This window comes from Xenopus laevis, chromosome 8L (genome assembly GCF_017654675.1).
Source record: "Xenopus laevis strain J_2021 chromosome 8L, Xenopus_laevis_v10.1, whole genome shotgun sequence".
Classification (NCBI taxonomy): domain Eukaryota; kingdom Metazoa; phylum Chordata; class Amphibia; order Anura; family Pipidae; genus Xenopus; species Xenopus laevis.
In genome coordinates, this window is record NC_054385.1 from 70,771,377 (window position 1) to 70,905,335 (window position 133,959).

The 133,959-nt window shown below is 38.7% G+C and overlaps 5 protein-coding genes and 1 pseudogene across 10 annotated transcripts; 2 read left to right on the forward strand and 4 right to left on the reverse strand.

The window, feature by feature from the left end:
- Positions 1 to 37,333: 37,333 nt before the first annotated feature.
- Positions 37,334 to 58,424, forward strand: LOC108698629 (transmembrane protein 91). 3 transcript variants are annotated; one of them, XM_041572941.1, is made up of 5 exons: positions 37,334 to 37,551; positions 38,673 to 38,760; positions 47,239 to 48,103; positions 56,017 to 56,157; positions 56,389 to 58,424. In XM_041572941.1, exons 3-5 carry the CDS (start codon positions 47,708 to 47,710, stop codon positions 56,545 to 56,547), a joined length of 696 nt encoding a protein of 231 aa, XP_041428875.1. In that variant the 5' UTR covers positions 37,334 to 37,551; positions 38,673 to 38,760; positions 47,239 to 47,707; the 3' UTR covers positions 56,548 to 58,424. The 3 variants fall into 3 exon arrangements, with proteins under 3 accessions (XP_041428875.1, XP_041428876.1, XP_018085739.1); XM_041572942.1 differs by lacking the exon at positions 38,673 to 38,760; XM_018230250.2 differs by lacking the exon at positions 37,334 to 37,551 and having other exon boundaries at positions 38,556 to 38,760.
- A 7,926-nt stretch (positions 58,425 to 66,350) lies between these two features.
- exosc5.L (exosome component 5 L homeolog) lies at positions 66,351 to 79,325 on the reverse strand. 2 transcript variants are annotated; one of them, XM_018230253.2, is made up of 6 exons: positions 79,184 to 79,325; positions 76,662 to 76,775; positions 76,339 to 76,460; positions 68,943 to 69,083; positions 68,743 to 68,832; positions 66,351 to 67,607 (listed from the first exon to the last, which is right to left on the reverse strand). In XM_018230253.2, the coding sequence occupies exons 1-6, from the start codon at positions 79,323 to 79,325 to the stop codon at positions 67,515 to 67,517; spliced, it is 702 nt and encodes a 233-aa protein (XP_018085742.1). In that variant the 3' UTR covers positions 66,351 to 67,514. The 2 variants fall into 2 exon arrangements, with proteins under 2 accessions (XP_018085742.1, XP_041428877.1); XM_041572943.1 differs by lacking the exon at positions 66,351 to 67,607 and adding an exon at positions 67,616 to 68,075.
- A 95-nt stretch (positions 79,326 to 79,420) lies between these two features.
- On the forward strand, positions 79,421 to 86,444 carry bckdha.L (branched chain keto acid dehydrogenase E1, alpha polypeptide L homeolog). The gene is made up of 9 exons (XM_018230251.2): positions 79,421 to 79,560; positions 81,911 to 82,090; positions 82,443 to 82,529; positions 83,055 to 83,163; positions 83,287 to 83,448; positions 83,766 to 83,972; positions 84,849 to 84,990; positions 85,095 to 85,266; positions 85,855 to 86,444. Exons 1-9 carry the CDS (start codon positions 79,489 to 79,491, stop codon positions 86,023 to 86,025), a joined length of 1,302 nt encoding a protein of 433 aa, XP_018085740.1. The 5' UTR covers positions 79,421 to 79,488; the 3' UTR covers positions 86,026 to 86,444.
- A 2,624-nt stretch (positions 86,445 to 89,068) lies between these two features.
- LOC108698957 lies at positions 89,069 to 92,747 on the reverse strand (annotated as a pseudogene).
- A 2,115-nt stretch (positions 92,748 to 94,862) lies between these two features.
- dmac2.L (distal membrane arm assembly component 2 L homeolog) lies at positions 94,863 to 104,014 on the reverse strand. Of its 3 annotated transcripts, none has more exons than XM_018230257.2 (7): positions 103,573 to 103,865; positions 101,606 to 101,790; positions 101,083 to 101,163; positions 96,175 to 96,314; positions 95,754 to 95,916; positions 95,412 to 95,575; positions 94,863 to 95,155 (listed from the first exon to the last, which is right to left on the reverse strand). In XM_018230257.2, exons 1-6 carry the CDS (start codon positions 103,588 to 103,590, stop codon positions 95,416 to 95,418), a joined length of 747 nt encoding a protein of 248 aa, XP_018085746.1. In that variant the 5' UTR covers positions 103,591 to 103,865; the 3' UTR covers positions 94,863 to 95,155; positions 95,412 to 95,415. The 3 variants fall into 3 exon arrangements, with proteins under 3 accessions (XP_018085746.1, XP_018085743.1, XP_041428879.1); XM_018230254.2 differs by having other exon boundaries at positions 94,863 to 95,160; positions 103,573 to 103,851; XM_041572945.1 differs by having other exon boundaries at positions 94,863 to 95,575; positions 103,573 to 104,014.
- A 2,809-nt stretch (positions 104,015 to 106,823) lies between these two features.
- On the reverse strand, positions 106,824 to 119,402 carry prss16.L (serine protease 16 L homeolog; the record flags this gene model as incomplete). Its single annotated transcript, NM_001095749.1, is given in 12 exon segments — positions 106,824 to 107,422; positions 107,510 to 107,655; positions 108,362 to 108,541; positions 108,852 to 108,993; positions 109,068 to 109,334; positions 109,611 to 109,658; positions 111,780 to 111,857; positions 112,872 to 112,995; positions 113,727 to 113,856; positions 115,155 to 115,254; positions 116,700 to 116,881; positions 119,254 to 119,402. Coding segments are annotated over 12 exon segments (1,521 nt in total). The 3' UTR covers positions 106,824 to 107,362.
- Positions 119,403 to 133,959: the final 14,557 nt, after the last annotated feature.

Consider the following 133,959-nt stretch of genomic DNA (forward strand, 5'->3'; position numbering starts at 1 on the left):
GCTCCCTAACAAAAGATAACAGCTGCCTGGTAGATCTAAGAACAGCACCCAATAGTAAAAAACCCATGTCCCACTGAGACAAATTCAGTTACATTGAGAAGGAAAAACAGCAGCCTTCCAGAAAGCATTTCTCTCCTAAAGTGCAGGCACAAGTCACATGACCAGGGGCAGCTGGGATATTGACAAAATGTCTAGCCCCATGTCAGTTTTCAAAATTGAATATAAAAAAATACGTTTGCTCTTTTGAGAAATGGATTTCAGTGCAGAATTCTGCTGGAGCAGCACTATTAACTGATTCATTTTGAAAAATGTTTTTTTTCCCATGACAGTATCCCTTTAAGGAAACTCCCAACACACTGCCATTTAGTGTATAACTTGCATTTATATTATTTTTGCCAAAGTGCATAACCTTGCATTAATCAACATTGAACCTCATTTTCCAGTTTGCTGCCCAGTTTCCCAACTTAGACAAATTACTCTGCAGCATCCTGCATGGTACCTATAGTTCTGCACAATTTAGTATTATCTGCAAAAATAGAAACAGTACTTTCAATGCCCACCTCCAGGTCATTAATAAACAAGTTGAAAAGCAAGGGACCTAGTACAGAGCCCTGCGGTACTCCACTAACAACACAGGTCCAATTAGAAAATATTACATTTACTACCACTCTTTGTAGTCTATCTTTAGCCAGTTCTCTATCCAGGTACAAATACTATGTTTCAGGCCAACATTCCTTAATTTAACCAGTAACCTTTTGTGTGGCACTGTATCAAATGCTTTAGCAAAGTCTAAGTAAATCACATCCACTGCCATCTTAGAGTCGAGGTCCCTGCTCACCTTCTCATAAAAAGAAATTAAGTTAGTCTGGATCTATTATGCATAAAACCATGCTGCCACACACTCATAGTATTATGATTTGCTATAAAGTCCAGTATCTTATCTTTTATTAACCCTTCGAAAAGCTTTAGTTCCACTGATGTCAGACTAACTGGTTAGCAAGACTTCCAATCTCCCTGCATTTTGATACACGAAAATATGTGTGCCAATCACCATATAATATTTCCACCAGTTTTGGAAAGGTGCTTCCCAGAAATAAAAAGTTTTATATACAAGCTTGATTCAGTCTGTCTTCACTTTCACTTAATAACATTAATTTAGTTTAAGAGTAGCCCAAATTATGCACATTTTATTACATAAGCTCTCTGATGTCTTGTCCTTAAACAAGCCAATCATTAGCAGACTGCTTGGGATCTTTGTTCCTTGTTCCTTTGTTCCTTGTATAAAATTACGTTTAAGCGAAATGGAATAAACTACGTTTTTACTTCAAAAGACTGGCTCCTGGAGTGTTTGCTCGTTTTGTTTGGTTAAATTTCAGAGTGCCATAATACAATTTTGTCAGCAGTGTTCCTTTTTTGTTTGCTGTAAACAACAGACCCCCCCACACACACACTAGTATTGCTTTAACCTAGGTTGTATTTGAAATTTGATCAGGTTACTTAAAGGACGAGTAACATCAAAAATGAAATTGATTTAAAGTAATAAAAATATAATGCACTGTTGCCCAGCACTACTAAAACTGGTGTGTTTTCTTCAAAAGCAGTACTATTGTTATTACTATAGCTATTCAAAGGAGAAAAGGCTCAGGTTACACAGCAGAGAACAGATAAGCTCTGTAGAACATAATGGTGTTATCTGTTATCCACTATTTAGCCTATGCCATATAGCCTTTTTATTAATTTCCTCCATTGCTACACAGCAGCTTGTTTATATGAACTATAGTAGTGTTCCTGAAGCAAACACATCAGTTTTACCAGTGCAGGGCAACACTACATTATATTTTCATTACTTTAAAACACTTTTATTTTTTGGTGTTACTGTTCCTTTAAGTATGAATCTGCAGTAAATTACACCAAAAACACATTGCTATATTTACTATTTATCCTATTTGTGTGTCTATTTGGATACAAATCATAAATGTGCTGGTAGTTCTGTTTAGGAATATGCAAGTATTTTTCAATTACTTACAAAGAAAACTGTTTATTAATGTTTACACACACCCTAAAGCCATGCCCTCTCACACTTTTCAGCCTTATTATATTCCCAGTTCCTCTTCTGGATTTCTTCTCTCCTCTCTTTTTTTAGTCCTCTCTGTAGCCCTGCTTCTTTTTCTGTAGTCGCACAGTCTCATTAATCAGCCTATGTTCCCAGCTGCGCCGCATGCAATTAGCTTTGTGGAAATGTTATGCGTCTCTGCGGATCGTGGGCGGCATTTTTATAATGTTATATTTCCAGGGGAACCTGAGGGAAAAAATAAGGGGGCAGCCTCATTAAAGAAAGAACTTTTTGTTCACATCGTTACTGCCCGGCAAGGATTAAACGCAAAGAGTAACCTCATTCAACATTACTCTAATTAACCAACACTCTCACACAGAATAACATCTGCCATTCTCTGTGTATATATATTTTTAAATGAGTCTTGAAGACTAAACTATATATGTCTGTTTGACGTATATACAGTGTAAGTGCAGATTACAAGCATATTGCATATAATCTGCTTTATATTAGGATTCTCCAGTCATCTACAGGCTTCAGTCATGAAGTCACTTGAAAGACTTGATAAAGAAACGGAATAGCTACAAATGTTACATAAATAATATAGAGCATATGGTTTATGACACTAAACTAAAAATAGTGATGTGATGGCTAATAAATAAGCCAGTTGATCATAGAACACACAGATGGTATGCAAATACTCATCGTGATTTGCTGGGATTACTGTGTGCAGTATTTGTCATAACACAACTGCAACAATATGTGTCTTGGAAATGCTTTGTGTTAAATGTCAGAAAATAGCAATGAATTTGTATATATATATATATATATATATATATATATATATATATATATACACAAATTCATTGCTATTTTTTGCCATATATATATATATATATATATATACATACACAGTATTCCCAAAGTTTTGTTATAAGTAAATAAATAATATAAAGAATATTTGTTTCCTTACTAGCTAATAAAGCAAAAACTGTCTCTGCCTAGCAATCAGTCTCCTAGTCGATGTTGAACTGTGTCACATAGTGATATCGAAAGCACCAATTATAATTAACAGCACTAGGCAACATTTATAAGACTTTTACAGCTCATGTGTGGCTTTTGTAGCATGTCTGCATATGCAGCACATTTATAACAAAACATTAATTATGCAGACAGCGGGAACAACATTGAAAATATCTTTTAGTTGTTACAGCCTGAATTAACCCTATGGGGCACCACTGTCACATACATAAGGGACTTTTATTTGCTCACTTAGAGGTCCACAAAGTCTTGTAGATATGAGAATAGCACTCAGTAGTAAAAATTCAAGACCCACTTGTGACTCCACCAGTTACATTGATTAGGAGAAACAATAGCTTATCTGAAAGCAGGTCCATCATGAAGTGCTGGCTCTTTCTGAAAGTACAGGACCATGCACAACGCACTGAGGTAGCTTCCTACACACCAATATTACAGCTACAAAATATACTCGTTGGTTCAGGAATAACATTTTGTATGGTAGAGTGAATTATATGCAACATAGTTACAATCTCCTGTTACAACTAATTAATAAACTTGAGGCTGCATTAAGGCCTCAAAGAAAGGACAGAGTGTGTGTAATAAATCCAAAAAGTAGCCCAAGGTTGGCACTATGAAAATCTGGCAGTGCTCCCAGTAATATCCTCTAGTGGATTTGTACTATTATGTATATAGCAAGTCATTCAGCAAGGCATACACATAATGCTTGATATAAATTGTAACAGGTCATTTTAAGTTATAATCAGTTATGTACCGTAGATAGATAAGAAGAACTAACAACATCATGAAAATGTTAACATGTATTGCAAAATACTGCAGCATGGCAAATCCTTAATTATTTTGAGTACAAATATTGCAGCCCTTAAATTAACAATTAATACATAAATATAGATCAGAATCTAATTTTTGTATCTGCCATTCATCTCCAACCTCATAAGTACAAAGCCATAATATTCCTATGAAATACATTAGCCAACACAACATGGATATTTACACTTTATAATTATTCATAACTTAATTAACATTCCTAATGATACTGATATGTTTATAGCACTGTCAGCAAGCACTAGCATTCTGCAATGAATTGTTGGGCAGTTCAGTTTCAGTTAAACAGGGTGTTCTACCAAGTACTGATTTGACACGATTTGACACGAATAAGGAATTTGCCCAAGGTCATAGTTAAAGGTCATGAGCAGTCAAGTAATAAGCAGAAAAAAAACCCTCCCATACTCTGCCTCATATTCTTTAATAATGAGAAAAGAGAGAATTGTAATGAAAAGGCGTCAGGTCTGTGAAGAGCTCTAAAAACATTATTCAACAAAACTGACTACATAATCAATGGCTAGCTTTGTCACAACAATTAGATTTTCAGCACTAAATTATAAAGTCCACTGTTACTAGGTTTATATCATACGCAGTGTTTCATGGAGAAAGTTCTCTTTCTCAGCAAAAGTGATGTAAACATTGGAAAAAGTACTGGTCAAAAGATGTGGTTTTCCAAATTAACCAGTCAAAGGCCATGGTGTTATAAGTTATGCTTAGAATCTTAAGGACTAATTATCACCTAATTATCACCTCATCAGAGGCTAATTAACAGCATGGGGCAGTTCCCCGTGATAAACAAGGATCTTTAAGGGCTGGGGCAGACAAGCAGATTCGGGGCGATTTAATTGCCTGGCGACTAATCGCCTCTTTTGTGTGGCAACAATCTCCCTGAACTGCCTTCCGTCTGCTTGAATGAAGAATCGTCTGCGCTAATACACTCGCGACGCTTCTATTTTCGAAGTCGCCCGAAGTTTTCTTCTGAGGCAACTTCGGGCGACTTCGGAAATCTAAGCGATGCAAGTGCATTATCGTAGGCAATTCTTCATTCAAGCATACGGAAGGCAGTTCGGGGAGATTGTTGCCACGCAGAAGAGGCGATTAGTCGCCAGGCAACTAAATCTTGCCGAATCTGCTCGTCTGCCCCAGCCCTTAAGAATGACCTAATCTAATATGAAGGTGGTGACACTAATAAACTAAAAAGCCAAAGTTTCTCATTCATAAACTGCATAAGTTTGGTGGCACAAGGGGAGATTTAGTAGGAAACTTGGGGTGAATTCGGAAAACCGAAGAAAAGCATATGCCATTCCACTGGTGATTTGAATTATTGCTGGTGGGAAGGCACTTTGATGAGATTAGTTGCCCACAGTAGCAAGGATTTATCGCAGGTGACTAAATATCCCTGTGTGCCACCACCCTAAGTGGATTCAAAAAGTGAAAAATTTAAAAATCTAATACTTCTTGATGGTTCTTTGGTAATCCACAGCCATAATAAAACAAGGAGCCACTCAACTGCAGTGCTTCATAATCTCTACCTATCCAAACTACTTTGAGGTCATTCAAAAGTCAATGTTCTAGCTACTCAAGGCTATAGAATAGACTAAAAATTCAAGTTCAGGAAGCAGCTGTGCGCACCTCCTACTAAGGATGTGCTGGTCATTCTGAAACCTACAGGGCCTGCAGGTTTACCCATGGGGCAGATGGTTTTAGCCCAACCTAAAACCCCCACTGTGCACTGTGCAAAGCTCAACAAATGATGGGGAGTTTTGTTTATACAATGATTATACTGTATAATGAGGGGGCTTGTTTATATAATAAGGCTTGCCCCGAGTATATATAAATCTAATATGAGTAATTGTCACAATGATGAATATTTGAAAGATTATTTCTTATACCAATCCATAAAGTCATTCCAAGTCATAAGTTCCCCAAAACTCCTCTCATATACATTTTATTTCATTTCAGTTATATACTACTTTTCCAACTACTTTTCCATTGGTCTGCAGCAGGCTTCCCCCTTTACTTTGCGCCACAAATAATTTTTGTACATGCCTCCATGAAGATCTATTATACGGAACTTTAAAGCAACATTTAACCCACTGGTTGTTTTTCTTCGAACAAAATTTTTTATATTCCAATATTTTTATTTAGTTTGCACACGAAAAAAATAGTTTACAGTAGCATACAATAAGAGCCTTCACAGACTGAAACCTCTAATACACCATATTGTCTCTTTTATACAGTTACATCAAAATAAACATAATTTATCACATAGCTCATAGCTAAACTATTATCTTCCACTGTCAATTTACGCAAAGTGTAATACTGACAATACAAATTTAACCATTTAACTAGCATACAAGTAACTGCATAGTTTGTACCAAATCTATATTCCAAGGAGTCCAAACCAGGAGGTATTTTTGATGAGAGTCCAATAATATACTGGACATCTTCTCTTGGACCATAATCCAATTGATTTTACCTTTGGTGGCCTCAATAAAAATATGTTTTGTTTTCCAAGCTTTTGCGATTGTTTGTTTTGCAGCTGTCATTATTAAAAGGAATAACTGAATTTGGTTCGATGTTAGTGCTTCAGGTTTTTTACATAATAGAGCTGTACTAGGGTGCTTTGGAATGGGAATATTAAAAATGGAATAAATCATATTATATATTATTATCCAAAATCTTTGGGCAAGAGGCCATTGCCACCAGATATGATACATAGTTCCCTTATGGTTACAACCTCTAAAACATCGATTATCAGCTGAAGGTATGAATTGTGCTATTCGTGCGGGAACCAGGTACCACCAAAGCAGAACCTTATAATTTGTTTCTAGAAGTGAGACATTTCTAGAGGATTTCTTTATATTAGACCATATTACCACCCAGTCCTCTATATTCATTTGACAGCCTATGTCCTCTTGCCATATTTGGGTGTATGAGACTTGTTGGGCATCCTTCAGATCATGAAAACTATTATGTAAAGTTGATATTACCTTTCGTGCTTTGGGAGCCTTACTACACCAGTGTTCAAAAAAAGTCAGGGAACTATTCGGACCAAATTTTTTATAACAAAATTGTTTATTGCATGTTAAAGGGGTGGTTCACTTTTAAGGTAACTTTTATTACGTTATAGAACGCCAATTCTAAGCAAGTTTTCAATTGGCTTTCATTATTTATTATTTTTTATAGTTATTTGCCTTTTTCTTTTGACTCTTTGCAGCTTCAGTGTTGCTGACTCCCTTCTAAAAAACAAATGCTCTGTAAGGCTACAAATGTATTATTATTGTTACTTTTTATTAATGATCCTTCTATTCAGGCCCTCTCCTATTCATATTCCAGTCTTTTATTCAAATCATGGTTGCTAGGTTAATTTGGACCCTAGTTACCAGACTGGTTAAAATGCAAATTCAAGAGCTGCAGAATAAAAAACTCACACTGAAAATACAGAGTTTAATATTTGCCTTTTTTTTTTTGCACAGTGATGCCTGGCAATCAGGCAGAAATGTGTGTACTGGCCGCTGTTTACATAGTTTAATAAATAGTCCCTTAGGTATAGTATGTAGCCATAGAGACGGCCAGTGGTGGAGAATGTGATTCCTGTTATTCACTGTGACTAGAGTTTTTGGCTTTGATTCTGTAGCTGTCAGAATGTTCTCACTGTATATTTAAATGGGTTATATTTTTACATGAACTACAGTCAAGTTCTCTATATAATAATTAATGGCACTGTCGAAAAATTGGATACAGTTGTTGTACTATTAATTCATTAAAATATGGTGGGCCTCAAAACCGTTAGAAGAATATTTTAAAGTGCCGTCAGCTGGAAAATGTGCATCTGTAGCTAGCAGTTCTGCTTCATCTGTTGTTAACCTTTTAAATTCAGAAACGATCTGGCAAAGGAAACCCCAGATATGTTTAGGTTAGTGTGGGCAGAAACAAAATATTCTTATATTTAAGCAGAAAAGATGATGGCTGCACACTTGCAATTAGGTCATTCTAGAATTCTGGGCATAAAAATGTGCTTTGTAGAATGGGGTACGAAGCATAATTAAAATATCTTAAAGGGAAAATGTTATTGCTATAGCCAGGCAGCCACTCTATACTCCCTGTGTGTCCCTGTCACATGGCTTCAGTTTTGAATTAGAATTTTCTCATTTTATAAAGTTATGCATAATTTATACTTGAGTTATTTTTTTTAATAGTATGGCCCCTAACTTGTGGCCCTTGGATCATTTGTGAAGGTACTCCACAAACTGGACCAGGTTTGAACATTCCTTCTCTCTTCTGTTGCAGAGACTTGTCAGGTTTTCCTGAGAGTGAGGAGCGCCCCAGCAATAACTAATTTTATACATTCTATATGGATATATTTACTATATTAATACAGGTGTAGGATCTGGAAACCCATTATCCAGAAAGCTTATGGAAAGGCCTTCTCCCATAGACTCCATTTTATCCAAATAACCCAAATTATCTACATTTTTAAAAGTGATTTCCTTTTTCTCTATAATAATAAAACAGTACCTTGCACTTGATCCAAACTAAGATATAATTAACTGGAAACAAAACCAGCCTATTTGGTTTATTTAATATTTACATGATTTTCTAGTAGATTTAAGGTATATAGAGCCAAATTACTAAAAGATCTGTTATCCAGAAAACCCCAGGTCCCAAGCATTCTGGATAACAGGTACCATCCCTGTTCTCACAACCTAGGTTGAAAGGTTTCTCTGTGGTACTGCTAGATAACTTCAAGAGGAATTTACGCGTTTAGTAGCTATACTGATAGCTTGGCCACTGAGGAACTAAACCCATCATTCATTTCTCATTCTCCAAGTAGGTTCTACCTCTACATTATTCAGTAGAAAGGAGTTTCTTAAGGGTACAATCTGGTAGGTATAGCCAGTAACTACTTATACAATAGGAGCACAGACCATATTATTCCAATATTCTAGGTTATTCACGTGCATATAGTTTTATTTAAATTTTGCGCTGAATATTGTTGTTATGTCATGTAATCCTTTAACAGAATTATGCATCATTTCTGAATCTGGTAGAATGTAGGACTGAGCCGATAGATGTCAGATTTTAAACGTGCAATATGCAAACGAAAATAAGAACATGGTAATGCACGGGCTGTTTTGAATTATCCTTCCTTTAGAAAACAGATTATTTTAATGCAAGGAACATTTGACTCTTATTAAATAAACATAGCAAAACATTATACACTGTTTTTAATATGTGCTTTGATTATGTCAAGTAATTGAGCACATATATTAAATACTTGAGGTTCCAGAATGCCTCCTATAAATATGACAAGCATTTTTTTATTTATGGTTATCAGGGTACTGAGAATAAATGTGGTTTTCGTGTTTCTTAATTTAGCGTTCATGTAGGTGTGGAAAAAGGTTAATATCTAACATGTAATATGCCTGTGGGAAATTTAACAGCATATTAGGGTGAATAATTCTCCCATGCTCTATGTAAATTCAGTGCATAAAGAGAACATCACTTAAAATTATAGGTTATCAGCAGTTAATGGAGATTTTTATATTGACAGAAAGATAGAACTCTTTGACAAGGCTGCAACAAAAGGTCTAATTAAATACAGCAGACTTCTGAACTCTGGGAGCAACAAAAAGAAAAGATAGGAGAGAAAGTGACAAGAATATAACACAAAGCAAAAGAGACGCGAAAGTGTGTAGGTAGAAGCAGACAAGAGTCATATTCATATAATATCCACATAGGACAGAGTAGCCAGAATAGCCACAAGGAGGTCCATTCAGATATTTGTTCTGAGGGAAATATTGTGTTATCCACAGATGTCCAAAGTGTGGGATATCAGTTGACCAGAGTATATGTAGTATGGGCTGCCCACTCCTCAGTGCTAAATACTGTAGTGGGAGCTGCTTTTATCTCACTCATTGAATGTGCACGCAATGGGCAATGAGAGCTGTTCAGATCTCAGTGTTGAAGTATGTATGTGCAGTACCTCCTAACTGCCCCTTTTGTAGCGGGACAGTTCCAATTTTGACAGCTTGAAGCGCAGTCCTGGTTTTAAGTTTTTCTTTTATCTCCTGCACTGAGCAGCCAGAAAAAGATACAATGTTTCTGAAATGTAATTAAATAAGAGATTTTTGGCAGACAGCCCAAAATTCTCAGCACCTGCACTTAGATGCATTTGTAACAATTTCAAATAAGCAAAGATAGTATTGTAACTATTTAAGATCAGCAGGTCTCTTGGAGAAACTGTGACTTGCAGGTTTTAAAAGGGCAGTTTGCCTTTCCTTCTGTTTTCAGGCAGCACACTGAGAGAGACCCCTCCCCCTTAGGTAGGACTGGAAAAATACCTAAAGAATGCCTCCCACCCTTCACGCGCCAATGTTTTTTTACTATCCTACTTTTGGTAGGTGTGCACCGTAATGTTAGTTATTTTCTTTAAGGGGCTCAGTGCAGGTCCCTTCACACAGAATACTTTCCCAGAGCGGTAAAGAGGTTCGGATATGTTTGCATTCCTGTTATTTGCCCCACAGGTTCTGGCAGGCTTTCCAGTGTGATATAGTCCTACCCATATCAGAGGATCACAGTAGCACTAATCAATTCCTCAGGTCCCTCTTTTACCCGCTCTGACAGAGTCCTGGTCCAGTGAGGTGTGGCAGTTCTCCTTCACTTTGCTGCGTTTCAGAAGTGCAGGTGAGAATAATGATTTCTGCTGTGGTCAGTGCACTGCAGCTTTGGGTGTGAACTGCATAATAAGAGACGTAAGATGGGCTGTTAAAGCTTATTCTGTTTGGGTGGAGCTCTGACCTTCAGAGGAAATCAAAGATCATTCAAATAGATCTTTGTCTTTATCTCTTCGGCAGAAAAGGCAGAGGCTTCTGTGGAGTAGATTTGCCAGGCAGCCAGGAGTAGTGTCCATAAATTTACAAGGTATTATCACCTAGATTTCATTTCAGCAGAGGAAGCTGGTTTTGAAAAAAAGGGTTCTGCAAGCAGCTGTTACTTCATTTTCTTTTTTGTTGCTATATAATTCTCTCAGTGTCTTTCTGGAAGACAGAAGGAATGGGGGAATTTGTTACTTGTAAATTCAATTTCCTTCTTGTCTTCTAAGGCAGCACACACTTCTCGCCCTATTAAAAGATTTGTGAGGATGGCTATGTGTGCTTCTTTTTGAATTCCTGGCTTACAGGCAAGCTTTAGTTGCATAAAAAAATCTATGCTTCCAACAGAGCCTCCTGTTGGCTGCAAGTCCACATAGGGGCTACCAATACCAAATAACAGCCCTTGTTTGGAAGCCCCAGAAACTTTTTGCATGCTTGTGCTCTCCAACATTATTTTATACTTAGGTGTGGCTCATGGGTAAAAAAGGTTGGGGACCCCTGACGTTGAGTGAAGAGAGGGGATGGGAGGGGTATGTGATGGAGGGAGGGGAAGGACAGAGGGAAGGGAGAGACAGCGATGGTGGGGTCTAAACAGACAGGTGTGGACTAGGAGTAGGCAGAAGAATTTTAGAGTTCGCTGTCCAGTGCCCCTCTATGATTGCGCCCTAGGCAGTTGCCTCTTCTGCCTACCCCTAGTTCTGGCCCTGGGAGCTGACCATTTGTTCGTTAGGAGGATACCACCTAGCAACAGCTATTGGGTTGTGCGGCAGCCTCCCGGATAAATCACTGGAAACTTCTGAATGCTCTGAAAAGAGCGGGAAGAAGTTACAGGAACAGAATTTTTCACAGCACTGTGATGGAGCACGCACTTTCTGTAACGGCTACTGAGTCGGAAGTTTCTTCTCATAGATAGACCATTAAAAAATGCTAAGCAAAGGAGACGAATTCAGTCTCCAGATTATTCTTCATCCTCAGAAGAAGAATTCATACAAAATAACAAAAAGAAAAAATATAATATCCTCAGACTTGGGTAAGAGTTCATCAGACAGCTCTCCTAAGGCAAAAAAGTTTGTATGAGGAAAGGAGAAGAAAGGAAATTTGGTCCAGTTTGGGATTTCACCAAAACTACCCAAACATTATGATAGCAACAGTATTTCTGGTCAGGTGATCTCTGAGGCAGCACAGAGACCATCATGAAATGGTGGTTCAAGGCAAGAGATGTAAAAGGGCAATATTTACTTAAATATATATTCCAGTTTGGTAAGATTCTTTAATTTGCCACTTAATTTGATATAAATCAAATCAATCTGTTGCTCTGACATCTCTGATTGTCATTTGTAGCCAGAACCTGGACAAGCAATGTATGGAGAATGGATGCACTTTCCTTCCCATGTAAAAAGGCTTAACAAACCTTTATGCCTTTTCCCTCCTTATATTCTCCCGAATGTTCTCCAAAAAATAAAAGAGAGGGAGTCAGAGATCTAGTCCTGGTGTATCCAGTTTGGCCATCCAAACCATGATTTCCACTGATACAACCCCTAATTTCAGGCAGGAAGGTTCCTTTGGGGTTTACTCAGGACTGTTTTCAGGGTACACAGGAGATACTGAAGAACCTACTAACACTACTGTGGATTGCAGATCCAATTTCTTATACCAAAACCCAAGGTCAGACTGGGGGGGGTCAGGGCCCACTGGGGCTGCCACATCGGGGCCCCTGCAACCCCCAAGGGCCCCCCTCCAAGTCGCAGGCCCCACTCCCCAGCAAACCCAGCTATGCCCTCTCTCGCCCCCCTGGCAGCACATACCAGCTCATTTGTGGGCGGGGCAAGTGGGGCAGTACATGTGGGGCAAGAGGTAAAGTGGAAGGGGCAAGAGGCGGAGCCGGGCAACCAGGAGGAGGTCTCACTCTGTGGATCGGGTCTGGACCACTTAACCCAATAGCTGTTAAACTGTTTTAGATTGCCAAGAAAAGGAGGGAGAATGTTTGGATCATCAGTGCTACGCCTTCCCCTTCTTGCTCCTAACATCCATAACTGACATAATATGGTATTTGTTTACATGAGACACAGGGAGTGCCCTAGGTAAAATGCTCGGCATGCTGGAATAAATACTGCACCCTAATCAGCTTTGCACTCTGAGCCACACTATTTTAACATGAGAAATATCTTTATTTCAATGCTGCCTGCTATATGACCATATAAGTGCTCATCATCCTGAAGATCATATTGACCTTGGAATCTGTTTATATATTTTGTGATGAATACTTAATCTATTGTGGAAGCCATTCAATAGTGATTTCCAGTGTGCATATCTGCAGACATATTTCCAAAGCATTAATGCATTAAACATGCAAATCTTTTCTGCTATAAATCAACAAATCTACTTACAAATCTATCAATTTTCTATGCATCATTAACCATGGAAATCTGAAAGCGTAGTATATGTACCCATGCGAACCTTTATAGTAAAGGTAGTACTCAGGGGGCCAGAGTTATTGCCCTGTAATCCATAGAAATCAATCAGCAGACACTATTCGTCTATAACGGCTAAAGAAAAAGAACACAAACACCTGATTTGCTGCTATGGTTTACTGGGCCAGGGCAACCTTTGCCTGGCTGTTTGAACATTATTGTTAATATGTCATGTTAGACTATGAAAAACAGTGAACTGTGAAGTAAATGCTGTTCAAGGAAAGGCTGAATATCAGCTGTCAGTATGGAAATGTGGACTGTACAGTATGTTCTGTGAATGTACAATAGAGCAGAAAAGACAGAAGAAATTGTTTTGGGAAATGTGTTTGGGATGAATTTCAGTGTGTTCTAAAATTAAGACAAATAATACTCACCTTTTCATTACTTCTGTCCTTGTGACAATCTCTTATGATTTATTGGACAGTGTATGGGGCCCTCTGGCAGGCTTCCCCGATCGATATCTGCCTGAAAGTTGGCCAGATGTCGATCGGGCAGATTCGATCAGATCGTTGATGCCGTCCTTAATCTGACCACCCGTATTCTTCTGGTTGTGATCCGATGGTTGATAAGATCAGCCTGATATCGCCAACCTCAAGGTGGGCATATTGGGGAGAGATCTGCTTGTTTGGCAAAGTCGCCAATGAGCAGATCTCCCCATGTATGGCCAGCTTTAGACTAACTTTGTAGGCTAATGTTGTACATTGGGTGCATGCCAACAGGGTCGGATTGTTAGGGTAATTTGGACCCTAGCAACCAGACTGCTGAACCTACAAACTGGAGAGTCGTTGAATAAAATCTAAATAACATAAAAACCACAAATAATAAAAAATGAAAACCAGTTGCAAATCGTCTCAGAATATCACTCTCTACATCATACTAAAAGTTAATTTAAAGGTGAACAACAATGATGGAGGGAGGGGTTATGTGATATGTTTGTGTTCTTCACTTATGTAAGTATATTATTATTAGTAATGGGCGAATTTATTTGCCAGGCGCAAATTCGTGGCGAATTCCCGCGATTCGCAGCCGGCGAATAAATTTGCAAAACCACCACGAAAATTTGCGTCATAAAAAAAGGATGCCTGTGTCGTTTTGCAAATTTTTCACCTTTTCGTGAATTTTTCGCCGTTTCACGAATTTCGCTGGAAATTCGCACCTTTTTTGGCGAAACGCCTCAAATTCGCCCATCACTAATTATTATAAATTGTATGCTGTCTGTGCTTCTTTTTTACCTGTGGCTTTTCAGTTTATTTTCTAATTTTCCAGGTACAGTGAAAAAAAGTAGGCTTGTGTAAAAAAATGCAGCAAAACTTCCACAACTTTTTTTACATGTTTTTTTCCCTTCAAGATACTACCTTATTTATGAGAAATGCAACAGAATATTTATGGAAAAAAAATGATTCTATTCATTTTCACTAAGACTGGAAATCTTAAAATGTTTTAATAAACTGTGAAAATAACGATTTTAGAAACTATTCTCATTGACCTCTATACAGACCCGGCAGCTTTTTTTGGCGAGATTTTCTGGAGACTATTCTAGGTTTCAGAAAATGCTATACACATAGATTTGTGTTGTTTTCCAACATTTCTTTAAAATCGAGAAAAATGCCAAATCAATTTTTTATAAACCTACCCATTAATACTGGTTGCCTATTTAGAAACTTCTGACCACATCCATACAATAGTATATAACTAGTAGTAGTATATAACTACATTGTTTAGGTCTTAATGAAATAAAACGATAAACTTAATTTACAGTTTGATACATTATTTAGCTAAACAAATGAAACTGAAAACCCTGTTTTGGTCTACTAAAAGTGCATTGCACAGTTTGATTAATATGCCCTAAATATGCCAGGAAATGAGTGTAAATCCTCGTTACCCAGCTCTGAAGAGAATCATTACACTGAAGCCTGCTAATACAGGTGATGGCCAATTAAAGTGTGATGAATTGAAAACACTTCCTTGCACCCACATTCTGTTTACACTGCAAAAAATGGACCAACAAAAGAAAAATGTGTCTGGGAATGCAAATTTTTTGTTATACATGTCTCTATAAGAAGAGAGAGGAAACATCTGGGCCATCTAAACAGCACACTCAGCAAAAAAATGAAAGATAAAGATGGAAGTACAGTTGCTGCTACTGGTAAATCAGAACAGACTGGATAATGCTGGCTGGGTGCTATATAAAATATTTGCAATTAATTCTGTTCATTATAGTAGAAAACCAGGGGCTGAATTTAGTCTGGGGAAGTTTTATATAAAAGAGTAGTTCCCTTCTAATACTAGAGGAGATGCAGACTGCAAGGAACCCAAACATAAGTTCTATTCAATGCCATATTTCCAAGTGAAGAACAAACTTATATGGGGAAGTGAGATTGATCTTTGCCACCAGGGTGCCAAGCAGGGGCGCTGCACCAATGAGGCGAGTTGAGTAACTCGCTTCAGGCAGCAGCACCCCACTGGTTACCAGGGGCATCAAAAATGCCGCTTCTAGTAACTTTAAGAGACAAACACAATTGTGCTTCTCTGTGCTAGAACCTGGACCCCCTCCGGCGCCAGAAAAGATAAACGTGGAGGGGGGCTGAAGTCGCAAGCTGCCTCGTCGGCAAAGGAGCTAGAATTGCCCCTGGTGCCAAGTTTAAAAGATGGATGTAAAGGCTGTGTTCTCTATATATACAGTGCTGCCTGCATTTGACAATGCTGTATTCATCTACAGCACATTGTAGCCAGAATATGGGCACCTTTTTGGAAGTCTTCTAGCTTGCAGGGCAAAGAGCTCCTCCTTCCTTGAATATAAAGCTAGCTGCACTCGGCAGTGCTGTAATAATAAACAGTAGATTGCGGATGGCACATGCAACATAGGGAGTGTTAGTAGATAGAAGCCTTAGGGCAGGCTAATTTGCAGTTGCTGCAAGTTGTACCATATAACGCTAATTTGAACACAACATTTTTGCCAATATTAGTAACAGTTGAGCCATTTTCAGCATGCGCCATTTTTCCAGGGTTTGTTAACATCCATATGGGCAACTGCACACAATTTAACAGTGCAAACTAGACAGGTAAAAAGGTGCTCCCCACAAGTAGCCACAAGGAGCTTCCCTGCTTAAATTTGTGTCCATTTTAGAGCTATTTAAAAAAAGGAGGGGTAAACAATAGCAAAGGTTTTTAAAAAAATTGTGGAATTCTGGGTTTGTTAGGTTTCATATGTAAAGAATAGACAAGAAATCATTTTATGGCTCTCAGTGAACTTTATTAACATTCAGCCAGTCAATTCTAAATACAAAAGTGAAATGTTACAATGATGTGCTGTTAATCTGCTGCTGCCGAATACTAAAGGAATAGTGTTACAGATTTAAGAGGTAATCCACAGCAAAACATGAAGACAAATGGGCTACACTATCTTTTTATGTCCCGTCACACAGCACAGGCCACCATACATCGATAAACTGATTACATATCAGCGTCTACGTGTTTCTCACAGTGTTATACCATTATAAGGCCTCACTGCTTCTTTTCAGCGGCACTCTTTTAAAACAAAGCATTTCTCATCTGGCAATGAAAAGAATAGAGAGAAAAAAATCCATCACAATAATGGAGATTAACAGGGCTGCCATCAGGGGGTCACAGGGGGGACAGTCCTCCCGGCCCGGAGGATTTTCAGCTGTTAGGGGGGCCCGGCCGCGCTGCACTTAACCCGGCGAAATTTCCATGCGGCTATTCCTATTGGCTGTGTCAACTTTATAAAGCGGAAGTGGCCAGATGAAAGGTTAGGTGGGGGCGATAAGGCAGTGCTGCTGTTAGTACTGGGAAACAACAATAAAGCCACTTTATATATCTTATTAACAGACACTGTGCTACTTGCCCACTGCCTGTAAATGGTAAGCACCGTCTTCTTCACCAGGATAATAATTAAGCAGCTGGCTGCGTAGAAGAGCACAGAGAAAATGAGCATGGTGCGGGAGTGGGCTGCCTCTGTGCTGGAAGCCATGCCGCCTTCCTGTTATGTTGCGGGAGAAGCGCAAGACAAATAACTAAGCGATACAATAGAATTAGGTTTCTCACTGACAAGTAGTGACGGTTAGGCCTGTTCTGCTGCAAGCTGCAGCTAATCGATTGCGCACATCTCACATTGCCCCTAAAGTGGAAGAGGAGGTGGAACCCCAGGCTGGAGTCATAACAGGAAGGCTTCCAGCACAGAGGCAGCCCACTCCCGCACCGTGCTAATTTTCTCTGTGCCAGCTCCTTAATTATTATCCTGGTGAAGAAGACGGTGTTTACCATTTACAGGTAGGATCAGGGTGGGCAAGTTGACAGTGTCTGTTAATAAGATACATAAAGCTGCTCTTGTGTTGTTTCCCTGTAGTAACAGCAGCGCTGCCTTATCACCCGCCTCACCTTTGATCTGGCCACTTCCTGTGCGCTTTATAAAGTTGGAAATGCCAATATTCTCCCACGTACCCCCCTCCTATTTCTTTCTGCCACTCCTGCTGTGTCTCTCACCATTGCCCCTTTTCTGTATTTAGACCACTATGACTGCCCTTGCCAGCAGTGCCCTCACCGTGGAGCTGTTTTATTTCCATTCTCTTCTCTCTGATACCTCCCATGAGGTTGCCATGTGAGGCCGTGGCAGGTAAGTGCCACTGACCACCAATGCAGGCCCCTGAACACCCATGCAGGCCCCTTGGTGTCCATGTGACCTTTGTACTGGTTGGTGGAGGCGTGGTTAGGGGGGGAACGTGGCGAGGGGGGCCTAGAAAATTTTGTTGGGTGGGGCCCCGTGCTTTCTGATGGCGGCCCTGAAGATTAATATAATATTGCTTATTTATTTGGTTTAAATAGTGTCTGGTTTCCTAATACTCTAGCCTGTAGACAATATTGAAATATTCACAATTTCACATAAGGTATCTATAGAGAGATCAGTAAACGGATGCATGGGTTAATTACTTCACAGTTTCTCTTGCTGGCAATTTAAATTACATTGTACTGTTATATTATATATATAGTGAATAAAGTACCCCCTCTTGTAAAATATAAGGATATTATAAGTTACCGAGGAGTTTCATGACCATATAAAAATACGAGGCCGAAGGCCGAGTGTTTTTATACAGGTCATGGAACTCCGAGGTAACTTCTAATATCCTCATATTTTACAACTGGGGGTACTTTATTAATTATAATACACAAATTTTAGTGAGTCATGTGACAGAAATTACATCACTACTCACCGTTTATAACTGATGACATCACTACTCACCGTTTATAAGGATATAATTTACAGGATATTCATGGCTTTTGTGTATTATAATATAAATATTTAATATTTATATTTCCACTATAGGTCCCTAAATCTGATGATTCAAGACTGAAGGCCTGTCCACTCCAGGGAAAGTCAAAACAATAAAAGGAACTAGCCCAGAGATCCAGTATGGTGAGACCTAGAGTATTTGCTGTGCAGGTTACGCACAAAGAATAGCAGAGTGACATTTACAATAAGCCTTATGTATTTGTAACCTTGTTATAATCAGGGTCGGACTGGACAGGCAGACACTATGAAAAAACTTGGTAGGCCCTGCTGATGCAGTCACTCCCGGCTACTTGCCAGGAACTTTGGATGCGCCACCCCTCTCCCAAGGTGTTTGGGGCTGGTGGTGGGCTTGAGGAATTCACAACTGGGGTGGGGATAGACTTCTGAGGCGACAGCCCTTGACACCCCAGCGGGACACTGGTTCTAAATTAAAAGGTGTCTGATCATATTTTCTACTTCAAAGATTGAGCTCATCTGTAAGAAATCTGAAAGCCCCTGCTCTAGACTATATCTAAAAGTTCATATTATTTTCTCTCCATATTCCCCTCCATTGTAGGATCCTGCAGACAACTGATTCATTTCATAAATGATCTATACGCTCAAATTAGTAACCCATCCTGTTGCTAGATACAATGTGAGGCTAGGGTTGCCTCCTTTTCTGGAAAAAGTCTGGGGCGCCCCGACACAGAATTCCTGCCCTGTCTGCTGTAGGCATGTTCTTCACACCACCTATCTTCTTAAACCATCGAATTGCATTTTAATTCGGCAAAACAGCCTGTGTGCCCATAGCCTAAAGCTGGTTATCTCCCCCCGATATGCCCACATTGAAGTGGGCGATATCGGGCTGATCAGATCGTGGGCCCTAGGGTCCAACTATCGGATCAGAATGGAGGCCAAACGGGCGGTCAGATCGCGGGACCGTATCAACGAAAAGATGCGGCCGTGATCCGACGGGATTTTCTAACGTGCCAATTACCATCTAGCCGACTTTCAGACAGATATCGATCGGGAAAGCCCGTCGGGTGCTCTACACACGGGCCTATAAGCTTTTATCAGCCCGTGTATGTGGGGCCTTTACACACAATCATTTTATCACCTTCCAAGTCCAGGATCCTATATTTTCAGACTACATGAACTGCTATCAAAGCTGTCTTTTTCATTTCTGGAAAAATGCAAAACAACAAGACTGCCCCCTACTTGCAACAGGGGCAGTGCTGCATTGTGCACCTAATACAGGATCACTCTGCGAGTGCAGCATGTGGGAACACAGGCCAATCCTGTACGTTTAACAGAATATGTAAAATGTCTTGCTAAAAATTCATTATTTTCAGACACCCTCAAGCATTTCTTAAAAAACGAATCAAGCACAATTAAAATTCAGACTTCAATAACTCACAAATAACGATCCAAAGCAATCGCAAATTGGAATTTATAATTTTGTGAATTATTTTATTTAGTTAATGATTTTTTTAAAATGACCTTTTCCCAAGCAGTTGGGTATAACTGACCATACTGACAACTGGTCTGCTTCAATCTGTACAGCAAAGTCACATTCTCTGGCTTTTGCTAAAGTCCGATGTATCATGTGTGATATCTCAGGCAATCCATCCTAGATCAGCTAAGTCATTATTTCCTATATACTTAGGTTTATAGCAGATGACATTTTCACTCATAAAAATCTGAACCCTCATAGTTAATCTGTTTGTAGTTGCTGGGGTCAGTGGCCCTGACAATTAGATAGTATTTTCAGTAAAAGATTGGGAAATGTCAGAAGAGGAACATTAACCATTAAACATTAAGGGGCCGATTCACTAAGGGTCGAATATCGAGGGTTAATTAACCCTCGATATTCAACGAATTAAAATCCTTCGACTTTGAATATCGAAGTCGAAGGATTTAGCGCAGATAGTTCGATCGAACGATCGAAGGATAATTCCTTCGATCGAACGATTAAATCCTTCGAATCGAACGATTCGAAGGATTTTAATCCAACGATCGAAGGAATATCCTTCGATCAAAAAAAGTTAGCCAAGCCTATGGGGACCTTCCCCATAGGCTAACATTGACTTCGGTAGCTTTTAGATGGCGAACTAGGTGGTCGAAGTTTTTTTTAAAGAGACAGTACTTCCACTATCGAATGGTCGAATAGTCGAACGATTTTTGCTTCGAATCCTTCGATTTGAAGTCGTAGTCGAAGGTCGAAGTAGCCCATTCGATGGTCGAAGTAGCCCCAAAAAAAACTTCGAAATTCGAAGTTTTTTACCTTCGAATCCTTCACTCGAAGTTAGTGAATCGGCCCATAAAAATACAAAAGAAATAAAGAAGTGCAATTAAAAAGCTGCAAGTTTCTACAGCGATTCAAGTTTTTTGAGCTATGACTCATGAATTCGTCACAGAGTTTCGAAACTTGAATATTTGAGATTTATTAAGCACAAAAAACTCAAAAATCTTACATGTAAAAATTTGTCATCTAAAAGCTAGCAACTTCATGTAGAAGTCACTGGGAGTTATCCTAGCAAAATGTAAGTGTTTTTTTTCCAGTTTTTCAAGTAGAATATGGTTGTGCAGAAGATTTGATTCTTTTAATAAATAAAACACTCAAAATGACAGTTATATTAACTATTAACATAAAGGCGAAAATCCCCTTTCTAGCTTATGCCATATAATTCCACCAAGCCTGCTGCAGTTATTTTCAGATATTTTGGGCATTTGTTCAAGGGAATGTAAATTCCTTTTCGGATTCGTTACAGATTCTGTACACGCTTTTTATATTTGAATCGTTTAATAATTAAAATGGGAGTTTAGTCAAGGTTGAAAAAACCTCTAAATTCTAAAACTACACCAATTGGAATATTGATATATAGGCCTCCACATGTAATTGTAACAGACCGGCACTGCAGTACTAAATTGTATGAGGCCATTGATATTTATCAGGAGCAGATCCTGCTTCATTGTAAATAACACGTTCAGCTTTCCACAGTAATACCGTACTTAATAACTGTATGGATTTTATAGATCATTCAGATGTGCCATGTACAATGGGAGAAATCTCATTATTATAAGACAGAAAAATGTTTTGCTCCTTGTAGAGCTGCATATTAATGGTTAGGATTAATTAGAAGGACAAAGACAAAACTGCACAATCTAAATCAGAGAAAGTACAGTTTTCTGTCTGATAAAGGGCAACCATATAATTGGCAGAAATCATAAAAAGTTACTGAACAGGGCAGAGAAATAAGAGAGAGAGGGTGCATGGAGGAGGGGACATATAGGGAATGTAGGGAAAATAGGGAATGTAGCAAATCACAAAAGATAAGTGGGGTTTAAGTAATAACTGTGACAGAGATATATGGGAGGAGGGAATAGACGTTTGGAGATTCATAATAATAGAAAGGAAAAAAAGAGAACATAGAGTAGATTAGGGGCTTACCACAGAGAGACAGAGAGACAACAGAATATAATGAGAGAAGTGAAACAGTTATTTCAAGGAGTTTAAAGTGAGAGATTCCAGCAAGTATAAGACACACATATGGATGTCCTGCTGAGGAACTATAGGAGACATTTTCTAGCGCTGTCTGTTTTTCTGTATCATATCTAAATGTGTCTCTTTATAATCAAATATAGATATGATTCCAGTAAGCCCCTAATGGGTATATGTGTGCCAGCCCACAGTAATATGACTGTTAGTCTTTGGAGTGTATTCGTGGGTTCCATGCTCTCATGGACATGTGACATACTGTAAATGTCTGTCACCTTGAAACAGGTCCTCAGTCATCTTAGACTGAGCAAGTCCCCATGTTAAAATGTCTAAAACTGCTGCAGTGTGCGCCCTCCTCTATCGTCACTTTCTATCTTTCTGTCCCATTATCTCATTCTCTTTTCTCTTTCTGTATTAGCCAGTTTCCTAATACCAATCCAGTTATGTCTGCCTTTATCTTGTTTTCTGTAATTTTCCTTTTTTTTACTAACTGATCTGTCGCTTGCACTCCCTTCTGTTTTAATTGTCTGTCATTCTCTCTTTTCTTTCCCCATTCTCACAGAGGCAAGCTCCTATTCTTTCCATCAGCCCATTTTCCATTCTGCTTTGTTCTGTCCTTTTCTCTGCCTCTCCGTTATGCTCTCCCTCTCCCAGACAGAATGGCTCATAAGGTTGATCTATTGCTCCATTAAAAGCTTTTGCTACGTTTTATGAAAATAAAAGCAACAGGGAGACGGGAGTTGAATAAAATGAGCACAAAAGGATTTTGGAATCAAGAAGAGATAAAGAGCAATGATAAAGGAAAAAAGAAGATGCAACAACTGTGTCAGAGCCATAGAGTTCCAGTCATTTTGATCAGTCATCAATTACTGCAATAAAATCAATTTGATTTCTTCACCCTTAGGATTGAGATAGATCCCTGGGAATACTCACTGACAAAAGTCTAGTTGCAGTGTCATCACAGCATTAATGTTCTTCCTGCTACACAGGGAGCAGATAATCAAGATATAATGACAGTTTTAATAAAGTGCACTTAATTAGCATGTAATTGATATTTATTTCATTAGCAGGTTCATAACAGCATAAAGAGCCACAATACCAGCTGTGCATGAACTGCAAGAGCAGAGTGTAGACTGGTGTGTGCTGTTTGGAGGAAGAGGGATTATTGTAATACAGTACTATCCTACTGGAGTTCCATGGTCCACAGTATGCAAAACATTTGCATAGCCTGCTTTTCATAATAGCCCAGCACCGATATTGGAATTATTGGATGACTGGTCCAAACATGAAAAATGTGGGACTACTCTGGTATAATAAAAGCATAGTTTTCTGTAGGCAGACCCATCTGTGGGTCTGCTGTAAGATACCATAGAAAGTCACTCTTTGGTGGGCTGGTGGGGGCTGCTTGGGCCTCTCTGTACCTAGAATACCAGGGCCTAATTTGACTCCCAGTCCAGACCTGTCTGTAGGGCAGGGAATGTGTGAATTTCCCTTCATAGGTCAGATCAGGAAAAGCTTAGTGAGAACTACCATGATGATGCTGACGGTTCTGAAGAAGGACAACACAGGAAATTATACGATGGATATGACTGTAGAGAAACATAGATCCACGGAAAACTTTACTAGACAGCCAGACAACAATAGAGTATAAATCAAAGACTGACACCACCATGGTTTAGTGCCAGCGGATGGAACACCATGGCAGAATATTGTATTCAATACTGTGGAGATTTCTGTTGCAAATAAACAGCAGTGGATAAATATGCATTTCAAGTAGATTATCAATTGCTCTGGAAAGAGTAATGCACAGTATAACAAAAATAGCATCTCACTCACTGGGCTTTGATCCAGATCTAAATTACTTTAATGAGAAATGGGCCTTTTTACATCTTCAAGCTGCTCAATGTAGTCCCATTATCACATGTGATCACTATAAGATGCAAGTCTGTATGTATTAATGAAATAAATAGTTTTTTTCATCTTTCTCAACGGTACCCTAGCATTCTACTACCTAAAATTGCTCAATCACTTGTATTTGAATCCCAATAAAGACTGTCTGTAATTATTATTTAGTAGTCAGAGTATAACAGTAGTATAGTTGTTGCTACAAGTATAATATCAGCAGGTGTCAGCTTCGAATTATCAGTGCTTATGTTGCAAGAAAACTACTATATGAAAAAAAAATTGGAGTTTTGGACTTTGGTTGTCAGCATGAGTCACTACAGGTAAACTTTTAAGACATTACGGATGGGCTTTTAATTCAGGTGTAGGATTTTCCTCATTCACCTAACAAGGATTGGGACTGAAAACTACACAAGGGTTAATCCTGTTTGGGTTAGAAAAGGTGGTGGTGAGGATTGGTAAATTGTGATGTAATTTCCTGTGATTGGGCTATTTAACATATGTTTGTACTTTACATTTTTACACTTGATAAAGGGTTGTCATACCCGAAACATGTGTCAATAAATGCACATTGCAGTTATTCTGCCTTTGTCTGTATCCTTTCCTATATACAATATTGAAGATGAACTAGGAGTTATTAGGATACAGGTAATCTCCATGGCATTGATATTTATGCAAATGGTGGAATTACAAGAGGAAATACCCATAACATATGTTTTTCAGAGTGGCAGCGAAGAGGTTAATACAGGAATGGTGACAACTTATGTCACAATAGCTGAGCTAAGACTTATAAGATGACATATTGTGCACTGTGCTTTATGAGAGACTGGCTGCAGGCCAGTACTTGATGAGAACTGGGAGTATTTCCAGCAGGTGTTGATCACTTACAAATGATTTAGTGCACCCATTCTGGGAGTTAAAGTAGGAGAGAAAAGAGAGAGAGAGATTGATCGATAGATAGAGAGAGAGAGAGAGAGCGAGAGAGAGAGAGAGAGAGAGAGAGAGAGAGAGAGAGAGAGAGAGAGATGTGTTCTGATAAGAATTATAGAGACCAGACTATATACATTGAATGAGAAGGAGACAAGGAAAGAAAGCATGAGACAATGGGATACACACAAGGCTAATATTGGTTGGGGGGATATAGTTAGAAGAAATATAGAAGCCCAGAGCAGAGAATTGGTGAAACGTTGTGAATGTTGGTAAAGACATTGTGAATGCAGGGTAGATATATAGAAATGGGGTGAATGTAGTCAGTTTCCAGGGGCAAAATATATTACAGAAATGAGAAGTAGAATGCTGGTAGTAGAATGGCCGATGGATGGTTGAAACTGGATTTCTTAGAATGAACTAGCAAGTAGCTAGCAATTGCTGCAATGAGCCAGCTCCTCTAACAGAAAGCTGCAATGAAAATTGTTGAAAGTGTCTGGGTGATGTGACACTGTACATAGATGTGACTACACATCTGTAGTGATCTGATCAATGTGCAATATTTACCCTTTAACAGAAGGGGAAGGTTATAGGCTCTTATCTAATGGAACAATACATATTTTGATTGCTGTGGGCTCACATTAAATGGAAGGAAACTGCAGGACAATAATTATATAACTGTTCATCTGTTGTTGGACAAATGAAACTAAATCATTGCTATTATCTGAAATAATTAAAGGCCACTTCCGCTCAAAAGTGTACCATCTTGTAGAATGCATAGTAAAACATATGCCCTTTCCTACCAGAAAGTCTATTGCCCAATTTGCCCATCCTTCCATACATGTATGTGCTAAGCACTGTGCAGTGTAGCCATAAGAGGACCAATATTATCAGGTGGGAGGGGGGGGGGGGGATTTTATAGTACACCCAGGTGTTTCCCAGTATATGTGGGTTTAACTTTAGATATATTGTGTATTGTATATATGCTTTGTTAAAAGTAACTGTTGATTTGACCCACTTAATTCCTTCCAACTATTACTTCACTTTAATAGGCAGGAAGGTCCATGAACCATGGTGAAGGGTAGAAACTGAATGATAACATCAAGAAAATAACTTCTGAACCCACCCTTTACTCTGTATACACACACACAGAGAAATGTTAATTATTGTGCTACAAAAATTAGACACAAGATTGTATATTTACATGTTTGGTCTAGCATGTTTGGTTTTCCTAGGTCCTTTAACAAAAAATTATTTTCAGTACCTGCAGTGAACCAATGAAAAGTCTCTAAAAAAAAATATTACATGCTACAGTGTTTCCCTTTTGGGAAAAGAAGCTGCAAGCTAGCAGCCCAGGGGTAATTCTTTACATAAGAGGTTGCCTAAAGGTCTGTATAGATGCAAAGATTTCTCTTGCCGAACGACCGATTTTAGCAAAGTCCGACCAATCCTTCAAAATTATCGTGCAGTTAATGGGATTCGAATGATCGAACATCTTACAATTTTTCAGCCGACATCTGTCAGGAAATTGATTGGCCATTTTAAAAAATCTTTGTCACCCCAGTGCAATCTATCTATGTTTGCAGGGCCAAGCAGGCAGCTCCCCTTTGTTATCCTGGCAAACAAGTTGATGGACAATTCGTACGATTGTACGATCGTTACGAGATAATCGTGGTCTCACGATGACGATCAGATCTTTTAAAAATCTCAACATCTATGGCCAGCTTTACTGTATAGTGTTACTATATCTGTACCCCTGTTGTCAAGAGCCATCATTAAGTATAAAAGTTTGGATTTGTCCAACCTGTGGGTCAGCCTGAAGAAGGTTATATTTCATTACGAACTGGACGTTTGCAACTTTGGTATAAATATTCCAGTCACCTATGAAAAGGCAAGTGGCAGCAGTAGCCAAACAGACTCTTTCCTCTAATATATATTGAAGCCTTAAGCCTGAGATACTGCTCTGATATTCATTCTCCTCTAAGCCTTCCACCAACTGTCCCTAAGATTGTTGCACGACACACTTATAGGTAAGCATTTCCAATTATAGCAGTAGCCCTATCTGGGATTAAGTAAAATCACTTGTTCATATGACAAGCCTAGATAAGTACAAAAAGGTTAAAAAACATTTCTATTATTAAAAAATAAATAAAAAGCAAAGTCCAGAGCTGAGCATTTAAATTGATCTGGAAAAAAACATCTGCTTACATAAGAAATTGCTGGATTTGTCAAGAAACAGGCTTACCTAGCAACAGCAACACTCTAGTTGTGTATTGCTTTTAGTTTGTGAATTAAATATTTATGGTCTTAGTCATTCATGAAATATTACTCCATCAGAGGCTATGTATAGCAGAGCTGTTAACAGATAAACCAAATGTACATTTATCCTCCTCTGGGTGATGCATAGAAAGACTCCTACATTAACTATTTTATTATTTATTTAGACGTGCTTTTTAGCAACCCTTTAAAGCAGAAAAATACACCTATGGGCATCTCTTTTAAAAATGAGCAAAAAGTAGTAATCAGAGAGTTTCGAACTCCCTTGTATTTAGGGGGTGACCAAGCTCTCAGCCTGAGTATTTTCTTTAGGCTAAGAGAAGCGGACATTTTCAGGCCAGCCTCTGCTGTGTGTGACTGTATGCAAGCGCAAGCAGTTCAAATGAATGGAGATGGGGCATGGATCAGATCTGCTTCTCTCAGCCTGAAAAAATATGCAGATTGAGAGCAACGGAGCCAATGCTCTGTCTGCCCTTGGCTTTAGGTAGTTTTAACAGTGAGTTAATCTCTGTATGATCATCCCCCTCCTTCACTTCTTTGTTTTGGCCTATAGAAATCCTTTATGTAGGGAATACTCCTGTACAGTGGTAATTGAATTATCTACCTTGTAAGAACCATGAAGTTAGAATCATGGAGTAGCTTCAGCTTCTCTGTTTATCATAAGCCATATTTCCTCCAACTAATGTTAAACAGGGAACTATATTGCCCTTTAATAAATTGTGTACTCTACCCAGTTCAATACCTGTGACTGTTCAATAGCTGAATAAGTTCATTTAAAGTGCTAGTTACACCAAAAACTAACCAAAAAATGATCTACCTCAAGGACCATACATGGAGTATGAGTAGAGTATGAGTAGAGTATGAGTAGAGGCGGGGGCCTTCGACACCACCTGTCTGCTACATACAATGCTGTTCTGACATCTGTACCCTGGCGATTTCAGAACACTTCACACATCCATTCATGCAACTCTAACAAATAACACCTCTTTCTAGGAGTTGCACGACAAATTGGATAATCCTATCATGGTAACTATACAGAATCAACACCTGTGAATTTTATATGTCACCTCTCTGAAGAGTTGCAGTGTGCCGGTGTGATTGGATTGGTGGAAGAGTTTATATGCCGAGATCTTCATACACCAACAGCGCCGGATTTCAATAAGGGGCGCCCCGAGGCCGCGCGGTCCGACCAGGCGCCCACCTCACCTCCCCTTCCCAGCGCGCCGGTGAAAAAACGCCGGCGCAGCTGCTGTAATTGAATGGGGACGCATGCGTCCCCATAATGCGGCTGGGCGGCATGCCGCCCCTATTTTTTTGCCGCCCTAGGCCCGGGCCTATGCGGCCTTGCCGTAAATCCGGGCCTGTACACCAATCAGTTGAACTGAAGAAGCTGCTCGGATGAGCAGTGAAACGTCTTCAATAATTACTCAGCAAGTCGAGTTATTTATTTTTTAATTACTTATATTAGATACAGTATACCATGATCTAGATGAATGAAAATGTTCATAGTCATACATGGAGTAGTTTCCCTGCTTGCCCTATTTAGCTCAAGGAATAACCAAAAACCATAGAATTTTTGTGATTAAAACAAAAGACAAAAAATGTGTTGAGCACAAGCCCTATGTACTCATGTTGCACAAATTTTTACTGACTTGGCCAGAGGCGGGGCAGATCATGATGTCACAAGAGGTGGATGATGTCAAAAGGGGTGTGGCTATGCTACAGCAGGGATCTACAAGGTGGAGATAGGTTTGCCACCTGGCCGATATTTTACCGGCCTGGCAGGTAAAAATGATGCTTGGTGCCAATGTTATTAATAGGAAAAAACGGAAAGAATATAGGAAGGATGATATTTTTTTCCAGAAAAGGTTGCAAACTTGGTTGAGATCTGGGAAAGGAAAGGGTAAGTTCTAGGTTGGTTGAGGGCTTAGGAGGAACAAAGTGGCTACATTAAAGTGCATTACAGATTTACCGTCAGCTACATTGCCGGTATTTGTAATACCGGCTCCGGCCAGGGCGGATGTTTTACTGACCAGGTCGGTAAAATACCAGTGGGTGGCAACTACGGTTGCCACCTGGCCAGTATTTTACCGACCTGGCCGGTAAAAATTTTGGCTGATCCCAATGTTATTAATATGGAAAAAAGATAAATATATAGGAAGGCTGGTATTTTTTCCAGAAAAGGTGGCAACCCTAATCTTAAACTGTTACCTGCCTGCATTCCCAGCCACCTGCCCTCCCTCTTGTGTCACTGGCTCTCCGTCATTCATGATATGGCCTGGGAGAGGAGATTTTTTATAGCAATAGAGGAAGCAGACCCCGTGCTCTGCCCTCCCCCCTGTTCCCCTCCCCCACCATGACTGTGGGGTCTACTTCCTCTATAGTTATTCCACTGCCTAGTGCTGAAAGGTTTCTGTCCCTGAACTCTCCTAGTTCATCAGAAAGTATTTATTGTTTAAGATAAGGCATTTTCCAGCTGAGGCTGTTGATGGCAATTACCAACTTAAGAGCCTATCAGGTTATTTATCTGTCATTCTGCAGTATTATTAACATGTCATTTATCCACATAATGCACTACTAGCTGAAAAGGTCTGATCCAGCATCAATCCTCTAGACCTACCTGCTTGTTCCTTTCTGGCCTGACCCTATCAAATCTATTTCCTCCTGCCCCTTCCCTATCAATGCCATGGCCTATTTGTGTTGCATACACCACTTTCACCATTCATACAAATAATGTATCCCTCCAAGTGAGGGCTCATTAACTTGCTGCTTTCCCACAAGTCAGCCACTCTCCTTTCTATCTCATTTTATCTTACATAAGTATAGCACCTGTATTGACACTATCCCTCTTTATGCTGGTTATTATAATAATCTTTATTCTTTTTCTCCTCATTGTTCAGTCATTATCCACTTTTGTATGGCTCACTCTCTCTCGCTATTCTTAGATTTATGGTTTTCCTTTTCTCCGTATAGATTTTTACACACTACCCCCACCAAAAAAAGGCTCTTTTTTTTTACATCTTTTTCTCCCTTTATGTTGTCACAGTTTCTCGCTCCACTCTATATATGCATTTGGACTTTGTCTCCATAGACCCCTATGCAAATTAGATTCATGTAAAAAAAAAAAATACCGCAACCATGGTTTGCAATGCAGCACAAGCACATGTGCCAGCACTGGTGTGTTTACATCAACCAACAATATTTTCGTTTTAGGTCCATTTAAATGCTGCCATTCTTCAGATGAACTAGAAACACATAAATCCATGTGCATACATAAATACCTATCAGCCCATTGCTTTCCCATCTCTCTTCTTCACCTTCTGTCTCCACCCATATATCTCTCTTTTACATGTATTGAAAGCATTGTGCATTATTCTAAAGCTACCATTACTTCCATACCCCCTCAAAACCAGTTTCCTACAATATATTACAAACTGAAGATTTTGTGATTCCAGTCTTAATGCCCTTGAACTTTGGTTGCCATGACAGCTCGATGCCTCCCTCTCAGCTCCCCCCCCCCCCACAACAGTATCTCCAATATACTCCCTTGCCCATCTCATCTCTATATATAGAAAAGAACATCCGAGTGACCCAGCACATCTCCCCCGTATGTAGTGCAGCATGGAAAGAGAGGGGACACAGAAAGACAGCAAAGCAAGAAAAAGGCTTTAAACATATGTAAATGTACAGAAGGGGGAGGCATAGTAAAGAAGTAAGGAATGAGAAAAAATGTGCAAAGAGTAAAAAAAAATCCAATTAATAAAAATGTATAGAGGTAAAAGAACAAGCTTGACTGAATAAGAGAAACAGAGGAGAGGAGCAGAGAGTGAGGGAGAGAAAAAGGCTTTCTATTAATCTAGTGTAAAATATTCTGCTTATGCCTGTGCTGGTATGGTAAGTGAATTATTTTCAATAACAAAATTATTATTCATATAAAGCCCTAATGGGGCTTTATATGATCTCTTCTTGAAGTATTATATTAAATCCACTGGGTCCAACTGCACCAGAGGAAGGACCCATGAGGTCCGAAACATGTAGTGCTATGCATCTTTAAATAAAAACTACACAGAAGCCTGACTTGCTTGCTCTCCAGTGGATGTAATATAATACTTCAAATTTTTAGTGGACCTGGCAAACCCCACCACTGTTGGATGGAGCACATGATACATTTTCACTGTAGTGGCATCTAATTATATATGAATGAACTTGTTAGCTCTTCTCTTCTACAAAACAATGAAAAGGCATACGAAACATAATTGCTACTGCGGTTCCATTCAGGCCAAGGAGTGATCCCATACTACGAATAGGCTCTTTGGTTACTGAAAATTCCAGATGTGGCTGCATCAGGTACAGAAAACACCTCAACCTGCTGGTACACAGCCATGGCAAAGAGATAAAAGTACATATTCTCTGCAGGAGCAATCAAAGGGTGGCTAAATACATTTTAGTATTGTTTTGCTAAATATGACCAGAAATAAAAGGATATATAACTGCAGCAAAGGGCACAGAAAAAGCAAATAAAAAACTATGTTGTGCCTACTGTTAACAAAAAATGGAAACAAGAGGGATACTAGCAGGAAGTTTGAAAGTTATAATCATATCAAAAATTACATGGCTACAATAACCATATTCCTAAATAATTGTATCCAATCTTCAGTGATGGATACAGATGGCCAAGGGCAAGATTTTCATGGAGTTGGAGGGTTGTATTGTCACATTGATCAAAATCATCACTGTTTACATTTAAACACATCTGCTATTTGCTTTGTTACGAGTAGCTAGTAAAATGAGGGTACAGTGCTTGCAATGGTAATGCCACTGTATTCATATTTTAATACACAAATCCACTGTATATATGTAGTCAGGAGGGTTTATCACTAAACTGATATGACCAATAGCTTACTTTTTAACTGAAAATATTTACATACTTACAGGTTAAGCATTACTTTACTATTTTCATAACATATCTCTTTGAATATAGTGATGATAAATGTTAGGAGATTGCTTTAGGCTAAAGTTTAGGAAAGGGCATATGACACCCATAGATGCTTGTTCTTGAGGCTATGGAATAGAGCATCATGCCACACTCAACTTGCACTCTAATGCAGTATGTTCATTATCCAGTGAAAATCTGACAAACCCCGGTTGCCAATGTTAGTGCTGGGTTGGAGTAGGCGCAGTAAGTAATGCAATGTTGGGATGTTGGGGAAAGAATGGAACAATGGTAAAGGTAATTCACATGTGTTTCAGGATAAAGTATCAGTTAATCATTTATTAATCATGGTTTAACCAGGGCTGAGGTTGTGAATTCTGTGTAAAGATTTGTGAATACAGTGGTGCTTGAAAGGTTGTGAACCCTTTTGAATTATGAGTATATCAGGAAAAATATGAGCTAAAATGTGATCTGTTTGTTGTAGTTCTAAAACTAGATAATTATACAAATTATACAAAAGTATACAAATTATACAAAACATAAAAATATTTATGTACAAAATATCGAACAAATTATAATTGTTGATTGGTCCACATGGATAAATAAAAGGATTTGGAATAGCCAAGTAAAAGTCCTCAATTTTATCCAATAGAACTGGGACTGGGAGTCAAAATAGATCCTGGCAGTCCAAGTACTCAGAGGCCCAAATAATCCTCCACCAGCCCACTAAATAGTCACTGTCTATGGGACCTTACAGCAGCCCCTGTGGCATTTGCCAGAACCTACAGATTGCCAGTCCGGGCCTGGTCCAGACCCCCTTGTTCCCCGGGCCCCCTGCAACTGCAGGGTCTGCTTCCTCTATAGTTACGCCACTGATACACAAATATGTACTGTAGCTATGTAATATGCAGATGATTTTCCTCAATAATAAATGAAACAAGCTTATTTGACTATTTGCTTAATTAGGTTCTCAATATCTAGTTGTGGGACTTGTGTGAAAAATAGGTTTTATGTCATATTAATGCCGAAAATTAAATATTAAATCCAAAAGGGTTTTCTACACCATTGTACATTAATGTACAGGCCTAATCAGTAACATACTGTATGTCTAAATACATCAGTGGGTGCTTCTTACTACTTACTCTGTATAGGTAAAAGATGGAGCGCTAATGTCTCCCCACATTTTTTCTCAAGGGATAGAAGATAACAAATTAGAACTAACTGATACATCCAACAGCGACCATGCATATAATTATAATGAAAGTAATTAATTATCTAACCTTTTGTAAATACGAAACCACTCTCGGTGCTTCGTTTTCCAAAGTCGTCTCACGAGGAAACTTCGGGCAACTTTGGAAAAAGAAACGACGCGAGTGCATTGGCACTGGCAAATTGATATTATAGCAGGCGGCAGGCAGCGGAAGGCAGTTTGTGGAGATTGTCGCCCTGCAGAAGAGGCGGATCCCCGAATCTGCTCGTGTGCTTGAACCATTAGGAGTATAACTGTTTCCCCTTCTTCATATGTTACAGAGCTATCAATTCACATGCACAGAGCTCACTAGTGTGACATACAAAAAGACTGAAATATAAATTTCCATATTAATGTTGTACAGTACAAAACCGTGATATATATATATAGTCCATAAGTATTCCATCTGAAGAGGATATTACTATCAAACTGAATTTTGTAATACATCCTTACGACTTGAAAGGAGGATCTATTCCAAAATCAATTGGAATCGTCCTCTTCATCTGAGAAATTTTTAAACTTAAAGAAGCTGATTTGAAAATCAAAATATTGTTTCTGGTGTGCAGAAATAAATGAAAATGCCTTTATTCAGCACCCTTATCTCTACTGCAGTTAATGTCTATGGGGAGATGTTACATATAAAGTAATTAACTCAAATAATTATATGTAAATTACTAGACATAGTATTTACTTTAAACAGAGAAGATTTACATTATCTTCTGTCAAGGGATAGAGCAATAGTAAATGCTTTGACCAACAGTGTAGTAGATGAGAATAATTTCAAGACTGTGCAGTTCATACGAATTTAAGACAATGTTACTGTAGAGCTTGTCCTACTTTTGTTGCATGCGGATCTGCAGACGACTAGTGGCAAACAGACTAATTGGATAGATGGTAAGTAAGGTTAATGCTTCTATTGATTCATAATTAATGATGCAAAGTTTGGCATTTTTTGGTTACAGGTGGATATATCAATGGAGTTGCAATCTTACATTGCTGCCTTTATATGCTTCTTCCTATACCTTTTTATATACTCATAATGTAGCCCAACCAAAGTGAGCCAGTTATTTTGTTTTGTACAATTATCAGTACCCACAGTCCTGATCCTGACTGATATCAATGTACTGTGTATAGGGACTGGTTTGGGAATCGGCCAGGTTTAACAATTTCTGCCAGTAATGCAACTTAGCTTGGGCAGGCCCAAGATATCATTTGTATCATGAAAGCTAAAGCAGCATCACCCAGAGGTAAGAATAAGGGCATTTGTTTTCGATTTCTGTGACATTTAAAAAGGCTTTATACCAGCTTGCTCAACATGAGTAGTTCTATGTAGTGATGGGCGAATTTGCGAAACGGCGCCGGCATCTCGTTTTTGACGCCGGCGCCCGTTTTTTTGAATTTTCGCGGGCGTTTCGCCGCAAATTTGCGCCTGGAGAATAAATTCGCCCATCACTAGTTCTATGACATCAGAGGCATGGTAATGATGGTTAAGGGGGGGCCTTTAGGAGCAGGGAAGTAATGTAGGGGGCAGGGGAGGTGATGTCACTGGTAGGCACTGGGAGTGTATTTTTGTCTGGGTTTTAAATCATTGAAATCAAAACAGGCTATTATAAACTGGGCAGCCCCAAGAAAAACCACAGGGTTTCTCATGGATTGTTCATTCGTTTTGATGCTAGTGCTAGTACAAACCACAAAGATGCTAGTGCTAGTACAAACCACAAAGTCAAATGTGACTTTACTTTCATTTTCAGGTTTTGAGATTTTATAACTAAAACAATAGGCAAAATGTATGTTCAGCACAAGCCCTGTTCATTGAACATACAGAAAAGGGGATATATTGCCCATTTAAAGGAAAAGCTATACCCCTGTCACAGAAACAAAATATGCAGAAGACATCTAAACTATCTAAACCATTTTCATAAAAATACTATTCTAGTCAGTGTCGAACTGGCCCACAGGGATACCAGGAAAAGTCCCGGTGGGCCCAGGTGTCAGGGGGCCCTCATGCTGCTAAATATTTGGGCTATTTCATGGCCATTCCCTATTTCTATGAGAACAAATAGATGGAATAATAGATTATAGTATGTAAATAAAAGAGACTAGGAGAATAGAAATTGAGTGAGTAGAGGAAGAATAATAGTACTAAGAGTGGGCCCCTTGTCTTAGATTAATTGTTGGGCCCCTGGTCAAAGGTTTTTTGGTGGGCCCCCTGGTGTCCCAGTCCGACACTGATTCTAGTAGTATTTGCCATTGGATAATCCTAAATAGAAAAAAATTTCCATTATGTACTAAAGGGCCTCCCACTCATATAATTCACTGTGCCCACACACAAACCAAAGGCAAACATAAATACTAGGCTACATCCCACACTTTTTCCTGTTGCAGAGCCTGCCTTATTTCCTGTCAGGTGATCTCTGAGGGAGCACATAGACCACCACAAAATGGTGACTCATGATAAAAATATATAAAAGGACAATATTTACTGATTCTGCATAAACCATGGCACCAGTCTAGGCAATGGAAGCTAATGAAAAACTGCACGTTAAAACAATCAGTGGATCCAGAAATATAGGCTGCTATTTTCCCCCCTAGTTCACGCTTGGTCACACCCATAATGTTATTGACGGCCTCACAGATCAATACAGAGCCTCCAGAGTGTACCCAGTAAATCATTTATTCTTACTGTAATCTTCATGCTGTCTAGACATCTTTCCGAAGGCAATATGAACATTTCATTCCATTTCATAGGATGGATAACTATCTACATTGCTATGATCATCAGCATTTATTTGTAAATCAGAGCTTTACATTAATTTGAAACAAACTATAATAAACAGGTGTCTTACAATAATTTAATAAACGTGGGTTACAAAGTAAAAACAGGCCCTCCACACAAAATCTGTTAAGGGTTTAAATGAAATGGCTATTTAATGTGGCCAAAATCTGCTAAACACACACACACACACACACATATATATATATATATATATATATATATATATATATATATATATATATATATATATATATATATACACACACAACCCAGTGAATGACACTTTTTTATTTTTTTGTACGTTGAATATTCACCTAATTTTGTATCAGTTCTTTTCTGCTGTGTTACTTTAATATGGATATCCATACAGCAACTTTGGGTGTATAACACTAGGGGGGCCCTATACAGTTAGTATAAATAGCAATACATTTTCTATAATGCTTCACCAAGTATGTCTAAGAAACACTGATACATTTGTGTGTGTGTGTATATATATATATATATATATATATATATATATATATATATATATATATATATACAGGTACACAACCCAGTTAATGACATTTTTTTATTTTATTTATTTTTTTGTAAGTTGAATATTCACCTAACTTTGTATCAGTGCTTTTTATGCTGTGTTACTTTAATATGTATTTGAATACAGCAGTTTTGGGTGTATAATACTAGGGGGGCCCTATACAGTTAGTATAAATAGCAGTACATTTTCCATAATGCTTCACCAGGTATGTCTAATAAACACTGATACATTTGCAGTGTACCATTTCCTATATTAGTTGGATGATAAACTGTTTTAAAGTGGTCAAAGCATACTAATTTTGCATTCTAGTAGTCCCACATATAGAGGACAAAAAGATAGGTCCAAGGTAGTGGATATCTTCCCTTTTGGGCAATATTGTAAAGCCAGAATGCCCAGGTTAGACACTTGATGATAGTGACTACTGATTATATCTTTACCTTGCCATTGGCATTATAGCAGTGATATTTGTGCAAAACTCATTGGCTTAAAAATTCTATTGTAACATCACCTTGTACCACAGATTCTTTTCTCATTAAATCTGGCAGATTGTACAGCATCCTCTAAATGTAACACATAGAGCTGTGTGTGTGCAGAGAATAGCCGTGTCTCCAGGGGAGCAAGCTGTGGATTGTGTGCTCTTATCTCTAACGCTCACAACCCCACACACTGTGCATGTTCAGTGAGATAATGCATCAGAAGCAGAAGAGGGGAGAGGTGTGGGAGCTCTGCACAGAGGGGAATAGATCTGGCTAATAGAGGCTCAACATTTGACTCATTGTGGAACGATGCATTTGCTAAATAAATCATCAATAACAGTAAAACCGTTTATATATTTATGGGTCAGTTGCTCTAATGTATGCTAATGCCATCGATATACTATGGTTACGTCCTTCATAGGGTAAGTCTATAAGGTGCATGTTCTTTATTTATTGTTCAGTCTTCTGTCACATGAAACTGTTCAATAGAGTGAGAGTGTGTGTTTTTTGTGCTACTTAGATTGTAAGCTTTCTGGCGTATTAATGTGAATTACAAAAGGGGTTCATCACACACATCTGTGACTGGTTGAGTCAGAAATGTGTTACTGCTCTTAATAGGGCTAATGTATACTAATAGAATACTTATTAGTCAGCCCCCTCTACAACATAGATGAACATGTTACAATATCAGTAATATGTTCATGAATCAGTCAATGGCTAATGAGTTAAGCAGTAAACTGGACATGTATCCGTGACATATTACTGAGTAAATCCCAGGGTCACAAAAAAATGGAGTTGTAAGGTACCAATAACTGTGACATATTTGAAACAAACTGTTGATCAGTAAAGTAGTTCATAGAGCTTATTATGAACAATCACACTCTGCTGCATGTCATTATAAGAAGCTATTGTTGTGCACCAATGCTGTTTAATTGTTCACTCCTGTGTTGACTCTTTCACTGCTAGTTCGCCATCCTGGTGGGAACAGCAAATAAGGGCAGTGATATGTTTATCAGCCAGTCCCTTGAAAGACTTAAATGTTCTAATGACAACAATTCTTATACCCTGTGGATCTAATGAATCACCTCTCTGCTAGTGATTAGGAATAGGATAGTATTGATCTGGAACAATCTGGGAAAGAGCCACAGATAATGTTAAGCAAGGACAGAGGAAATGTCCCACATCTGTACAGGATAGTAGCGAAGTGCCTGACATGTGGATTACAAGCGGATTAAAGAAAGAGGATTGGCATTGTGCATGACACATTAACCACTAACTTGCTGAGATGGACAGTCGATACACACTCATCAGATTATTAGACAGTAATTTTTTAGACCATTGACATTCAGTTCTGCTTTCTATGACTCCAGTTGGTAGAAGATGTTCAAATATAAGCATATTAGGAAGGGGAGAATTGCCCCCAAAGTCTGCATGAACTGTACAGAGCTTTTAGTCCCATCCTATAAGTCTGGAAGGTTGGCAGTGTATGAAGGGTTACCAGCCTCCTCTCCTCCCTCCTCCCAATCCATCGTTTTCCTTCTAGCACAGAGTCGCAGAGAGAGAGAGAGAGCACTAACATCATATAGCAACTCAAAGCATACAAGGATGCCATCTGGACCCACAGCACCAAGGTGAGAGGGAATTGAAGAATAGGGTAATACAGGGGGCTGGGATTTCTGGTCGTCACTGCTGTATAGGGTTAGCACTGAACCCTAAGATTCTAAATCCTTGCAGCCTCTATTAGAGTACTATACTACGTACACAACAATACCACATTCTGCAGTCCCATAGCCTCATATCTATATGCAAAATCCTTATAAACTTGTACAGGTATGACACCTGTTATCCACAACGCTTGGGGCCTGGGGTTTTCCGGATAAGGGGGTCTTTCAGTAATTTAGATCTCCATACCTTAAGTCCAGTAAAAAATAATTTAAACAATTTAAACATTAATCAAACCCCATTGGATTGTTCTACCTCCAATAAGTATTAATTATATCTTAGTTGGGATCAAGTACAGAGAAAAAGGAAATCATTTTTAAAAATTTGAATGGAGTCTATGAGAGACAGCCATCCAACAGTTTTCCGGATAATGGAACCCTTTCCGGATAATGGAACCCATCCCTATACCTATAATTTTACTCAAAACATTGAACTATACATAACTCTGTATTCTCTCCTTTATCTACACAGTCACTCTTAAATCCTTGTCTTTGGCCCCAATATTTCTGTCTCTTGGGTCAATATTTGACAATCATTTACACTGTTTATGACCAATATCCAACCAATAATTGTCAAGCAATGCCTTTAGTCTAATTTACAGTAAAGTTATATCCACAGTTCCTTATTGTAAAATAAGACTCCACGGAGAGGTTAGTTCTCTTTCCATAATGTGTTATAAGAGCAAGAGTGTGATCTCCAGTTTTATGACAGATAGACAGAAACCGCGCAAAAACAAGCCAAAGCCATGCCTTTATACACGTGAAAGCATTTGAAAATATCTGTGTATATGGCACAAAGTGTCTCAAGGAATATTTGCTCACTTACTTATATATTATGTGTGTAACTTACAGATGCATTTGTATGTTCAATGCATGATATAAGTGTTCATAGTCTGTACTACAGAACGAAACCCCACATTGGCATATTAGTGACCCCGTTATACCTGCTCTTTATTGCATTTAGATTTAGGGACAGCATGTTATGCCGTGCCCAGGTTTTGTGAACAACTTCTTAATTATTCAAATGAAAGTTTATTGTTTTCTTAGTCAAACTATGTCAATAGTAGTCATTTTAGTCAATGCTAGTAAACACTTTATTTCTATAAAATGATTGGCTTACCTCCTGGTGTGTATTTTCTCTCACTTTAAGTGTAGTCTATCCATGTGTGCACCATCTATTGTCATGTATGGAAAGACTATTCTATCTTTATGCCAGTGTTTGTGCCTGGTGGGTGGTCATGTTGAGGGTAAATATGGAAAGAACCAATAGATCTAAAATGTGACAATAATGTATATAGATGGCACCTTTCTGTTCAGATACTGCTAATACAATATTTGGCTGCTGCAAAGTATTTATTTTTTTATTTAAAATCTTCCATTAAACTGTATATGCGTGCAGTGGGCCATGACCCCAAATTAATTATTAATGTGTTATCTGTTATGTTCCCTACAGACCTTCATGTTGTGTTGCCACACAACCAGTATTTCAGTGGCTTAGAAATGAATTCTAAGGCTGGTATTTTCTTCCAAATTCACCCGCCCCACTTATGTCCCCAGTTCCTGCCAGCTTCCCATGGTCTATCATTACACAACCAATACCTGCCCCATTTATGCCACAACCCCACCACCTGGTGTCACTGCCAACATTTTATTTTATAAAAGTAGCCACCATACCTGCATGGTCCCCACATGCACATCTTTTACATATTCTTTATAATGCTTCCATCCTCTTATCTCTCATACCTTTCCCTTCAACCCTAATGATTTCTACAAGCTCTTTCAAGCACAAAGGGTTAGCAATATGTGAAAGCTGATTTACTTACATAGGTGTTAATTAGTACCAGTGCTGTTACCAATAGCAACCAATCAGCAATTCAATATGATCAGTCTGCTATGGGTAACTACACTAGTAAAATTTAGAATTCTCTTGCAATGTGTAAACAAATGGGACCCTTTATTTTTTTTTCTACTTTTTTCTCTACTTTGCTCCCTTTCCCCATAACATGATATATTATAATTTGTGACACTGTTTCCAAATTTGAATTGTATCCTGAACCCCTTCTCAACACTTTCCTATCCCCTACTCTTTTCTCATTCTCATCCATCTACTGTACATCCATCTACATCTTGTCACTATTCGACTCCTCCAAATTCTTTTGAATTAATCTTTCTATATCCCTCATCATTTTGTGATACTCCTCATTCTGACAATATTCCTAATCCTGTCATTTTCACCATTTCCTAATTCTGTCCTTTTTCTGTTACACGCTAACCCCAAATCTTCTTATTTTACCTTTTGTCAATCTTCTTTTAACCTGTAATATTCTTTCAATCTCCCCATGTACCATCTTAGTCCTATTGCTCTTCTCTTCCTCTTACCCAGTCATGTTACTGTCGCTCTCCTTTTACCCCATGCTCATATTCTCACTCCACTTCCAACCACCTTCATTGTGTCACTCTAATTCTAGCATCATTCACACACTTTACATCATCCACACACTTTACAACCAGTTTGCATGCTTATCCTGTCATTCTTCCCATATCAATATCTTCTACCCAGTAACCCATCCCTTTCCTCTGCCCACAGTCTACTAACTACCACACTATCTCTTTCAGTCTCTCTTTTTTATTCTATCATATAACTTTCCCTATGCTGTCACCCTCTCTTGCTCTATTTCTTGTTCATTTAGTCCGAAATACTCCCACATCACCATCCTGTTACTTATCCTTTCCCCCTTCTTCATCCTGTCACTCTTTCTCTAATCCACTGCTAATCCTATCAGTCTCCCTCTTCTCATCATATCACTTTCCTGTAACACCATCCTCAGCCTGCTGCTCTCAATCTCCCTATTCTCTTACACTTTCTTTCCCTATCTACATCCTCTCACACTAAATCTATATTAATCCTTATTCTGTCCTGTTCTTCCCAATCATCCTAGTCCTGTTTCTCCCCCTTTTTCTCCCCATTTTCCCCAACCCTCACTCTTCCTTTACCCATCCTCATACTGTCTCCCCACTATCCCCGTCCTGCCACTCACAGAATCCATTCCAAACCTTTTTCATCTCTCTCCATACTCTGGAGTACGTCACTCTTCCCCTTATCAATATTCTTTGTGATCCTCATTATGTCACTTTCTCTCTACTTATTTATATTGTCACAATCCATCTCCCTCCAGGAATACTATCATTCCCTTTTCACTATTTTATTGCTCTCCATCAGTTCATCACCTTCATGTTGTCACTTTCCAACTCTCACTCCCCATATGAATTCTGTCACCCATCAATACTGTACTTGTCTTCCTTTCTCCAATCAAGGTAAACTCCTATAACCACCATGCCTTTAGAATCAGGCCCAGCCTGGTAATATGTGGATTCTGGCAAATGCCAGAGGGACTGCTGTAAGATGCCATAGACACTCATTATTTATTGGGCAGGTGGGGCTGCTTGGACCTCTGTTTATATATAATTCCAGGGCCTATTTTGAATTCCAGTCCAGACCTGCCCATAATTTTTTGTCTCTACCACCTTTTGTAGTTATTCTCTTGTCCATCCTTTCCTCTCATCCTTGTTTACAAAGTTACATAAGAGCCAAGGTTAAAAAAAAGACATACGATGCCTTGCATAAGTACTTAAACTTTTCCACGGTTTGTTTTGTTGCAACCTGAAATTAAAATGGATGTAATTTAAATTGTATGTCAGTGATGTACTCATAATAGACCACAATGACAAAGTGGGAAAATTTGGAAAATATATATAGTTTTTAAAATTACTCTAAAGCTCTAAAGTCATTATTTCATAAGTATTCATGACCTTTGCCAACCCCTAAATAAGCTCTGTTGCAACCCGTGGAGAGGCATTTTATAACTCTGAAAAAGATGGAGACATCCACAACTCAGATTTGAGGTAATGTCCATGGGTCAGGCTTTATTGAAGAATATCTAGAAGTCATTGTTGAAAAAAAAAACATTTGATATTTGTCAGATGCATGTGGGTAACTTAGATTGTGGGAGAAAGTTCTCTGATCTAATGAGGTTAAACTTCTTTGGCCATGGTGGAAAATGCTAGATGTCAGAAAGCCCATCCTGCATATTATTCTCCAGCATAAACAATCCCACCTTGGCCAGTGTTTTTGTATAACATAGATCTATCATGCACGTTGCTTGGAGATCAAAATGCACTTCTTATTCTACATGGGGTTTGCCAGTGCTTTGTAAAGGGAAGAAGTAGCTTCCCTTCCCAATTAATCTATACCCCTTTTAATCTATACCCCTTTTAATCTATACCCCTTTTCATTGATTGCTTAACTCCCACCACTGAATTTGCCAAAATGCAAACATGCAGGTGTATACGCACAAATCTACATAAGAAAAGTTACACATAACACACTAACACACAAAAAAAAAACATGTTTGTACTTATAACTAGGAGGGTGTTCATTAAAACAACTACATCTGATTTTAGATATCATTAGTTCCTAATGTATTTTCTGCCTGTCTCTGCAAGTATCAATAAGCTTTTCATTATTTGTCCTAGTTTTGTCTTCTCTCCTGTGTTTAATAAAGTGCTTGGGGGTATGCACCAAGCTGCACCAAATACTGACAGGAAGGACTATAAGACATTCCAGAGTGGGGTCTTGACATTAGCTGTGCTAAGTTATTAATTGCAATTTGAAGTAAAACTCCCCAGAGTTGGGTTGCCAAGATAAAATGCTATTCCAACATCAGTGTCTGTGCATTAATGGTTTTGCCAAGCAATAGGATTGGTATTGATCGTGTAGCAGCGGGAGAGTAATAATGAGACACCATGGAAATGTAGCAGAGCCTCAGTAAGGCTCCCTTACATCTGTATTCCTGAGCAGGAAAACTGCACTAATGGATTATCTGTAATGAAGCGGAAAGACAAGAGGTCAGTCCTCTATATATTCTCCTTGCTTCCCTGCCAACAGCATTAAGAAAGCCCCTGCAGATGTGCGCTTAAGAATAGAAACACTGACTTTTTTTTGCCACAGATAGCAACTGCAGAGCCAGTAAAAGGTAAAGGATGAGATGAGGTTTGTTCTCAAAGCATGCCAATGCATTCAGTTACTGGACTGTGTATCCTAATGGCTTTCCTGCATTAGATAAGAAGATTATGTCAAAATGAGGCTTTACACCAGACTTATATCCAGCCTACTGCCAATGCAGCTGTTTGTATTACGGAAAAGTAGGGCTTTATACCATATGCCTTATAATATCTATTTTTTTTAATGATGAGCGAGTGCTTTGAGAATAGAGAGATGCTGATATAACCAAAACAGATGAATTTAGATGAACACAGGGAGACCATTCAGATGTACCTGATGTACAAACAAGGATCCATTTTAGTAATTTAATACGCAATAATATGTTTTTATATCTGTCAGAGTTGGTATGCATGTGTATATATATTTTTATAGAGAGAGAAAGCTATTAGTATGATGATATTGCATGGAGGTGCATGACAGTAGGCTTGTGTGGGAACAGATATGTGCAGCATATATTACATGTGGTGTTAAAGAGAAGAAAATGAAACATTTGGGGAAGAATAAATCATGTTTTGTCAAAGATGCATTGTGTAGAGATATGAACAAATTCAAGAGTCAATGTAAAGAGCCTTAACCCTTTAATTGCTGCCAGCACACCGTACTAGCAAGAGAAGGAGGAGCGCACATATATCCTCCTGAAAAGGAAAACTGTATTGACAGGCCATCAATATTAATGGGATCCCCAGGGGCCTACACTAGGCTGAAACGGTTTTTAATCTGCACTTGCAAAGCTCCATTGCTGCGGTACATGATATATGTGAAGGAAATGTATCTATGATGTAGACTTTCTGCCTCTTCAGGTTTCTTGGTGTCTCAGATGGGTCTCACTTATCTCTCCTTACTTACAGCGCTTGGGTAAAATATTTTGCTTGCTGTTTGAGTAACATTTATCCTCTCCATTTGCATTCTTTTTTTCTCCTTTCTGGTTTGCACTCTCTTAAATTAAGAATTTTCCATTTGCTTTCTCTTCCATATTAGTCACAGCCGACTCTTTTTCTCATTAATACTATGATCTTCCCCCTCTCTTTCTCGTAATGAAACCCCTTTATTGCTTGTATTTCCCTTAGTCACTGCATGTCCCCCATTCAGATGTCTCCCTCCCTCCCTACTGCCTTCATTACCAGATATATCCAGTATGTGAGGAAGGTGCCAAGAATCATTTGGATAATAGATAAAATCACCTCATTAGCATCTCATTTTAATCAGTATAGGTCCCTTACAAGGTACCTGTGGAAGTGCTCAGTATGCCAGGGGGAGAATGATTGTATTTGAACACCAGGTAAACACATGGAAAATACTTTTAAGGTTCTGAATTTAAGAGCCTCTGATAGCAAACTGGCTGCACAATTACATGCAGTCTGCAACCCCCCCCCCCCTTTGGGGCAGTGTCACTTGATAAATGTTGTGTCCCTGCTGCCAGTTCCACGCAGTGAGCCTGCGCTTCCATCACAAAGACAGGCGCCTTAAAAGCCTATTAATATTTTATTACATCGTTTGCTTGCTCTTTCTGCTCCCCTGCTCTGCTACTGACTGACAGATTATCGCTCCCTCTTGCCCCCCTCCCAGGGCTGCCCCAGGCACCTTTCACATCTTATTTAGGCACTTATTTCTCTCTGAAATGCACTTCCTTGTTGGGCTACACTCCATTCACATATATTAGCCCCCAATTTATTGCCTCCAACCCTTGCCTTGTCCATGTCTCTCCCTTACCCAAACTGTGTCCATTTACCTAGATTAACTGGAGTGCCTGGCTCTAAAACATACTAATTACAGAACCTCTTTTTAGAGCTAATATCTCATTTCTTGTTTACTATGTTAGCTGAAGCACCCATTGGAGATTGCTATGTGCATGCTTCAACCTGTTATCATTCTAGATTATGGTCTTAACAGGAAGGAGGAAAACAAAATCATAATGCAAAGCAACACTGAGCAACAGACTGAATGGAGCAGGGAGTTGGTAAATGATTCTTTGCTAGAAAGGAGTATGACAATGGGATATAACTATTATTACAGATCTAGCAGATCTAGAGAAGCACTGTCATGAGTGCTGGAATATGGGTTTTCATCTGACGAACGAGGGCTATATTAAAAGAAGGGTGGAAATCAAACAGCTTCAGTTAAAGATTATTTACTGTGCTGTAAAAACTTGCAAATAATGCCGTTTCTGCCCTGCTCACTGTGCAGTATATCTATTCTAACTGTGCAGCTTACAGTTGGAAGGACAGATTGAAGGTCATAGAGTTTGCATGTCTGTACCATCTGTAGTGTGTGGCAGTCACAGGACCAGTATATGTGTCATAATTATTTTGTGTGTAATTCACTGCAATCATGTACAATCGTCATCTTTATCTACTATTGCAGACACGTAAACATTTGTATACATGAAGCTACAAACTGGGCAACATAGCAGCCATGTGACTAAGAGCATGCCACACAAGCAGCCAAACTGTGTCTCCAAAATGAAAGTTCTCCAAACAGACTTCCTAATAACAGTTAATGGAGTGGTTCACCTTTAAGATAACTTTTAGTATACTATAGAATTTTCCAATTTTAATCAACTTTTTAATTGGTCTTCATTATTAAATTTTTGTAGTTTTTGAATTATTTTACTTTTTCTTCTGACTCTTTCCAGCTTTGAAATGGGGATCACTGACCCCATCTAAATATCAAATGCTCTGCAAAGCTACAAAAATATTGTTATTGCTTCTTTTTATTACTCTTTCTATTCAGCCATATCCGATTCATATTCCAGTCTCTTATTCAAATCAGTGCATGGCTGCTAGGGTAATTTGGACCATATTGCTGGATTTGCAAACTGGAGAGCTGCTGAATAAAAAGCAAATGAAAAAAAATGAAAATCAGTTACACATTGTCTCAGAATATCACTCTCTACATCATACTAAACATTAACCCAAATGTGAGCAAACTCTTTAATTATACTTCAGCTATGGCCTCAACATGTGTCCCTTGCTTGAATGCAGATATAATGTACTGTCCATGCTGAAATATTAAAATGTGATGCATTTAGTTCCCATAGCTTATATGCAATTGCCATTTCTATTAAAATTTGTAGATGACTCCTCATATCATATTTAAGGCAGATGAGATTCTGTTAAATGTTTTGCAGCATTGTATGTTCCACAGTCATAACTTCTCTTATAGCTTCCTTCTTTTTCTCACAGGCAGAACAGAAGCATCTACATCCAATGGCTCCCTTATGTCTACATCACTGTGACCAAGCAGATGCAGAACTATATTTCATATATTTTAAATGCCTTCTGTTGGGTTTTGATATTCACTAACCGTGGTTTAATTTCTCTCCCCAGATTCAAAACCAGAACAAGAAATTCAACATAAAATAGACTCAAGACTCCATTCTCCATTCAACTACCATTTCATCACCAAGAAAAGATTCTGCAGGCATTACCGTTTCCTCCATATGGAATAAAACTTATATTAATGCTGTATTTCTAACTTGTCTGTCCTATGGGCCTTCCTTTAATATGTATCTTCATTTTTACTGAAGGTGCATTTTCGGACGTTTACTTAAAAAACAAACGCTACTGAAATAGGATCTCAATATAACTAACCATTTAATTCCACTACAACATACCATGGATTGTAGCTTGTCTAAATGTTTACCCTGGGAACAAAAGGAATAAATATTGTGGAAGATTAAAATAAAAAACAAAATCAACAAAAATTGATTCTGGGTGTCAGATCACCTCAAAGATAGGCAACTTAATGGCAACTTGCAGAATCCTTGTGTAGTGACTTACTGACTCTTCCTGAGCAATGGAGTGTATGCAGGAACTACAGCATCCGCTAATTGAAAGATCTCTGGGCGGGGGGATACTGACACCTCTGCTTTCTAGAGATAGTGGGGGAGGTGGGGGGCTTCTTTGGAAATGTCTCCCCCACAGAGGACAGTCTGGAAAAGAACTCACTCAGCAGTTTCTGGATCCTGGAAGTCTGCGCAGAACTGTAGAGCCAAGGTGTGGAAAGGTGGCAGATGTGCCTTTTTGGAGGTCAGCAGAGGCTCAGGTTTGGAAAGGAACAGACTATATAGAAACAACTTTTGTGGACAAAAATGGAAGCCCTGACAGCTGCAAGAAGTTGTTGTACTCACCAGAGAAGGATATCCATACTGTTTCCTGTGAAGTGGGAGAAGATGACGTAATGGATATAGAGGTGGGCTTCTTGCACATAAATACTAGATAAAAGCTATAAGGCAGGATGGAAACACAATGATAAGAGCATGTGTAAAGTACCATAGCATTTTTTGCATGGCAGGGAAATTAGATTGTGAGCTTCACTTGAGCTAGGACTGATTTGAATGATGAACAGTCTCTTATAGGAGTTGTACACTACATACATAAATAAGTGAAATTGTTGCATGGAATGTATAAAAGAATAATAGTGCTGCATTGGTCTCCTTTTGGCATCCACGACCACAGCAGAAGAAAATGTATAATTCACTTGACTGTGGGTGGATTTACACTCTAACTCATTTTTTTAAAGATGATTTGGCAGTAGAAACATTTGATTTTACTGCCACTTTTGCATTTTCTGCTATTTTATGACCATACTTTATTACACATCTATCTATCTCTATCTAAGGTTAGGAAAGAAGAGGGTTCTGCTTTTAGTGAGAGTATGAGGATGCTAGCATCAGACATTTGGGCATAGATATGTGTTTTAGTAGATTTTGCAAAGGAATAATTTATTACAATCAAATTTATAAAAGTGTTAACTTTTGGCTGCTAAATAACTTGTTCCAATCTTAAGCACTTATAAAAACACTGCAAGAGTAAGGAATGTAAATGGATGCTGTGTACATAGAGAAAGTCTAATATCTGTGCCATTATCTATAATGGGGCATTTTACCTGTATTAAAAACATAAATGGATTGGAGAGAGAAAAAATGTGTGTGTGTGTGTGTACGACTCTGGATTGTTAAGGAAAAATATAACTCTTTGACCATAACTAACATTCTATCATTACATTTCATGACAGTTTTATTTTGCACTTTCCTCTGAATAATGAATTTGTGATTACAAAGAAATGTTGACTAATCTAAACCCTGTAAGGGATGTGTAACACTTGAGTACACATAAGCTGCTACTTGTAGCCTGCCAAAAGAGGTTACATGTACTTGTACCATGGAAAACAATAAACCATTTTTCAAGACAGATGCAAGCAGCAGTTACTAATCTCCCTGTTTTATATAACAATAGGATCAGCAGACTAAGCAGCTGCTGGTAAAGCTCAGAAATAGAGAGCTCAGCTAGAGTCCTGACACACGCAGTTTCAGTATCATGCAGTTTCAGTATATTTGTTCAGAACATCTTATCTAACCCAAATTGTGGGAATGGAACATCCTAAAAAGATTTTGCTATGGGTAACTTCTCAAAAAAAAAAGTGGAACAGACCAGGGTAGCATGCCATACTGCTAGCTCATCCTTTCGTAGATTTGTGTGATTTTTTTATGAGCCCGAAATGTTCAATGCCTCTATCTGTTGTCCCTGCAACACAAATATTTCCATCTGACCAATGAATCCTACTAAATAAATAACCAGACTGAACACCCCTATAGACTAACTACCTGGATCACTTGCTTACCCCCATCTATTGCTGCATCAGAAGCTGATGTTCTTTGTTTCGCTGAGTTGAACCCTTCCTCTTGATGACCCCTTTTGTTCTTCTGTTGCTTTAACTTGAAACCTAAATTCTTTCATACCAACTTTTTCTTTCCGTGGCAGCCTCACAGTTCTATGTTGTTGAATGTTCTCTTGTCTTTGCTGCTGAGATGATTTCACATGTTGCCTTGCATTGTCCTGCTGCCACACTGGTTCACCTGTGACCCCTGTGTTACCTAATCTGTATCAGCCTACTTTGTCATCTGCTCTCAGGCCTAGCAGACTTGTCCTTGCTGCAGAAATTACTGTCTAGGCTGATTAGGTGCATACCTCCAAACCGTTCAGATGGAAAGTCCCACTTTTGACAGCTCAACCCGCAGTCCCTCATTTGTACTGGAAAGTCCTGATGATTTTCTGCACTGAACTTAAGTTTCTAACTTAATTGGCTTTTGCAGAGAGACCAGAACAGCTGCAGATAATATACTTTTGTGACAATTTTGAAATAAGCAAATAAGTAATTGTAACAATATAAGATAACAGGTCTCTTGGGAGAAGTTAGATTCACTTCCATTAGCAGAACTGTAATAACTAAAAAAAACTTTATGTTCAAACTTTCATAACCTGCCAAATTTTGTAAAATTAACATGGTAATTAGGGGGTGTGGCCAAAAAAAATTGTCAACTTTTTTGTCCCTCTTTTTATTCCCAAAATGTTGGGAGGTATGTAGTTGGGCAATGAGAAATAGAAATTCGAAATTTGCTGGGGAGCATTTTAGGATTTGCGAGAAGGGGACCTTTCCCTATGTGTAGGGTTGCCACGCGGGCTGGTAAGGCACCTGCCAAGGGCGGGGCCGACATTACAAATTTAATGTAGTTGCAGGTAAATTTGTAATATCCTTAACAAAAGCCCTTGGCCCTTCGCTGGAAACATACCTTTTCGCCGTCTATCTGGTCAAGGCACAATGTGGCTCCGCCCCCTTTTGTGTCACAGCCCCGTGGCTCTGCCCCTTTTGGCATCACGGCCCACCCCTTTTGATAGTGCTCAGGGTCAGACTGGGCCTGTGGGACACCATTGTGGTGGAAGGGCAGCTGGAAGCTGTGGCACTATTGGGAGGGTGAGTTGGAAACCTGCAGGATTAGATTGTATGGTGTATTGATGATGGCACATCCTCGTATCTCCTAAAACGATCCCCTGCACATCTGGACTACCTTCTGTCAATCTTATTCACAGTTCAATTTTCGCTAAGATTTGAAGCCAAGACTTCTTGATTCCTGCCTGATTTTCCCTAAGCACTGGACCAGGAAGGCAGCAGTTAAAACATAGCTCTGCACCTAAATCAAAAAAGGTTATCTGGCCCCTCTATATGTAATAAAAGTATGTAATAAAATTTCACAATTGCATAGGCTATTTTGTGACAAAATATTTAACAAAACTCCAGAGCAGTTAACACTAATCTTTGCTTTGCCATGTAATATTCTCCAGCGAATGATTATACTGTACATTGCAAGCAGCGCTAAATATTTGCAAAAACGCCATTTTAAACATTGCTTGCGATTTTCAATTACATTCCCCCTTAAATCTTTTTAACTTGACCTGTTAAGGGCAGTGCTGGTTATCACTATATACGGTATATGTATATAGAGGAATATATTTATGTTTACAAGCATAAGCTCATATCTATATGTGTCAGCTTTCCAAACTGTATTTATTAAAATGGCATTTATACAGTAAAGCAACTTTTATGTATATCTGCACAATGTGTACATAAGTCTGCACATATGCAGTTTAATTAGATGCCTTGGGTACATTATTGTGTGTGGTACAGGACTGTATAATAATGGTGTATAACAGACAGTCTGTGCATGCATCAGTGCTTAACAATCGTCTGCTGATTTACAAACTGTTTTCAAGACAGAGAGGCATGGACCAGACAGATGGAGAAGTGACAGGGGAGAGGGGGAGTAGAAAACTGAGCAAATAAACTCATGCAAGGGGGAGGCTGGTGCTGCCTGCATTGTACCCAATCTACTGTAAGAGCACAAGTCAGTATACAGTCATGTGAATGGACGAGAGAGGAAGAATCTGACCAGTTTCGCTTCGCCAAAATTCAGGAAATGGTAAAAATTCACCAAAATGGGCGACAATTTTTTTTTGACACGCAATAAATGTTTTCATCCATTGAAATCGATGGGCATCATTTTAATGGCGAAACTTGGTGAATAATTTCCCTGACCACTAGAGAGGAGCCTTGATCGTGAACCCAATATGCCATCATGAAGCTGTAGGCTAGGGCCACACAACACGGACTTCAGGCTGTGGAGAAACGTGGGCTGGGAATCCACTGCTCCTCTTCTGCTGCCTCAGGTACAGGCAGAGGTGAAAGATTTCTGAACCAAAACACGAGATTTTGCATTTCACCCTGAAATCCACTGCGTCCGCAGCTCAGCAGAAGAGGACCAGTGGATTCTTGGCCTGCGGAGAATCCATGGGGCAGATTCACTAAAGGGCGAAGTGGCAAATGCTAGCAACTTTCCACCAGCGCTGCCACTCGCAGGGACATTGGCAATTCGCTAACAAACAGGACCATCGCTAGCGTTCATTCGCACTCTATCGCCAGACAACTTTAAGCTCTGGCAAACGATCGTTACTCAGCAAATTCACTAAAGTGCGGATTTTACTGAACGTTACCTCTTTCGCTAGAGTTGACTTTGCCACCTCAGACCAGGCAAACTGCTAAAAAGAAGCTAGATCATCCTCAATCTTCTGTCACTTACATCATATACTGTGTGCGAAAATGCATTAAAGTTAAAAAAAAAAGCTGCCGACTTTTCATTTTTATAAGCGGGATTGGCTGAAAAAGTCCTAACTTTCCTAAAGGTTCTATGGACGTGTAATAAAAGTGGTAACTTCAAGCATTTGCCCCAACATGTGTAATAAAGACCTCCATATAACTTTAAATTCTAAACTTTGCAAATTGACCTAACCGCAACTTTGAATTATAAACTTTGCAAATTGACCTAACTGCAATGAAGCGCATCTTCGCTATGAATTGCTCGCACAGCCGAAGTAACAATATTGAAATGCCTGCGTTCGTCGCCCAGGATGAAACGTTTAGTGAATTAGCGTATTCGTAGCACATTGGCACCTGGCAAAGTGGTGCGAGGGCTGCGAAGCTGATGCTGGCGAACATTCGCCCCTTAGTGAATCTGCCCCAATGATGGTTGGCCGTTTATACATTTGGGAGACTGGTATTGCCCCCAGTTTATATTTGTTTCTGTACACATGACATGGTACGTTATTTATTCTATGGTGCTACTGCATGTAGTATATACGGTATGTACTGTGTACAGTAGTTAGAGCATAGTACACTGCTTCTCCTACATCTAGTAGTGCATGTGTGTTCTATACAAGTCATGATGCAGTAGAAACTGTCTGGGGGTGTTTCACTGCTACTGCCTGTGGAGCCTGTATACTGTATACTGTATAACATGTGCTCTATACAAGGCATGGTAGGCAAGTACTCTAAGGCCAAGGACACTCAAAGCAGACATTTTCCTACAAATTGCATATTTACCGGCATTGTAGCTGCCAGTAAATTTGTAATACTCCTAACAAAAGCCCTCGGCCCAACCCCAACCCGCTCCAAATTTACCGTTTTTGCCGTCTTCTGGCCAATCACACGTTCAGGCCCCGCCTCTTTACGGCACAGCACGCCTCCTTTTAATCACGGCCCGCCCACTTGCTCCCGCCCCCACCACCAGCCGGTGAACATTTTATCAAAAGGTGGAAACCCTAAAGGTAATAGATCAGTTTTACTTGGGCCAGTGCTCCTGCTAGAAGGAAACTTCACCGATCCGTGGAAAAACTCTCTTATCTCCTTTTAGGGCAATGACACATGAGGAGATTAGACATCTTGTGATTAACCTCCTCTAGCACAGGGGCACTAATCTCCTCCAATGCTTCCCCAGTGGTTAACATGCAAATTGGTGATGGGGAAACATACACAGTTCCACTACTTTCCAAGTGGCAATCACACATGTGCAATAGAGTGAAACTTGCTGTATGTGAACATGCCTGGGACACTGGTCAGAAGTGACCTCACAGCACAATGCGCACAAATGTCTTCCTTTAATTCTTCTTTTCTTCTAAATTCTTATTTGCCCAACTTTGAAATGACTTTATTAAAGGAATATGAGACTTAGATGTGTTGTGACAGCATCTCATAAAACAGCAAAACCGAATACCTGCGAAAATGCTGTGTTTGCTCCTGTTGAGACACTTAGAACCAGTTACCGTACTCAAGAATTTCCTCTCAGCAAGTCAATTTCTACTACACAACTGAGAGTGCCTTAGATTTTTGCTGATCACTGCACTTTTGGGGAATGTGAGCTTTTATAAAGTTCCGTTACATAACAGTGCAGGGGGTTAGGAGTGCAGCATGGACAAGTGCATTATAACTTTGGCAGTTATAGGCAGGAGGTAAGGAATAACATCAAAGGGCTTATTTTCGAACTCAGCGAAAATTAAAGTTACACAAAAATGGACACAGTTTTTGCATCATCCGTTAAATGCATTTGCATGTATTTGTGCCAATCACAACTGTGACTTCCAAGTCTGCTGCAATTAATCAAATTATGCCTATTTAAACAGGAGAATCCTGGAGCAGCAGCCACCCTAAAGGAGGCATTGCAGGCTGTAACTATAGGCCCAGTAGACTACAAATAACACATTTGTGTTTAATTTATCAAAATGTGCAAGTGTACACATTTTCTCACTCTGGAGCTATTACATTAGATGCAGATTTTCTGCACAGCCGCAATTACTCTGGGATTGTAGGGAAAAAGTTGCATTCTGGGTAAAATAACAAGGCGATTTTCACCCAAATTGCTCTTTGCATGCTATTCTTGTGTTTGTAAATAAGCCCTCAAGACCTGATCCTGATATCTCTTTCGTCACCCTTTTCTCATTATACTCAGTGTGACTTAGCTCTCATCAGCCAGATGCAGTAACAACCACATAATTTCACCATAATGTGCAAATATCAGCACTGTGCTAGTTCTGAAAAGGACAATGTCTCTGTAAGATGCTGATGATGAGCCAAGCCTCCCCTCCCCTATATAACTTAACTCTTACATGCAGGGATGTAAATTGGCTCCTTCATAATTCCGATTTTTTTTCCTGCAGTAAAGCGTTAACTATTTGTGCCTTGAGAATCCCTTTAGACTTCAGAGCAGGACACTGTTAAAAAAAAACAAAAAACGTGTAGCTGTGGTGCTGCCCTGAGTTTGAACCTGCAATTTAGTCTGTACTACTGTTCATCAATCTTGACTTTTAATATATTTGCTGAAGCACATCAAACAAAATATAATTTCTGCTTTAAATTTTGTTTCTGAAGCTCTGCTGACAATATTTCCACCAGTCTCCCCCCTTATTAGAGGTGATAATGGTCAAGCATTTTAGTCGCCAGAGTATTCTGCCTTCAACAGGTGCATTTCTAGAGTTACAATCTTATGATTAATGAATGACACCATGAATTGTGGTTTATCCCTAGACAAACATTGTGGTGACTAATACTTGGGTTAACCGCACAGTCAATTATCTTGTGTGCATGGGGGCATTAACCCATGCCAGCCTGTAATCGATAAAACAATGGGAAAAAAAATCTGATTTGTTTTATTTTAAACACTGTCTAAAATCACTCAAATCAGGTGGATAAAATGCTTAGAAGCAACAGCAAGGTGCAGATTGTAATCCATATTTCCATTATGTTGTGTCCTACTGACTGTCTTCAATACACTATTGCTTGTTCCCAGACATCCAACAGCTTGTCAAAACATTTATCTTTGACTTCATTTAACCTTGTCTGCTTCGTTCATATTTTTCTTTACAAAAATGCCTATTGTGACCATCTCGTGTCCTGCGTAAGATAAGATTTGTAGCTCAGGCTGATTAATATGCACCCCTTTCCTTCATTTTGAGCATTTTATTCAGTTTTAATGTGAAAGGTAATTGACAGTAATTCTTCCAGATTTCACTGATGGCTTCTACAACAGAATAATGTACCCTTAAAGAAACAAAAATAGACAGACAAATGTATTCTGAAGTGAAGGGTCCTTATCCCATATTTTGAAAAGCTGGACCAAAAACCCCCACAAAAACCAGTGTTCAAGGTCCATCTAATAATTCTTTAATGTGGGATGTAAAGCAACACACAAGGCACTTGCCATTGTATTTTTACCTTCGGGTAAATCCAGACCTGGTTTGGCAAAAGCTCCATGTCTACACCTCCATTACCTACAATTTGCTGGTATCTTTAAAACCTATCAACTATATTTGGTGTTCCTTGTCTGCATCAGTTAATATTTCTCTTTTAAATACATAGCTAAATGGAATAGCATTGTGTAGTACTATGTGAAGCATATAAGCACAACTGGGTTATATCTATGCTGCCTTTGTCTTCTGCAGAACACATCTAGTGACAGTGACACAGACAGCGAAAGCCACTTCTCCTTGCTTCTCCCTCAGGACTATTTGGGACTGGCAGTGTTCTCTATGCTTTGCTGTTTCTGGCCCCTTGGCATTGCAGCTTTCTTCCTATCACAAAAGGTAAGAAGTAGAAAGGCAAATAGAGTTGAATGCAAAGAAAAGGGAACAAGTGATTGTGGTGGCACTAGGTTTAGTGAATGTAGATAGAAGTACATCTGGAATAAAACTTAAGAGGGTCTGATATAAGAAAACTTGTGCAGACTGGAAGTCTGAATGAACCGTGTAATAGAGGGAGGGCAACATAGATACTGTCATTTAATGAACTTATCCGTTGTATGCACCTCTCTACAGACCAACAAAGCTTCAGCTCAGGGTGACTACCATGGAGCAAGTGTAGCTTCAAGACAGACCTTCCTGCTGGCTGTGTTGTCCATCTTCTTCGGCATCTGCACATACGTTGGTGCTGTTGTAGCTCTCATCGCATACTTATCCAACAGAGCACCTACTTAATTTGTCAGCCATCCTTACAGTGAACTACGTAACAGAACAGACAGCTTGCGCCTCAAATAACCTGGATTCTACTAATTTAAAATCAACAAGAAAGCTTGTACCCCACCTGGAGGACACCCTTTATAACAGACAAAACCATATCCTTTAACAAAACAAACCCCACTTTGTAACATCTCTCTCTCTATATATACGTACTTTGTTCAAACAACTTGTGGAATTATTTTTTTTCTATTAAGGGCAGCTGCAGTACTGCAAAATTACCATTTATGTTGTCCTATGAGAGCAGGAAAGTTTTAATCATCAAGATAATCTCATATGTAAGCGATGTGCTGCTTGCACTGACAATTCTGAGTAAAGCCATTAACTGAAAACAGAGCATAGTTTAGACTAGCCTTAGAAAAATATGATTTACTTCAAATTTTTTTTTTAAAAAAAAGTATGCATTGCCAAATGTATATGGTACACTTGGGGCTATCTTCTTTCTTCCAGTCATTTGATTCCTGCTTTTGCTCCCAAAAAAGATTTGCAATTCTCTTATAACAACTCTATAACCCCCAATGATATTAATATTTTATTTCAATAATACTTAAGAGAAAGACCAGTTTGAATGTAACTTTCTGATGTACTGATAAATAAAAGTCTAAGAGTAGAAGGAAGAATGGCTTTATCTCTATATATATATATATATATATATATATATATATATATATATATATATATAAAATTCAATTTACATGATCGATTTGCATGATCAATTTACATGAATCAAGTTATTACTAAACATTAGGCTTATTAATAATCAAGTCATGTGCAAATCAAAAATAGCCAAGGTTTTTGCCAGCAAAATGGCATTGTTTTCAGGGAAAAAATAAATTATAGGTACTGAATAAATAGGGTATTGAAATGTACTGACGAAAATGTGTATGTGTTTTGCCAGTGCAGCTGCTAATTGGCATATTGCATGCAAGTTGGGAGAGTGCTTTCCTGGCATTGGGAGGGGTGTGAGAATGCTGTAATTTCCAGTATGACAAAGCTTTTGGTGCATTAAATCACAAATTAGTAGGTGCAAGACAGTTTTATGTATGTACAATATGGATTTAAAGTAACACCCCTTAAGGCAAGAACCTCTGTGTTTAGTCTATAAGTCTTCACAATTTTGCACTTTTGTGATGTCGTTTATTTAGTCACTGGTGGTTGCCTAATAAATTGGTAGCCCCCAATTTTTGTTACTTTCCTTGTCCTTTAACACCTGCCTGGTTTCACTAAATTAAGATGGTACAACTGCTCATTGGTAAGCAAATGGTGGGTGGTATGTGTTTGTGTCAGATGAATTACATTCACTTTTATTTGTCGTACTCTTCATTATTATTAAGCCCCAAACACTTCCCACAAGGAACTTCATCAGATATTATTTGTGGATGCTAAGAAAAGAAACAAGTATTTACACACTATTTGGTTATTGCAATATTAAACATTGCAACCTATTTTCAGATATTTTATTCCTGCATTAATAAAACATTAACTTACAAGATATACATGGACTCTTGTTGCCTGATGCACCCAATTTTTCTACCAATCTACAGAGTGGGCAGTACTTCTGGGACATACCTATCCATACAAGTCACACTGGAAGATGGACTGAAAGAATCCAAAAAACAATTCAACTTAAATGTTAATTTTATAAATGACTGTGCTACAAATTATAAATCTGCATTACATCTTTAGCAATAATTGTCTATCTGTATACCTATACAAACTATATATATATATATATATATATATATATATATATATATATATATATATATATATATATATAGTCCAATGAAATACAGCACTCAAGTGATATGTGAAATAAAGAGTTTTTTTTGTTTTAAATTGAATGCAAGAGAATGCTGGTCCTTAACAACCATATGAATACTTTACCGATCGTGCACCTCAACAAATTGTTTGGATACGAGTGTGGACACAGACTTATTTATAGATATATATATTCTGTTATTCGGAAACCCATTATCAAGAAAGCTCCGAATATCAGAAAGGCCATCTTCCATAGACTCCACTTTATATAAATAATCCAATCTTTTAAAAATTATTTCCTTTTTCTCTGTAATAATAAAACTGTACCTTATACTTGATCCAAACTAAGATATAATTAATCCTTATTGGAAGCAAAATCAGCCTATTGTGTTTATTTAATGTTTAAGTGACATTCTAAAAAAGTATGAAGATCCAAATTACAGAACAATCTGGAAAACCCCAGTTCCTGAGCATTCTGGATAACAGGTCCCGTACCTGTATATGGAATAACACCGATTTAACAGCGATATGATCATCCGAACACATCCATTAAAATTTTTATATTGCATTTCTATGCACTTCTTATTAGAGCTGAACAGTGTGCCGTTATATATTTATTATCTAGTTTTCATAAAAGTACATATTTTAAAAATTGCTGAGCAGTGGTTTCCTTTGGCTTTCTAATCTAAGTCACTTATCCTGCAGCAAAGTATACAATGGCTCGTAAAGGAGATCTCGGGTCACAGTGGTAATTTTATTTATAAAAACAATTGGAATATTGCTACAAATATACAGTTAGTTCCATAAATATTTGGACAGAGACAACTTTTTTCTAATTCTGGTTCTGTACATTACCACAATGAATTTTAAATGAAACAACTCAGATGCAGTTGAACTGCAGACTTTCAACTTTAATTGAGTGGGTTGAACAAAAAGATTGTATAAAAATGTGAGGAACTAAAGCCTTTTTTTAACACAATCACTTCATTTCAAAAGAAATTGGACAAATTAAAAAACTGAAAATAAAATGTTCATTTTGAATACTTGGTTGAAAACCCTTTATTGGCAATGACAGCCTGATGTCTTGAACTCATGGACGTCGCTAGATTCTGGGTTTCCTCCTTTTTAATGCTCCGCCAGGCCTTTTTGCTGTTTGTTTGTTTGTGGGCCTTTCTGTCCGAAGTTTAGTGTTCAACAAGTGAAATGCATGCTCAATTGGGTTCAGATCAGGTGACTGACTTGGCCATTCAAGAATATTCCACTTCTTTGCTTTAACAAACTCCTGGGTTACTTTGGCTGTATGTTTTTGGTCATTATGAAACGCCTCCCAATCAATTTAACTGCATTTAGCTGGATTTGAGCAGACAGTATCTCTGAACACCTCAGAATTAATTCGGCTGCTTCTGTCCTGTGTCACATCATGGATAAACAATAGTGTCCCAGTGCCACTGGCAGCCATGCACGCCCAAGCTATCACACTGCCTCTGCCATGTTTTTTTTTTTTTTTTTTGTACACAAACAATGGTTCTAGATTTGTAGTCACTGGGAGTGTCCCAGCCTACAGAAATGTTTAGACACATAAAACTTACACATTATCTTCCGAACCGTACAATAAACAACAATAAACAGTTTTGAATCAAACCTTTTGAATACTGTCATATTGGTTGTCATATCATTGAGAGGGTAGAGGAAATAGCAATTTAAACATCAAGGCGGGTAAGAGGTGGCAATAGAAAGGAAAAAATTACATTAAAATAGAGATTATGCCATCCCTTCCAGTGTGGGTTGAAGGAAAATTGGGTCTTTAAGCAGGTAATATGTTCCGGTACGCCATCCACGGTGTCCAGACTTTGTAGAATTGTTTCTGGGAGGCGGTACGTAAGCTAGTCATCTTTTCTAAGAGGAGCATGGTATCCAATTTGGTCTTAACCATGTGGAAGTCCAGAGTCGAAGATTTCCAGGAGGACGCTATAACCTGTTTTGAGGCTGAAAAGATGTGGGTGATCAATTTCCGAATGTGTTTATTGCCGCCAGGGATTCTCTTGTGGATCAGGGCCTCCGCCGGGTTTTTCCTGAGCGACAGACCAGTAACGTTGGTTATTAAAGTGTATATACGAATCCAAAATCTGGCAGCTTTGGGGCATTCCCACCAAGTATGCATAAAGTTACCTTGTTGACCACAGTTACGGAAGCATAAGGGGGAGCTAGTTGGATACCATTTCGCTAATTTGGTTGGTACGAGGTACCATTGGTGCAGTATTTTTTGAGAGGTTTCCTGAATAGCTATGTTAATAGAACAATGTGTGGTATCCCTGATTATGTCCAGCCATTGGTCTTCCTCCATGCAAATCCGCAGGTCTTTTTCCCAGGCAGCTATAAACCCGAGTTGTTTCAAGGGGGTGGGGTGGTTTAAAAGATCATATATGATGGAGATGGAACGTTTTTGAGGGAAGTCCTGCAAACACATACTTTCATATAAAGTTGGAGCCGGGAACTTTTTCTCCTTCCATATGGAACTTATGTAATGTCTGATTTGGTGGTAGTGCAGAAATTCACTTCATGGGATATCGTATTTGTCATGGAGTTGTTGCCATGTCAGAAGTTCCCCAGTTTTAGTCAGTGAGTGTACTGAAAGGAGGTTATGCTCTGACCACCAGAGAAAGGAACCCGTTTGGGACCCTGGAGGAAAGTCTGTGTTCGCTTCGAACTGCACTACTGGAGTATGCGGGTGCCTCTGCCATGTTTTAAAGAGATGTGGTATGCTTTGGATCATGAGCTGTTCCACATCTTCTCCATACTTTTTTCTTGCCATCATTCTGGTAGAGGTTGATCTTGGTTTCATCTGTCCAAAGAATGTTTTTCCAGAACTGTGCTGGCTTTTTTAGATTTTTTTTTTTTTTTTTTAACAAAGTCCAATCTAGCCTTACTATTATTGATGCTTATCAGTTGCTTGTACCTTGCAGTGCACCCTCTGTATTTACTTTCATGCAGTCTTCTCTTTATGGTAGACTTGGATATCGATATGCCTACCTCCTGGAGAGTGTTATTCACTTGTTTGGCTGTTGCTAAGGGTTTTCTTTCACCATGGAAATTATTCTGCGATCATCCGCCACTGTTGTCTTCCCTGTTTCACTAGTTCACCAGTTTTTTTTTTTGTTTTTTTTTAGCATGTACCAAACTGTAGATTTTGCCACTCCTAATATTGTAGCAATTTCTCGGATGGGTTGTGTTTTTCCATCTTAAGGATGGCTTGTTTCACCTGCATGGAGAGCTCCTTTTGCCACATGTTCACATACAAGCTACCTCTCCCCCTCAAGTCAACTCCAGGGCTTTTATCTGCTTCATTGATAATGAAATAAAGGAATTGCCCACAACTGCCTATGAAATAGCCTTTGAGTAAATTGTCCAATTACTTTGAGCCCCTGAAATGAAGTGATTGTGTTAAAAAAAGGCTTTAGTTCCTCACATTTTTATGCAATTTTTTTGTTCAACCCACTGAATTAAAGCTGAAAGTCTGCAGTTCAACTGCATCTGAGTTGTTTTATTTAAAATTCCTTGTGGTAATGTACAGAACCAAAATTTAAAAAAAAAAGTTGTCTCTGTCCAAAGATTTATGGACCTAACTGTAAAATTACTGTAATAGCAACCACGTGGATTCAACTGGTCCAAAAACTATTTTAAGGTTGATATATTTGAGCCAAGGGCTATATTTTCTTAATATACTTACAATTTCTTAATAATGGTAAATGTATGCACACTGAAAAATGCAGAAACTATAATAAATACACATTCTAATGAGCAAATCCACCAATTAATTGTTCTAAGGAATAAGGAAGGGTAATTACTGGAGATTTTAAGAATAACCAGTTTGGGTAGAACAGCTGTAAGCCATAATAGATCAGTCCATGCTGCATAGAATGGGATTGGGAGTCAGTTGGATCCCGGAGGATGAGAACATTTCTCCTTCAATCAAATGGAGATGGAAAGGTTCAAACAGCATTTTCATCACACAGATCAAATTATGAACAGGGGAAAAATAATTATTTGAACACTGTCTTTAGAAACTGCCAATCAAAAGTTTTTTCTAGGGCAATAACTGCTTGGAATTTGCATCATAAAGGATAACTGAAAGACCCACAAGCCACACAGGAATGAAAGGAGGAGCACTGCTTACATAACCTTAAATTATAATTCAGAATTCTCCTACTGGGCTATGGCAGAGAGGAAGGTTGGATTGTTGTGCACAATTCCACATAACAGGTGGGGGCTGTTAGCTACTAGCTAACTTTCATTGAACACCGCAAAAGACTTGTGGAGAATACTAGTGTTATTACTCAATAACAGCAATAAAATGCATTATGGGTCTCATTTACCATTGCCCCAGACGAAAGTGTTAGAATACTAAGGAGTACCATTTTCACTCCTTAGGTCTTGCACCCAGGACAATGGTCTGCACAGATTATGCTGTACAATTTGAGCCAGATTAAAAAGTGATATTAATATTTTACCAGATCAGACAAATAGCCTATATATGCTATTACAAGTGCAGCCTCCAAACTCCCACCTGATGCAGAGGAAAGGTATGGGATCCCTTATCTTGAAATCCAGAAAGCTAAAAATATGGGAAGGAAATCTCCCGCAGAGTCCAGTTTAAGCAAATAATTAAATGTTTAAAAATAATTTCCTTCTTCTCTGTAATAATAAAAAAGTAGCTTGTACTTGATCTGTGCCAAAGGAATGGACGGCACTCCACTTGAAGAGGGAAAAAAGGCTTTATTGCAAGCACATGCAGGGATCAAACGGCCCTACGCGTTTCGGGATACAATCCCTTAATCATAGGCATGCCTATGATTAAGGGATTGTATCCGATTTGTAGCAGACTTAAGGTATTGTGATGGAACTTACGGAAAGATCGCTTATCTGGAAAACTTCAGGTTTTCATATACCTGTAATACTGTCATGGGTGCTTGTCTTCTTTCACCTACCAGCCTAGTCTTTTGAAAACAATGTATAATCACTGCTTTTAAATATACTGTATATTCCAAAATATCTGGATACAAACCATTGTAAAATGTCAATGTAAACCATTCTCCTATTTGGGGCTGAAACTTAAAAGAAACTGTATGAATAAACTCACTACATAGAGGTGCACTGCAATGAGCCTTCAGCAAAGGTAGTAGATTAAACAGAGTATCAGTTGAGCAGGCACTCAATAAAGGTAATCTTCCACTAGGAGACTAAAAGCAAGAAGAGACTTTATTTTTAAATCGACAACCTTAAACGAAAGCTTAAGGCTGTCTATTTCTGATATACATAAAGTCTCTAATTGCTTTTATCAGCCTGGTGGAAGATTGTCTTTATCGAGTGCCTGCTCAACTGATACTCTGTATGATCCATAAAAAACTCAAGATGAGACAAATCACAGTAACATATATATTTTATGTTTTCCACTCTAACCCAGACGCAAGGGCATAGCACAGTGTGTGTTTCAGTGTGAAAACACAAATGTATGAATCTTTGCTCCAGAATCCACTCTGTATTTCTGCACACAGGTGGTTTCTGTGGTTGTTGTGGCTGTCAGTGCTCTTGTAAGAAGGAACAGGTGGGAGCACTTTGGCTTTTCTCCAGCTAAGAAAAGCCAATCATATGCCCAGTGGCGACTAGCCTACATTGAACAATAGTTATTTAAAGGAATAAAGGGTGAGGCACAGCTGGGCAACATATTCCATGAATGAGGCCTTGGATTGATTTCTGTGGATCACTGCATGGAGAATACCTATGTTACTCCCAAATGCCAAAGTACAGCTTTCAGCAAGATTTAAAAGCATTGATTATTACAGTGCTAAAAGTGATTACATTAATGAGCTTTAATGTAGTATAGGGGGAAGTGTGTTACATATCTTATGCAGTAATTTAAAATTATGTTATGGATGCAAGCTGTTTCTTGTTCACCATCGATCCAGCCACCTGGCTAGCTACAGCGTAATTTAGCCATTTATGAGTGGAAAATCCTACAGGAACCTTCAGAAATAGCTGTAATTACTTACAATATGCCAATACTGCTGACTGCTATTATGTTCTACTCATGGAGCATTTCTGAACGATAACACCCAAAACATTTAGAGCACCAAAGGCTGCTTGTCTCCTCCTACTCATGCCCTCTCTTTCCCAGCTGTTTAAGTCAACAAATAAATGTAATCCATGATTCATTCAGATATGACATTCATCCAGATACCACATTACCATTTCTCAAATAGGGGTGTTCTGATGGAGACAGTCATATAATTGTCATGTTATGGAGAATATGTAGCTAAATCGTGACTTACCAGATGTGTGTTGGTGCTAAAAGGTGGGATTTCTTTTAAAATGAAGACCAACAAATTCTAGAAAATGCTTAAAAAAAATTGTTAAAATTCTCTTTAAAAAAAAAACCATGCAAACAGCACTTTGGTTTTACATTACAATATATTTGGCAAGGGCAGTGACAGATAAACTTGTAGTGTGAAGAGACCTTTAGGAAGATTGGGGCTGGCCAAACTTGTTTTAATATAATATGTCCCTTGAACTTATAATTAAACTGGAATGCAGAAATCACTTTGCAAAAGGCAGTGCTGCACAGAGAATTACAAATGAATGCCAGTTCAGTAACCCCCAGGAAGCAATCACCAGTTACATTTGATTATTCAGCTGCAACCAACACAATGAAAGCAAATATCTGATTGGTTGCTATGAGTTACAGTCCTAGTGCAAGTATGCACAGTGTTCGTAAAGGAGCCCAAATATCTATTGGCAGAAGTGTTGTCTAGTGGCTGCCAGCTCCCATATAAATATGTGACACACACAATGTAGTGGTTTCATTAAGCTGCCTCACAAGCAATGTTATATTAATCAACACTGATCAGAAAAAAAATGAACATATTATTTAAATTTTCATGCAGAGCATATCTTGTGTCTGGTGTTTGTATTTCATGGCTCTTGTGCTGCTTTGTTGTGTGACCAGAGTAATTACTGGCTTTCACCTCTTGGGCTGTCAGGCTGCAGCAGCAAGCATTCACCCAGGTCTGACCCTCACGCGTACTTCACAAGAGGAGCAATTAAGAAATAAGACAGAGAATGATACAATCCTCCTGACAGAGGGAAGGAGGGGGAGCTACAGTAAAAGCATTGAGAGGATACAGGTGTAGGGAGAGTACTCTGTAATAGGCCAGAGAGAATAAGAATAATAGAGAGAAGACTGAGATTTTGAAAGTCTTTCCTAAAATTAATTATGTGGGTAAGAATAAAAATTAAAAGGAACAGAGAGGGTGGTGTGTATGTAATCTAACCAGCATTGTAAAAGATGTAGTAGAGAGCGACTCAAAGGATTAACGGTACTATGCAACCACCGGTAACTAATCTTCTGCAAGCACTTTTCCACTGGCAAGAATGTAAAATTCTGGTGGGAAAACACATGCTGCTCTTTGTTTTTCTGAAATCATCCAAACTTAACTCATGAAGAACTCTGAGAGCTACTAATCTCCTTGTTTGCCAGTACCCCTATGTGAAGGAAAGGCTTTAGAGAGATGGCTGCAAGTGGTGTGAATTAGAAAGAAATGTGCACAGGTACTGTATAGTAAATGGGTAGAGCTGCTGAATAACATAGTGTAGCAAAAGGACAGTATGAGGCCTAACAACAGAGTGAAAAAGATTAGAGAAGCCACGTGGCCCATTATAGTGAAAACAGGATTGAGGTACAAGGGATAATGGACTTGAAATTGACAAGCAATAATAGCAGCATGTAGGAGAGAACAGAGGAGAAGAAACTGATTGATGATCCAAGTCAAATAGTGAAATAACAGAGGGAGAGGGAGAGAGAGGAAGATAGTATAAAGGTGTAGTGAGAGTTGTGCATGAAATCCATAAATACAGGGCACACAGGATAGCACACAGGATGGAGGTGCATGGAGTAGGTGCCATGGGATAAGAGGGCCTTTAAAATAGGCTATTGAAACATAAAACAGGGATTACAAGTATAAGTAGTTTTATTAAAAATAAATCCTAACAACATGGTAACACACAATGCTTTTTTAGCGCATTATGATAACATCTACTGCTCAACAGATGGAGTCTAGCAATTTACAGATGTGATGAAAGAGCAGGGGTGATACGCTTTGTGCGCACTAAATCAGCAGGCATATCACACAATGCTAAAACGACACTCTCCTAACAAAGAAGAAGGGCTTGATTTAATCCAAGAGATAATCCAATCAAATTAAGTCTGTGCTGCTTCTCTATACATCTGAAATACGCATCTTCAGATTCTTTGTATGGAAATGTTTTAAAGAGAATAATCATTCTCCCCCTGTGGTGTAATTACCTTGACATAAGAGAATAATCATTCTCCCTGTGTTTTAATTTACCTTAACATAGTACATACCTACAACACATTTGCTGGTAAACCATCCCATAAATCTACCCTCTTTTCTCTACAGTAGTGCCCACTATTGTTCAACTGCATTTGAAGCTACAAATACAAACTGCACTGGAGTCAACCATTTTATTAGTGAGACTATTTCAAATGAAAAAAAAAAAAAAAAAAACAGCAGCACACATAAATACATTGTTGCTGTGCAGATATCCAGGAGATTCACACTGTTCTAAGCTTATAATATTATCCAGCTATCACTATAAATACCATGACTATACTACAGCCAGTTTATGAAATCCTTTAGAATTCTCTAAAGAGTTGTGGATGTCAACATGTATATCAATTCTGCTGCCTTAAAACTGGCTATAAATACACAACAGGGAGAGAGACAATTATTTGTTGCCAGAAAGCTTACTCAGAGAAGAAAAGGATGTGGGAGTAGATGGAGATGGCTGTTGGTTGGATCAGGATAATGGGAGATATGGCTGCAGAACAAACACTAAGCATTACTGTTCATAATAACTGGGGATTAAAAAAATTACAACTTCTCACCATTACGTACTGTAGGTTGTCTCCGATAAATTACAGTGGTAAAAAGGCTTGATATATTATGAATAGGGGGAAGGAGAGATAAGGGCAGAAAGGAAATGCATGGAATAGAAACATTATAAGATAAGAAAGGGAAGACTGGGGTAGAAATTCAGGGTTCAAAGTCTCTGTTGAGCATGGCCTTTAGGTTGAAAAGGAACCTGCTTTCCTCTCAGGATTTAGAATATCTCCTTCTTATGAAGTCTCTGTAGAACTGGAACAGCTTCTCAGATGCAAGTTGTGCAGCTGCAATGCACTGCTGGAGCTGGGAGAGAAAGAATGAGGAAAGAGTGGGAGAGCAAAGAAAAGAGAGGACACATATTATTAAGCCCCAGGTATTGGCTTCAGCACCATTTTCTCCTCCCCACATTCTACCATCAAATCTCCTCACTTTGTTACTGAAGTGCCAGAGGGAGCTGCAGCTATTTGTTCTGTCTTAATGATTCTTTTAACATCACTTTATTAAATTGTCTCTTTTCTGCTGCCTGTGGGTGTTTGATATTCATAGAACTGGGAGAGGAAAGCTGTGCAGAGAAACATGCAGATATCTAGGACATGGGGTCTGGTGCCTTACCATACACACACACAGAAGGGAACTAGTATACATGGAGCCTGTCTCTAGCCCAGAGGGTGACAGGCTTTTATTTTCATCCAACATGCTGTTGATATTCCAGCCAGACAGTCTGCAGACAGAAGGATAAGTAGTTGCAGCTGGAAACACTTTGTCCAGTGGCTGTGTGTGACAGGCAAGGAGACATATATTCACTTAGTTTCTCACATGGGGCATGCTTTTCTAACAAAGAAGCCCACTTTGTATTCATACCCACATACTTTTACATCTGGAACACAGACAGAAGGCATGTGTGACAACCATGTGGTGCAAAACTGGCACTTAAGGCAGAAAGTAGATACAGTATGAGACAGCTGCAGAGCAGTGATGTTTATCTAGGATTGACAGAAGCGTGTACTATTTAAGCACCCTGTCATTCCATCTTGGATTCTCTTACAGTACCTTTTTGACAGTGTTAGCTTGCTTTTGATCCTGTTTGGGTTGCCCCGTTTCTCTCACCTAGCCTAGATTTCAGCACAAGTCTTCTTGACTTGCCTGGATTTACCCCAGATGTTTAACAAGCATGGCTCTTCAAATATTCCCTTCAGTCAGATTGGGCTTCTCTGTGGCACTTTCTGTCAGCTTGGTTAACACTAAGGCCCTGTCTTTCTAGTTGGTGTTTAATGTGACCCTGCTTAATCAGACCAGCCCTCTCTCTGGACACTCTTGGTTCACTTAGTGAATAGGGGGGAATATCAACTGCTCGTTCATTCTGTGTTGGAGGAGGAGGGAAATATATGTGCTTTAAAGTCAGTGTATAAGGCTAGAACTACACATTTAGGTAACATACCTCTGCGGCAGAATACAATCCTCTACTTGAGGTCATTAGCACTTTCCTTTCTGTGCTTTCAATAGCAAATGTTAGCACTGCTCGACTCTCCTGGTAAAAAGATAAAATTACAGGGCATTCAGGAGATTATTTTATTAGTTCAGTTTCTTGAGCCTATGAATTTACCCATTATTTTCCCCTTGCATTGGACATTCACTAACCTTCTGTTGCCGATCATTAGGGTCAAGGGTTATGTTTCCATCATTATCCAGTGCGCAGGTTACCCCGCAAAACAGCGACCGCATGGGGAGACCCGCATCCATCAGACCCATGCAGGCTGCATTTAGGCAGCAAGAGAGCAGCTAGGGTTGGGTTAAGGATCAGAAATGACATGAAACGTAAAAGCCATGCAGCAACCTACTAACAGAATAAAAAAATATGTAGTGCTTTACCTGTTTACCAATTTTACATAACCTGCTGATTACTTGAAAGGAAAAACATTGGAGGGCTTAGATTACCGTAATCAAAAACGTCCTTCCTGTATGCATATATACAATGAATGGCTATAGACATTTTCTTTGCATACTAAAGACTACATACGCTTCAACTTTGGGCAGTAAAAATGTTGTTATATAATGTCTACAGTGAAAACTGCAGAAGACAAGTGGTACAGCAACAGAAATAGAATTCTCTGAAAACACATGTGCTCTCATACATTGTTGGACAGTTAATTTTAGCTTTAACTGAAATAAAGTTAACCACTTGCTATGCTTTATTTTAAGTTGACAGTCTGTCCTTGTTTAACAGGAGTGCAATTTAAGGCCCCCATACTTGGGCCGATAAAAGCTGCTGACAGCTTATTGGCCCGTGTGTGGGGCTATCCGATGGGCTTCCCGATCGATATCTGCCCAAAAGTCGGCCAGATCTCAATTGGGCAGGTTAAAAAAATCCTGTCGGATCGCAGCTGCATCTATGCATTTATGCAGTCCCTCTATCCGACCGCCCATTTCGGATGCATTATGATCCAATCGTTGGGCCCTAGATCGGATCAGCCCAATATCGCCCACTTCAATGTGGGCATATCGGGGAGAGATCCGCTCGTCTATGCCCACCTTAACAGGGCTTATGCTGAACATACCTATTGCTAATCAATGTAATTGTGTAACATCTGTGTTTTTGTGATGTTTATTGAGCTAAACAGAGAAACAAGAAGACTGAAGCTATTCCATGTTTGGTCCTTGCAAGACAGGTAATTAGATTACATTATACACCCCCTACCCCCACTTTCCCCTATTGTTAAGGATTTTTTATTCACATTCAGGAGTTGTTTATACAGAAGAATGACCTGTGCGCTGCCAATCTGCATTGCAAGAGCCAAACAGTCTCTGCAACATGTAGCAGCTTCATTTTTGAAAGTACAGGTTATTCTGGACATACAGAATTACATTGATGTGTAAACGTTTATCCATCCAGCTGGCACCACAATGCTTTGCATTAACCTCCTAGATTTGTCCACATTTTTTTGACTTACAACCTGGAATTTTAATGGTTTTAATTGAGATTTATACCACTTGAATTACACAACATACTTAACACTTAGCAGGTATAATATATTTTATTGAGACACATCAGATTGGATGGGGCAATTGATAAGTCTTGCCAAAGATTCTAAGTTGACTGAGGCCTGGGCTGAACAGGATACTGTTCAGTTTTTATATCAATAATTCTGACCTTTTTTTGATTCTTTTTTATTATATCATTAGGCTCTTGTAGTTCAATGAGATAAAATATAGTATAATATAGTAATAAAAAAACGATAAAAAATAAAAATTATATATATATATATATATATATATATATATATATATATATATAAAACATATTTGTAATTCCAGGCTGTATCACAAAAAAGGGGTAATAATCCATGAATATTTATGCAGGGCACTATCGTTCAGTACTAACTGGATTACCTATAAATATATGCCTGATGATGATTATGAAACAGACTTTCTGCCTGTAATGTATGGCTAGACCCACAGATGGTACCATAGCAACTTCTCACACAAATTTGTTATCTACAACCAATGGATTCACATTTAGAAGTTTGCATTGCTCATGTTGAATTAATGATTTGTAAAATAAGGAAAAAACTAACAAGGCAATGCATGGCATAAATCAAAGAGCCAACTGCAACAGTAAAATGACTGAAAAAGAAGTGATGAATGAACTGAATTTAAGAAATGTTTTGCCCATTAGTATTAAGCATTGGCATTGCTCTCTTGTAACACTTTTTTATTTCTTTAAATTAGCATGACAAATCAAGGAAATATACTGCCATAAGAATGCCACTGACTGAACGGCTTTTAAAACTTATTGGACGCTATGCACATCCTACATTCCTATTTCGCAATCAATTAAGACGTAAACGGCATGGTTTCACAGACACAACTGAAGTCTGCAGTATATTGCTAAAATGCCATGCAGGATGTGGATTCAATACAGGTTTGGTTGATGGCACGTGTGAAGATTATTTGCTCTCCGAACACCTTTTTTTATTTGGGTGACTTTTTTGTATTTGCAGTAAAATCAGCCCTCTGCAAACAGTGTTGCTCCCATCTGGATGTCGGGAATTACATTGGTTCATAAATGTTGTCCTCCTCCTACAGGTCTCCCTAGGTCCAATGAATGATCGGATAGTTGGCCCCTGAGCCAAGGATAAGATAAGCCTGACTAGGTCCTGTGCAAGGGGTTAGTTTGGCAGCATTCTTGAGATTTTACAAGACTAGAATCTCTCATAACCAGAAAAAGCAGAACCCATACAACCCCAAAACAAAAATAACAAAATATTTATGCCTAGGGCACACAAAATGGATCTCTAAACCTAAGGCTATGGACATACATACATTTTGACATTTTTAAAAAAAAGCTGACCACTGGTAAATACACTAGCGGAAGTGCCATAGCCTAAACTTGAAACCGCTAAGCGTATTTACGCATCGGTTGGCTATTTTAAAAACCGCAGCAGAAAAACATATGCGTGTCCATAGCCTTACTGACAACATAGACATCAGCACAGGTGACTTTTGCAGTTTGGATGTTGCATTTAAAAGGAAGTCAACCCAAAAAATTATTTTTTGCCTAATAAATAAAAGAAAGCATAATAACTTTGCAATATACATTCATTACAAATTTTATATGGTTTTTAAGTTATTTGTATTGCTATTGAAAGCAGTGTTTTTCTGTCCCTTTTTATTCTTTGCCCTGGTGGCAATGGCTTTTGAAACAATGTACCATTACTGCTTTCAATAGCAAATACATTTACCAATAAATTTTAAAACACTAACAATTAATACATTCATATTGGAAAGTTGCTTAGAATTGTGTTTTTATTTATTAGACCAAATATTATTTTTTGCGTTGACATGTCCCTTAAGGCAGCAAAAAACATGGTGGGGGAAACACCAGACAAGAGTTTCATTTGCCAAATGCCCTAAGCATTAAAGGGATACTCTCATGGGAAACATTTTTTTTTTTCCAAAATGAATCAGTTAATAGTGCTGCTCCAGCAGAATTCTGCACTGTAATCCATTTCTCAAAAGAGCAAACAGATTTTTTTATATTCAATTTTGAAATCTGACATGGGGCTAGACATATTGTCAATTTCCCAGCTGCCCCAAGTCATGTAACTGATTCATTTTGAAAAAAGTTTTTTTTCCCATGACAGTATCCCTTTAAATATAATAAAAGCTAACTAAATATTTTAAATATAGCATTAATAAAAATAAAAGTGGTGTTAGTAGAGTGGATTTATCACGAGGTGCATAACTGCATTAATACAGTAGCCATAACAACTAAGTACCGGCATTCATTAATTTATTATTTAACCTAAAAAATTCTCATTGCAGATATGGGTTACTGCACTGATGCAATAGTGCTCTAATGTTTGTAAATAACTATAATTTCTAAAATATAATAAAATCTAACATACCATCTCACAACAAAAGATAAGTGAAGGAAATATCCTACTAATAAAGAGTGTGTTTTATTTTCTAAATCTTATTCAAACACAAGTACACTGGCGTAATTGCTGACACAAAGAATCCCTTGATCAATCTTTATGCCCTACATCCAGCAGAGCACCAAGAGAACACTATGATAACATATTCCTCTTATTTCTTCAGCTACCTTTGCCATGATTTCCATCTCCTGCTTTGAGAAAACAGGAAATTAAATTTTCTTCTGTTTTATGCCATGACCCTATGGCTGTGATATGTTTGAAAATACGATCTTTAACAAGCACTTCTGTCAGCGAGCCTCTGTAATTCCTTTGCACTCACTGGTATAATGGATGAAATAATAATGCAGCCTGAACTTATACATTAGCACTTATATCTCCAGGGGCAATAAAACACTGCCATAATTGAACGTTATAAGCTATTTTCTTTTTACTCTACAATAGAGGAAAAACTAAAGGTTTCATTTGGGCTATTGGGGAAAATACTAAACTTGATGCACTGCTGTTCATGTTCAGTTCTTTTTTTTTTTAACATTGTAAAAAAAAATTCTGTTCCACTGCATTTTTGAATCCTATTGAACCACATACAAGAGGAAGTGTAAAGTATTTTCTCTTCGTGTGCATACATCACAAGTACTGGATATAGGAACGGTTATAAAATTACCCCACTGCACACTGGGCAATATATGTTGCACTGAGCTAGGACACAAACTGCCTGTATATACTGCAGCAAGCTATGGGGGCACCTGCTCACTTGTGAAAACTATGGGGTACTTTAAATAGAGACATGTACACTGCACATTAAACAAGCAATAAATTACCTGCACGAATCAGCACTGGGATTTTTCAGGTGAAATTCATTTGTACTGAATGCGGTTGAATTATAATGCTTGGTCCCCAGCCCACAAAGCAACAAAATGCTCAGTGTACAACATAAGAACAGCCTGGCCTTGCAGGTAACTAAACTCAAAGGATAAATTAAATAAATGAAAAATACCAGCATCACAGAGGAGGTGAAAAGTGGAGAGAGACTACTGCTTATTTCATAATCCATGATGCAAGTTTGGTGGACAAACTAATTTATCAACAAAATACTCCATATCCCCCTTTGTTTGATTGCTCTAAGACAAATGGATAATCTGCAATTTTGGAAGCCATACTCGTTACATTCTTCTTTTAGCAGACCAAGAGGCAAGGCCAAAATATACCATATTGCCCATCATGAGAATTGGATAAAAAAATCTTGAGACAATTTTTGCCTACAAACATGGAAATGGAAATAAGAATAAATACACAGTTGAAGATTCCAGAAAGGCTTATTCATCTGTATATTTCGGTGGGCAATTTAGTGAAAAGAAAGACTGTATATACGCTTAGATAAACAAAGTAATAATGTTTCAGTTCAGCGCTTGTATTGTTATTGCTCAGAAACTGTAAAATACAGAACAAACTATTCAGGCCTGTACTTCCAGGTTACTGGGAATTCTGAAATAACAAAGGTATCCTCGCTAAAATGTACTGCAGAGAAGATCTATAAACACAATTTTTCTGCCGATAGTATTGTAGACATACATACACCACTGGGTCACAGCATCCTCCTTGTACAGTCAAATCCCATAATTTACTTAGAGAGGATGGAGTTTCTAGTACTGTATTTGGAAGGCAGAGGCATAAGGAGTTGGAGTACCTTAGAAGCCTGAGGCAATAAAGTAACTGGAATATTAATTGCAATCTCTAGATAATGGGCTTTTCGTGTCAGGAAAAAATCCCACTCTTAGGGTCAGGCCACACGAGCAGATTCGGGGAGATTAGTCGCCCCAGCGATAAATCTCCTCTTCTTCGGGTCGACAATCTCCCCAAACTGCCTTCCCCCTGCTGGCTAAAATGAAAATCGCCTGGGGGTAGGCACACGCGGCGCTTTGTTTTCCGAAGTCGCCCAAAGTTGCCTCACGAGGAAACTTCAGGGGACTTCAGAAAAAAGGAAGAGTGAGGAAGACTAATGAGATAATCTGAGACTGTGAGTTTGGAGGGATAGGACTGTGACCCTTTGCTGCCATCCAGTGGTTAAATAAAGATATCACCAACTACAAGTAAAAAAAGTCATGTTGCAATGTTTTCGTGTAGACACTGAGGCTCATTTATAAACACCGGGCAAATTTGCACCTGGGCAGTAACCCATAGCAACAAATCAGTGATTAGCTTTTTTCAGCCAGCTGTAGGTTGAACACTGAAAACAATCATCTGTTAGGTTGCCATGGGTTACTGCCCAGGTGCAAACTTGCCCGGTGTTTATAAATAACCCCCACTATCTTCAAAATCCCTCAAATGTACTTCAACAGGTGCTCTTCCTAAATGTGCACCTCATTTTCCTGCATTTTACAACAGCATTTTCAGTTTAATGAAGCTGTTTAAAGTACTAACCTGATGCATATCTTGCTATGCGTTGTTCTTTAAAGGACAACGAAAGTTAAACTATTGAGCTTCTGTACCAACTCCAGGCAACCAAAGCCCTTTAACAAGGAAGATCTATGTCTCCAAAGATGCCCCAGTAGCTCCCCATCTTCTTTTCTGCTGATTCACTGAACAAGCTCCATGGTACCGTCAGTTACTGAGGACTGATTCAAAATATACAGTACACATAGAATAGAAATGTCACAGTATAGGCTGATTAGTAATTAATATGGATAATTACTACATCGCATGCACAGAAACAAGTGCAATTATCGTCCAAATGTAATAATCAGCCCTGTAGCATCAGCTTATATTACAGGCCAACCTCATTTTCTGCTTGATAATTTGCGACGACCTCTAAGCTTAGCTGCTCAGAGCCCACTGAGCATGTGAGTGTCGCAGACACTTTCCAAGATGGCTACCCCCCTGTGACAAGTTTGAAGTCTTGGATCATTGTTGCTATTGAGATGCTGTAACTTTAGGCTGGTGCAATAAGTGCAGTATATAAAATATGGCATTTTTAGCCCTATTCATTTTTAGGGTTTAGTTCTCCTTTAAAGAGTGAATTTCAAGTATACATCCTATGGTCCTTACAGTAGGTTGCGCATCTGTTTAAGAAAAGTATTGTACACATTTTCCACTTAAATGTTATTAGCACAGCAAATTGGTGTACTTCCGCTTTGAGTGTGTAACTTTAATGATAAGTAAACCTTTAAAAGTTAGTCAATTTAAAATTGAAGAGAGTGTTATTTTAAGTTCAATGTACATTATTTTTTTTTTAATTCCAAGATTTTAAAGGATACAAGGATACAAAGGATAAAAAGGGCCAGCAAGTGGCACTGTTGTAACAAAATGTATTCACGTTAACAGTACATATATCCCTTAATATCTTGGAATTTAAAAAAGATAATGAATGTACATTGCCAAAGTGCTTAACATAGCACTCATCAATTTTACAATCACTTATTTTAAAGGCTGACTTATCCTTTAAGTTGCTTCACACACATTTCCTTCATTTTATGACATATTTTCTAGTATCCTGAAATACATAAAATAGAGGTTTCTACTATAGGCACACAAAGGCAAATAATTGAAAAGACATATTGCTTGTAATAGCCAAAGGCTACAATAACAAAGTGGGTTTAGGATACAGATCCAGCATCACTGATTATCTGTAGTACAATGGTTATAGAGGTTCGAGGATGCAAGGATCCTATGATGACAGATTCACATGTTTCACGAATAAGCTGCTCGTGGTTCTTCTCCTGAATAGCTTAGCAGAAAAAAAAGAATGAAATTGCAGGTAGATTTAAAAAAAAAAAAAAAAAAAAAAAAAAAAAAAAAAAAAGCATCCGAGTAAGGAAAACCAAAAACATTTCACATGGGAAACATTTTTGCAGTTAGTCTGAAATGAGGCAAAGCATCAGGAAAAGTATCAAGAAAATCAGGATATGCCTCTGATGTGAGTACCTACCAGGTAACCCGGTCTTGGGTCGAAGGATCACCTCTAACGTGGCCTTATTATGGATTTCCCTGCTGACCTTAATTTCTGCAGGACCATATACTCCAGCCAATACAGATGTGTCACCTATAGGAGAGAATAACAGTGTATAAGAAACTAAAGTAGCCACTGCCAGATTGGGGTCTGTATGCTCTATAAACAATCCTGAATTGTTTTAACCTATATATATATATATATATATATATATATATATATATATATATATATATATATATATATATATATATATATATATATATATATATATATATATATATATATAGCCTATATTATTTATAAGTTCAGTTGATGAAAAACCATATTTTCATCTTTCAAAGCAATCTCAGCAGGGACTTAAACAGAAGGCCAATCAAAATATTTTGAGTATGCCACCCATCAAGAGGCATAAATATGAGTTACAGAACCGAGACAAAATCGTTTAAGTTGACTCAAGGCTTTTGGGTAAATGACCGGTTTTTAAAAATACAATGACATACAATAATATTCAGCATTGACCAGTCCTCCCAAGTAAGTAAGTAAACCTATACTAATAGTTTGTTTTCTATGATATAACTATTTCAAAGCACTGAAACTCCAAATTAGATTCTATTTAATACTTTATGTTTAGAAAAAAAAAAAAAAAGACAAAATATCTGAAATAAGTGGTTTTCACATGTATTTGGTAATCAACAAATTAGTATTAATTGGTTGAGTACCAAATACATATGAAAACCACTTATTTCAGATTTTTTTTTTTTTATTGGTATAATGTAATTACCTCTAACTGAACATAAATAAAATTGTTTACTGATTTCAATGTGATTTGTTATTGCACGTGAAGGTAGCTTGCCTGCCCTTTGCTATTTCCTTCTTAGCTGGCCAGACTACACAAACAAAAAAAATCAAAAATCACTGCTCATATTTCCCACAATGCATTTTATTCTTCTGCTATTCTACTTTGCAGTTCTGATAATGGACTAACATGCAAGGTATTATGCGAACTGGAGTCTACTGGAGGAGAGCTGATACAATTTTGCAATGTAGTCGATCGGTCAAGGAGAGGAGAAATTTAGGGTCTAGCCACACAGGCAGATTTGGGGAGATTAGTTGCCAGGCGACAAATCGCCTCTTCTTCGCGGTGACTAATCCCCCCGATCTGCCTTCCGCCGGCTAAAATGTAAATCGCCTGGGGGCAGACACACGTTTTCCGAAGTTGTCTGTAATTGCCTCACGAGGAAAATTTGGGCGACTTCGAAAAACAATGTGCTCAGTGTGCCTGCCCCCAGAAGATTTACATTTTAGCCGGCGGAAGGCAGAGGAAGGCAGATCGGGGAGATTAGTTGAGATCTGTCTGCCCATATGGCCAGACCATTATGTAAGAGACAGCCATAAACATCCATTCCTCTAGTGATTGTTACGAATCATGTTATAATCATTGAAAATTTGTGATTAAATGGGTTGTTCACCTCTGAGTAAACTTTTCGTACAAAGTAGTAGTGCGAAGTAGTGGTGTGATATACTTAGACAATTTGCAACTGATTTTCATTTTGTGAACAGTTTATCTTTTTTTTTTTCCAGCAGCTCTCTACTTTGCAGTTTTAGCAATCTGATTGCTATGGTCTAAATGACCCTAGCAACCATGCACGGATTTGAATAAGAGACTGGAATATGAATGGGAGAGGACCTGAATAAAAATGTGAGAAACAAAAAGTAGAAATAACAATTAGGGGCAGATTTATCAAGGGTTGAATTTCGAAGTACAAAAAACTTCGAAATTCGACCATCGAATTAAAAAACTTCGAATTAGAAGTTTTTTCAACTAATTTAGCAATCCTGCGGTCGAATAAAAATCGTTTGAATCGAACGATTTTATTGATCGATCGAAGGCTTTTCCTTCGACCTCTAAAGACTTAGAAAATGGTTGTAGAAGGTCCCCATAGGCTAACATAGCACTTTAGCAGCTTTAATTTGGCGAAGTATTGAAGTAGAAGTTTTTATAAAGAGACAGTACTTCGATTATCGAATGGTCGAATATTCGAACGATTTTTAGTTTGAATCGAAGTACATTCGAAGTCGTAGTATCCTATTCGATGGTCGAAGTATCCAAAAAAATAACTTCGAATTTTGTTTTTTTTTACTTTCGAAAATTCCCTCGAATTCACTTATCACCCTTGATAAATCTGCCCCTAAATGTGTAGCCTTACAGAGCCAGAAGGCAAATTATTAAATAAAAAAAAAAACTATAAAAAATAAAATGAAGCCCAATTGAAAAGTTGCTTAGAATTTGCCATTCTAGAACATAATAAAAGTTAACCACTCTTTTAACGTATATTGCTTGATATCACATTCTCTTCTCCATATGAAACTCTGAGCCAAAGAACCGCCAGATTCAGTCTCCATCAGGGATTGGTATGGAACACAAGCCATACTGCATTATAAAACCAATGTTCCACTGACTTCCATATCTGAGGAAATATACGCGCCCCAAGCCTTACCCTGAAGAAACGTAGCGGATCCATCAGGACGAGTCAGCAAACTCTGCTCACACCCGTACTCCCGCAATACAGCCTCCATCAGAGCCTGCTTCCAACATGTGCAACCACTTCCGGGGTCCTTAGGCTCTGGGAAACGCCGCATTTGCCTGTTTTGATTATACCGCACAATGCCATGGTCTTTTCTCCCAGTGACTACTAAGGAAGGCAGTATTATCGAAATATATCAGTTCAGAAAATATTTTTGATAAGCTGTTGTATAGGGTCCTAAAAGGAAGACAGGCAGCGAGAGAGTATTCCGAAGCAAGATGGCGGCGCTAAGGGCACTTCTAAGGGTCCGAACTGTGGCAGGAAGGTGGAGAGCCGCCGGTGGGAGACAGGTGAGAGACGTATCGGGGTCGCATTGGTGTCAGTGAGACACACTAAGATAATATATCGGAAGGGGAACAATAAGAAGGTTTTTTTTTTTTATAAATTGGAAGATGCGTTTCCAACGCTATATGCGATAATACACGTCAACAAAATGTGCCTTCTTATTACAGTTCACAATCAAGAGACTGATTAGAAAACGTGATATTGCTGAATGGATTTGTAAGGGGTTATAGAGCACAAATATAATGATGTACACGTAGTACTGTCATGTTAAATACTGGTCAGTTGATAATCTGTCTTAACATGCTTCATTGGTGCAGCTATATAATTAGGAAGAATACACAAACACCCCAAATACAAGCTCACTATATACTGTTTGTATATATTTATTCTTATAGCACACTACTTACTAGTATACACAACAGTGTGTGTTTTATACCAACCCCAAAATACAAGCACAAATATGTATGTATATATTAATTCTTATAGCACTACTTACTAGTATACACTTTTCTGGTAGTGTATATTCTACAAGAAATGTTCTAGTAATGTTTAAAGTTCTGGACTGAGTGACGGCTGATGTTGTATTGAGCAGACTATATATATTTTTAGCATATGGAAGAAATTATCTTTTGTATTTCTCAGATGTTAATACTTTTCATGGTGCATTGTAAATTTTGTGTAGAAAACATACACTTGTAGTCTAAATTTTGCTTTCTGTAATGGGTTTTAATGGGCAACTTTGGTGGGGAAAAAAAAAGTTGGATCCATTCAGCACTATACCTTATGTTCTGGGGCCGGATTATATTAAAATGATACGTCATACAAATAAGTGAGTGGAGCACATCAGCATGTTGGGGACCTTACAATCCCTTGAGCAACTCTTTGCTCTGAAGCTGCATGATTTTAATTACTGCTTATTCTTACATATCAAACAACTGTTCCTATGGTTTTATTATGACTTGGCAACAATTTTTTAATAACATATATAATAGAGTTAATTTTAGATTCTGTTCTATGGGAACCCTGCCATACAAATTCACATACAGGGGCAGCACTGAAAGGGTTAAAGGACAGGCATATGCAAATAATAGGCCTAATTGAAAGGTTTTTGTTGCCCAATGGAGGAGGTTGAGCTTTGTGGTTATTGGAAGGTCACTGTCATTGTATGGGGAGGCAGGTCTGCAGAGCTGCTCACAGATTGGCTGGCATTTAGGGAGGGACGCTGTCACTCTGGAGTCGTGTTGCAGCTTAGCAGTAATAGAAACAACGGTGCAGCATTTTCACATTGTACAATCTACGGAAAATTGCTCTATTGTTTTGGGCTTTGTTTATGTGAAAATTATATATTACGCAGTGCTTGAAATGGTTGTTTTCTCTTCCATTTTCAGGGTTGTTTTGTTTTCTAAAATTTGTCTACCAACAAGCTTTTGTTTTTTTTTTCTTTGTGGTTAAAAATACTATAGAATACTTTACAGCTTACTATTGTACGCTCAGGTATAGAAGCCAAGGCAATATCATAATAACACACTACACTAAAACACTAATTAACCATTTAATATACAACTTATTCTGCAGTGCACTTAACATGCATGTTGCAAGGTCACAATCATTCCTCACCATACTACAGATAAGTATATTTGCCTAGCAGGCTCAAACCTAATACTTTCAATTATTATTTTTTGTTCAAAAGAATTTCCTTCTGTTTTTTTTTAGACCAGAGGATTAACAGCAGTGTTCAGCATCCGTAATTGTTGCATGTTGTGTTTACACTACAGCCAGCAGATTCCAAAACATCTGAACAATCTTCCTAGTATGGGCAATCATTTTTTTTGATTTGCATACTGGACAAAATAAGATGCAGAGTACACATTAAAGAAAAAACAAACATTTGAAATGGCCTATAGAATAGAAGTGGAGCACTTAGTTTAAGACTGAGTGTAAAAACTTGAGCTGGCTGACAACATGCATAAGGAAAGGTGTCATGTTAGTTGCTGATTAGTAGATAATATAAGCATAGAACAAAAGGAGAGCCAATACCTGTGTGATATGGTAAACAGGGTGATCCCAACTTTATTACATAGAGCTCATGACATTTAATGCTGTGTGGCGTGTTATGAGCAACCTGTAATAAAGTTGAGAGCACCCCGTTTGCTGCATCACACAGGTTTTGAGACTCCATTTGTTCTAAGATTAGTTATACACTATTTCTTGTATTGCCATAATTTTTAAGATTTTCTTTAAATCCATTTATGTTAAAGAGAACTGTAACAGCATCATTGATATGGTCAGGGAATATAGTTGAAAATGGTTAAACTAACTGGAATGTATGGCCAACTTTACACTCCATATCCACAGACCACCATACGTTCCCAGAGTGAATTCACTTCCTTGGAGGAGAAACCACAATTCCCTGGAGCTTCAGCTGACTTTGTGGAGTCGTTGGAATTCATCCAGCCCAATGTTATATCTGGGATTCCTATTTACCGTGTCATGGACCGCCAAGGACAGATTATCAACCCAAGTGAAGACCCCAAAGTATGGTTCAGTATTTCTTACATACATTTTCCTTTAATTGTCCTGCTGGGGTTGTATGGAGACGTGGTATAAACAATCTGGTTATCACTGTTGAAAATGGGTTACATTTAACAAATATTAAATGAAGGTTATAACATTAACTCACAATAATAAAAGGCAGAAGTTTAGGAGAATGGGTTCTCCCCTAGAGCCACTTCTATCTACCTCTACAGTCCTGCTTACAGTTCAGGATATCATGTATGGTTTTACTGTTCATTTAACATAATTACAAAATGATACTGTTGAACTGAGATAGATAAAAGATAAAATAAGCCTTGTATTTAACAAAATCAACCAATCCTTTCTTCCACAGATTCCGAAAGAGAAAGTCCTGAAGTTTTATCATACTATGACTCTACTGAACACCATGGACAGGATTTTATATGAATCTCAGAGACAGGTAAACCTTCATTAAATTATTATTAGTGCACCTTCATGACTCTTCTTGGTGTTTCTCTTTAGAGCCTTTTTGCAGGTACCCTCGGCAATCTGCAGTGTGATGAGCAAGCTACATGTTTCATAGCTCCTTACTGTTATTCAACTATTGATGAACTGGCTGTTACATTTTACAATATCAAAAGGTGTAATTAAAGAACCACAATATATTTCCCTGCTTAGTACCAGGGCAAACTTATTGTATGACATACATGGTTTATAGGTTATGCACAAACACACCCCTTTGCCTACTATCAGACTACCTCTGCTGTAATTTTGTTAGGGTAACATGACTGTAGAGGAGGGCTACTGTCATGGTGATGGTCAGATAAAATGAAGGCTTATACATGTCTTCATATGTATGTATGTATGTATGTATGTATGTATGTATGTATGTACAGTATGTGTGTGTGTGTGTGTATGTGTGTGTGTGTGTGTGTGTGTGTATATATATATATGCCTGATCATCATTATTAAACTTGTTTTCTAGGGAAGAATTTCCTTCTACATGACCAACTATGGAGAGGAGGGGACACATGTAGGCAGTGCAGCAGCTCTGCAAGACACAGACCTTGTGTTTGGACAGTACAGAGAAGCAGGTAAGGGATTGTTTTTTTTCTTATTCTATTAGCTATGTTTATTTACTTACAAAATTAGATTAACTCTGTGCCAGAGGATGAATTAAGACAGATTTTATTTTATGGTCTCTTTGCATCGTATAGGTGTGCTGATGTATCGGGGTTATCCTCTGGATCGTTTTATGGCTCAGTGTTATGGAAATGCCTTAGACCCAGGAAAAGGAAGACAAATGCCTGTACACTATGGCTGCAAGGACTTGAATTTTGTTACCATCTCATCTCCGCTGGCAACTCAGATCCCCCAGGGTAAGTGATGTTCTTACCTTTATCTTTATCCTTTTATTTACACCTTCTGATGGCAACACCCTGTACAAAACAAGTGCACCCTGCCCAGTACACTGTATATTCTTTAGTAGTGTGATTTCACCCATTACATGCTTGTACCCTGCTGCTCATCTTTATACACTTGTGTGTTAGTGAGGACTAGGTGAATGTCTCTTTTGCAAACCACTCACTATACTCCCAGTCTGCCAGTTCTTTGCACTTCTCTATCCTTGTGCACCCTACACATAAATGTGATCTTGTGACAACAAGAAACCCAGCACTATTGTTCTGTTTTTCAGCTGTGGGTGCAGCGTATTCTTTTAAACGGGAGAATGCAGACCGTGCTGTCATTTGCTACTTTGGCGAGGGTGCAGCCAGTGAAGGAGATGCACATGCTGCCTTCAACTTCTCTGCTACTCTGGAGTGTCCTGTTTTATTCTTTTGCAGAAATAATGGATATGCAATATCTACACCAACCTCTGAGCAATACAGGGGAGATGGTATTGGTGAGTACAGTAGAAATGGATTAGGCACCTTTGAGGTCAAATTGAAGTAACATTGATATGTTTATTTGTCTCTTTACAAATTGTAGGAACATATCTTTGGGGTAGTCCATACTTGGAACAATATGGTCTGCTAAGGGTACTGACATGGCTTCATGATAGACACATAACATTTAATTGTATTATTATGTTACACAGTATTATGTTACTGTTCTACTATGAGTCTACAACAAAAATGGACAATGATAATATAGAGTGTCCAACTGCAGGACCTTCAGCTGTTAAATGTCAATTTCCATTGTCTATTGCCAGTCGATGCTGAGAGTTGTAATGAAACTGCAGCCAGAACTATGGGACTGTTTTGTAACATGCCTGTTATAAGAAGTCATCTAGGAGGCATGGGGCTACAGACCAACCTTCAGAAGATTACCAATAAAAACTGTGTACTCCAAACTGACCACTTGTATTGTAAAAGCTATGATAAGAAAACCCATTAAATAAGCTTGTAAGAAGCCATGTTACATACTATATATTTTACTGCACTTTGGAGCAGTAACCATGATAAATTAGCTTTAGTGTCTTGTTTTCAGTTAAATGTTGTTATGAGTTAGGCATATGGCTCACAGAGTTAAACAAGATCCCTGATCTCTCTTCACAGAGGCCAGATTTTGGGTAGAATGTGAATACAAAAGCATTTTGTGTAAGAAATCCACCCAGTGTGCACAGTGACTGGCAGATTTAATGTATTTCTCTCAGTTCGCATGCAGGGCAGATCAGCTGTGTGTGCCATAGGCCTACCTTCTTAATATGAGTGTAAATTAGGGTCAGTTTGTACTACTTTCATTGGAGAGTAAACTAGACCTACATTTCCCTTTTCAGCGGCTCGTGGTCCTGGATATGGTATCCTGTCAATACGAGTGGATGGTAATGATGTGTTTGCCGTGTACAATGCTACTAAAGAGGCACGACGCAGAGCAGTAGCAGAGAATCAGCCGTTCCTTATAGAGGCCATGACATACAGGTTTGCAAGAAGTTTTTACATTTAATCTTGGCATTAATGGCTAGAAAATTAATTAACTTTATGAATCAACTTAAAATTAATTTAACTTTGTGTTATTCTTGAAGGATTGGACATCACAGTACCAGTGATGACAGCTCAGCATACCGCTCAGTTGATGAGGTTAATTACTGGGATAAGCAGGATCATCCTATTTCTCGGCTTCGTAACTACATGTTACACAAGGGCTGGTGGGATGAGGAGCAGGAGAAGATATGGAGAAAAAAATCACGCAAGATGGTGAGATGGCATCTCTTATTTTAAGTTTGCATATACGTAGAAAGGCTCTTAAACTCTGGGGATAGAATATGGGGTCAAGACAAAAGGAAATATTAGAGTACAATAGTTTATTTGTAAATTTTTTTTAGAAGAAAAATTGTATTCAATTTATGTTCTAAGAATTTCTATGATTCTGATATAAGAAGAAAGAGAGATGTTGAGGCTGTCTGTATACTTGCATTATAGGGAGATTGAAGGGAGGCGTAGTTTTTTTTTTATAGATCAATTATGTAGCTGGCAGATAAAACTGAATCCTGATGGGGTGAGAATCGTTTTCAGCTCGTTGATGCAGTCCTTACCATATTCCTTCAAGGTGGGCACACAGGGGAAAGATCCACTTGTTTACCGACCTTGCCAAATGAGTGGATCTTTCAGTACATGGCCACCGTAACTTGTCGTGGGTGTGTGCAGGGATACTAGTTTTACTGGTGCCTGCTATGTACTGCTGGCATCATGGTGTATTCTCATGGCACTGATATTTCCACTCTTTCTATATCCAAAATGGCACTGATATTTCCACTCTTTCTATATCCAAAATGTACTCTGCAGGTCATGGAAGCATTTGAAGAGGCTGAACGAAAGCATAAACCCAAATTGGAGCACATGTTTTCAGATGTATACTCAGAAATGCCTGCTCAGTTAAGGAAACAAGAACAAAATCTAATGAAACATCTAAAACTGTATGGAGAACATTACCCTTTGGACAGCTTTGAGAAGTAACCCATTTGTGGTTCCTTACAAGGAATATTTCTGTTACAGGCAGCAAATACTGTGGATATTGGGCACTTCATCTTGCCCAACTAAACAGCCTGCTGCAAGAACCTACCTATTAATCAGTGCAAATAATTCCTTCTCTTTTTGTGAAATCAGTTTATTAGATAATTAATTTGGTTGTAAATAAAAGGTTAGAAAGATTTTTTTTTTTTAACATGAACATCCTGCTGTTGTACCTGTTTATACTATATTAATATACTGTATAAGCCCCTATGGTTACATATGCAGGAAGCCCATGGTAATCTAATTTGCTGGTTGACTATTAAAATAATGGAAATGGAACAAAAGTAGTTTGTTGTTTTTAGATGCAATAACCTATTAAAGGTCCATTAACACAAAGAAATAAAGAGTGCATTTACACATAATAATTAAGTGCATTTTCTACATTCTTTTTGGGCACTATGTATGTATCCATTTTTATAGCACCACAATTGCATGCAGTGCTTTACAAACGGTTATAGTAATAATTAAATTATACAGTGAAAAATAGATAAATCTATGCTCAATAGCTTCCAATACACAGTTTGGATGAGGTCCCTGCCCCAAGGAGCTTACAATCTATTAGTATCTATGGTATTTAAATACACCTTTAATCAAATCAGTGCATGGTTGCTGGGGTAATTTGGACCCTAGCAACCAGCTGAAACTGCTGAAAATCACAAATAAACAAAAAACAATTGCGAATTGAATATCAATTTCTACGTAATACTAAAGGTTAACTCCCCTTTACACACAACAACAATAACCCCTTTAACACACAACACAGTTTTAAATTATTATTGCTTTACTATTGCACCAGGTTAATATGGGTGTTTGATAACTTTGTTCTGTAAGCAGTAATCCTTTAAAAACTGTTCTGTGTTCACTCAGGCTTGCTTTGTCTAATGCCACATTTTGTTTAAAACCATTCAGCGTGTAATAACTATACAATAATTGGGAATTTTATGTTATTTATATTTGCTGGTCTTTAAAAATTGGTCTTTATATGGAAAAAATAAAAAAAAAAACAGTATTCCCTGAAAATAATGTGAATTAAGACAAAATATGAAATTGAATATAGTGATGGTCCGCAGTCCACTGAGAGGCCCTCTCTATATAATGAGCTGCTTCTTATCTGAAAGTCTTAATGGGAGAAGAGAAGGAGTTGTTAAACAAAGGGCTTCTTTTTTTAACAATTATTTTATGAAATAGTTTTTTCTTTAGAATATAGAATACACGAACAGCAGTAATTTGTAAAACAAAAAAAAAAAGGTAAAGGGATAATATAACCTGTTCCATAGCATGGCCAGATATTGTTCAGTAAAGTTTCATATATTAAAGGTACCGGTATGCCGTTGACTTGGTCTGGAGTTGGTAACATTTATCCAGCTTAAGACCGTGCTCTTTTCATATTTACTTTTTAGGAGTTACTTTTCAGCTTCCTCTGGTCCTTATGCCAGAGAGATTGTCCAAAGATCAAGCACCCATGATGGTGTCTCTGCCTTCCCCTCTGTTCTCTAAACCTAAGGCCCAAACCTCAGTCCAAGCATCCGTGGAGGTGGCTCCACCTGTGGTCTAGATTTTAGCTTAGGGCCCATGGAGCTGGCTCCAACTATGGTCCAATGATTGTGGCTTAGTTTGCTGTCCAGGCAGGGACATGCATGACTCTGGAATGCAGGTTCCAAGCATTCTGGGTAACAGGTCCCATACCTGTACTGTGAATAAACCACCACTAGGTGTTCTGTAGGAAAGAAAATGTTCTAAAATCCTTAGAAAATTATATTGCAGGGAGAATGATGGTACAATGTATGATCTAGGGGGAAAAAGTGCCACAGATCATATATTATATGCTGTACATGATTTCTGGGTCAGAAAAGTGGCTTTTAGTTCCCCAACTTGTAAGCATTGAGTTGCCCTGAGGTGCGACCCCCCCCCCCCAACGCCAGTGACAACAGCAATGCTAATTTCTGCACTTGTGGTTTGAAAATGTGATATTGTACCGCATGGAGTTTTTCATCTGTTTAAGTCAGAATTGAAATATCTATAAAATTATACATATCTGGTATTGACAATTCAAATCAGTTGGGTTTTCATGCATAAAATAAAATATTTATGATAGTAAAGGGATACTTATGAGAAACATCAATTTTAAAAAATAATTAGAGCCTTAAATATTATTACTGAAGTGGAATTACACAAACGTAGGCATAAATAGAAAGGTAGCCTCCCCCCCTAAAATAATGTAAAGTAATATAAAAAATTTCTATATGCATGCTTTTAAATAAAAAAACATTTTATTGAGTCATATTAAAATATCAAAACAACCCCACGTGGAGCCTGTTATGTGTTTGATAGTTTACTAGGTAAACTAAAAGTCCCCTCCAGGATAAGCCCCTAAAAAAGTTTGTGTTAAATGAAGGATAAGTCAGCACTTAAATTATAAAATCCTTAAATAAAGAAATATAGGCAATAAGCAATTTTTGCTATCTAAGAGCATAGCTGATTATCCCCTCCTATTCATCATAACAATTACACAGCTGGAGTCTTCTAATGTACTTTATTGTACATTATGGTTTGAATCCACCTACACAGCCGCTAATGGAGTCAACATTTGTAGTGTTGTGGGATTTACCTTCCCTGAAAAAAACATCACAAGTGTTTTTAACCCTTTCACTACCAGAATGGAGACCATTGGTTTGGTGTCTCCAGCATGTTTGAAAGAGTCAGGCAGAATTTTCAACTTGATATGAACAGGGGAAATATAGATGTAAAAGAGACAGCTGATGGGATGAAAGACTGTGTGTGATAGCACATTTGCATTAACCCTTTAAAGGTTATCTAAAACCTTAAAAAAATAAATGAAAAGGGTTGCTTTTTGCAATTTACCTTATTTTTTGTAACTTTTCTGAGCTAATTAACTTTTTATAACCTGCCAATAAAATAAATAGCACCACCTGCTGTTCAGTTCCTGTAACTGTATGGTTGTAGAGAAATGTTCAGAAGGAAAACGGAGAACTGTTATGCTGTCGCTTTGCTCAAAAAGAGGTCAGAAGCCTCAGATAACCTGAGAGCAACATCAGGACTCCCTTATGACTCTAGATTAATATATGGTGATCATGGAATGAGCATATCCTGAGATTTTTATATATTAGATCATATACCTGTATCTATTTTCAACCTGCTTCTTTATTTGTGGGGAAGGTACCAAACAAACAATGGTCCATCTTTAAAATAAAAGCTGTGTTGTTTTTATTGGAATGGGAGCTTTACAAATGTTTAATACAAACCTATTTTATATGGCTTATGTGAACATTACAATAGTATAGAATACCTCTTTTAATAAAAGACACAGCAAAAAGAGGCAATGCATACAGTAAGAAGCTCAGATGGAAGTTCTGGAGCTGCAATATAAATTTAGCAGCAGACGTGTGAGAGGAATCTGCAGTCAAAGGAATAGCTGTCCATATCTCAGCAATGTTGCAAGTGGTCCCTGAGTTTGGTCCACATATGCAGCATCTCTTGTGGGTTTTTCTTATGCGCCAAAAGGAGATGCTTTTTGGAGCAACAAGGAAACTTCTGCCTCCCAGGAATTTCAAAAGTCTGAAATCCAGGATGTCCTTAGGGCTTCATTCCCAGAGCCATAAAACACATTCCAGTATAAACATCATCAGTGGGGAAAGGAGTCACAAAATGAGATACCAGATACAGCCATGGAATCAAGGCAACAGAAAACACATGCCCTCCTCCGCCTGCATATGGTGGGTATGACCCATAGTATGATAAGGAATATAATTCTTGCTGCATGGCTCATGGTATGTTTTTGCTGATGACACCACATGACCCATATAAGGCCTGATTCAGGTGCCCACCTAACAGGGTCAGCTCCTGCAAAATTTCTGGTGTTCTTACAAACACATCATCATCCCCCCTTTAAAATGTACCTGGTTACAGGACAGTGCAGCTTAGCCCAGCCCAGGAACAGCAGGTCCTTCAAAGTCAAATTAAAGAAGGTATCTAAAAAATCCCATTGGAGTAAATCATGAGACTGACCATTTTCATACTGTATTAGTGACGAAAGGTCCTGACCTGGAGCAACACCCAATAAAAAGACAAGCCTCATACAGACCACCATAACACCTCTCTGTTCCCCAGCTGCTCCTCACTGCCTGTCTCTGAGCAAAGTTTTGTGGAGAAGATTTGATTGCCAATAGTAGAAAAGTCCTGTTCTCTGCAGCCTTCATGTTGGAGAAAAAGCTGAAGAGGTTCTGGATAAGTTGCAAGATCTTTTAATGGTTCCTTTGTAGTCTTGCATGCCCAAGCACTCATGTCTTTTGAGTCCAAAAGTTGCTGTTCCTAGATGTTCCAATAGGAGTCAGAAGTGATAAGAAGTTTCCTTAAGTTCTTTGCCATGTTACAGAGTGTATTCATGGACACATCCTCCTGGCCTTGTGGGAGGTGGTAGTTCACTGAATATTGGAAGCCCGTACATGATATCAATATATTTTAAGTTGCTTGACAAATATTTGTACACAAAGATAATACATATTTCTATTATTATAATACACAAGATTCATGAATATCCTGTAAATTCTATCCTAAAATCCACTAAATAAATCCACCAAAACTTGTGTATTCTACTAAATAAGGCACCCCAGGACCTTCCTTACCATATTTTTCCAGTAAATTAAACACTCAACGCCTAAAACTTGGGTGGCTTTTTATTTTTTGAAAAATATGATTGTGGAATAAAAGTCACAGACAAAACGAAAGACGCAAAAACCGGTAAGCAATCTACTCACTTGAATTTTCTTCCATTGTTTCACCCTCAATGGATAATACATCTGCCCCACGAGTACAAAATATACAAGTGCTACAGGCCAGGGATCACAATGTTTGTTACCCCTGTCCATACTATTGGTGTCTAGTAATAATATACAGTGCATCGTATACAAATAGCACATACACACACAAAGTTCAGCAGTACTGTGAAACCATAATTGCTTATACATTTATACAGCGCATACATTATTTAATCCAATTTAACAGCTTTGTTTTGGTTCCGTTGACAAATAATGGATATCATTTAGTTTTAAGGTTTTTCTGTTCCCTTTAAGATACTGCAAATAACAAAACTTCTTTTGGGAATGTCAATTAAACCTGGAAGAGTCAGGTAGTTTAATAAGTGAATGGATGCTATTACAATAGCCTGCAGTTTTATCAAATACACATTCTACCCCAACTTACCTTGAAGTGAAACCATACAGATATGTCCAGCATCGGTTCTCTGATATCCTTACTGCCACTCCCTGCTGTATATCCCTGAGAGTGTCTCTGCCCTCCTCCTTCTCCTATTGTTTACAAGAATACATTATTATCACAGGAGCAGAATCATCCCTTCCATGTACCCGTTTTCAGGCTCAAGTTGTACCACTCAGGATGAAATAGAAGAGAATAAAACAATGACCTGCTCTTGAATAGATAAATATTAGTATTGAGGTATGCTTGCCGTGATATCATACAGTGAAGTACTTCAAATACATCCAAAACAACATGCAATGGTTTACCTAAGTAGCACAGGCAGTCATACTGGAGATCATGAAGGATTCCTAGCAGTTTTTTCCCCCACAGTTGCTAAACAGGTTCCGGACAGCCAGAAAGTGTTTCATGAACTGACATATTTCTCAGAGCAGATCAATGAATTCATTTGTCAAAATATGTTAGAGCAGTCATTGTTCTGTAGGGTATTATAGTTCAATGCCAGTGCTGACATAACCCTCCTCAAAAATGAATAAGACGTGCATTAAAATCAATGGGGGAAGGGTTTGGTAAAGCTCTTTTATCTTGTATGTTTCCAGTCTTCTAGCAGTTTTATAGCAGGAAATTAGCCATGATCTTATATTAAATGGGTTGTTCACCTCGGAGTTAACATTAAGTTGTTTTTTTGCCATTAACTCAAGGTTTCCTGACCAGATGCAGGGCTCTAACATCTGTCTGTCAGTGCACACGAGTGGTGGATTTTATCTAAAAAGACTCTGCTTTTTTGGGACCAGCCCTCGTGTGTGTTGACAGGTGAATGGCATTCCAGTCAGTGCTCCTAACCACTAGGCTGTAAGGAGCCTTTCTCAGCTCACAGCCCTGTCCTGGTTTGATCTAAATGTCAATGTTTATCTTCTGTTCTTCTCAGCTCCCTGGCTGCTCCTCAAAAGGAAATCTAAGAAGGCCGTGTGCTCCACTGTGGAATGCACGGCCATTTTGGATTTTTTACAAGAACCAGACAGTGGGGGTGAAAGTGAGAGTATGGTGGGAGCAGCAGGAAAAAAACGTTGGTGTTGGTATTCTGCCTGTGCAGATGAGGTAATCCATTTCATGATCATTGGCCATTTCAACAATGATTTACTATTATGTTTGGGGGTTAATATGCTGGTTTTCCATTTACTGTAGCAATTAAACTGGCACATCTGGGGTTAAAATACAAATTATCCATTTTCTTTAGTAATTATACGGGGACACTTTTATTTAATATGTCCTTTATCTATACTGTGGGCAGGGCATAGGTATTTGTGGCTACTGCATCAAGGAAACCCACCACATTTCCAGTCTGTGCCCCTCTATATTTTTTGCAGCGCTGTTAGGTCTCCCAGATTGTTTGGGAATCACCATATTTTCCCATCGCCCCGGCTTACCATCATTTAAGTGGATTCCCCCAGTTCAGTGACATTACTGTGCAATGATGCCGCAGGGGACTCCCATATAAACAGTTACATATTTAAATCAGGTTGAAAAAAGACAAAGTCCATCAAGTTCAACCCCTCCAAATGAAAACCCAGCACCCATACACACACCCCTCCCTACTTTCACATAAATTATATATACCCATACCTATACTAAATATAGAGCTTAGTATCACAATAGCCTTTGATATTATGTCTGTCCAAAAAATCATCCAAGCCATTCTTAAATGCATTAACTGATGAAGGGCCATGCGGTACCGAAACGTGTGATCTTGTGAACAGTGTGGAGAGCACCATGGAATAAAGTGTGGGATCACCCCGTTTGATGCATAAAAAGGTATTGGCTACTTTCATTGTTGGATTAACTGAATCAGCCATCACATCATCACCCGGCAGTGCATTCCACAACCTCACTGTCCTGACTGTGAAGAACCCTCTACGTTGCTTCAAATGAAAGTTCTTTTCTTCTAGTCTAAAGGGGTGGCCTCTGGTACGGTGATCCACTTTATGGGTAAAAAGGTCCCTTGCTATTTGTCTATAATGTCCTCTAATGTACTTGTAAAGTGTAATCATGTCCCCTCGCAAGCGCCTTTTTTCCAGAGAAAACAACCCCAACCTTGACAGTCTCCCCTCATAATTTAAGTCTTCCATCCCCCTAACCAGTTTAGTTGCACGTCTCTGCACTCTCTCCAGCTCATTTATATCCCTCTTAAGGACTGGAGTCCAAAACTGCACTGCATACTCCAGATGAAGCCTTACCAGGGACCTATAAAGAGGCATAATTATGTTTTCATCCCTTGAGTTAATGCCGTTTTTTATGCAAGGCAGAACTTTATTTGCTTTAGTAGCCACAGAATGACACTGCCCAGAATTAGACAACGTGTTATCTACAAAAACCCCTAGATCTTTCTCAATTAAGGAAACTCCCAACACACTGCCATTTAGTGTGTAACTTGCATTTATATTATTTTTGCCAAAAGTGCATAACCTTGCATTTATCAACATTGAACCTCATTTTCCAGTTTGCTGCCCAGTTTTCCAGTTTAGACAAATCACTCTGCAAAGTGTCAGAATCCTGCATGGAACCTATAGTTCTGCACAATTTAGTATCATCTGCAAAAATAGAAACAGTACTTTCAATGCCCACCTCCAGGTCATTAATAAACAAGTTGAAAAGCAAGGGACCTAGTACAGAGCCCTGCGGTACTCCACTAACAACACTGGTCCAATAGAAAGTGTTACATTTACCACCACTCTTTGTAATCTATATTTTAGCCAGTTCTCTATCCAGGTACACACAAAGTTTTCTTGGCAAGCTGGGCACACCGCATAATCCTCCAGCACCACAGCAGTGTGATGCTGACAGCTCTGTGTGGTGTATCAATTTCCATAAAGTCTCTTAACATCTGGATTTTCCTTGCCTCTCATATAACCCATGTAGTGGGCATTATGGCCTTTATTAGTCGCAGCTTGGATAGAAACTAAGTGACTCTTTGCATCTGGTCAAATGTCTTTCAAATAGATTTTTACCTAATTTTTACTAACAGGCTTAGTCTAGAAAACAGGTTGTTTATGATTGATGACTTTGCCAACTTCCCCCCCCCCTCTGGAAAATTTTCTGCAGAAGCCCATAACCACGTGAGTCACATTTAAGCCATCAGATCACCTGAAAATGTAGAAGCATGTCTAATAAATGCACGTTGCAGGGTTACACTAACTGGATTTAAATGAAATCAGTGCAGGCCTTCTAGCTGGAATTTCTAGACGTGTCACTGAATTTTGAAGTGATTTGGTAATCCTGCTGAAACATCATTACTGTTATAGAGCTGCTGGTCCTCTTGGTTAGTACAGTAAATTCAGTATTTGAAATAAAGTATTTCTAGGTTCTTTAGCTTAAGTTCTTCTTTAAGGCCTGGGTGGAAAAATACAGAGTACCCCCTGCACTGGGATGGGAGTCGACAGTGGGATTGAAAGGACCAACTGTAAGAGAGAACAAAAAGAACAAAAGAAACATTGTTCCCAAAGAATAAATCAGAGAATTATGTAAGGAAAATATTTACTTTTATTGCTGTCTTTTTATTACTTTATTTTTTTTTTTAACCTTCGTTTCAGGTGTTTCAAACCTTTATTGCGTTTCTTTAATTTTCTGTTGCCTTCTCTGGCTCCCTCCAGCCATTTTTCTAAGTTATTTTCAGCTTATGCTTCATCTTCTTTCCTGTTTCTTCACCTATCTTCTCTTCAGCTGTTCTCCCCGTTATCTTTTTTTAACTGCTCCTCGATATATTTTTTGTCTTTTGAGCTCTGATCTGATGTCTTCTCTTTTCCCTCTTCTCTCCACTTTCCGTATGTCTTCTTTTAGCTTCTTTCTGCTCTATTTAAACGGAACAGTAATGATTCCTCTTATATTTCACACAAGTCAAGTATCTGTAAATGCTACACGCGTCTGAATGATCCACTTTATCAAATCATTCCCAAATGATATACTGAACTCGTCTTCTACTGCTCAGGAAAATATGTCACACTTTTTCTGAAATTGGGGTTGTGGTTTGATGGCCAATCAAATATCTCCTGGATACTTCGGCAGATATGTAATGAGGAGTGTTCACCACTCTTGCCCCTCACCTGTTCAGTGATGTAGCTCAGTGTGGGAGCTCTTCTCCTGATCTGCATCTGAATAATCTATGCCAACTATTTCACACTTGGGAAGTACTTCCTCCATGAGTATACGGATTAAGCCTTTATTGGTCACGGATGGAAGATCAGACACATCCAGGTACCTCAGATTCCTGAGAACAATGGAAAATGAGGAAATTCATATGGTATTATTTATATTATTATTAATGAAAAGAGAAATATTTATAGATAGATTTTTCTATACAAATAAGACTAATGTAACAAATTAACAGAATCTACATATAACAGCAAAAAGGCAGCAAATGGAGAAACTAGTTAACAGACACTGACTGTAAGTGATGCAGGGTGGCCAGACCCTTTTCTGTGATAGAGGGACATCCAGCAAGAGACAGCACCTCCAATGAATCTTTAAACACGTGTAGTCGGCTTAAGGCCCAGTCATCCAAGTGTGGACAATTGTTGAGATATAGCTCCCGTAACTCCTTAAGGGCCACTGTAGAGAGAGATCAAACAGAATGCAGCAGGCACCCAAAGCAACATTAGAATTACAATGGAGCTAACGATAGAACTATCCATACTAGGATGTAATTTATTCAACTAAGCAATGCAGTAAGTAGTAAAATCCTCAATGTCTGTGTCATATTAGTCATTTTTAAGTGTATTTTTTTTTATTCTAAATCTATTTGATTAGAACCTGCATCTTAAAAATAAATATGCTTTTCATCAGTTATTCATATAATGTGCTCCTCACCTATGTTGTCTAAACCTCTGTAAGTCAGTGGTGAACGGCTAAGGTCGATACATTCTACAGGCAATTCCCTGTGTTCCAAGAAGTTCCAACTGAACTTTCCACGCCTATTTGCCCTGTACCAGTCCTTTTGTCCCTGAAACCTGAGGACAGAAGAGTCATTAGTGCAGGTACATTTAGGTTTCTGAAATAAATAAAAATGACAATTCATGGCATGAAAAATGTCATCAGGAAGGGAGTTAACATTTATACAAAACAAATGGATTAATGTAAGATGTTGGATATTGATTAAGTATCCCCTAGAAACCATTGAGCAGGCAGCATATATTGGTCAAGCATTGTGACCTAGACTGCAGAATTTGCATATACAGGTATGGGACCTGTTATCCAGAATGTCGGGGCCCTGGGATTATCTGGATAAGGGGTCGCTCTATAACTTGGATTGCCACACCTTAAGTCTACAAAAAATCATTCAAACATTATTTGATCCCAATAGGATTGTTTTGCCTCCAATAAGGATTAATAATATCTTAGTTGGGATCAAGTACAAACTACTGTTTATTATAACAGAAAAAGGAAATCAGTTTTAAATATTTTAATTATTTGATTGAAGTGGACTCCATGTGTGATGGCCTTTTTCCATAATTTGGAGCTTTCTGGATAACGATTCCCATACCTGTATATATTTATAAAGCAACAACCCCATTCCCGTTTTTTTATATTTTTGAAAGGCAGAATTTATTGACCAAGTGTCAATCTGTATTTGTCAACAGCAGAACAAAGGAGAGAAGGGCACCTAAATTATTTTTGCCTTTTGACTGTGTGTCACCTAATCTGAATAGAGGAGTGGCGGGTATACATCTTCAGGCAGATGGAACTCGTGTATTTATGACAGGATCCCAGCTGACTTTATAGGGACCTTTGGTCAACAGGGGCACATCCCCACCATAGTGTGCCTACATCCTGAAATTTTAACAAAATAAAAATCACTGGGGGTGCCAAATATTAAACACCCCCAGTGATCGTAATCACTAACCTCAGACCCCAGGCCACTGCTCCTGTTAGCAGAAAACCCACCACATAGCGATCCTCTTCTTCTGTGTCCTGGACCGATGCATGTGCAGTAAAGCTTTTTTTGTTAGTTTTGGCTTTTCATTCTACTGCGCATGTGCATTCATTTGAAAAAAGCAGCAACAGGAAGAGGATCACTCTTGTCGTCTCACTATCCTAGGCCGATGCAGTTTTCTGTCTACAGGACCACTGGCCTTGGGTTTCAGGTAAGTAATAACAATCACTGGGGGTGCCCAACATTTCCTTTTCTTCTTCTTTAAAGAACACCAAGATCTTTTTTATACTCATGGGTGGAACTTGAAAAAGAATGATCCACTTGTACTGTATGTATGTACTGTATGTATAACTTTATTTGTAAAGTGCTGTTACGGAGTTGCTATGCCGTACAATGCATACAAGTAAAATATAAATAAAAGTATAAAAAAATTATATATCTTCTTCAGGTGGTGTGTATAACAGTATACACAGGGAGGACAAGTCAGACAATACATATACATAGTAGACTGAGCTCATATAAGGACAAAGATCTTAAAGGGATTCTGTCATAATTTTATTACACGGTTTACACTGCAATTAATTCACTCTACCGTATAAAATTGAATTCCTGAACCAATAAGTGTATTTTTTTTTAGTTGTAATATTGGTGTGTAGGCAGCCATCCCTGGTCATGTGCTTTCAGAAAGAGCCAGCACTTTAGAATGGAACTGCTTTCTGACGAGTTATTGTTTCTCCTATTTAATGTGACTGAATGTGTCGCAGTGGGACCTGGATTTTTACTACTTAGTCTCAGGCCTGTTTTAAGGCCTTGGTGGGCCCTGGGCAAAGAGGCAACCATGGGCCACCATGACCGCGGCGCAGAAAAAAAAAAAAGGGAAGCCACACCCACTTTTTGAACACACCCCCTAAATAACACAGCCATTTTAACAAAACATAACTCAATCATGCCAGTATTAAATGTATATTCAGAATATTAACCGCAGATCTGACAGTATACATTTACTACAAACATGGATAATTAGCATATTAACCCTAGCTGTGTCAGTATAATGATTGCAGAAATGGCCAATGAGCACTCCATTGATCCCAGACAAGCAAGTAAGATCACTAAAACATGGCCAATGAACAAAAAGTCTCTGCCACCTTGTCTGTACTTCTGGCAGATTGGCAGTAAGGCAGAGCCAAGAGAGAAGCAATTTTGAGAAAACATAAATCTGATTAAGTAGTGAACTTGTGGAAATGAAGGTTCCTGTTCATTAAAGAGGTTGTTCACCTCTAAAATAACTGTTAGTATGATGTTAAAAGTGATATTAAGAGACAATTTGCAATTGGTTTCATTTTTTATTATTTGTGTTTTGAATTATTTAGCTGTTATTCAGCAGCTCTCCAGTTTGAAATTTTAACAGCTGTCTGCTAGGGTCCAAATTACTGAAAGATGAATATAGCAGCAGTTTCATAAATACCCCCAAAGAACCCATAGCAGGATGGCACAGTGCAATTCCATGTATAAATACCCCCAGAACCATAGCAGGATGCTGCAATGTATAGAGGAGGACAAACCATTTTTTTCTGCAACTAATGTTATTTTATAATGTGGTGTTGTACACAGTGTAGGCTGCTGCTGTGAAAATGAACACACTGACACAGCACTTTGATACAATTAGCAGGGATCAGCCACTACATCTATCCATCTACCTGTTTTTCTATCTTCTTGCACCTAACAACAAATGCATTCAGCCAGCACTGAGTGTTTGGCTTCTCCTTATATAAAGCAAAATAGTCCTCATGCATTGCACAATAGATTTGTACTATATGTTATAAACTGCCTAGAGCCTGCCTGTTAGTCATTTTTGCCTTGATCACAAAAAAACAGAAATTCAAATTACCAGTAGTGTGTGTGTGGAAAGCCAGAGGCAAAATCTCACATCCTCAGTATCAATAAGAAAAATAGAGATAGACACTTACCAGGAACTACTCAGGCCACAGTGAAATCCTAGAATCCTAAATATTTATTTTAAACAAATCTTTAAACAGCCTGACACTTTTCTCTGTTTTTGAATTTCTATAAATAAATAACAGACAAACATTTGATTCTATATTGTGTATCAAAAGGGGCATTCACTCTAAGGGCTAACCTTACTGCGGGTTTGCCATAGTAATAGCATCCTCCATTTTTATAAAATAGAAACAGTGCTGATACTGCTATGAGGCAAGGTGATAGATAACTTTACCTCAGGCTGCAGTGCTCAACACTTTACTAGAGGTGGCAAAAAGCCAATCCCACGGGTGCTTCTGGGCTGTGCCACTTTACCTGCAAATCTGGAGATTTTTGTTGCCCCTGATAAAGTGCCACCTGAGGTAAAGTTCTCAACCCTGGCAGCCCCTCCTTAAATATCAGTGAAATTTTTATAACCGGTTATTTTGCTGTTAAGGTTTAGCCGGAGCATGTAAAAGTTAAGCACAGGGATGAAGAACAGCAAGAGGCTAAAGCTGCCCATTCAACAGGCTGATAAAAGCTGCCGAAAGAGTCGACAACTTATTAGGTGATGCATGATGCTCTCCTATGGGCTTTCCCTACCAAAGACCACATTGGTTTGTTGATGTGGGCCAGCCTCGTGTATTCCTGTTGTTGTTAAGAAACACCAATAATTACAGTTAAATCCAAGCTGAGAGAAAATCCTTATAAAATAAGGGATGAGTATGTCTTTATTAACAAAGAAAGAGTGACAAGATGAAATCTAATTAGCAGATATTGGTCAACGTGATTCTGCCTCCTGCATTCCCCCTAACTCCTAAGCCAGTGCAAACCTACAACCTACAACTCACCGATCTAAAGCAGAGAAGGTGTGAGTGTACGGACTGCGGAAGGTCTATCCATTGTTCTGTTGTTAGGCTGCTGGGGGGGATGAGGGAGGCAGTGATATCACTTTGCAGTACAGCAGTAAAGAGTGACTGAAGTTTATCAGAGCACAAGTCACATAACTGGGGCTCCTGGGAAATTGACAGTATGTCTAGCCCCATGTCAGATTTCAAAACTAAATACTAAAAAAAACAGTTCTTGCTCGTTTGAAAAAATGGATTTCAGTGCAGAATTCTGCTGGAGCAGCACTATTAACTGACGTGTTTGAAAAACATGTTTTCCCATGACAGTATCCCTTTAAATGCTATGTGCTAAGAGCCATAATAGGAAGGAGGTTCCTGCCTCATAGAGCTTACAGTCTAAGTGATTGAAGACTCTCAAAATTATTCCCTACTATACAGGGTAGCAGCAAGAGGCATTTCCTAGTAAACACTAAGGAGGAGGAATGCATAATAAGTTGCCGGTTCAGAAAGGGTTAAAGTTGACCATTCTGCATCCCATGGTGCTATGCAACATATTTACAATATGATGAACACCAGCAACACTCTTTACTTTACTAGTTGTTTATCTGTAACAGTGGCTGATATTTCACCTGGATATGATGGACACCATAGGGTTCTAATCTGTGACCTGGAGCATGCAGAGAACTCTAAAACCACATTAGATTTTTTTCAGCCAACAATTCTTGCATTTTGCAGCACTACAGGCTAAAATAAAGTCACCAGTGTACATCCTATTCATATTTATCAGTTATGAAGTGCTCAGACCCTTAATTATTCACCCAAGAGGGTGTCAGGTGCTCAAACTGGATGACCTTTGCCTTCCCTTCAGGTCTTGCATCCCATGTACATCCTATTCATAAGCCTTTTTCCATGCTGTCTTACCTTAGTGCAATTTATATGAAACATTTAATTTTTGTGAATGACTACAACTAAGTTTTAAACAGCATGAAATGATGCTGCCATCCATCGAACCACACTTACCTGACTCCTCCTTTCTGAGACAAGGTGTAATATGAAGCAGCCGCATATTTGCCATATTCCCTCTCGGTGTAGGCATAATGCCTGGGAAAGAAAAAAAAAGTGAATCCCATTTAAACTACTGCATACAGCAACCTGACCAACAACAATATCACCTTGATATCATAGCGCAAGACCCTACAGACAAGTTGTGTTGCTCTTTATTGTTAAAAATGCTGGCAGATCCTGACCAGTTTCAGATATATAGGATTTATTTAACCTCAATTGTAAAATATATGGAAATCCCAGAGGAGACCATACAGAAGTCATAAGCAGGGTCGGACTGGGAGGCCCGGGGCCCACCGGGGCTTCTGGCCCGTGTCCTGCCAGGCCAGTCCGACCCTGGTCATAAGAGCTTTTATACAGGTAATGAAAGTCATGTGGCACAAATTCTATCATGCATATGTTGTAAAAATGCATAGCCTATGCATGACCCTTGCATATAACAATGTAATAAAATAATAATTCAGAAGAAAACAATACATACGCATTCTTTCTGCGCACGTTCCACTGCTTGAAGCGAACACTCCAGTTTATTATGGCTTCGATATCATAGAAACGGTTGTAGAGGTAGTGCAAGACCCGGTGCTTAGTGAGGGATGAAGAGGCAGAAGAAGAACTATCACGAGAAACTCTGCACAAGATAGGGGGTAAAACCTTGGCATTCTGCAGCTGGAAGAATATTAGGACAAGACATTAGATATGCTATCTAAATTTCATTGTCTTCTTGGATTCTAAATTTACATAATGTGCATAGAAAACACTGCAATCAGTACTGAAAAAGTACTGCCTGTGACACACGACAAAGGTTGCCTCTTTGCAGTGCTGCAATTACATGGATGAACTGTTAGCGAGGTACAAGTTTTTTTTCACAAAAAGATATGCATTGCAAGATGATAAGAAATGTAAAGCATTGTTTGTAAAATGCAACTTCTGGAAGGACAAACATCACCTTTAAAGGGGTAGTTCACCTTAAAATTATATGTTAGCATGATGCAGAGTGAGTCAGTTTGCACTCTGAAGATACAATTTTATTGTTATGAATTATTATAAATTATCTTCCTCTTCAGTCCCCCTTCTATACTTAAATTATGGGATTGTGTAATAAAAGGCACTAAGTATGCCAAGGAGCAGTAACCCATAGCAACCAATGAGATGTGTGCTTTAAAACAGGTGACCAGTAAATGCTAACTACTGATTGGATGCTACAGTTACTACTCCTGGGCATACTTAGTGCCTTTTCTTACATAATGCCCTTTAAATAAGTATAGAAGGAGGACTGAACAGGAAGATAAATTATAAAATTTAAAAACAATACAATTGTAGCTTCAGAGAGCAACAGTTTATGCTACTGGGGTCAGTGACCCCCATATGAAAGCTGCAAAAAGGTAGACGAGGAAGGCAAATAACTTCAAGAAGTACAAAGAATCAATAAAGAAGAACAATTGTAAAGTTGTTAGGAATAGGACATTCTATAACATACTTAAAATTTACCATAAAGGTAATCCACACCGTTACAGTATGGAGATCCAAATGATGAAAAGATCCCTTACTCAGAAAACCCCAGGTCCCAAGTAGTCTGGATAATAAATCCTATATCCATACTTGAATTTCTCAGCCTTGCAGATGCGCCTTGCACTACTGCCCTTATTTATCGATACAGATTTTTATGCAACCCTAATTTCAGCAGAAAGGCCTAACCATAAGCAGAACGAAGCATGTCCCTTCATCTAATAGTTTACAAATTAGTCACCTTTCAGATAATTTTTAGTATGGTGTAGCGTGAGATTCTGAGACAATTTGCATTTGGTTTTCATGTTTTACTATTTGGGGGTTTTGAGTTATTTAGCTTTTTATTCAGCAGCTCTCCAGTTTCTGCTATCTGGTTGCTAGGGTCCAAATGACCCTAGCAACCATGCATTGCTTTGTATAAAAGACTGGAATATGAATAGGAGAGGGCCTGAAAAGAAAGAAGAATTATAGCAATACATCTGTAGCTTTACAGCACATTTGTCTAAAGGTGGGGTCAGTGACCCTCCCATTTGGAAGCCAGAATGAGTCAAAAGTCAAATAATTAAAAAGCTATAAGAAAAAAATAACGAAGACCAATTAAAAGGCTGATTAGAATTGGCCATTCCATAACATACTAAAAGTTAGCTTAAAGGTGAATCACCCCTTTAAATAAAAACACACACACACACACACACACACACACACACACACACACACACACACACACACACCTACCCTGCCCCCGACACACACACACACACACACACACACACACACCTACCCTGCCCCCGACTCACTAGACCGAGATGCACGAGGCTATTTCTGCTTTCCCAGGCTAATCCCACACACTGATTCTTTCCGCTTCATGACAGGATCCTTTGTTTCTCTGTACACCGGCACAGCTGTCACATACACATACAGTGCTACACATGGGTCACCTACCAGTCTGGGAGCAGCCATGTTAGATGCTGTTCATGTGACAGGCGAAGGTGGGGCTTGTATAGTGGAAGACTAATACGGTGTCCATTTTAGGACATTTGGGTGCAAACTGAAAGTGTGTTTTGCTCCACCTCCAGTCTAAAATATCTGTTACTAAAAATGATTTACTCTCCTCCAGTGAAACTCTAAATACGTACTGCCTACTTCTAAATGATTGTTCCGGGCTGCAGCACATTTTGTCTTCCATCAAGCCCCTCAGCCCAGCTCCCTCCTCCCACTGCCTACTCTCTGATCACCTCCCTTTGTCCTGATTCCATTCTGCAGCGTTCTGTCTGCTCCCTACTCCCTCCATTCTGCAGCATTCTACTTACTCCCTTAATTCTGTCTACTACTCACTGATCCCTCCATTCTGCAGCATTCTACTTACTCCCTTAATTCTGTCTACTACTCACTGATCCCTCCATTCTGCAGCATTCTACTTACTCTCTTAATTCTACCTGCTCTCTACTCCCTCCATTCTACCAACTCTCTGATTCATCCATTCTGCACCATTCTACCTGCAGTTAGTATCCCCCAGACAATACTTTCCTAGTACAAAGACCACAGTGGAAAGGGACCCAGTATATTCTCCCTACTCCTGGACAGCATTCACTGGGGTGTCTCTACATCTAGCAAGATTTATATTCGTTTGAATTATATTTTGCAACCCTCTTTTAATATTACGATAAGCTGTTATTCAATAAAGAACCACTGGCTGATTTATTCAACCTGAGAGTTCTAGTTCAACTACACCCTTCCTCCACTAATATAGTGAGGAAGCATCCTGAGCACGAGTTGCCTGTAAACTTATTCTCTAGGTAGTTGTTGGGGGGTAGTCCCTCACCCAGCAAAGCTTGCATGTCCATAAGTAATTTGTAAACAAAATGCTTTTTTCCCCTCTATTGTGTTACTGCTGAAGGTGACCAGCTCTTTCCTCTGTGCAAAGTTCAGGTATTACTCTGATCAGTACTATCTTTGTGATAAACATATATATTGTCTTTTTTAAAGTTTTTTATTTTGAATTTTAAAATTCATGATTGATAAGGAAGGGCGTCATTCTATCACATATGGACATTATTCCATACTCCTCTGTAACCCTCCCAAAACTCCAGGCTTAATTGCACTGACCCTTGAGTAGTGAGCACTGACCCTGGAGTAGTGATCACTGACCCTGGAGCAGTGCTGTCCAACTACTGTGGCACAGGGGGACTGTATTTTTCTGGCCTACCGGATGGAGGGCTTATAATGGGTGTGGTTCAAACCAACTTTGAACCACACCCATGTTACCACAAGAACTTTTAAGACCATGTCAACATTAATGGTGGTAGCACATTAAAAAAAACAAATGGTTGGTTCTCTTTGCAGGGATATCACTCATCACTCAAATGTGAAACAAGATTATTAAGTCATATTAAGACATACACTTAAATCCATATGCCTCATACTCCCCTGTGGATAACACAGCAACCCCCCAACACATAATTAAACACATTGGGGACCCATAACAAGTATTTCCAAATGCTAATAAACCACAGCCAGGTTTACCTCCCACAGGCAGAGTATGGCACACACAGGCAGAGTAGGGCAGGCAGAGTATGGCACACACAAGGAGCATAGAGCAGGCAGAGTATAACACAGGGAGCATAGGGCAGGCAGAGAATGGCACACACGAAGCATAGGGCAGGCAGAGTATGGCACACACAAGGAGCATAGTGCAGACAGTAGGGCACACACAAGGAGCATAGTGCAGACAGTATGGCACACACAAGAAGCATAGTGCAGGCAGAGTATGGCACACACAAGGAGCATAGGGCAGGCAGAGTATGGCACACATAAGGAGCATAAGGCAGACACTATTGCACACACAAGAAGCATAGGGCACGCAGAATATAGCACACACAAGGAGCATAGGGCAGGCAGAGTATGGCACACACAAGAAGCATAGGGCAGGCAGAGTATAGCCCACACAAGGAGCATAGGGCAGGCAGAGTATGGCACACACAAGAAGCATAGGGCAGGCAGAGTATGGCACACACAAGGAGCATAGGGCAGGCAGAGTATGGCACACACAAGAAGCACAGGGCAGGCAGAGTATGGCACACACAATGAGCATAGGGCAGACACTATGGCACACACAAGAAGCATAGGGCAGGCAGAGTATAGCGCACACACAGAGCATAGGGCAGGCAGAAAACAGCAGGAGACAGGGAAACATATCATGACCACTCTAAGTAACAGTTCATCCTGTGCTACATACAGTGACACAATGTTGGTGCCCCTCCAGTAGTTTGTCTGATGTATGAACAGGTGAATAATGTCGACACTTTCAGTCTGGCTCTGAGGTGTGAACAGTGCAGGGCTTTAGGGTTGTCAACAATATAATTGCTTAAAGGGTAAGGCATTTTCCAGTAGCAGTATGCACAAAATGTCTGTCTTAAATATATCGATAATGGGTTGAGTGCAGAGGACCTCTTGTCTATATGTATTTTGTGGTCAAAGCCTCATTGCAAAATTAATGGTGAGCACAACTTTCCCTTGTTTGTTACAGTTATACAGGAGCAGTGACCAGCTCCATGTTGTAGCTCCCACCTTTCCCAGCTATAGTCAGGTGATCCCACTGGTGTCTAATAAAAGGGCAGCCAATTTTGGGAGTTTTACTTTGAAAGCAGCAAGTAAGTTGCAGGTAAAACTTAGTCCCTTTGTAAAATATATAATGAAGCAATAGAATTCTTAAAGAATCAGATGAAAATTGAGCGCAGGACTGGCCAGATATGGGATGACTTTGACGTAGTTGGCCAGCTTAAATATATTGCAATATATGGAAAAACAATCCCTGTTTTGCTTAAAGGGTAAGGCATTTTTCAGTAGCAGTATGCACAAAATGTCGCTGTCTTAAATATATTGATAATGGGTTGAGTGCAGAGGACCTCTTGTATTTGTCTATTTGTATTTTGTGGTCACACCCTCATTGCACCCCGGCCTAATGGTTTTAAAAATTAGTGGTGAGCACAACTTTCCCTTGTTTGTTATATCTCTATCTATCGATATATCAATTTAAAAAAAATCAGAGCATCATGTTTTTCTGGTTCTACTGGTCATTTTTCTATGTGCAAGCTCTTGATGTTTTATCCAATTAAGCAAGCATGTAAATTGCACATTACAACAGGGAGAGCCTTCATGTCAAGAGAGGAAAACACAAATACATGAAAACAAAATAGTATAAATTAATTAGCTTTATTGAAAACCTTTGGATATAAAACCATGTAATAGCATTGAAATGTATGACTAGGCAGGAGCAAAGCTTTCAGCATTGTATACTTTAGGTGGCTATAAAGCCTAAATTATTTTTCCATTCACTTTTCCTTTATATGTAGAAATATGAAATAATGGTTTACAACATTTTGCTGCAGTATATTTCTATCATGTATTAAGTCTGGGGGAAATCTGCTCTAAACACATGATGGTTTTCCACTATTCCACACATAAGCTGCTGTGTTAGCACACCTGCTCCAGAGTAAGACATTTTATTAATATAAGTTAAAACCATTTCTTATACCTTTTTTATCCTTTTAAGTAATCTGTATTGCTCCACTTCAAAAATATAAAAATAAAAGCACTATTCAGACATCACAAAATATTCACATGATTAGAAAATTAAAAACGAATTTCTAGTACATCTTCCAGTTTTTTTGGTATGTTCTTCATGTAAACTCAGGACGTCCAGTTGCAAAAGTCTATTTTACAGGATTTATCATCAACCTCCCATCTCACTCTGTGCGGATTTTAGCCAAGTGGCCACCTGTGTAGCGATTTCCTGCAGGAGAAAGGTACATTACAGGACACAGTAATATTGTTTATTGATTTACAAATGAAATACAGTTTTGGAGCAGTTTGCTCTCACCTTTCTTGCTTCCTGCAGGGATAGTGGGTCACTGGTGCTGGATGGGTTCATGTTTGCACAGTGAGATGTGCCATTGATAAAGATGGCGATTTCTGAGCGTGACTGATTCTTTAGCACACTAAGAGCATGCCATGGATCAACATCACCTATAGATCAGCAATGGAAGAGGAATGAGTACCTTTATAAGGATAGTACTGAACAGCTGTAGTAGTACTTCTAAAAAAGCAATATCCTCATAAAAATGGTATATCACGGGTAATATCTGACAGTACTAAAATGACTCTTGGGAAATTGATCAATAACATCAATATTTGCTTTCAACTTTAAACCACAATTCTAGGGACTGTGGCTAATACGTTGTTGTGTCCACTGCTGCCATTTCCACAGAAAACAGCAGTGGACAAAATGGCACGGTCCATCTGCCATCACTCCTGATAGCAGTGAATTAAAAGCACCCCATTTTGGATGCGAACGGAATGGTGGCAAGCAGACCTCTGGGACAAAAAGCATGTTGTGCATGCAGCTGTTCAGCAACTTCCCATTTTGCATTTTCATCCATTATCTTGTTAGTAGAATCCCCTTCACAGCCTATGAAATTAATCAGAGAGGCCTGAATAGATGGATTTTAAATAAATAAGAGTACATTTGATTTTGCAGAGTTTTTTTCAAATGGAAACAAACTGGAATTTTAATAACCCTGATTCATATACCTGCTCTATAAAAGGCTTACCCATAAAAATGTCACTGCCATTACTGCCCTAACATATGTAAAGCCATAGCTTGCAGATACATTGTCCTCTGTAAAATTGAACTGGAAGTCAGGAAATAACTGTTTAATGAATAAGCCTTTACCATTAACAAATATGATCCTGCTTGATTTTGGAAAATCAGCCCCATAGAATTCATTGGTAAATTGCACTGACTGAAGCACAGACTCTGTAGGAACCTGGAAAATCTGGAAACAGAGGTCAAGCTGGGACTTCAGGGTGATGAGAGGGGAGAATGGACAGGAGGGATCCTCACAGGTTTGATCTAAAGAAGAGAAGGCAACATGTAAGGAAAATGTCACAAGAGAAATTAATATTAAGAGACTAAGAGATTTATTAAAATTTGAGTTTAGACTTTAATAAATAAAAGCTCACCCATGTTCTATTCATTCTTCTAACTTTCACCCATTGATAAATACAATTCTAAAAATCCCATAGGAATGAATAGAATGTGGCCGAATTTTATTTATTAAGCTCTAAACTCACATTTTGATAAATCTGCCCCAAAGTATACAACATTTGTTTGCCACCAATATTAGTACAAATAAATGCTCTCTCTCTTCACAAGTACTTACAATATCCAAACTCTGTACATGTCTGATAGTACCATTGCCGCTCACCAACCCCAATTAGACTGAGTTTGGTGCTGCTTAGATCAGCCACAGATTTGGCATGGGAGTTAGAGATACAGCTCAGACCCATGGAGTTCATGTACATCTGGAGATAAAAACCTCAATTATTATTTTCCATAGAAAGAGCTCTTGTTTTACCATTCATTTCTTACAACTTACCTTGTTTACTGATCGCAAGCCCTCATATGCGGAGTTGTCTTTGGTGGTCATTAGCTGGCAAATGTTTTGCACGTTGCTAATTGGAGACATTCCATTATATTGCACTGCCCCCATAAATATGTCTGCCAGATTTCCAACAAATTCTGTGTAATCATCGGAACCTTGCAGAGATCCACAGGAATAGAAGTCTTTCTCCAGCTGAGTGACGTTTCCCTTCTGTATTAGTGAATCTACAGCATGAAAGCCTTCTTTTACTGCATCCAAGCACTGCAGAATTGTAAATCAGTTAACTGGAGAAAGTTAGACCCGTATAGATCAAAACATTAAATGGACTGGGGTTAACCAATTCGGCATTATCTACAATATGCAGACATTTATCATATAATGAAAAAAAAAATCTTTGTAGGGTTAGCGTGATCGAATGATGTGACTTCTTTAATGTCCACTAGTATCATTCTCATTAGGTTTGAGACCTTGCTAGCACTGTATAGTTATACACACTATTCTCATATACAAGAAAATATAGCTAATATTGTCCTTTACCTTTTCAGATCCACCAATTACTGGGTCTGCAAGGCTCCATGCAACCACCTGATGGAAAGAAATACCAAAGAAAAAGATTTCTGGTAATTGTGAACATGTTATGATAACGGTTTAAGCATAATCCAGTATTAGTGTGTGGGTGATGTTTTGAGGAATATCTTTCCCACAAGTCAGTGTTGCCAAGATCATCACATTTTAGCAACAGTTACTTACTTTAGAAAACAACATGCAGTTACTTAACATTTTCTATGAAAGCAAGAGCTTCAATAAACAATGATGCAGTTAGTTTAAATGTCTAAGGCCTTCCAGAGACTCTTGAGGGGTCATTTAGTACTGCAAATGCAGTTGCAAACACACTTATTTCCTGAAGTTGTTGCGGGAAAAATCTCAGTCATTAAAAAGGTACTTGCTCAAAAGGCGATAAATGTGCTCAATACTACTCTTCCTTCTTGCTGTATGTTCCAAATCTTGCACAGGGCACCTATTCACTTCGGGAAACCCTGGAGTCACTGCCAGGAGCATCTCCCCTTGTGACTTATGGCTTACTTGTATCTCTTTGTTGGGTATCAAAAAGCTAATATTGGCCTTTTCACTGCAGCATCTGCAACTTTGTATCAGGTGGTAAGTTTTTAACATCCTCATTTTATTGGTTGACCGTTTACTAAAGCTGGCCATAGACGTAGAGATCCGCTTGTTTGGTGATGTCGCCCAACGATCGGATCAGAACGGAGGCCAAACGGGCGGTCGGATCGCAGGACTGCATCAACGAAAAGATGCGGCCGCGATCCGATGGGATTTTCTAACCTGCCTGATCGGCATCTGCCCGACTTTCGGCCAGATATCAATTGGGAAAGCCCGTTGGGGGGGGCTCTACACGGGCCGATAAGCAGCCGACTTGGTCTGTCGTCAGTTTTTAATCGGCCCGTGTTTGGGGGCCTTAATACAGACGCCTGTAAAGCAGACTATCAATTTGAAAAACAATCTTGAATGGAAGAAACGATATTTTAAGATAGGCGCCAAACAGAACAGATCTATCTATATGAACTATGGCGAACAGGCTGCTTTCCAGGAAGTTGAACGCAATGTCTATTAAATAACAAAAGCATAGAAATCTGACCCTCACTGACTTCTATGCAAGTTACTTGCTAAATCAGATTAAATAGGGGACTTGTTGCATATGAATAGCACAAATGATCTGTAACTCACAATACTTAGCTTTTTTTCCAGAATAACAAGGGAGTAAAGTTTTGCTTTCAGGGAAACGACACAGGGCCATTTTGGGAACGATGAATGCCATGTTTTGACTTCTGTGTAAATCACCTGGAAGTGCAACTCCTATTTGTTTTTCATTGTCAACAAAGCCTACTGTGTACAAATTGTTTTTGCTGTGTACAACTAACAATTTTAACAGTGCTAAACTTCACTATTCAAACTGCCCCACGACTTTGCAGATGTGTACATATTCAGTTTTCAATCTGGGGCAATATTTGTCACTAAAAGCCATTGGCCCCTTCAGCTTTACATAATTAGCCAAGGCCACCTCTGGTGGTACTGGTGTGTAGCATGGAGCACCACATAGAGTAAAAAATCCAATACTTTATTTATACATTAAAATCAATACAAAAAATATATATATATATATAATCGCCTGTAATGCAAAGAACCCTCAGGCCACTTTCTCAAAAGCTTTTTTTTACAGTGAAATCCTAAAACTGCCTGGCTTGCCATTAAGCCGATATTCACTTTTATGACTTGATAAATGAATCATATATATGCAGCTGTGTTTATTTTTCATTTTGAAAATATTTTATAAACACCATTCATTATTGAAATATAGCCTGAACTTTCTTGCACCCTACTTGTTGAAAATATCTTTTGGCATGCTAAATGTGTATAAAAAGAACATAATTTAATATAAAATATCTGATACATAATGATAATGTGGGAACCAACGTTTCAATATGCACACCACGCATATTTTGCAAGATGAGGCTCAATGGAAACAGTGGAGCTGAGTGCAACTATGTGGAAGTACAAAGAGCAGTTTAAGACATGTGTTCATGGTTAGACTGCAGCTACTGCAACCACAATTGGTCTGAGCAATGGTAAACAAACACTTACAGGTATGAGGTGACCAAAAAGGCTTGACTGGCCAGTGATGGGACTTACTTTGTTATAGCCTGTGAAGTCCAGTTCTGCTCGAACTGGTGCAGAGGAAGCCACAGCTGCATATACTAAATGTGGAAACTGCAAGAAGACAGTAGTTTAATAAATGTACAAATATACTACATGTTTTTCAATCTTTTTTTCTTAATATTCTACTTTAGAAATAAACATTTCAGAGTAAAGTGTTTAATAAAAATATGTCTCACCCTAAAACCATACTGGTGGATTTTTATGCTAAACATATTTTAATGTATCTCTCTACAGCTGGGCTCACATGGAACACAGTGCAATGAATCTGATGGCCATTTTGCGGTTTGCAAGGGAAAAATGATGCTACAACAAGGCTTTGGAAGGTGATAAAAAGGTTTTAGGGAGATGCTAGAAAATAGTTTTAGTACTAGACCGAATCTGTGACAGCTTTATGGTAGCTAGGGAAAACAACAAATTTTTACTATTAGTACAGTATTACTAATTATAAACTTACATTATAATACTTTTAACTGCACTAAATAAAAACACAGGAAAGCAATTTTCTGGGCATAAATGCCTATATTCACTTTTGCTCAACATACAAAAACAGGACATGCTGAAATGGCTTTTTATATTTTGTTTTTGCTTTTACTAAGCATTCATGGAAAAGGGATTTCCTCTTTTCTCCCTTGTTTCCTTTGTTGAAATGGAAATAATGAGCTATGTAAAATGTTGGCTATTGTTAAATAAAACAATAGCCAATAACTATGTTCAGCACGAGCCCTATTCACTAAATTGGTGTTGAAAAGCGGATTATAATGCCCCTTTAAAGGACAAGTAAAACATGCCTACACTTGGTTATTAACTTCCTACTTTCTCCAGTGTTCTGGCCTTCATATCTAGCATTGAGCATTCAGTTTTCATCAAACAATTCCCTATCAATCTGGTTCAAACTAATATCATTTCTACAAAAAAGGCAAAGGAAATTGATCTAGACCTGGACTATGTATAAATGAAATTACTTGTGTATGTGCATTGTTTCCCACAAAAGTTACCCAGCTCTAATATAAAGGCACAGCCCTGCTAATTTGCAGGAAGTAAGTTGAATAGTTTTTTTGGACTGACCTTCAGTCTGAACCAAGCAGAGAGGGACCCAGGGTAGGAGCCTCCAAAGCAGATCCAGGTATTCTGGCGTGTTAAGTTGTATTTCTGAGAAATAAACATGTGAAAAGATGCCAGATCTGCAAGCCTATAGAAGACAGAATGAAGGAACTTAAAGTATTAGTGACTCTCCAGATGAACCATTATATAATGCTGAACATAAATAAAATGGGGTGGAGAAGTTACAACATCCTAATGTCTCTGTATTGGGATAACAATAGCATAGATGAACTGAAGCCTATGTGCTAGAAAAAAGAGGGAGGGATTAATTGATGGTAGTTAATTAGCAGGAACTTGCATTTAGCTGTCTTGTAACTGTACACGGACTATGTGGGCATATGTGAGATATATAGGTAGGATAGGTGTATTCCTTCTTGACAACTGCATATTAGGAGAAAAAGTTATAAGTAGATCCAGTGGTATTCGTACTAGCAAGAGAAGAGAGGTAGGTGAAGAGGTAGCACAAAACCTTATATACAAGAGGTAGGTGTCCATTAGTAAACTAGGTTGGATCATTGTTAACCAGGCAGAGGGAGAGAGTGATTATGCATGTATTATAGCAGGCCTTGAGTAGACACTGATGTCTTACTTCTGAGCATTAGTGGGGGATAACAGGATAGTTAATGATGCTGCATTAACAGGGCATAGTAGGCACCTCCCCATTATAAACAGAAGGAAGGAACTGGGTTAATGATAGTCTGAGGGAATTACCCCTTACAGGTAGTAGATGCCTGTATATCACTGCTTATTATTTGACATTGTCTGTATAGAGGTAGTGTTCCAACTGTGTGACAAAAGTTATTGCTGTGTAGTACTCACGCTTGCTGGCTGGATAGGAACTTTATATTCTCCAGTGTCAGCCCATCAATGTTAATGCTGGATCCATAAAATCGATGCTCAAGAGACACTAGCAAAGCTCTGTGGGTCTGTGCCAACTCAACGTGTTCACCTGCACCAGAGAGACTTTCAGTATATGCTGACCTTAGAAATTACTCTTCCTGCATCTTCTCACCACCATCTAAGAGCATCATGTATGTCCTTCAACGAAGAATAACAAAGTATACCCTTCTTATCCCTTCATTGCAGAGTGACAGCCCTGACATTCCACTTTGATGCCTTCTCTATATGGCCTGCACCTTTCAACCATAGTATTTTAGCCCTGGCATCATTTCTGTCAAAATGTATTATCGGTCTCTAGATCCCCCATACAATCTGCCATCCTCACTGCAAAAACCTCCCTTTACCATACACCAAAAACATTGGCATTCCCTTTCTACAGCCCCTCATTGTAGGCCTACAACAAAGTCTGTTTCCCTCTCATCTTGGGGAAACTGGCATTTCAATTGTTCATTATTTATGTTATAGTTTAATTATTTACCTTCATCGGACTCTTTCCAGATGTCAAACAAGGGTCACTGACCCCATCTAAACAACCAATTCTCTGTAAGGCTACAAATGTATTTTTATTGCTACTTTGTATTAAACATCTTTCTGTTCAGGTTCTCTCCTATTCATATTCCAGTCTCTTATTCAAATCAATGCAAGGTTGCTAGGTTAATTTGGACCCTAGCAAACACATAGCTGAAATTGCAAACTGGAGATCTGCTGAATAAAAGCTAAATGACTCAAAAATCACAAATGATAAAAAATGAAAACCAATGGCAAATTGTCTCAGAATCTCTCTCTCTCTCTCTCTCTCTCTCTCTCTCTCTCTCTCTCTCTCTCTCTCTCAGGGGTCCCCAAACTTTTTTACCCGTGAGCCACAATCAAATGTAAAAAGATTTGGGGAGCAACACAAGAAAATGAAAAAGCACTTGGGGTGCCAAATAAGGACTGTGATTGGCTACTTGGTAGCCCCTTTGTGAACTTGCAGCCAACAAGAGGCTCTACTTGGTACTATACTATAGTTTCTATGCAACCAAAACTTGCTTCCAAGCCTAGCATTCAAAAATTAGCACATGCTTTGAGGACACTGAGAGCAACATCCAAGGGGTTGGAGAGCAACATGTTGCTCATGAGCTACTGGTTGGGGATCACTGCTCTACAGCATACTAAAGGTTAACTCAAAGGTGAACAACCCCTTTAATCAGCACTTGTAAACTGCTCCATATACTCTGACTTGAGTCTACCACTGAGCATTCCCTCTGAATGCTATCACTTGCAACAGTGGTTATCCTGGCTAACTATTCAATCTAAGCTAGCAACAGTGATGTGTAAAAGAACATGAATAAGGCACAGGGTACATACCAGATAGGACAGAAAATTCAGATAATGAGCCCTCCCCTCCAATATACAGGAAAACAGGCCCATCAGGATAATTCCAGTACTGCTCATTTATCCAGTACCTCTGTTCCGAGGCAAACATAGAATTCATTGTGACAGAAGAAAAATGAGGGAAAGAAAGAACAATTAATTTTCAGGTAGAACCACAGAAGAATGGGTGCACATGATTTGTATTATCATAGTTTCTTCCTAGACATTACTAGATATTAAATGGACAGTAAATGGAAAATTCTTTCATTTATACCTCAAAACAGAGTGAACTTCTGAGTTTAATACAGGTATGGGATTTATAATGCAAAATGCCTGGGACCTGTGTCATAATATAAGGCTGATTAATAATTAATACCGATAGTACAGAAACCAGTGAAACTAGCATCAGAATTTAATAATCAGCCTTGTAGCATCAATAGATAGATTAGATAGATAGATAGATAGATAGATAGATAGATAGATAGATAGATATGAGATAAAGCGGCACTCACCATTCATTAGGTTACTCGCCGGGTGCTAACCAATAATAGTCCAGAGAAAGCACTCACGGCATTGACCATCAGATATATTTCAGAGTATGTTTATGCATCACAAATAAATATACTCTGAAATATATCTGATGGTCAATGCCGTGAGTGTATACACACACACACACACACACACACACATACACACACACTGCTATTGAGATGCTGAAACTTTAGGTTGATGCAATAAGTGCAGTATATAAAATATGACATTTTTAGCCATATTCATTTTTTGTGTTTAGTTCTACTTAAATCTCTTATCACTACAGCATGGTAATGTATGTGCATGTCCTAATGTTATGAAATTTTCCTACTCTAAATTATGATATATGGCATGTATGTTGGCCACTACTAATTCTGACCAACACTGGGCTTCTGCTGCTCTGTCTGTTATCTTTAGCCAACCTGATATATGGAGATATTCATCAGATATGTAAAAAAAGATAAAAAATTTTCATCAGTTAAATAATTATATAATAATATAATATTAATAGGAAAGAAATATAATTTCCAAAGGATTTGGCAACCCTATTTCCAGGTTGCCCTGTAGGGTCTGTTCGGGCTGACCAATGCCCGACCCCCGCTGACCCGAGAGCCGGCCTGCACCCACCACCCCACTATACCCTCCTACCCACACCCACTACCCGTGGGGTGGAAATGGTGTCATTACGGAAGCGGATCATCCTGATAGGGGGAAAAAATAGCCATATATTCGGGGGGCCAGGGAATCAGGGACCTTCTGCCCGAAACCCAACCACTTGCAGATTCCATGGGTACTCGACCCAATGCAGCACATATAAAGACACAGCCAATAACATTCACTCATCTAAATTCATGAGTAATTGTAACGTTTCACTCTTGCCTTACTTAGATTCATTCAGTTTGATGCTTTAAAGGCCCTAAGGAGCCAATTATAAGGTTGAATAGGATGAAAAAGTGACAACATGTGTAATCATACAGAAGTTATACTATTAAATCACTAGGAGCTCACCTGATTGTAAGTGCTATTGTTACGTCGGTTGAAGTGGTCCAAAGGTTGGACAATAAAGGATTCAACTGAAGGCGTGTTGGGGAAGGCCCCTTTTGGCATCCACCGATTAGTGTAGAAGGATTTGAAGTTTTCTGTTTCCTTTAGTTGGTGCAATTTATTCCTAATCTGTCGCCCATTCCATGCTTTGGGGATAAAATAGAGAGTGCAAATGAAATTTATGAATTATACTAGGCAATGGTCAAACTGTATATTTATTAACAATAGAAGTGTCACCATTTCACTACTATAAAAGGACCACAACTCCCAGAATCCTCTGACAAAGCTGGTTATCGAAAGGATGCAAAGAGTATAATTTCAGAGCTGACTGCGGGCTGGATATCCCTTTCTTAAATCCTTACAGAAGTCCAATATACTGCAGCACACTGCACATTGTATAATTTTCAAAAGTGTATTTTATTGGCTCAAAACAGGTGAGCAGACAATATGTAGCAACGTTTCGGGTCTCACAGGACCCTTTCTCAAGTGGCTGTATATTATTCTATATAATTATCTCTTCATAGCATTTCCCACACTGGTATGTGATAGGTTCCTTAAACTATAAGCTCCACTATGGTAGGGACTGTTGTTAATTATGTATAATCTCTAAGCTCCACTATGGTAGGGACTGTTGTTAATTATGTATAATCTCTGTAAAGCTTTGTGGAGTATGTTAGCACAATATAAAATGATGATGATCTGACAAAGCCTTTTATTGTACTGCAAAATTAATGAAAACATAGTGAATCTGGTGCTATTTGCATAACATGGGGGAAACTATATTTTTGCAAAGGAAAGGTAATTAAACAATGGCGTAACTACCATGTAGCAATCCTTGTGGCTGCAGGAGGGTTCGGGATACAGAGGGACAAGGTCTGCTCTATGGATGGTTGTCCCCCACACCAGTGAAAAGAAATTTACAGCTCACCAGCCATCTGCTTAAAGGAGAACTAAAGCTTACTAAAGAAGTAGGCCAGAAATGCTGTACATTATGTTTTGGGCTTCTGTACGAACCCAAGGCAACCACAGCCCTTTAGCAGTGAAGAACTGTGTCTCCAAAGATGCCCCAGTAGCTGCCCATTTTCTTTTCCGCTGATTCACTGCACATGCTCTGTGTTGCTGTTACTTACTGAACTAAGGGGCCCACTCACAATATACAGTACACATGGATTATAAATGTCACAATATAAGGCTGATAAGTAGTTAATTCATGGCAGCACAGAAACCAGTGCAATTAGCATCAGAATTCAATAATCAGCCCAGATGCATCAGCTTATATTACAGACTAACCTAATTTTCTGCTAGATATTTCGCAGAGACTTTCCGAGATGGTGACCCCCTGTGAAAAGTTTGAAGTCCTGGATCATTGCTGCTATTGAGAAGCTGAAACTTAAGGCTGGTGCAATAGGTTCAGTATATAAATTATGGCATTTTTATCCATATTTGTTTCTAGGGTTTAAGTTACTTGCAGCAGGTGAGAGGCCTACCAGGGGTTGAGGTGGGGGGAGGGCCCTAAGTGCATGTGCTGGCCCCTCCTGAAGATGTTATTCTTTTTTTGTGAGCAGGCCTAGTAGCTCATAGTTAGTGTAATTCCAGGCAACTTTTCATGCATTTTCATTAAAAAGTGAGCAGTTTTAAAAGTATTTTTTAAATGAAATCACAGTTGAAAGCAGTTTGTTCAGCTGGCTTCTGCTACACTGTCAAGACGAGCAGTGCAGATAATAGAACTGGAAACACAAATACCTAAATCTTGTTTTGTGTGTTAGAAAGTTGCATTACATTTACTTTCATTATGCAGCAAAATAAATAGGCAAGTGAGCTGTAGAGTCGAAACTCTTGCTTAGTATCACGCTACACATTTCCCTTTGCAAGGGCTTGCCCTGAAGCCGTGTGAAACTGAACTAATTTGACACACACTCTACAGGAGAAAAAGAATCCTTTACTGTTCTAACACGCTACAGCACGCGTACTGTTGTTTAATAAATGTGTATAGCACGTTAATGGCCATACACTTGACTTATGCAAGAGAAGTGTGTTCCCCTTAACACTTGGTGTGCCAAATTTCAGGAGTATTGCAATGGAAGCCTGACATTTAACAAGCCTGACATTTGGTACTACCGGGATGTAATTTCTGTGACTGTCCAGCTGTTTTTTACTGTGGATCTTAGCATTACATGTAGAGGCTTTCAGTTTGCTGAGAATTGTAGTTGGAGAGACACGTAGGAGTTCGATTTCTCCACCTTTCTATGGTGCTGCCCTGTGCTAAAATGATCTTTATGAAATTTCCTGTGTAAGCAGTGTAAAAACATTCACTTTCCTGTTCTATTCCTGTCCGCTTGTCAGAGAGTGAACTATCTGATCAGATCACCAAGAATCATTGGTGTTTTCTATTACTAAGATAGTTACTGATGTATATCGCTCAGCAACATTCAGTACAGGACACTTTATATTAGTCTCATACTAAAACACTGTTTAATCCGCCATGAATGCAACACATGTATATTCTAAATGTACTTACCCCCCTCAGTTCCCCCCAGAAGGGGCAGCAGGAGCAAGGAGAGCTGCAGCCACAAACCAGCCATTGCACTGCAGTTTCTCAGAACCGAAACGGAAAACAAGCAATTCTCCTTTCAGCTCAGAACTGCATGGGGAAGCATGAGCTATCACATGACTGCTGGGCTAGAGAATCACATGGCATTAGTAACTTCTGATTGGCTCTCTAGCCTGCTTGGCTCAGCTTTTATCTCTTACAAGTAAGCTGCTGTCCCGTGACTAAGCAATCAACGCGGTCGCTAGGCTGACAGGTCCCTGGAAATGGAAGCACAGCCAAAATAAGATGTACTAGGAAACGTAGTGTGCAATTATTTGAATTCAAATGTAATAATACAATCTTTTGTATGTAGGTTTTAATCTAGCATTTGAATTTTTTATTTGTATATGTAGCAATTTGCCGTGTGCTAACCAAAATATTATTATGACAGTCCATGAAAGCACTCACAACAGCTGCCATAAAGCGTATATTAGCAAGTCTTTATTTGTGCATGGTGTATCAACGCGTTTCGGCTCACCTGGACGACAGCTCCAGGTGAGCCGAAACGTGTTGATACACCATGCACAAATAAAGACTTGCTAAAAAAAAAGCTTCATGGCGGCTGCTGTGAGTGCTTTCATGGACTGTCACGTATATATATTTGTATATTGCGACATTTTTGTAACAAACTACATTAGAGTCTAGAGGGCGAAGTGACTAACGCTGGCATCGTCAGCGTTAGCGGTTTCAGGGACTTCACCGATTTACTAACGGGCGCAGGCGTCACTTCACTAGCGAAGGAGAAAGACGCTAGCGGTGATTCACACTCTATTGTCAGGCGTATTTTCGCTCTGGCGAATGGACGTTACTTCGCAAATTCACTAAGATGCGGATTTTACTGAACTGACTTGCCTTCGCCAGCTCAGACCAGGCGAAGTGCAATGGAATGCATAGATCTTCCTCATTCTTCTGTTACTTACATCATATTTTTTAGTGGAAAAAGTTCCAGACGAAGTGCAATTGAATGATAGGGCTTCTTCAATTTTTAGTTGAAAATTTTTCTAAGTCCAAAAAACGCTGGCGTCTTTTCCTTTTTTCAGAGTGATAGCCTGCAAAAGTCCTTACATTTTTTTTGGGGTAACCAGGTTCCCCTATACATTTTCTAACATATGGAACATAAACTATATAGTGAGCCTATGTGTAGGGCATTATAACAACTCTATTTTATTTATTAAGGTTCCCTGGACTTGTGTAATGTAATGTATTTGCTGCAACATATACGTCCATTCTACTTTAAATTTCCCACCGTATCCAAATTAGCCTGATCGAAGACCTCTAACGAAGTTGCATTAGGTAGAATTGAACGCAAGCGCATCTTTGCTTTGAGTTGCTTGCATTGCCGCCCTGGACATAACTTTGCATTTTAGTAAAATATCGTTGTCTGAGCGAATTTTGAGATGGCTGCGAAGCTGTCGCTGGCGAATTTTGTTTACTTAGTATGTACCCCTATGGGCGCTTTGTTTTTTTGTTGAATTGCATTGGAGTCAATGGGAAGGCAAAATCACATGCATTTTTCACTCAGTATACTACTATGCATGGCCTACATTGTTAGAGTAGCTCCTATTCGCTAAGCTACAACTGCTTTTTCAATAGAAAAAAAGGCTCCCATGATTTTTGACATCACCTTTGGTCGCCTGGTAAATATGGCTGAGCGAATCTTTTTGGGGAGTTTCACCATGCAAATGACGCCCATAGACTTTAATTGGAGAAAAAAAATATTGCGCGTCAAAAAAAATGATGTGCGTCAAAAAAAATCATCACGCATCCAAAAAGATATGTCGCCCATAGAATGCATTTCGGCAAATTTTTTGCCGAATCGAAACGGGTCAAATTTGCCCATCCCAGTGGTATGTTTCAATGTTTAAGCAAAAAGTACCATCAATAGTTTATATATTACTAATAGCTTATAAACACAGACACAACTATATATATTACTAATAGCTTATAAACACAGGCACAACTAATATTAAATATGACAACCAACAGATAATATCTGGGTGCTTTGTATCCCACATTAAAATGAATGAACCATATATTTACGTGCATGTCCTTATATAGACAGTAAGACAGCTCAGATCTCATTGTGGAAAAAGAGGAGAAGGATAGAATGATGTGTGTTTGTTGCGCCTTTTTTTTTTTTTGTCAAGCAAAACTAAATGAGTCGCATGGTGAATTTTTGATGTGGGGTCGCGAAAAGCTGATGTTCTCAGCAAATCTGTAAATGTGAAATTATTTTGTTCATCACTACTGGCGGCAAATTTCTACTTGATTTAAAGGGATTGTTCACCTTTGAAATAACTTTTAGTATGATGTGCAGTTATATTCTGAGACAATTTACAATAGCTTTTCATGCTTTATTTGTAATTTTTGAGCTATTTATAGCTTTTTTACAGTTGTTTTTACTGAACAGTTTTGTAGATCAAACAGCAGTGATGTATTAAACTAAGAAAGCAATAATATGTGTCACAGCGTATTCATTTACATACATACAGAATTAAGCAGAAACACATCAATGTCACAATGTAAGTTTAAGAGAGGGTAATGACATTGCTGTTTATACGTTCATGTACTGTGGTCATAGTTATCAGCTTAGCTGTGACGAGCTGTGATATAATCTTAACCATAAAATAAAATATTAAAAGAAGTAAAAGAAAAAAACCCACAACAATATAACTTAGTGTCCATCCAAGAGAGTTATTTAGCTTTTTATTCAGCAGCTCTCCAGTTTGCAGTCTGGTTGTTATGGCTCACATTACCCTAGCAACAATACATTGGTTTGAATAAGACACTGGAATATGAATAGTAGAGGGCCTGAATAGAAAGAGGAGTAATCAAAAGTTGCAATAACAATACATTTGTAGCTTTATAGCTACAAATTCTTACCCCTCTTCTGCCCTGACACAACTTTCGTGTACCCGCCCCTCTTCCCTATGCCTTTCCATCACTGGACGGGGTCTAGGGGATCCATGTCATTAGTGCAGAATGTGCAATTGAATGTCAGTCCGTTCATGGTGGTAGGAAAGCATTTGAAGCAGTAATAGGGAATGCTGAAAAATATTCTGAAATAATGTTTGTGCCAACATGATTTTATGCACAATAGATTTTGCAAGACAATTGTAATTGCCCTTTATGATGAGGTGAGCAGAAGCCTAGAGTCTGGCATGGCAGTGGATGTGATCTAGTTAGCTTTTGAAAAAGCATCTGATACAGTACCACTCAGAAAGTTATTTATAAGGAATGTGGACTTGGAACATAATATTTTATTTCCTGTACACAAACCAGAATGGAGCTTTTGATCTGTTGACATTGTACAAGATGTAAATGGTTTTCCCTATCCTCAGGAGCCACTAGTGCTGTTCCAGAAGAGACCACTGGGAGAAAAAAGTAACATATAACAGTATGTTTTGTGCCCCTTGTACAAAACCAATAATGCTAGGTAGGCCCTACACATTATGGTGGCATGCTTGGCATGAAGTATGAAATGTATTTGCTGATCCTCAAACCACCATTTCCCACCCATCCAGTTGCAGTTTGGAGGCACAAAGAGGAATACAGCCGTTTGTACAACCCTTTTGGCATAAGTAGCATACTTCACTATGTATTAAATAATGTTCGCTGGACATGTTAAAAAAACTGTTATCAGACATGTGCAATTTCACATAATGCTAGTATTTCACATAATGCTGCATCCCTGAGTGGTGATAGAAACCGTCATAAATTTTAGGGTGTTTAGATGATAATTCTGGCGCTAGCCTATTGTTAAACATGCAAAAGGGCTTAGGTAGAGTGGATACAATAACATTTGTTCAGCGAAAAATCTGCAGTGACCGAATACATCCCAGTTTAGTAAACTAAGTGGCGTTTTTTTCTGGTGGAAGTCATTATTGCGCGTTTTTTGCACTTTAATAAATGGATGCCTATATGGCCTAGATACCTGCCTGCCACACATCTTATTCTAAAACCAAGGTTATTAATATAAACTTGTAACTTGTATAAATTTGCTGCTGTAGCCAGCTCTACTTTGAAATAACAGATGCTGAAACGTGATGTTGGAACTAGACACTGGAACTCCTGTGGTGGATATGCTTCCGTTAATATCAAGAGCATTAGTAAGGGTGAGCACAGATTCATCACAGGCATTTAGCTAGGTTAGGTCTGGGCTAATTGTAGGACAGTCAAGTGCTTCCAGTCCCATCTCAGTACTTACTTTGCTTTGTCCATGTGGGGATTCTCATGCTGAAATAGGAAAAGGTCTTCCCTAAACTGTTGGAAGTAGGAAACACAAATGTCTCAAGAAAGTTTCTATCAGCGCCGGGCCAGGCCGACCAGGCACACTAGGCAACCTTGACGGTCTCAGTGCTCATGTCAAAAAAGGACACACACACTCATGCCCACCAAAAAGGATGCAAGTTTGCAAAAAAGGACACACTCGACCAGAATGGCGAGAGGGGACCGAACTAGGGGTATGAGGCAGAGAAGGTAGGTGTCTTGGGCCCCCCCCCCCGAGCCTTGCGCCCTAGGGACGTATCTACTCTGCCTAGCCCTAGTTCTGGCCCTGGTTTCTCATGTTTTTCCTAACCAGAGGAACATCATACCAGCCCTTTTTTATATGTTCTTACAAGTTCTTAGACTGGAGCATGGTTGGAACTTGGCCAGCAGGTGGCACTGTTGTAATAAAATTCCTTCATTTGAACAGTACATATTTCCATTCAAGGTCTGGTTCACCTTTAAGTTAAATTTTAGTATGTTATAGAATGACCAATTATAAGCAACTTTACTATTGGTCTTCATTATTTTATTTTTTTTTATAGTTTTTGAAGTTTCCACCTTTCAGATGGGGGTCACTGGTCTCCTATTCAAAATACAGTCTCTTATTCAAATCAGTGCATGGTTGCTAGGGTAATTTGAACCCTAGCAACCAGATTGCTAAAATTGCAAACTGAAGAGCTGCTGAAAAAAAGAAAAATTACTCAAAATAAAAAATGTAAACAAATTGAAATATGTCTCAGAATATCACTCTCTGCGTCATACTAAAAGTTAAGTTAAGTTAGTGGTAAACAACCTCTTGTTTAATATGTTGAAAAAAAAATAATGGATGTAAATTGCAATCTCATCAATTTTATGCTACTTATGTTAAAAGTTTACTTATCCTTTATAGCTCTTTTGGCTTTTACACCAGTTGTGAACACCACTCCCTCCACCACCACATGCCATGTATCATATACTTCCTCCTTGTGGCTGTGATTTGGAAAGGGCACACTGGCGCCCGCAGTTCTCAGCAGATAGAGCAGGTCTGAGTTGCCATGAGGGCCGGGCGCACCAGGTTTTTTCCCGGTGTCCCACCAGCCCAGTCTGACCTTGACTACAGGTGATATCACTAGCTGTCAAACTGATTGCTCTGGAGATAGGCTGTTACATGAATTACTTTTTTAATAAGCAGAGACTGAAATGTGTATGTCCAGGAGAAGATGGCTGGGGTCTCTTTCGGGGAATTATCATTATATTATATGTGGTTATGTTTCTTTATACTGGTTGGGGTAGAGATCAACTATATTGCATCAGTGTGGTATTGTATAGAAGGTGTGGATAGTTCATATAGGGTTGAGATGTAAACTGTGCATGCAATTTTATGATGGGTGGGGTAAATTATATCCTTTCTCCTGAAAAGCAGTGGGATTTGTACCTGGATTAGGATTGTGCTACTGTTAACCATTGTAACACTTAATGCCCTGTTTACAACAAAATCTATTCCAGTCTTTCTAGTAAGTATGAGGTGTGCCAGCCCAAACAATAAGGGTTATTTACTGCAAGTGAAGTGTGCAAAGTGCAACTTTGCCATGTTTTTTTTACCCACAAGCAGCATTTTTTTCTGCAGCCTTGAAGGTTTGAGGAAGGTAGTAATGGTATCTAGGGATGGGCCAATTTTTCCGCCTTGTTTCGCTGCTGAATTGACGCCCATAGGCTTGTATGGCGTTGTGCGACAAAAAAAAATGCGCGCAAAAAAAATTCGCTGCGCAACATTTCGCCGGCGCTGAATTTTTGCCAAAAGGAAACGGGTCAAATTCGCCCATCCCTAATGTTATCCTTTAGTAACTGTAGTTTACTAATGGATCAGTCTGCGATACCTGGGACATCTCAGGTTCTAGACTGGGGCCTCTTTTTATGATAGGACTGAGAGAGAGACCAGGAACAGAATGACACAGGACAACACTGCAGTATCCGTCACAAATTATTTACTCAAAATATTTATTTTAGAACTATATTTACCCTTTGTTATTTATTGACTTGAGAAGTTCTATCCATTCTATATAATTAAAAATCAGTTCTAAGTGGAAACAAAGTATGTTTGGCATCTAGGAAAAGAGAACATAAAAAACATGCCTTGAATGATCTTCAGGTAAACCATCCAGCTTGTTCTATAAATGACTTGAGGAAGGCCGGCATCTGCCAGGAACCTTATGTCTATGGGAGCTCTGCATCCAGGGTTTCATCCAGTCCCGGCATTTTGACAGGTCACCTGAGGTCAAATGAATTGAGAAATTGAAAATACTAGAAGAGTTCTGGTCACTTAACTTAATTGTGCTCAAAATTTCATATGCAATTAGGGATTTGCTATTTCAGCCAAGGATTTGCTGTTCAGCCATTTGGTGAATCCTTCCTAGTTTCTGTCAATATGTACCTGTATGAGATGAACATAATCCCACAATTGCTTGAGACATATTCAAAACATATTATTTTTAAGGACATAATCCCTACTACTACAATGTCAGTGAGAAGGAAACACTACTGGCAGCACATTTCCATTGCAAGAAATTCAGTTCATTTTTCCACATCTCAGGCATTATTATTGGACAGACAATAATACCAGGGCCAGGTACTGTGTGCTATAGAAGTTATTTGTACATGATACTGTATATTGCTCAGGTTTTGTTTAAATTGCCATTTTAGTGCCAATAACCCAGATGCAAACGCTGAATCCTAATGTTTATATATACTGCAGAATGTACAAGAGGTAACATTACAGTATGTATGAAGCTGGAGGATGAAGACAGAAGGACTTTAAGGGTGAAGACACACAGAACTACTAGTAGCAGCTACTTGTCACAAAAATAGAAAATAGTGATATTTAGCTTTGCTAAGACACTACATGTGTTTTAGCAGAGGCAATTTTGGTATTATCTATAGCTATAGATATTTTGTATCAACAAATGCTAGTAGCAGCTACTTGTTGTGGCTACAATATGCCAAAAAAAATACCCTGACAGACAATACTGAGAACTGCTTCTGCTAAAACACACACAGGGGCAAATTCACTAACCTCCATAAATTCACCAGCGACGGCTTTGCTCACATCGCAACACTTTGCCAGGCGTAGATTCGCCAGGACAACACTAATTCACTAAAATCCAAAATTGCGTCCAGGGTGCCAAACTCTGGCAAAGTTACGCTATAGTTGCTGCGCCAATCGAAGTGAAGTTGCGCTAGCGTTGGCTAATTTGCATACGGTGGGAAGTTGAATGGACGTATATGTTGCAGCAAATACATTACACTACACAAGCCCAGGGAAACCTTAATAAAATTAAATAGAGTTGTTATAATGCCCTACACATGTGCCCAGTGTAAAGTTTATGTGCCATATGGTAGGAAATGTATGGGGGAGCCCGGGTACCCAAAAACAATTTTACGGACTTTTGCAGTCTATCACCCTGAAAAAACTAAAAGACGCCAGCATTTTTTGTGACTTAGAAAATTTTTCAACTAAAAATTGAAGAAGCCCTATACATTCCATTGCACTTCTCCTGGTCTGAGCTGGCGAAGGCAAGTCTGGTGGAACAGGTAACGTTCAGTAAAACACGCATCTTAGTGAATTTGCGAAGTAACCCTCTTTCACCAGAGCAAAACTTCGCCGGGCGTAAAATGCAAAGTAGCGCTAGAGTCTATCTCCTTCGCTAGCAAAGTTATGCCAGCGCCCATTAGTAAATCGTCAAACTATCATAATGATGTCACGCTGGCGAATTTTCGCTAACGTTAGTCACTTCACCCTAAATTTGCCCCATAGTGTCTTAGCAAAGCCAAATATCACTATTGTCAAGTTTGTAGCTGTGACAAGTAGCTGCTGCTAGCAGTTCTGTGTGTCTTCACCCTAAGGGAAAAAGTAGTAAGTCCAACCAAACAAATATGGTGGATTGACTGTTGTACATATTTTGATTTGTAGGACACTGTACACAAATTGTGCAGACAATGGTCTAATTGTTGCATTCCCACCCCACAGCCTGAGAGTGCTGCACTTGAGCTACTTTCCTATTACATCCTTTAAAGCAGGCTTATCCTCTTTGCCTTGCTGTCCCTCCCTCTGGATTATGAAGCCAGCATCTTGCTACACCTCCTCAAGGTTTTCCTGTTCATGGCTCCATCTGTCCCCAGGGATAATAAAAGATTACATAGCCCAATCTGTCCGCCTTCCCTGCCTTGCTTTAAAACTTGCTGACAGGTTCAAAGATTACAATGACCCCAGCCCTGTCCTCCCGGTCACTGCCAAACTCCCCACCTGTTCACAGATACCGGTGTCCTACAGTCTGTCCTCAGCATAGTGAGACTGGAAGAGATACAAGTGGCTATCTGAAATCTATGGCCAGATAAATATTCCTGTACCTGCTCCTTTTCTAGCAGGTTTCCTAAATGTCCCCTGTCTCTGTAAGCTTTGTTCTCCATTTCTCAGAGAAACAATAGCTCTATCAAACTTTACCTTTCAGAGACCTAAAAATGCAATATATTTCAATAATATTGACATAAACTAATTAATTTAGCCCATAAGGTTATAAATGTTTGAAGGGATTGTTCACCCTCCAAACACTTTTTCAAATCAGTTGTTTGCAGTATCTGTGGCATATTACCAACTATATCAACAGCTGCCTTTAACGAAATTTAGGGTTTTTGGTGAACAAACTAAAACCAACTGAACTGATAAAGTGTTTGAAGGTAAGTAATCCATTTAAAATGTGACAGACAGAATCTTTCTGTCCCAGGTCCAAAACTGGCAGAACTATACAAAAAATTGAATATTAATGTTTCAGAAGAACTATCAATAGATTAAGTATGATTACACACAGATGTCTTTTTTATCTGAGAGCTGAAAATGATAGCATCCTTATACCAAATATTGTAAGAGAAATTGCAACTTATGGCCAAAATTGCACTTTGTACACTGCAGTTACTCTTGTAAATGAACCCCAGTGATATCAGTTAGTCAATAAATTGACCAAGGCACTACAGGGCCACATTTAAGGGAAAGGGCTTAGAAGAACATTAGAGAGTAGTGCTTAAGATATCTAGCCCACATACTATATACATCCCATGTTACACATACCTGGATATCACTTAACTCTAATACTTGCTAGCTTATCATATATACTTATTTAGGGTTAGTTACACACATACGATGCACCTTTTTATTATATGATCAGAATGTGCAATTTATGTCCTTGATGTAGTTTCACTGCTACTTTGACAGACATTAACAAAGCTTCTGTAGCAATATTGACCACAGCACAAACTTGCAGTTTTAAAGGAAAATAAGGAAAATTGCCAAATGACTAAAAAAAATACTATGTAAATGTGGCTACTCTAAAATGTTGCCTTTCATTTAAATGCGCATCCTGCATGCTGCCAAACAACACATTTACATTTGGAACTTCTATTTACTCCTTTAACCTTCTAGCATGTCTCAGCAGGGGCTGCATAACTTTAACCACCCTTGTATTTCTCTGTTCAGCAAAGAATGCATGTCTGTGAGCAGTGGGACATTTAACAAATATTCAGTTAAAGTGTGCAGCAGTCTGTCCTTCTGACGAGGCGAAACCTTACAAGAGGCAAAGAGTGGAACTTATTGGTCATGTGGATAATTTATACAATGCAATAGTCAATAGTCTTCCCCTCTACAGCAGTGGAGGTCAGAGTTAATGCTAGGTTATGTGTCTTTCCAAAAGTGCAGTATTTTTCAAACATTTGTTTCATCCAAAAATATAGCAGATTTGGGACAGCCATCCGAGGGTGCAAATGTTGAGGGAGCCCTTATCATTTCTGGTAGCTTCTTGGTTCCAGGGGCCATTCTTGCTGTTGGCTCTCACAATCTGTAGATTTTACACATTGCTTTTTTAACTGTAAATCAAGTTGTTTTTTGTGCAGTTACATCACCATCACAGAAATCACGTATCTCATGGCAGGGAAAGGACAGCAGGGGTAATATACAAGTGGCAGGGCAAAGTGAAAAGTGCAAATATAAGCACAAGTTGCCCTGTTTCTTGCACTTTGCACCCTGCCTGTCTTGCGTGCTGTTAAGTAAATGAGCACTGGTTCTGCGTCCCCTTAATCCTTTAGCACTGGTGTCTGGTAATTTGTGGGTTCTGGCAAATGCCAGAGGGCTTCTGTAAGATACCTAGGGATCCCCAACCATTCTCTACCTATGGGCTTCATTTGAAATGTAAATAAAAGAGAGCAACACAAGAATGCAAAATTTTACTGGGGATGCCAGATATGGGCTGTGATTGACTATTGGTAGCCTCTATATGGACTAGTAGCCTACAGGAGGTTCTGTTTGGCAGTACACCTGTTTTAAAGCAAATGAAACTTGCCTCCAAGCCAGAAATTGAAAATGAATACCTGCTTTGAGGCCAGTGGGAGCAACATTCATGGGGTTGGTGAGCAACATGTTACTGGTTGGGGACCACTGCCTTAGACAGTCATCATCTAGTGGGTTAGTGAGGACTGTTGGGCCTCTGCAGGTCTGGGTCAAAATAGGTCCTGGCATTCCAAGAACAGCGAGTAAAGTGCCCCACAGGCCCAAAAAAATAGGGACTGTTTACAGCATCTTACAGCAGGCCCTCTGGCATTTGCCAGAACCCACAGATTGCCAGTCTGGCCCTGGGTATCTGTGTACTTGAAATGGCATATTATGCAAATGCAAAAAACAGATGAAACTGACATGTTTTTCATACTTTGTACCCTGTCATGTGGTGATTGCATGTGGTCACATGTCTTTGTGCTCCAGAATCAAGTGCAAGGGTCTTTTCTCCTGCTTTCAGCAGCACTGTATTCATCAGGGTCAAAAAAATTTTTTTAAACCAAAACCAATATATTGTAATAAACATGCTAAAAATACCCTCATGCAAGAGTTTTGAAAGCTCACCACCCATCCCACGTTTGACTTGTACATCATTCAGATGCACACATAGGAGTTCGAGGGTGCATAGTGCAAAGAAGTCCTCTCCTTACTTGTCCTACAGCCAGAGCCGGATTTACATATCAGGCGCCCCTAGGACCACTGTCATTGGTCGCCCCATTCCCTCACTTTGATTCAAACAAATAAAAAAATCAGGACCAGAGCAATGGGGATTGGCGTACAGGAAGTTTTAAAAACTATCCAATAGGATTATTTTTGCACCAATATGGATTTATGCAGTTTAGTTACCATCAAGTACATTTTACTATTTTATTATTACAGAGAAAAAGGAAATATTTAAAAAACTTGGGATTCTACGGGGGATTGCCTTCTCATAATTTGGAGCTTTCTGGATAACATGGTTCTCAATAAGGGATCCCATACCTGTATGTCATCATACAGTGCCAACTACTGTGGTATCAAGGGTCGGAATTTTTCTAGCATACGTGGTGGATGACCCGATAATAAGAAGTCAGTGTTGACCACACCCACATTACCACAAGAACTTTTAAGACCATATCCACATTAATGGTGGTAGCACACAAAAACAAATGGTTTGTGCTCACTGCAGGGATATTACTCATATGTGAAATATTTAAATCATTTTAAAACATACCCTTGAATTCCTATGCCTTCTCCTCTGCTGTGGCTAACACAGCAACCCCCAGGCCCCAGCACATGATTGTGTGCCCTTAGGGGCCCCTAACAACAATCTCCAAATGCTAACAAACACTACCAGGCTCTCCAGAGTAGGGCACACAGGGATCATAGGGAAGTCAGAGTATGTCATACACAGGGAGCATAGGGCAGGCAGAGTATGGCACACACAGAAAGCATAGGGCAAGCAGAGTATGACCCACACAGGGAGCATAGGGCAGACAGAGTATGGCACACACACACAGGGAGCATAGGGCAGACAGAGTATGGCACACACACAGGGAGCATAGGGCAGGCAGGTTTTACAGGTGTAAATAATGCAGGGGGATTACGTGTGAAGATTGCAGGAGTTTACTGTCTGAATTTGAGGTGTAAACAATGCAGGGTCAGTTAATCTCAGTACTGATACCTTTTAAAGCTTACACAAGGTAAGCAGTCTCAGCAGGCAGACTTTCATGTGAGGGGCACAGAAGGGGGGTTCACATCGGGCCTGTTGGACGGCACTGTTATAATATGTTATTGGTGTACAGACAAAAACGTGCAGTGTTGATTCAATAGATACTGAATACTTTCACTGTAGTTCAAATAGAAGCAGTTCAGTGAGCCGAGGGAATGAAAGCATTTCAGTAAAATAAGTGCTGGAATTTTTCATGTGGCATTGACCTTAATCTTTTGGGTTGGGCATGGATCATACCACTAGAAGCTACCACAAGAATAATAAATTTACTCTTTATGTTGCTTTAAAAATAATGGAATTCACCTGCCTGGAGCTGGCACTTTGTTTTCTAGGGTTATTTTTGCTCATTAGTAAAATACACAACATAAAAACATCTCTGAATCATTTTTAGGCATATTTTATCTTTTTGGTTATTTTCTCCTGCATATTTTCTAACCATCCAATAAGGAATCTCCTTTCAGGTACTTTATTTCAGTATATAAGTAGCCAGCTAATTGACATTTATTGCCAACAGTATGTTGAGAATTGTGTCCATGCCCTTATCCATTATATGCACTGTAGCCTTCATTTAACTATTGCTGTTTATTAATAAGGATTGTTCATTACACTTATAACCTTTGCCATGGGAAGTTTTGTTTTTTAAAGAACAATGGCATTGCATTCTATCCAATAAGAGGCAAAGAACAAACTATTATGTTCTGTTTTACTGTACTCTGCTTAATTAAAAGTGGTTACCCAGAATCCTTAGGGACTCCCAGGCAGCTGTCGTCCTCTATTTTCAGAACCTATTTGTCATGTTGCTGGGAGAGGTAATCCCTCCTAATTCAGTTACCAATCTGCTGGGGGAGCACAGAATATAAGAGGATTGGGACATTTGCTAAATTAGATAAGTCAAACTAACATATAAGGGCAGAGCTGTACAGGATTGCAGGCATTCTAGCCACCAGCAACATAGTTAAAAGAGAGAGGTAGAGAAGTAAGCATATTTATTCACAACGTAGCCAATAGAAATCTGAGTAAAAATTGGTGATTAGTGTTGCCATGGATGTGATTGCTCCACCTTAGTTCGTATGAACAGATCCAGAAATTTTGCATTGTTGATGGGCAGATTGTGAGGACTAACATTTAGCATCTCTTCCACAATGGAATTTTAAACACAGAAGTCCTGAAGATCTGGTTACCAAAAGGGCTGTTTTAAAGCCCCATAGATTGTTTTATAAGGATTGCTGTCTTGTGGGTTTCCATTCTTCGCCAAACCATATCTTGCAGTATTCTCCATCTGCCTAAGTATATTGGGAGTTGTAATTCTGCCACAGGTGGAAACCATAAATTGGTGGCAAGCCCTATTACTAGTGGTTTTTGCTTTAACAGCTTTCGAGATATAAATATGAAGAATTTGCTTTTCTTTGCTTTTAATCCCACCTAGTAAATCCTGCTTTCTGTGGTGGCTTTAAAAGGTTGTTAATGTGTTACTTTAGGAGTATTAGGAGTTCTTTAAGCGGTCATATATCTAGTGGTTATATACCAGCTATCCCCATCCCAGATTACAAAAAAAAAGATACATGCATGATTCTGGAGATTATTTTTCCTTAAAAGCTGGCATCTGTTATGTGAATTGAACCAACTGAAGCACAATTGTCATCTGAAGTAGTTGGAGTTTTCCATGTGCCCAAAAAGCATGGTAAACATTCAGAGAAAAGTTGAGTCTATTCACCTCAATTCAAAACCCCTCATAGTGGTATCTCACTTTGATAAAGATGGAGTGTTCGTGAATTGTTTCTGTTTTTGCCTTGTTTGCATATATTTGCCCCCCTTGTAATCATTATGTGCCATTTTACTAGATATTTGCACAATATATAGCTGCTACATAAATAAAGCATACATTTAAATAATGTTGGCACTGTTGCATCCCTTTGCCTATGTATGTTTGTGTTTCTGCAGATTGTATACTGTATTTGTAGAATGATGGTGTTACTTCTCCTTTGAGATAGTATACCAAACATTGATGGTCTCTGTTTACTTTCATTTTGCCTTAAAATGACAGGGAAACAGTAGTATTAGTGTATATATACCCTTTTGTGCACATTTGCAGAAAAGCCATGAACCCTGCAGAGGCATTCTGCATAGACTACAGTAATTGCCCTTAGTAATTTAACCATTGTCTTTGCAGAATGCTTCATTGCAGTCTAATAGCATGGTGGGAAATATATAAAGAAGTGTTTGCCTCTACAGTTGTACCATGGTCTCATACTTTACTATTATATTAAAAAAAAAACTCTGGTTGGGCTTTTTGCAGCAAAAA

Excerpts from the sequence above, each read along its gene's own strand:
- LOC108698629 (XM_041572941.1), top strand. The coding sequence starts at position 47,708 with ATGGAGTGTATGCAGGAACTACAGCATCCGCTAATTGAAAGATCTCTG. Across the intron at positions 48,104-56,016 it reads ATGACGTAATGGATATAGAG|AACACATCTAGTGACAGTGA; the intron begins GTGGGCTTCTTG and ends TGTCTTCTGCAG. Across the intron at positions 56,158-56,388 it reads CTTTCTTCCTATCACAAAAG|ACCAACAAAGCTTCAGCTCA; the intron begins GTAAGAAGTAGA and ends ACCTCTCTACAG.
- exosc5.L (XM_041572943.1), bottom strand. The coding sequence starts at position 79,325 with ATGCGGCGTTTCCCAGAGCCTAAGGACCCCGGAAGTGGTTGCACATGT. Across the intron at positions 76,461-76,661 it reads ACCCAAGACCGGGTTACCTG|CTATTCAGGAGAAGAACCAC; the intron begins GTAGGTACTCAC and ends TTTTCTGCTAAG. Across the intron at positions 68,833-68,942 it reads CTAATGATCGGCAACAGAAG|GAGAGTCGAGCAGTGCTAAC; the intron begins GTTAGTGAATGT and ends TCTTTTTACCAG.
- bckdha.L (XM_018230251.2), top strand. The coding sequence starts at position 79,489 with ATGGCGGCGCTAAGGGCACTTCTAAGGGTCCGAACTGTGGCAGGAAGG. Across the intron at positions 79,561-81,910 it reads GAGCCGCCGGTGGGAGACAG|ACCACCATACGTTCCCAGAG; the intron begins GTGAGAGACGTA and ends CCATATCCACAG. Across the intron at positions 83,449-83,765 it reads GGCAACTCAGATCCCCCAGG|CTGTGGGTGCAGCGTATTCT; the intron begins GTAAGTGATGTT and ends TCTGTTTTTCAG.
- dmac2.L (XM_041572945.1), bottom strand. Across the intron at positions 96,315-101,082 it reads TCTCAGAAAGGAGGAGTCAG|GTTTCAGGGACAAAAGGACT; the intron begins GTAAGTGTGGTT and ends TTCTGTCCTCAG. Across the intron at positions 95,576-95,753 it reads GCCACCCTGCATCACTTACA|GAATCTGAGGTACCTGGATG; the intron begins GTCAGTGTCTGT and ends CATTGTTCTCAG.